The 127,157-nt window shown below is 36.4% G+C and overlaps 22 protein-coding genes, 1 long non-coding RNA gene and 1 other non-coding gene across 32 annotated transcripts; 14 read left to right on the top strand and 10 right to left on the bottom strand.

Annotated features, from left to right (window-relative positions):
* Positions 1-18,594: 18,594 nt before the first annotated feature.
* On the top strand, positions 18,595-20,613 carry LOC106386954 (protein FAF-like, chloroplastic). The gene is made up of 2 exons (XM_013826781.3): positions 18,595-18,752; positions 18,837-20,613. The coding sequence occupies exon 2, from the start codon at positions 18,880-18,882 to the stop codon at positions 20,233-20,235; it is 1,356 nt and encodes a 451-aa protein (XP_013682235.2). The 5' UTR covers positions 18,595-18,752; positions 18,837-18,879; the 3' UTR covers positions 20,236-20,613.
* Positions 20,614-20,785: 172 nt separating this feature from the next.
* On the top strand, positions 20,786-23,740 carry LOC106386956. Its single transcript, XM_048752147.1, has 5 exons — positions 20,786-22,455; positions 22,705-22,818; positions 22,899-23,006; positions 23,368-23,406; positions 23,499-23,740. Exons 2-5 carry the CDS (start codon positions 22,807-22,809, stop codon positions 23,661-23,663), a joined length of 324 nt encoding a protein of 107 aa, XP_048608104.1. The 5' UTR covers positions 20,786-22,455; positions 22,705-22,806; the 3' UTR covers positions 23,664-23,740.
* Positions 23,741-23,746: 6 nt separating this feature from the next.
* On the bottom strand, positions 23,747-27,031 carry LOC106386955 (glycosyltransferase BC10-like). Its single transcript, XM_013826782.3, has 2 exons — positions 24,910-27,031; positions 23,747-24,156 (listed from the first exon to the last, which is right to left on the bottom strand). The coding sequence occupies exon 1, from the start codon at positions 26,003-26,005 to the stop codon at positions 24,920-24,922; it is 1,086 nt and encodes a 361-aa protein (XP_013682236.2). The 5' UTR covers positions 26,006-27,031; the 3' UTR covers positions 23,747-24,156; positions 24,910-24,919.
* Positions 27,032-28,120: 1,089 nt separating this feature from the next.
* Positions 28,121-30,213, top strand: LOC106419752 (chaperone protein dnaJ 3). Its single transcript, XM_048752145.1, has 5 exons — positions 28,121-28,401; positions 28,721-28,989; positions 29,092-29,368; positions 29,456-29,654; positions 29,736-30,213. The coding sequence occupies exons 1-5, from the start codon at positions 28,249-28,251 to the stop codon at positions 30,059-30,061; spliced, it is 1,224 nt and encodes a 407-aa protein (XP_048608102.1). The 5' UTR covers positions 28,121-28,248; the 3' UTR covers positions 30,062-30,213.
* A 43-nt stretch (positions 30,214-30,256) lies between these two features.
* On the bottom strand, positions 30,257-32,324 carry LOC106419753 (probable receptor-like protein kinase At1g49730). Its single transcript, XM_013860581.3, has 7 exons — positions 32,078-32,324; positions 31,493-31,748; positions 31,337-31,389; positions 31,189-31,256; positions 30,997-31,092; positions 30,869-30,938; positions 30,257-30,784 (listed from the first exon to the last, which is right to left on the bottom strand). The coding sequence occupies exons 1-7, from the start codon at positions 32,154-32,156 to the stop codon at positions 30,477-30,479; spliced, it is 930 nt and encodes a 309-aa protein (XP_013716035.1). The 5' UTR covers positions 32,157-32,324; the 3' UTR covers positions 30,257-30,476.
* Positions 32,325-32,458: 134 nt separating this feature from the next.
* LOC106386959 lies at positions 32,459-34,698 on the top strand. The gene is made up of 4 exons (XM_048752146.1): positions 32,459-32,632; positions 33,363-33,590; positions 33,865-34,109; positions 34,197-34,698. Exons 2-4 carry the CDS (start codon positions 33,383-33,385, stop codon positions 34,566-34,568), a joined length of 825 nt encoding a protein of 274 aa, XP_048608103.1. The 5' UTR covers positions 32,459-32,632; positions 33,363-33,382; the 3' UTR covers positions 34,569-34,698.
* A 1,373-nt stretch (positions 34,699-36,071) lies between these two features.
* Positions 36,072-43,353, top strand: LOC106386960 (ubiquitin carboxyl-terminal hydrolase 8-like). Of its 6 annotated transcripts, none has more exons than XR_007321145.1 (18): positions 36,090-36,160; positions 36,199-36,360; positions 36,635-36,892; positions 37,101-37,242; positions 37,561-37,620; positions 37,748-37,840; positions 37,931-38,248; positions 38,350-38,490; positions 38,619-38,789; positions 39,196-39,453; positions 39,557-39,705; positions 39,927-40,466; positions 40,626-40,899; positions 41,052-41,198; positions 41,584-41,777; positions 41,872-42,159; positions 42,336-42,391; positions 42,972-43,353. XR_007321145.1 is itself a non-coding variant. In XM_048752141.1 (15 exons), exons 2-14 carry the CDS (start codon positions 36,266-36,268, stop codon positions 41,166-41,168), a joined length of 2,616 nt encoding a protein of 871 aa, XP_048608098.1. In that variant the 5' UTR covers positions 36,090-36,160; positions 36,199-36,265; the 3' UTR covers positions 41,169-41,198; positions 41,267-41,551. The 6 variants fall into 6 exon arrangements, 3 of the variants coding, with proteins under 3 accessions (XP_048608100.1, XP_048608098.1, XP_048608097.1); XR_007321144.1 differs by having other exon boundaries at positions 36,091-36,160; positions 41,052-41,453; positions 42,565-43,353; XR_007321143.1 differs by lacking the exon at positions 42,972-43,353 and having other exon boundaries at positions 36,091-36,160; positions 41,052-41,453; positions 42,336-42,561.
* Positions 43,354-43,565: 212 nt separating this feature from the next.
* LOC125584155 (F-box protein At1g30790-like) lies at positions 43,566-45,724 on the bottom strand. Its single transcript, XM_048752144.1, has one exon. The coding sequence runs from the start codon at positions 45,011-45,013 to the stop codon at positions 43,814-43,816; it is 1,200 nt and encodes a 399-aa protein (XP_048608101.1). The 5' UTR covers positions 45,014-45,724; the 3' UTR covers positions 43,566-43,813.
* A 1,254-nt stretch (positions 45,725-46,978) lies between these two features.
* LOC106386961 (F-box protein At1g30790-like) lies at positions 46,979-49,917 on the bottom strand. The gene is made up of 2 exons (XM_048752139.1): positions 48,748-49,917; positions 46,979-47,266 (listed from the first exon to the last, which is right to left on the bottom strand). Exons 1-2 carry the CDS (start codon positions 49,759-49,761, stop codon positions 47,123-47,125), a joined length of 1,158 nt encoding a protein of 385 aa, XP_048608096.1. The 5' UTR covers positions 49,762-49,917; the 3' UTR covers positions 46,979-47,122.
* A 543-nt stretch (positions 49,918-50,460) lies between these two features.
* LOC106386962 (E3 ubiquitin-protein ligase RHF2A) lies at positions 50,461-52,929 on the bottom strand. Its single transcript, XM_013826788.3, has 9 exons — positions 52,694-52,929; positions 52,394-52,528; positions 52,270-52,316; positions 52,118-52,180; positions 51,907-52,015; positions 51,454-51,782; positions 51,267-51,371; positions 50,837-51,180; positions 50,461-50,741 (listed from the first exon to the last, which is right to left on the bottom strand). The coding sequence occupies exons 1-8, from the start codon at positions 52,697-52,699 to the stop codon at positions 50,871-50,873; spliced, it is 1,104 nt and encodes a 367-aa protein (XP_013682242.1). The 5' UTR covers positions 52,700-52,929; the 3' UTR covers positions 50,461-50,741; positions 50,837-50,870.
* Positions 52,930-54,630: 1,701 nt separating this feature from the next.
* LOC106386964 (outer envelope protein 61-like) lies at positions 54,631-58,021 on the bottom strand. Its single transcript, XM_013826790.3, has 12 exons — positions 57,914-58,021; positions 57,720-57,838; positions 57,247-57,477; positions 57,086-57,142; positions 56,843-56,971; positions 56,613-56,690; positions 56,453-56,523; positions 56,270-56,322; positions 55,967-56,132; positions 55,360-55,864; positions 55,123-55,266; positions 54,631-55,003 (listed from the first exon to the last, which is right to left on the bottom strand). The coding sequence occupies exons 2-12, from the start codon at positions 57,813-57,815 to the stop codon at positions 54,857-54,859; spliced, it is 1,677 nt and encodes a 558-aa protein (XP_013682244.2). The 5' UTR covers positions 57,816-57,838; positions 57,914-58,021; the 3' UTR covers positions 54,631-54,856.
* Positions 58,022-67,104: 9,083 nt separating this feature from the next.
* Positions 67,105-68,743, top strand: LOC106385449 (ELL-associated factor 1-like). The gene is made up of 2 exons (XM_013825363.3): positions 67,105-67,957; positions 68,414-68,743. Exons 1-2 carry the CDS (start codon positions 67,254-67,256, stop codon positions 68,463-68,465), a joined length of 756 nt encoding a protein of 251 aa, XP_013680817.1. The 5' UTR covers positions 67,105-67,253; the 3' UTR covers positions 68,466-68,743.
* Positions 68,744-70,785: 2,042 nt separating this feature from the next.
* LOC106386966 (ethylene-responsive transcription factor ERF016-like) lies at positions 70,786-74,448 on the top strand. Of its 4 annotated transcripts, none has more exons than XM_048752138.1 (7): positions 70,786-72,924; positions 73,025-73,147; positions 73,225-73,328; positions 73,584-73,748; positions 73,887-73,979; positions 74,071-74,184; positions 74,271-74,448. In XM_048752138.1, exon 1 carries the CDS (start codon positions 71,164-71,166, stop codon positions 71,794-71,796), a length of 633 nt encoding a protein of 210 aa, XP_048608095.1. In that variant the 5' UTR covers positions 70,786-71,163; the 3' UTR covers positions 71,797-72,924; positions 73,025-73,147; positions 73,225-73,328; positions 73,584-73,748; positions 73,887-73,979; positions 74,071-74,184; positions 74,271-74,448. The 4 variants fall into 4 exon arrangements, with proteins under 4 accessions (XP_048608095.1, XP_048608094.1, XP_048608093.1 ...); XM_048752137.1 differs by having other exon boundaries at positions 73,219-73,328; positions 73,584-73,736; XM_048752136.1 differs by having other exon boundaries at positions 73,219-73,328.
* Positions 74,449-82,189: 7,741 nt separating this feature from the next.
* LOC106386969 (protein OXIDATIVE STRESS 3 LIKE 2-like) lies at positions 82,190-84,290 on the top strand. Its single transcript, XM_013826794.3, has 2 exons — positions 82,190-82,592; positions 83,633-84,290. Exons 1-2 carry the CDS (start codon positions 82,372-82,374, stop codon positions 84,135-84,137), a joined length of 726 nt encoding a protein of 241 aa, XP_013682248.1. The 5' UTR covers positions 82,190-82,371; the 3' UTR covers positions 84,138-84,290.
* Positions 84,291-85,352: 1,062 nt separating this feature from the next.
* Positions 85,353-86,184, bottom strand: LOC111204335. The gene is made up of 2 exons (XR_007321142.1): positions 85,625-86,184; positions 85,353-85,539 (listed from the first exon to the last, which is right to left on the bottom strand). It is a non-coding gene; the product is annotated as an uncharacterized LOC111204335 (long non-coding RNA).
* Positions 86,185-88,618: 2,434 nt separating this feature from the next.
* LOC106386971 (ylmG homolog protein 2, chloroplastic-like) lies at positions 88,619-89,939 on the top strand. Its single transcript, XM_013826796.3, has 3 exons — positions 88,619-88,970; positions 89,197-89,399; positions 89,553-89,939. Exons 1-3 carry the CDS (start codon positions 88,665-88,667, stop codon positions 89,797-89,799), a joined length of 756 nt encoding a protein of 251 aa, XP_013682250.1. The 5' UTR covers positions 88,619-88,664; the 3' UTR covers positions 89,800-89,939.
* A 273-nt stretch (positions 89,940-90,212) lies between these two features.
* Positions 90,213-92,669, bottom strand: LOC106383527 (F-box/LRR-repeat protein 2-like). Its single transcript, XM_048752133.1, has 6 exons — positions 91,750-92,669; positions 91,242-91,675; positions 90,999-91,160; positions 90,835-90,910; positions 90,585-90,740; positions 90,213-90,468 (listed from the first exon to the last, which is right to left on the bottom strand). The coding sequence occupies exons 1-6, from the start codon at positions 92,488-92,490 to the stop codon at positions 90,346-90,348; spliced, it is 1,692 nt and encodes a 563-aa protein (XP_048608090.1). The 5' UTR covers positions 92,491-92,669; the 3' UTR covers positions 90,213-90,345.
* A 436-nt stretch (positions 92,670-93,105) lies between these two features.
* TRNAD-GUC lies at positions 93,106-93,177 on the top strand. The gene has a single exon. It is a non-coding gene; the product is annotated as a tRNA-Asp (tRNA).
* Positions 93,178-93,253: 76 nt separating this feature from the next.
* LOC106386973 (calmodulin) lies at positions 93,254-94,438 on the top strand. Its single transcript, XM_013826798.3, has 2 exons — positions 93,254-93,421; positions 93,962-94,438. The coding sequence occupies exons 1-2, from the start codon at positions 93,346-93,348 to the stop codon at positions 94,333-94,335; spliced, it is 450 nt and encodes a 149-aa protein (XP_013682252.1). The 5' UTR covers positions 93,254-93,345; the 3' UTR covers positions 94,336-94,438.
* A 165-nt stretch (positions 94,439-94,603) lies between these two features.
* On the top strand, positions 94,604-96,324 carry LOC106386974 (dolichyl-diphosphooligosaccharide--protein glycosyltransferase subunit DAD1-like). Its single transcript, XM_013826799.3, has 5 exons — positions 94,604-94,877; positions 94,962-95,009; positions 95,411-95,498; positions 95,588-95,631; positions 96,109-96,324. The coding sequence occupies exons 1-5, from the start codon at positions 94,794-94,796 to the stop codon at positions 96,190-96,192; spliced, it is 348 nt and encodes a 115-aa protein (XP_013682253.1). The 5' UTR covers positions 94,604-94,793; the 3' UTR covers positions 96,193-96,324.
* A 174-nt stretch (positions 96,325-96,498) lies between these two features.
* On the top strand, positions 96,499-98,694 carry LOC106388235 (la-related protein 1A-like). The gene is made up of 3 exons (XM_022698767.2): positions 96,499-98,024; positions 98,120-98,224; positions 98,347-98,694. The coding sequence occupies exons 1-3, from the start codon at positions 97,918-97,920 to the stop codon at positions 98,495-98,497; spliced, it is 363 nt and encodes a 120-aa protein (XP_022554488.2). The 5' UTR covers positions 96,499-97,917; the 3' UTR covers positions 98,498-98,694.
* Positions 98,695-98,879: 185 nt separating this feature from the next.
* On the bottom strand, positions 98,880-100,534 carry LOC106383530 (NDR1/HIN1-like protein 13). The gene has a single exon (XM_013823615.3). It carries the CDS (start codon positions 100,195-100,197, stop codon positions 99,166-99,168), a length of 1,032 nt encoding a protein of 343 aa, XP_013679069.2. The 5' UTR covers positions 100,198-100,534; the 3' UTR covers positions 98,880-99,165.
* A 199-nt stretch (positions 100,535-100,733) lies between these two features.
* On the bottom strand, positions 100,734-103,480 carry LOC106386976 (leucine-rich repeat protein 1). Its single transcript, XM_048752132.1, has 6 exons — positions 103,116-103,480; positions 102,105-102,176; positions 101,759-101,902; positions 101,500-101,571; positions 101,299-101,370; positions 100,734-101,136 (listed from the first exon to the last, which is right to left on the bottom strand). Exons 1-6 carry the CDS (start codon positions 103,337-103,339, stop codon positions 101,064-101,066), a joined length of 657 nt encoding a protein of 218 aa, XP_048608089.1. The 5' UTR covers positions 103,340-103,480; the 3' UTR covers positions 100,734-101,063.
* A 19,203-nt stretch (positions 103,481-122,683) lies between these two features.
* On the top strand, positions 122,684-123,325 carry LOC106383532 (putative F-box protein At4g10190). Its single transcript, XM_013823617.2, has one exon. The coding sequence runs from the start codon at positions 122,684-122,686 to the stop codon at positions 123,323-123,325; it is 642 nt and encodes a 213-aa protein (XP_013679071.2).
* The last annotated feature ends 3,832 nt before the right edge of the window (positions 123,326-127,157 follow it).

Below are 127,157 nucleotides of genomic sequence, written 5' to 3'. Positions count from 1 at the left end.
TTGTGGCTGGCTACGTACGTTGTGTTCGCTCCTTTCATTTCACTTCCAATGATTCCTCCAATTGGAATCACACCGCCATTGGAACGGTGGCTCAAAAGGCTTACTAGACTATGCATGGTTCACATAACTATTTACATTACGCTATGACCTTAGGTTACTAATTAGAGTTTTTATATACCAAAATGTGCGTTATATGTAGGTATATTTTGGTAAAGAAAATGCACTAGCGGCTGCTTAATTAACAAATGAGATGCTTTTATACGTTTACAACCATGTACTACAAATTTACAAGGGTGACTATTTCAATTAACTTTTAGCTGGCCTACACTAAATTGGACGTGTTAACTCATGCCATTTGGCACACTTGGCATCCTCCAATTCGTCAAATTTGCTACGTTGAAATGGACAAAACATGATAGAAACATTCCATCCAAAAGAAGAAAAATTCTCCCCATCTTCTTTGCTTTTCTAATTCTCACTTTGTATTTTGTTCTCATTTTCTAATACAATTAGAAAATCAATTAGATAAAGGAAAAATATTTTTAAATGTTAAATTTGCTTTCATCCATCCCCCTTTGTTTGGCTGCCACATGATGATATTGCTAGCATCCACTCCACTTATATTGAAAGATGATCCCTTCGGTTGGACTTATAATATGGAATAACGATATTACACCATTAAACATGTTTATATATATATATATATATATATTGATAAGCATGTGAATATATCGTTAAGATGAAGCTGATTGTACATGTACAAGAGTAGATCATGCCACCAATTTATATATATATACATGTACATTATAAAGTGCATGTTACCAATCTTTTTTTTTGGTGTAACATGTAACCAATCTTGTCCAATGTTATACATGCACTGTTTTTTTTTTCTTTTTGAACTCATAATACATGCACTGCTTAAATATACATATATAAGGAGAATTTGAAAAATGTTTTCAACCAACCAACATTTATTTCCTGTAATAATTTTGTGGAAACTTGCAAAATAAGTCTGTAAATACATAATCAACAAGTAAGACAAGCATGTGCCTTAGGGTTTAGTTCTGATTTTTAAAAGATAAGATTTTAAACTAAATTTCAAATATTTATTTGATTAGGGTAACATAGTCTTCTGCCACCTCGATTAATTGAGCTTATAAGAGCATCTCCAGAAAGAAACTCTATTTTGAAGTTTCCAAAACTCTATATTTGAAGTTTAATCCAAAAGCAAAACTTCAAGCTCAACTTCAAAATTTTTTTTATTTTATAATATGGTCCTTATATTTTTCATAAACAATTTAAATTCATAAAACTTTTGTAAATAACTAGCACATATATAAACATATTACAAAAATATTAATTAATAAAATATTAAATTTTTAAGCAAAATAACTTAATTAATATTAAACTTCAAGCAAAATATCATATTATTCCAAAAAGTGATTTCCGTAATGCATATAAGATCTACTAGTGCATTTCAAAGTAAAATGACTCTCATTTTTTATTTGTAGATTTGAGATAAAAAAATTGTTCAAATCGGGTAATATTAATACTTGTAAATACAATAGACCAGAACAAGAAAATAAAACAAAAAACATAAAATATTGCTAAAAGACTAACTTTTATCGATGATATTTATACTCGTGAATATATTCAATATGAATAAGAAAAAATTATACGAAAAGACATCATCAACAACGACAACCATCTTCAGTTACACAAACAAAAATTGGTCAATATTTAAAATTTTTGAAAGTTCCAGATCAAACTTACCTGACTATTAGTGGTGTTGTAATATTTAAATTTGTGTTATAGTTATGTCTTCATATAATTTTTTAATGTTTTTTTGTTAAGTTTCTTTTGTATATTTTTGTTGTCTAAATCTAGTTTTAAATATTTTAAATCTTATTTTAAAGTTTTATTTAATTTTATGTGTAAAACTTATATTTTGTAAACAAAACTTAAAATATTTATGAGATATAATTTTTATAAGGATTAAAACAGTATACAAGAAAATATTTATATGAATCATAAATTTTATGTGTAGTTGATAGACCAAAATGCAATGAGTTTCACTCTTCAAAATTTCAAATTTGAAGTTTTTGAAGTTTTTTTAGAGCAAAAAACTTTACATTTGAAGTTATAGAGTGTCTTTTGGAGATGCTCTAAAAGATTTTTTTTTTAACCTCTTTATTTATTTTCCATCAACAAGTTACAAAGATTAAGACAACCTACTTTCTTCAAAAAAAACCTAAGGGATTTAACGGACCCTTAGAACAAACTTAGCCAAGAACCTAAGTAAGTAAGAGAAGAGCTGCTAGTGATCCTCATGTTGCGAGACAAAGGATCAAGTCGCAACCGAACAGTCTGTTTAACTTCTTGAATGATGGCGCGCGTAGGTCTACTCACGTTTGAATGTAGTCGAGCATTTCTTTCCTTCCAGACCATATAAACAACAGCTTGAAAGATGAGCTTTACTATGAGTAGGATGTTTGGATCTGTGGAAGACTTCTTAAGCCACCTAAGACAATTTTCAAACACAATGGGGGGGGGGGGGGTGACATGGGTACGGGCGCAGAAATAAGCCCAGATTTCAGAGCTGTAGACGCACTCAAAAAATAGATGTTGCCTCGACTCATCACACCCTGAGCAAAAGAGACAATTCGGAGATATCTCGATACCCCAAGCTCTCATTCTGTCTCGAATAGCTAATCTATTCAAAGCCACCAACCAAGCAATGAAGGCATGTTTGGGAATTCTACCTTTGAACCAGACTTGAGAATGCCAGTTAACCGGAGGAGATGGAGGGTGAAGAGAGGACCACGTCTTGGCGGTAGAGAAGATAGATGAAGGGGAATCATTTCCCATTCTCCATAGGTACTTATCATCTGACAATGACAACACAATCGGAACTGGCGATGGCAGACATTGCTTCAGCAAAGTGATTATAGCATTCCTACTGCGAGAAGCACTCAACCACCACTCTCCATTCACTAAAGCCTCTGCCACTGTCGCTTCCTTGTGCAGACCTGAAGCTGTTGGCCCTCTTCCTTCCGTCAAGTGAAACAAAGGACCAAGATCCGTCCAATCGTCAAACCAGAAGCTAGCTAAGCTACCAGACCCCACTTCACATGAAACAAAGGATCTAGCTAACACTCTCAACTTACAGAGCTGCTTCCATATCCAACTGTTTCCTCGGCGAGGCTCTAAATCCCAGAAATTGTCGGATCCAATCTTGTTTCTCCTTATCCACGAGACCCATAATGATCCCCCTGCTACAAACAAAAGCCAAATAAGTTTCAGCGCCAGCACCTGATTCCAGTCGACCAACTTTCTCAGCCCCAAGCCCCCTTCTTTCTTAGTTGTACAGATGATGTCCCAACTTATCTTGGCACCTCTCGCAGACTGTGGAGGTCCATTCCAAGGGAAAGCATTACACATTCTTTCCAGAATCGTGATACACTCTTTTGGGAGAATAAATATCGATGTCCAGAAGGAGATGGTTGAGTAAATGACTGCTTGGATCAATTGAAAACGTCCCGCGAAGGACAAGTGCTTCACTGTCCAAGAGTTGAATCTCGCCTCAACTTTGTCAAGCAGAGGTTTAAAATCTGACTTCCTCATCTTTTTTGAGGAGAGTGGAACACCGAGATATCTAACCGAAAGTTCCCCTTGTTTGATTCCTAGAGACTCAGCCAGTTCTTGACAAACGGAGTGGCTGCCCCCATCTATCATAAGCTCGGTCTTGTCTCTATTGATGCTAAGCCTTGAGATTTGTTTAAACTCCTCCAAAATCTCCAATATTCCCTGCAGTGAATCTTCTGAGCCATCAAAAAACACCAAAACATCATCTGCGAAGCTCAAATGTGTAATCAAAGGTTCCTCGCAAGATGGGTGTGGCCTGAAGCGATTATTCACAGCACAAGCATCAAGCATTTTTGAAAGAACGTCCATAGCGAGGAGCCGAGGACAAAAAGAAGTGATGAGATTGGGTCCCCTTGCCTAAGACCTCTCTTTCCTTGGAAGAATCCATGAAGTTCCCCATTCACTACCACACTGAAGGAAGTTGTAGTAATACACTCCTTAATCCACCCAATCAGCTTGTCTGGCAGCTCAATGGCTTCAAGCAGGTTCATAATAAACTCCCAGCTTATATTATCATAAGCTTTTGCAAGATCAATCTTTAAACACCCCCGGGAAACCCGACCTTCCACATGAAAGTCAGTGACGAGTTCTGAGGCCAAAAGAACATTCTCATACAGTAACCTTCCTTGAATAAAGCCAACTTGATTCCTTTGCACAACATCGTCGATGAACAGCTTGATCTTCTTTTTAAGAACTCTTGCTATCACTTTGTATACCGTAGAGAAAAGGGAGATTGGCCGAAACATATTTAATCTATCAGCCCCAACAACTTTCGGAATAAGAGAGATGGCTGTGGCATTGAACTTTCTCAGCATTCTACCACCCACAAAAAACTCCTTTATTGCTGTCGTAACATCCTTTCCTACCACCGTCCAAGCATCCCAAAAGAACTCAGCTGGGAATCCCTCAGGCCCCGGCGCTTTACTCTTTGGCATTGACATCAACGTCAAGCTAATCTCCTCATCACTATGCAGACCAGACAAGTTTTCAACCAAAGAGGCTGGGCACCTATAGGTCATAATACACTTGAATTCAGCCACTGATGCAGGAGTGACAAATGATGACACTGACCCTAGTAAATGCTGAAAGTAAGACACCACCATGTCCTTGATCTGAGCCTTGTTGGTGATTTTAGCTCCATGTATATCAAATAAAAATCGAATGGCATTCCGAGCTTGATGAGCGATCACAGCCTTATAAAAGAACTTAGTATTGGCGTCACCCTCCTTCAGCCATCTAATTCTCGATTTCGTCCTGAAGAAAATCTGGAGCGTCGAGTCTAGAAATTTCCATCTTTTCCTTGCCACAAACTCACGCCTAAACAGAGTCTCTGTAGGGGATACTAACAACTCACTCTGAATCTCCTTAAGTTCTTCCATGTCCAGTCTAGTTTTCTGTTGAATATTGCCGAATCCAATTTTATTGAGCCTTCTGCATACCTTCTTAATCTCTTTCAGACGCTGACCCAAAAGAAACAATTCTGACCCCACAGCAGTCTCCTTCTGCCAAGCCGCTAAAATTTCTCCCATGAACTGAGGATGAGTTGCCAAAAAGGAAAAGTGTTTAAAGATATTAAACCTACAACTTATCACATTTTGAAGTCCTTCCTAGAATTTGATGCATATATTGATTGTGATAGGGTATAAATGACTGCTAAATATATAAGCGACGGCAAAAAGGGGGAAACGAAAATGTATTGCAAATTTTTATGTTAGTGGGGGACTAGCCAACTTGGTAGCTTTATTCGGATAGAGGTCGTAGACCACTGTTAACCGTTTTTCAAAATTGCTAGTTAATATGAACGCGGCACATAGCAATTATATATTTAAGATTGTGACATGTGTTAATATATCTCATAATTAAAAAAATATATACTAAAATATTAACAAAAACAAATTTTATTAAAAATCTTATTATATATATTATTAAATAGTAATTTCTCTTTTTTAAAATCCTAATCAAAAAGTTATTTCAAAATATTATTGCAAAAAATTGATAATAATTTTCCTTCTAATATTGTGATATGTGCTTAAATATATAATTATTAAAATATATATAATAAGATAATAAAAACGAATTATGAAAAAAACTATTTTTAAAAATTATTTAATAATAAAAAAGATTTTTTAAAAATATTTAGTAGTAATGTTTTTAGAAATTTTCTCTTTTCAAAATCCTAAAAAATAGATTTGAAAAAAAATTATTTAATATAATTTTTCTTTTCTAAACTTTTAATGAAAATATAATTATAAAAGATTATATTGAGTTTGGTTCTTCAAAATTGCTAATTAACATGATTGTGACACATGTCAGTTATATATTTAAAAATGTGATATGTGTTAAACTATCTCATAATCAAAAATATATATTCTAAAATAATAAAAACATTTTTTCTTCAAAATTAATAATAAATATTATTTAACAGTCTTATTATTATTATTTTAATTATAATGTTTGTTTTAAAAGATAAAAAATTATAAAAGATAAACATTAACTTCTAAGGAAAAAATGTTAAACAGAAACGAAATGTAAAATCCTACAAGTGCAATAAATTATTTAATAAAAACATGAAAAAAACTAACTTTAAAATAAGTAATATTATTTTTTAAAGCATAATTAAAAGAATTTAAAGCATAATTAAAAGAAAATTGTAAAAGTACTCGTATTATTTTCTTATAAGTAAATAAGTTTTTTTTAATAGATAATTGTATGTTAAAAAATTATGACAAAAAATAGCTACAAATATTTCACATCTATATTTAGGTTTAAGTTTCCACATATTATTTTTACAAAACATAATAGTATTTACATGAAAAGTATTACCTGATTATTTTCTTTTAATTTCTTGATACAACTCAACTTTTTATTATCCTTATTACATCTTATTATGCTAATATAACTTTTAATTTTGATGTTGTTATCGTATATGAATATGTGTGAATATGATGAATATGTGTTTATATGTATAAGACAAAATATATAATTACTTTAACATATTTTTCTATTAAAAATAAAATAGTTGTATAAAAATCTAAAAGAAAAACTAATGGTAAAATAATTAATTTCCTTTTAAAGTCTAAATAAAATAAAAAAAGTAAAAATAATCTTATTTTCTTATATATTTTTTATAAAAATAAAAACCAAAATTAACTAACTTTATTTTATAATAATTTTGTCTTAAAAGAAATATAAACCAAAATTAGTTTCAAATATTTCACTGATATGATTGTGAATTAAAAGAATGAGAGTGTGAATGTTTCAATAAAAACTGTCTTTATGTGAAAATAACTTTTTTTTCCTAAAATTCTAAATAAAAGAGATTTATAAAAAAAAATTATTTTCTAATCTTAACAAATTAAGATTTATTTTTAAATCCTCACCAGAGAGAATTGTAAAATTTAATTTAGTAGTAACTTTTACTTAAAATAATTAATGATAAACATGATAGTAACAAGAAAAATTGTAAAAATATTAGTGGTATTGAAAAAAAACGAATTTTGAAAATTGAAACTTTTAAAAATAGTTAATATTAACTGGAAATAATTATTTGATAGGAATTTTATTATTCCAAATCCTAGACAAAAAATAATTGTAAAATATTATGTTATATTAATTTCTTTTTCCTAAATCCTAAAAAACTGTATAAGAATATTTGATATTTGTTTTTTTTTTATAAAAAAATCATAAACAAAAGAAATTTTCATCATATTCGTAAGTCCTAGCCAAAACAGAATTGTAAAAATTTATTTGATAATAATTTTAAGAGAAGATTTGATGATGAACATGATATTAAAAATTATTTAATTAACAAAGGAAGTGTAAAAAGTTTTGATTGAATTGTAAAAATATTAATTTTAAAATTATTTATTAATAATAATTATTTGATAGCAATTTATTTTTCTCTAAAATTCTAAAGAGAAGATAATTGTTATAAGTTATATGACAGTAATTTTCATTTTCTAAAATCTTAAACAAAACTGTAAAAGTGTATTTAATATTTTATTTTTATTTTTTGATTTTAAATAAAAAAAAGAGATTTATAAAATATAATTTTTTCCTTTTTAAAAATTCCTAACAAAATAAAATTTTAAAGACTTATTTAATAAAACATTAAATTAGTACATAAGAACATGCATAATGTTGTCATTGACTCGATTGGCGTATTCGACTTTCATTTCTTTTTACTTTACTTTTAATTTCTTATTTCAGGTTGTGTTTAGTTTAAACGTTTAGGTATAGTATTTTCTCTAATCCTACGTACAAAGTTTATAACAATTCATATACACACCATGATTATAAATTACAAATCTTAACTTGAACTTATGTATGAAAACAAGTTTTAATTATAAAATAAATCTCAAATAACATATAAAAAAAATAATAAAACAATAATAAAATGATTTATTATTTTACGGTTTTTATTAACTTATAACATCAAACAAAACCCGTTGCAATGCAACAGGCTCATATCTTGTTGTAAATATAGTGTAAATCATAAATAAAACAACAATGTACCTTGACGAAACAATGTACCTTTATTTATATAAGTATTTTGTTGTTATTCAAAAATAAAACATTTGTAAACTGGTGACCGGTCCCAACTACGTACGAAAAAAAATCTTAATTTTTTGGAAACTTAACATCAATTTTAAACCTGAATTAATATTTTGGGTTAAAATTATACTTAATACCATGAATATTGTTTGTCTCTATTATTTTTGGTTGTCAAGAGGTACCAAAGAGTGTTAATTTGTATTTGCATGAAAACATAAATTGTGGATAATATATATAAAACACCGTAGTTATAAAAAATAAGTAAATAGTCTAAGTATTAGATATGATTTATTATAAACTTGCAAACTGAACAAATTAGTAACAAAAAAAATATAACAAAAAAAATATTTTTTGTGTATTGGAAATTTATATATTTTGAAAGTTTTAAATGAGAAAAGTAAATTGTACAAATGTATTTCTTTTCATATTTAAGTTTTAAAAGTAAATTATTTGTATACTACTCATGTTTGTGATTTGGTTAAATATAAGAAATATATTTATTTTAATCGATAGAATTTTAATTCATAGTTAAATCATTACATGTATTTAGTAGATCAATGTTATACCTTCTGATTCTTCAGCCTTTAGCAACATCCTCGTTCTTATCATGCTTAAGTGATCTGTTTGTTTCTCTTTCTCCATTTGGATGACCCATCTCGATGAAAATGAGACTTTTGTTTGTTTAGGCACTAAAAGTGCAACTCATCCAGATGGATCATCCGAATGACTTTCAGAAATTTAGGTTTAATTTTAAAGTCCATCCAGCTGAACCAATTTGGATCATTTGAATGGAGATTGTTCATTCAAAATAGTATAATGTCTATTATGCCCTTAATGTAATTCACAAATTATAAACCTAAACATAATATCATTTTGTCACACACGAAAACTGACAAAACCACAATAATGCGTTTTCCCGCGAAAACCTAAAAAATAATTTTTCACGTCAAAACCCCAAAACGCATTTTTCCGCCAAAATTGGAAAAACGTGTTTTTACACCTAATTTGCAGAAACGTGTTTTCATACGAAAATCACAAAATCATGTTTTCACGCCAAGACCCAAACGCATTTTAAGACAAAACACAAAAACACGTTTTTCCGCCAAAATCGCAAAAACGTTTTTCCCGCCAAAATCGCAAAAACGTTTTTCCCGCCAAAATCGCAAAACGTGTTTTCCCGCCATAACATGTTTTCCCGCCAGAACATGTTTTCCCGCAAAAATTGCAAAACCGCGTTTTCACGCCAAAACCCTAAAACGTGTTTTTCTGAAAAAATCGCAAACCGCGTTTTCCCGTCGAAATTGCAAAATATCGTTTTTCCGTCAAAATGAAAAATCTTCTTTTCTCGCCAAAACCGAAATCTTCTTTTCTCGCCAAAACCGAAATCTTTTGTTTTCCTGCAAAAACAAAAAAAAAACGTGTTTTCCCACCAAAACCGAAAATCCCATTTTCCCGCAAAAAATCTAAAAATGTGTTTTCCAAACAAAATCGCAAAATCTCGTTTTCCAGTCAAAATCGAAAAATCTCGTTTTTCTCCCAAAACTGCAAAAACGCGTTTTCCCGTTAAAATTGCAAAATCTCGTTTTCCGGCCAAATCGAAAAAATCCCGTTTTTCCGCCAAAACTGAAAATCTCGTTTTCCCGCCAAAACCGAAAATCTCTTTTTCCCGCCAAAACCGTAAAAACACGTTTTCCCGCCAAAACCGTAAAAACACGTTTTCCAGCAAAAATCGCAAAATCTTGTTTTCTGGCCAAAATCGAAAAAACCCGTTTTCTCGCCAAAACCGAAAATCTCATTTTTCTGCCAGAATCGCAAAAACGCGTTTTACCGCCAAAATCGTAAAATCTTGTTTTCCGGCCAAAATCGAAAATTTCGTTTTCCCGCCAAAACCGCAAAAACGTTTTTTTCCGCCAAAATCGCAAAATCTTGTTTTCTAGCCAAAATCGAAAAGTGCGTTTTCCCGCTAAAACAAAAAAAAAATCTTGTTTCCCCTCCCCAAAACCGCAAAAACGTGTTTTACAGCCAAAATCGCAAAATCTTGTTTTCCAGCCAAAATCGAAAAAACTCGTTTTCCCGCCAAAACCGAAAATCCTGTTTTCCCGCCAAAACTGTAAAAACGCTTTTTCCCGCCTAAATCGTAAAATCTTGTTTTCTGGCCAAAATCGAAAAGTGTGCTTTGCCGCTAAAACCAAAAAATTTTGTTTTCCCCCAAAACTGCAAAAAAAAAACTCGTTAATTTTGAAATAGTTCTAATGTAAATATATTAGATTAAATAATTAAATATAATATAGTTAAAATTAATATCAAATATATGATTAAATCAACACAAGAGTATTTTGGTAATTTGTTTACTAAACTCATTTAGATGGAAATGAAAATAAAGAAACAAATATAATATTCATTTCGATGATTTATCTAGATGAGCTATTTGGATGGACAAACAAACAGTCACAAAAATCTGAATGGATCATCTAAATAGATCATACAAATGAATCATCTAGATGGAGATGACAAATGGTGAAACAAACAGCCCCAAGGTTCTTTAGTATATCCTTATATACCCATGAAGAAGTATAACATTGTTATTAGTCACTAGTTTTGGTTTCAATAAATTCAAACCTACTTCTAAATCCAGCTAATACTCTTGTTTATGATAATGAGCTAAGTTAAACAATAAAAAACTTCCACAAGACTATCTACCGTTTCTACAAACCATACAAAAACTCTGCCATGATAGGAACAAAAAGTGACAAAAGTAGAGATAGTTAAGAATTTAAGATAAATTTTACTGTTCTTGAGAACGAAGCTTCTATTCTTTTTCAAACTCTTCTTTAGAAGCATTTATTGTCATCATCTCCTTCATCACCACTCTCACTATCTTCCTAATTATTATATCATCAAATTCTTCGCTTTCTCCACCACATGATCTTCCTCATTGTCTCCTACGTCACTCCCTACATCATCATCTTCTTCCATGCTATGATCATCTTCGCCATATTCTACCCATCAGATAAATCATCATCTTCACTCTCCCTTTCCACCTATAATAGCATCCTCGAACCAAATAAATTCACTTACACACATCCATCTAAATAACTTAAACTAGACAAAAGCAACAACAAAATATATATCTCATGGTCGCTTATCTGTTCTGAATCACTTTCATAAAGTCTTGCTCTTTTGGAACTCTTTGATCTTCCCGCCACTGTAAACACTCAGAATGGTAGAAAATGTAAAAGTGAAAAGGTAGAGATCGTGGGTGTATCAGAAGAACGGTTTAGAGACAAATGTTAGTGGTGATTTAATTTTGTTTTTTCAATTAATTTTAAAATACAAATCATGTGTCAAAATTTGATTGGCATGCGACTTGCGCTTAAATATACAATGGATTAACAAAAAGTTGGAAGTTCACGTTTCATTGGCCTCCACTTGTTCTGGAATTTATCCGAGCCTATGCCTAGCCTCCCTGTTTGTTTATAGATTTAATCCATTGCTGACAATAAAATTAAAAAATATTAAACCTAATTAAATACTATATGTCGAATTTCATGTCGACAAAACACATTATCGACCGTAAGCTTAAACAGTCACAGACCCCTTAATACTATACAGAGAATTTCATGTATGTCAAGAAAAAATAGAATTTCATTTCAATTATTTCCTGATTATAATTTTCAGTATCATAGTTTCTAGGCCTGGGCATCCAGGTCTTCGGATCGGGTTCGGATCGGGTATTGTCGGGTCCGGGTCTTTCGGATCCTAGCAATTTAGACCCATATAGGTACCTATAATTTTTCGGGTCGGTTCCGGGTCGGGTCCGGATCGGTTCGGGTCTATAATTTCAATATCCGTAAAATATCCAAAATTTTCGGGTATATTTTGGATCCGGGTCGGTTCGGGTATTTAGAACCCGAAATAGACCCGAAGTACCCGAACTGGACCCGAAAACTCTAAAAATACCCGAAGAACCGCAAAAATATCCAAAAATTTATCCAAAATCAGACCCGAAAACCCAAAACATACCCGAATACCCAAATTATATTTTCTAAAAATCTAAAATTTCACCAAAAACCTACAATTATACCCGAAAATCCAAACCCAAAACTTTAAAAAAAATCGAAATACCAAAAATATACTCAATCACCTAAATATACCTAGTATATACAATTATTTGCGGGTATTTCGGATATCCGAACGGGTCTCGAGTAGGACCCGGACCCGAACCGAGACCCGCGGGTCCAGAAAAAAAAATCCAATAGGTACTTAGCATGGATCCGGACCCGGATCCGAACCTGTATTTTCGGGTCGGTTCTGGTTCGGGTTTTCGGGTCCGGGTAAAATGCTTATTGTAAACTAGTCCTACCATAAACGATAGATATCTATTGAACTTTATAGGACAAGGGAATCCCAAGTACTAAATATTTTCAAGAATAATGTTGACTAAAATAAAGTGATTTTTTGTAGAACTAAAAGAGGATTAGTTGCTATTTAAAAAATAATAATGTTAAATTCTAAAGTGCTTTCATTTGTAAAACAAGAGTCAACTAGCTAGGAACCGATCCATATCACATTATGAGCAGTACAGAAACGGTGTTTAAAAAATAAAGGAGCGGTATTAAAAATGTGTACACTTAAAAAAATATTTTCTTTTTGATTAGTTTAAAAAATAAAGGAGCGGTATTAAAAATGTATACATCCAGTCATGCAAACAAGAAAGTGTGCTTATGCGTCAATTCCTATTTTTTCACCTACCATTTAAAAATTAGTTATATTAAATGTTATATTTGTTCGATGCTCACTTAGGTATGCATATATATTGACAATAGACTAATACTTTGTTCAAAAATGAATAGACTAATACTTGCATAACTTATGTGTTTACACGCTAGTTGCTAATCTTAACGTGTTTACATATAAGTTTTTTTATTGTTTCATTTCATTTATCTCAAATCAACATGCATTTATACTAAATTTTAGCGAGTGAATTTCATTCAGAAAATACAATTGCGCGATCCAATATCCTCATAACCAATGTTACCGATATGCCTATTATGATGTATGAAGAAGGCTCATTTCAAAACTATTAATATTTTTGGGAACTTAAGTTTTCTTAGGAACGTAGTCATGCACTCATGCTTCACATGTTTGTACAAAATATAAATTACAGTAAACTCAAAGGATCGAGATAGGATTTACTTGTCATGATTTTTCTTTTCAAGATAGTAATGCTTATCACCAATAAATGAAAATTTAACACACACTCTTATGAAACTATTATTTTGGTTTAAATATTTTTTTATTGTCATTTTAAGTTGCATTAAATCGAAAATACCAAAACTTTTTTTTTTTGAAACTGAAAATACCAAAACTCTTTTTTTGATAAAGAAAATACCAAAACTTCAAACTTCTATTTCTAGTAATGCTTATCACCAATAAATTAAAATTTAACACACACTCTTGTGAAACTATTATTTTGGTTTAAATATTTTTTTATTGTCATTTTAAGTTGCATTAAATCGAAAATACCAAAACTTTTTTTTTTTGAAACTGAAAATACCAAAACTCTTTTTTTGATAAAGAAAATACCAAAACTTCAAACTTCTATTTCTAGTAATCGGATACATCGTGAAAAAATATATTTCTTAATGAATAATTTGCTATAGAATTGAAATTGAGTGGTGTTGCTTTGGTAATAGGTAAAGACAAAACGCATCCGTGTCTCGCTTGGTGCATTCCCTTCTCTTCATGTGTGGCGATGCGCTCTCTTTATCTCTCTCTCTCTAAGTCCTAAAAGCTCTCTTGATCATGCGACTTTATATAAATTGCTATTATATCCTATAATTTATTTTTGTGGTTACCACTTACCACGTTAGCATTATAAATTAGGGAAATTGATCAATATGGAAACCTTTTTGTTTATTTACTGTTAATTGTTTTTATTCTAATGAACGACGCTACGTACATGAAGCATCTTCTGCACATGCGTAGAGAGAGAAAAAGAGAGAGACAAAAGGACCCAACATGCACACAACAATATATGAGCTTTCGGTTGCTTTCCACTTTCGTGATTCTTCGTGATTCTTCTGTTGGGTAAGCTCTTGATTACCTAAAAACTCAAAATTAATCATTATGTTTGTGTGTGTGTTTGTTCTCAAAGCCAGAATTGTTGTATTTCTATTAAGTTTCAAAGATTTGGGCTAGAAAATTATTTTTTGAAGTTTTAATATACATAGAAAGTGTAACATACTTTTCTAATTGTTTTACTACGAATGCCCAATGATATAATAAGCTTTCAGATATATAACCTATATAAACACTTTAAAGTAATATATAATAATTTATAATATATTTAGCAGTGTTACGCATTACACGTTTTCTAGAAAAACTATGAAGCGAATCAATATCTTAAATTGTAGTATCCAACATCATTTAGGTAATTGCTGTGTTATATTTTTGAGAATAAATTCCATAAAACAATGAACTATATATATCGGTTCTGAACCATATGCGGCTGTTACATCATGATGCTACGCATATCTATGTGGAGGGAACTTCTAAATAATATAAATGGAATGAGAGTATATTCCACGTATATATATATATATATATAACAAAAACAAAACAATACAAATAGATAAATAGGAATCCAAAGCTATCGAATAAACCCCTTATGCTATAGCGTTTTAGGTCCTTTTCATTTGTCATCTTGTATCTTAAATATGTGTTGTTCTTTAAATTGATTCCACGCTTACACCAGTATGTTTACAAATACTAGCTACGAAAAACATCTCTAAAAGTGTGTACGCAAATTAATTACGGAACCAAAATAGAGGTGAAAATAACCGAAATGTCAGCTCTTCATTCTTATGTAGGTCACACATTTTCCTAAGTGTGAAAAGACCATGGCATGTTCCCACACTAATTTAAATAGTAATCGTTGGCCTTAAGAAAAGCAATATTCATCGATGTTCTCATGACTAATTTATATATTGATGATCTTTATTTTATGGTAAGTTAATTGGTCCGTCCAATTGAATTTGGTCCTTTAAAAGAAGAAAGGCAATTCCTTTGCTTCCATCTTAAGCGATGTTCTGCCCACAATGGGTGTCTCTCGCTATCTTTCTTTAACCCAATTGTAAATGTTTGTTCTTTTTGGATGTCTTTGCCTTTGTGTTCCTCCTTTTGGTAAAATTTCAAAATATTAGCTTGATGTTTTGTTTCCAAAATTACTCATTATATTTTTCTGAAAAATATCACAAGTCGTTTGAGAAACATTTAAAATCCCTCTATAGGTTTATGAAGGTTTACAACTTATTGCATGATAGTTTTATTCATATTTTATTAATAGAAAATAGCATAAACTAGTACATTTGTTTTTTCTATAGTCTTTTTCTTGTTACAATCAAAATAATATATGTTAGTTTATGTTAAAACAAAATAAATAATATGTTTCTTACATTTGTCTTCCTAATTAGTAATATTATATATATTAGCACTATTCAAAACCGGCTTCCCATGTTCTATTGTTCTTGTCTGTATTACTTATTTTCTCACAAAGAAACTATCGTTAAGTAATTAGGTTACGATTTTACGGTAATTTAAATGAACAGATAACACTTTGACAAACAAAGGTAAATATAAGAGATACATATATGGACCAACCAAAAAATCTGTAAAATAAATTGTATCCATATGGTCAATTTGATCTCCCTCAAACAAAGAACTGAAAACTCAATATCGATAATCAAGGATGTGAGAAGCTTGCGTTTGTAGGCTCTTTTTTTTTCCAATTTAGAGCTTAGATTTCCCTATAAATTGTAGATTATATTTTGAAAATTGTGATATTATTGGAAGAAAAAATGGAGAATTTCAATATTACCATAAGTTTGATAACACTTTTCAAATTTACTTTTAAAGGATAACCATTTTCATAAATATTTTAAGTTTGTAATAAAAAAAAATTAACTCACTTAAATCATTTATAAATGTTTAAGAACAATTTATAAAATATTTATAGAAGTTTATAAACTCAACCTCAATCACTAAATACTAAACCCTAAATAATTACTAAACCCTAATTTTAAATGTTAAATTATTTTTGATTGAGTGTATTTTTGAAAAATGGTAATCAACTTAAATTATTTTAAGTAATTTCTCGGAAAAAAATAATAATTGAAATAAAAACTTAAATATTTAATATTTTTAGAAAACCCCCTTTCCTTAATCTTCCGCATAAAAATGGTTTCGTTTGCAACACTAGGGAAATATTCGACAATATATATGTGAACGTTCACAGTTTAAACCAATCCTACACAAAATGCATTTTACTCTAGATATCAGAGAGTAATTCACACGAGATAGTGATTGTAAAGCCTCTTTGATTGGCTACAGTTTTAGCAAGAGAATAAACAATGTGTAAGTTTAGACCAAACACAAAGTACAATGAGCGGAAATCATCAAAGCGCAGGGGGTAGCTAAAAATATATGAATAGATATTTTTGGTTATTGAAAATTTAGATACAAAAATAAATCAGTTTAAAAAAAATTAAAAAATTTAGATACACATAGTGAGGAGTTTTAGTTTTACTACTATTGTACTTATGGATATAACCATTAATTCGTTACAATTAGGGATTAGACCCGTAGCGGGCCAATATTCTGGAGATATGATGCGATCACACACCACTCAAAAAAGAAGAATGAGCTCTTACAATCAGTGTCAGAGAAGAATACATGTACGTACGTAGGGGTACGCGGTTGATAACCTTTTGATACTTTATAACTTTTTATCGTTTTGTGATAGGACCAATAATGATCTCATCCTCATAATTATAAACATCAAATATACCCGATATATACATATATATACGCACGTATACATGCAACCACGTACACTTGAGAACAAAAAATATTCAGTCTTCGTGTCCCCATGCAGACGTATCTGACCGTATTCTACTCGTATATATATCCAGCAACTTGTGTTTTCCTAAGTAAATTTCAAACGATATATATTTTCTTTTAACTGAACATAATTGCTAAAATTTACTGTATTGTTTTTTTTACGTTCTAGACCCATCTCAAGTTTACTACGTTTTACAACGATATTAATTTCTTTTCGGAAGCTTGGTTTCAGTTATCTTTTTCTGAAGCAAAATGATTTTCTAGATATGCATGTAATCCTCAAGTGAATTATTTAATAGCTGAGCTGCAACTGAAAAAAAGGAGTAAATGGTATAAAAATTGTGGATTTCTCGATATATACGATATATCTAATTCGATCATACTACTCTAAAAGTGTATGATGTTTTCACCATTTCCTGGTTATTTCGGTTGGTTTTGCGTTTTTTAATCCCTTTGTTTGGCGTCTACTAGTGATTAGAAATTGATAAATTGTAGATGCCAAACAAATACCTCATATTTTTGTTTAATAATATTACAACTAAATATTTTACATAATAAATGTACCCGTTTTTTACCAAAAAAAATGTAACCGTTTAAACTTATTGGATTAATTTAATATAAAAAATTGGTGTAAAAAATATAATATATACATATATTATGTAATGACATGCTTTAAAATAAACCCAAGTGGTAGTAGGTAGGTAACTTCAAAACAATAGAAAATCCTGATAATGGCATCCAGCTTTCTTTGCATGTCTTGGGAACATTCTCATCGTTTTAACCCTAAAGAGAAAGATGCAAATTGTGACTTCCACAATGTGCCACGTTATTGGTTCAACAGAGTATCGAGTCCATACGTCAACAGTTTTCTTCTTTTTGACATAAATGTATCCATTTTTTATATGTTTAATTTCATATCCGTTACTTTCTCTCGACACACGCATTAGTTACAACTTACAGCTTACAGAACTGATAGAATCACATTTTTTAGTCCTCATCTTTGGTTGTCACCGTTATCATGATAGACAACTTTTAGATTGTGTGCATGTGCGAAATTAATTCTTATAGTTATATTACACAGAACTAATCTGTTTGATACTTTGATGTAGTTGGAGCAGTGGGAAAACGAAATCGATAATTGACACAATAACCATACATTATATATTAGTAAAAAGTAAAACTATTATACACTATGCAAACTCCATAGTTTAAGGTCAGCACTCTAAATGTAGGTGTACATGTTACTTTCTTGCAGTAAATAGTTAATAACGGAATACATCATAAAACATCTTGAAAACATATGTTACTTAAGTGCATCATTATTAGAAATCTTTTCAAACTTTTAACAAGTATTGGAGGGTTTTGTTTATAAAAGAAAAAGAAAAAAAAATTCCTAACAAATAAGAAAATTTGTGAAGAGTTTGTCAAAAAAAAAAAAAAAATTGTGAAGAGTCATTTGATGAGGACCCCACGGTACATGGTTCCATAATGAGAGAACCACTACTATATAAGCTCATCTTCACTCCCCTCTCTTCATGTCTCATTCTCAACCATCAAACCACAAAACATCATCTTCTTCTTCCTCTCTTAACACCACCACTTAACGCAGTTGACCTTCACCCACACTTTGATCTCTCTCAAATCATCATCCAGTAAGAAGGATACAAAAAATATTTCATTTGTTGGACTTGATTGTAACCAGTGATTGTTAAAACATTTCAATTGTAATTGTGCAGGAAAGTGAGGGAATAGTGTTGAGAGATTCTGATTTATTTTAAGATGATGGCTTGTGGGTTAAGCAAGAGCCTTGGCTTCTCTTCCTCGTTGAAGAAGCAGCAAGGCGTAGTGACCATCCTTGGTGGCAGCAGCATTTCATCTGCACCTTCACTCAGGAGGACTTTCTCCGCTGACTTGTCCTCCAAGAACTGGCTCACGCAGAACGGGACTCCTCCTATGAAGAGGATCTCTTCCTCTGAGAAGCTCCATAACTTTGGTGCTGACTCATTGAACTCCCAAGACGAAGAACAAGGATCAAGATCTGGGGTTGATATATGGGCTCAGATTCAAGAAGACAAGAACAAGAAGAAGGAGGAGATCGAGCCGAGCCAATCCGATGTATGGAGTTCGATTTTATCCGACAAGAAGAAGAAGACGGACACGGAGACGGTTCCTCCACCGTACGTTCATCCTCTGGTGAAACGAGCCAGCTCCTTGAGCGAGAAAAGCCTCGAGATTTGCACTGAGAGCCTCGGATCCGAGACGGGTTGCGAAGGCTTCTCTTCTTATGCATCGTCGGAGACTGGAGAGGCTGAGGAGAATCTTGTTCTTGAAGTTACAGTGACCAAAGAAGAAGAAGAAACAGAGTTTGTTGTTGAGGTTGAACAAGAACAAGTCACGGTTCCGAATCAGACAAGCTGCATGGAGCTGCCTCGAGGTTCGTTTCCTCCACCGATTCGTTCTCTCTCGAGCCAGACAGGTTCTGCTCTGCACATGAAAACTCGTCGTGACAATGGACGATTGGTTCTCGAGGCTGTCTCTATGCCGTCGCACAACAACTTCTCCGCTAAGCGACAAGACGGACGTCTCCTCCTCACTTTTGCAGAAATTGAAGAGAAAGAAGACGAAACTGATGAGTTTCAGTGGTTCGATGAAGAAGAAGAAGTGGAGGAAGCGCAAGACGAGTGGGCCTACAAGCCCAATGGGCTTCTATATAAGGTGGCACAAAAGCCTATTGGGCCTATTACTGTCCATAGGTTGGCATGTAAGCCTATTGGAGTACCGAAGATAAACTCGAGATGGCCCGCCATGGATGAGTTCGAAACTAAAACCGATATGTCGACGCCGGTAGTCCACTCTCTGCCACCGAGGCCAAGGGTGGCTCAGCTGGCTCGGTCAATGAAACCGCTGTCCACAGTGGACGACACCGTGGGAGCTGCTTGCTTCAACACATGCGATTACTCTTGGAAGCCCACTAACAATGAAGTATTGGGCGGAAACACAAAACCCCAATTTCAAGCCCAAGACTATGTCCAGAAATCAATGGGTGTGGTGGTTACACATGATTTGATAAATGGTTGCAAGGAACCAAGGAGGTCTCTTTTGTCTGTTGAGCGTTTCTGCATTGCCACTTCATAAGTTGAATACCCTACCAAAAAGGAGAAATTTACAAGACGCATAAGCATATATGATATATCTATCTATTTGTATATATATTCGAGTATGTATACTCGAATATTATCTATCTATTTGTATATATATTCGAGTATGTATACTCGAATATATATGCATATCAACCAAATAATTGTTGTTGTTGATGGTTTTTCTACCTCTATATGTTTTACCACTTGCCTTTTTGGCTTGTGGGTAAAAAAGAAAAATAATAAGTAGGAAAAGAAAGAAAGCGAGGAGTGAAAATTAGATAGTAATTTATACTTTTTAAAATGAGGTTATATACCTCGTTGGAGTAAGAAATATGTATCATGAGGTATTGTACGTACAAACTTTTGTTGTTCACATCGCTCGAAATAAGACGAGAAGACTCGTTTTATTGATTTAAGTATCACCACATTGTAATCAAGGTTAAAAATGTATGAGCCCATCGACACTAAAAAGAAGTGGTTAAGGAAAGCTCAAGCACTTTTTTTTTTTTTTTTTTTTTTTTTTGGAAAAGCTCAAGCACATTGGACGTGAAGATTGTGGAGCTTTTAGAAGTTTACATGTTCACAAATCATAAAATATGATGTCTTAAATTTGGAAACATAGAGTTAAGATTTGCTTTGTAAATGAATATGCATGGTATTCTTTCCTGTTCTTTTTTTTTTTTTTACATAATTCTTTCCTGTTCTTGTTCTGCAGCATCTCGTTCTACAGTTCGTAACCAGACTCCAGTATTGGCATGTAAGAATTTATGGATCGGCCAGTGCTTATATGCGCTCACAGTAGGTGAAGACCTGGGGGGGGGCACATGCCCCCATCTCTTTTTCTATTTTTCTTTCTTAATTACTAATTTTGCAATGCTCCTCTCATTCTTTTTTTTTTGCGTTCAACTAGCTCCTCTAATTCTGCAACTAAATATGATGAAATAAAATTATGTGCTCCGTCTAAAATAAATGGTCTCTTCAGAGGCGGATCCAAAATTCTTTTTAACATTCAGTTCAAAAAAAAAAAAATTCTTTTTAACATGGATCAAAAAACGTTAATGGTAAAAAAAAGAAGTAAAAATGGGTATCAGGTGAAGTTGAACCATGATTAATGGGTGTCAGCTTTGTAGATTATACCAATAGAGCTATCGACTCTTTAACAGTTTCTTTGAAACAAATCAAACTTTTATTATTTAAGAGGTGTCAGTTGGTTTATTAACTATCTAAGAGGTGTCAGTTGACCCACCATGTACCTCTGGGCCTCCTTGGCGTGCCACTGTATGCTCATTGAGGTGCACAACATCTACAAGTAAAAGTGGGAATGTTGTTTATTTGATAAAAGAGAATCCTTTTCGAATCGGTCCAAAACGTCACTCAACATGATATAAGATGTAAAACATTCTACAAAATGTTGTATATCATTTATGGGGTAGGGGTTATTCGTGTGTGTTGTGTTACATATTCGTATTGATGGGACAGCAAGATCACTACAAATATACGAGATAATCCAATAAGCCTCAAGTTAAAAGCCAATATAAGCCCATTTCCTTTCTAAACCCGGATCCACATGCCCGCCCAGAGAATCTTCTCCCTACTCTGACGTACCGTACTAGTTGAAAGGGGAAAGGATCATAAAGAGAGGGGGGAGTCATGGGAGATGTTAACGTAGACGACGACGCAATTCTAAAATCATTCCTCGCCGAGGTCGGTGAAGTCGAGAGGGACAAAAAAGTCGTCAGGTTCCTTTTCCTATGCCTCACTCTAGCTCCCTGATCTGACCCTTGTCTAAGCGTTATTATTTTATTCATAGTGCGTTAGGATTTCTAATGTTCTAAGATATTAGCTTAATAAATATCTTAAGACCACGACCGTTACTTACTTAGGAACTGTCTGAACGATCAAGAAAGAGATTATATTCTCACCCAAGTCCATGCTGCTAAAGGTTAAGATTAGATGAGGTTTTATAGTCTTCTTGGATCCATGTTTTTACCTGTTTGTTGGGTTACTAGAGTTCTTAAAAACCCAACATTGTGGAGACGCATGTGTACACATAGTGTTACATCATTTGAACGTTATACCAGAATCTGTAATTTTCTTTCTGTCTCGTGACAGCCTTCTTTTCTTGAACTGTGAAACGCAGAAGAGCTTAAGATGAAGAGGAAAAAAACAGTTAAAGAAAGATACCGCCTCAAAAATAAAGTCCCGGGTCGATGAGGTAAGAAAACCGTTTCTTTTTGGGTTTAGATCTAAGCTAAGCTATTAAGCCGAGATGTCTTGACCTTTTCTTATGTCCAGAAGATGTTTTCACCGCTCTCTGTCTTTATTCATCTGTTCTTTCGTCTGATTGCCATATAGTCACAACTCAGTTTCATATTTGTGTTTCTTTTTGGTCAATCCTGCTCGTCTTTTTCTCCAGTTCATATTCCTCTAAACTTGTAGTGATACGCATTATTTATTTATACAGGGAAAGGATGAGCAAATATATGAGCAATCTGAAGAGTTTCAGAAGGAGCTTAAGTTAAAGGTCCGAGAGATACTAACAGACCAAGAGTGGCGTAGGAGAAAAATGGCCATGAGGGTATGGCAGAGTTTCTAGTTGGCCTTGGATTATATTTTATCCCTGAGAGTTCATTTATTCTTTCACTTCTTGACATTTAGATATCAGAAGAAGAGAGAAGACTGAAGAAGGATGAAGAAGAACAAAAGGAGATATGGAAGAAAAAGCGTGAGCATGAAGCACAGTGGGAAGGAACTAGAGAAAAAAGGGTTTGTGCTTTTCTTAATCCATAATCTTGATTCCGGACCTGCCTATGTATCTGTTAGTTTAAAAACCCACTTAACCTTACCTTTTGGCACTTGAGAGTACGGTTAGAAATGGCTTTAGAGAAGAGAACTCATTTGAAATAGTTGAAACCATTATGTCAGTTCCTGTGACCAAATACTTTTTGACACTTGTTTTGAGCTCGAAGAGCTTGCCATTGTTCCATCTTCTGTTGATTTATTATTAAGACGATCTGTGCAATTTCTCACGTTCTCGATTTCACCATGGAATAATTATTATACAGGATAAAGTCATGTGTAGCGCAGTTGCTTTTTGTCCTTGATGTCAGTGGGTTTCCATGTGCAGGTATCAAGCTGGAGAGACTTCATGAAAGCAGGAAAGAAGGTACGTTAGCTAGGAAAAACTCCCTACATTTTTTTTAATTATTCGGTCAGAATCAGATCTCAATTTAAACATCTGCCAACATCATCCTTCAGGCCAAAAAGGGAGAGACACGTCCTCCAAAATTGAAGACAGATGATCCAAACAAAGGCCGGTCAAGAAAGGCTGATCTCTTTGACTCTTTTTTTGCTGATCTCACACTTGTTCCGAGTACATCACAACTTTTTCTTCTTTATCAGAAACATGGAAGAGTTATATAAATTTATCTCAGTTCTCAAACGCTTATTTACCTTTTAACTTTTGTATTGAAACATGGAAGAGTTATTAATTGCTCACTACGAAAAACCAAGAAAATAGCATGTTCTCTTCATAGATTTCCTTGACACAATCATAATGGTACAGACCCCCCACACCTTGGGGGTAAAAAAAATCTCTGCTTATGTACAGCACCAGATCCAAAAGAACCAAAAAATTTATAAAAATTACAACTTGGATAATCTCAAAGTGGCTTAATCTTAGTTTTCTTGTGATATATTATGTGACAACAACTCACAAGGGTGCGCTTGAAGTACCACTGAAACTGGTTTATTTTGTTTCAAGCCTCCCAAGGATTGTTTCGCCTTGCCTCTTCTTACTCCTGAATGTGATTTTTGCTCTTCAACCCACCTGCGTAAATACTCATCCGGTCCAAAAATGTACTCTAATTTTCTCACGCCACTTGCTTGCAGGCGAGAAATCACCAAAACTTTTTTCCTGAAAAGACATACGCAGAAGCAGAATAGAATTGAGTACTTGTTCCTACTTTTTGATGTTCATTAAAGACAAAATTAAGAGAACACCAACTCAATGCAATTCCACATGACTTCTTACAACAAAAATAGAATAGAGCAAAATAGACTGATAAGAGCAGGAAGCACATTTCACGGCAGAAACTCAGATTGCTTCTTATGATTATTGATCAGGGTGCAAAACCAAGCCAATGTAGACATATACCTTAACTACAACTACATGCTTTTCTTTAGCATATCAGACAGTTGATGGTAGCACTAGCTGGCAGCTGCACTATATATTTATAGTAGTTATATCATCAGGACTTGATTGATCTAAACCAATAAACTGTATTCCACTTATTCTCAACGAAAATATAAAACAAAGCAATGCAGCAGATAAGAGCACAGAATCCTTTTCATGGCAGATTTGTATAGTCCAAAATGACTCTTCTGTCTCATGATTCAGAAAGCAATGTAAAACCTCTATAAACAAACAAGATATATAACTACTGATAAATCATAAACCAGAGTCTAATGATTGGTTTTGAAAAAAATATAACTCTAATTTTATAACAACAGTTAATTCAGCTTGTAACCATGTTTCTTTTCAAGCCTTAACATTACAATTATCAATCAATCTACAATTAAGTTCATAAACCAAGCCACACAGACCTATCACAATGGCCCCCCAGAAACATAGGAATCCAAAAGGGGGAAGGCTTTGAGAAACACTTACCGGCAAAAACTTAATCTCTGAAAATCACCGAGTCCGCAATAGCCAACAACGGCTTCAAGCAATCAGGGGTAAACTTGCGTGCAAAAAGGTAAGAACTCGAGTGGCTAGACCTCCTGAGTCTCTTAATCAACTCCGGCACCACTTCCTTGGGTCTATAAGTATAAGGATGCCCTTTCACAGTGCCAGTCCAGTTAACCTGAGTCAAGGTATACCCAGTACACCCATCCGGATCCTTCATATTCAACAGCGTCGGAAAATAATGCTCCTCGGGGTAACAAGCGTCAGAACGATAACAAGGAAGCTTAAACTTCCTCCACAAGACCCTATCTTTGATAGTCAACAACGCATGTCTCCTCGTCATGACAAAGAACTGCGAACCAACTCTGAACTTCTCAAACGGAACCTCGGGGAGCATAGCGTACCTCCCCCGAGCGTTGTACCGTTTCCAGAGCCTCGGCTCGTCGGAGATGAGCTCGATGAAGGTCCGGAACAGGACCCGGACGCCTCTCGGACTCGGATCCGGGTCGGACTTATCGAACGTTGCGGATTCGAAGAGGGAGGTGTAGACGTAGCTGAAGGAATGCAGAGGGACGCAGTACTGTGAGAGGACTGCGAAGTAAGTGTTGGCGGGGTCGTCGAGGAAGGCCGTTGCGAGGAGGCGGCGCGTCGCGGAGATGAGCGTCGGTGACGCGCGCGCGGTGCGTTTCGCGTTTGCGATGAATGCGTTTGCAAAGACGGAGCCTTTTTGGGGGAGCGTGATGTTTACGAAGGGGTCCGCGTGGACGTAGACGTTGTAGAGGGATTTGGGGTGTGCGGAGAAGAATCGGTCCCAGATCGGGGCGAAGTGGAGGTCGGAGTTGGTGAGGAAGAGGAAGGCGATCTTGAGCTTGGGGTTTGGGTAGCCGGAGGAGAGGTGGGAGAGGGAGGTCGAGGCGGCGGCGGAGGAGAAGAGGGTTTGGTCGGAGATTTCGTCGGAGATTGGGATGAGGGGCTCGGTGGGTGGGGAGGGGAAGACATGTGGGGCGATGAAGATGAAGAAGATGATTGGGAGGGAGAGGAGGAGGGAGAAGGAGAGGATGAACTGCTTCGAGTACATTATTCGAATCTGGAACCCTTGAAATCTAATCAATCCTCCATTGATTGAACTTTAAGAAACCTAGATTTGAGCAGGTAGGTTGACGAAAGATGATCTCTTTCTGCAATGATGATCCTTAAAATCTCAAACACTACAGACCCTTCAATCGAGATCACGATTTGTTCCTATTCTCAGAACGAAATCGTAGAAGTAAGAATTAAACCCAGAATGAAACTTTTTTTCTCCAGACTTTTGGAGGAAAAGAAGCAGATTGAATAGATTTGAGAGGTGTCTTCAGATTTCAATAGTGAAAATACTAAAATCGAGAGGATGTCTCACAGTAAGTGGTGGTGATGATGATAATGTGGACGATTGAGAGAGAGAGAGAGAGAGAGAGAGGGGATTTGTTGTTCTTCCTTTGTTGCGTTGTAATTGACGCGAAACAATTAGTTTTTTTTTATTTTATTTTATGAGACGGAGGGGTATTTGTGTCAATTACGAACCGACAGGCGGCAAGCGTAACCCCTTACGTCGTCAAGTGATTGTTTATTAGATCGAGGGATAAGTTAACGGCGTCAAGCTGTATTTCAGTCGTTGATAAACGGCGATGGCTTCGTCCGATGATGATGTCGGAATGTTCTTTTTTTTTTTAGCAACGATGTCGGAATGCTATTTCCCTCTTTTTTTTTCTTTTTTTTTTTTTTGTAACTGGAATGCTATTTTCCTCTTTTTGTTTTGAATAAAGTGAAATCGATTTAAATAATAAAATTAGATATTGAGTGTTGTATCTAATTTCGGTAGGTCCAACTGATCTTGTAACTGGTCTGCACTATTTGCTGGGATGTGTTTTTTACAAGTACAAAAACACGTACTCACCGAATGAGCCGTGGGCATTTCCAAGACCCGATCCAAGAGTAGTGGGCAGAGTTGCAACAATTATCTAAGTACAAGAAAGGCCCATTAAACTTTTCTTTTCTAAATAAGCACGAATTAAATATATGTTTTATTAAAGTGAGCACATTTAAAATCGTTTATAAAAATGGTTCATACTTAAAAAGGCTAAAAAGTTCCAGTTTTCTTCTATAAAATTGTTTTAAAGGACCCAAGTTGTTTGTTTGTTTTAGGGCTCTTAAAAGTGACTGGGCCTACATGTCCAGAGCTATACCTTTTTTTTTTTAACACAAGTCCAGAGCTATACCAAATAGTGGGAAACCCGACTTTTTCTTCTTAAGATGTTTTCTCATTATCTCATATAACTTTTTGCTGAGATGTTTTAATTAACTTGTTAGCCTAGTAATATATAAGGTTAGCTTTTAATTTTATTTATATAAATTGCATAACAAATTTTATATTCTCTCCCGTAGTTAAAACTCTTATATTATAGTGTTTTTGGAATATCTTAATAAATATTAGATAGTTGCTAAAATTCTAACTTCAGACTCTCACAGAAGCAAATCTACCACGAATGCGTTATTATTAGCATTTTCAAAACTATGTTAGTAGACACACTCAAGATAAAATTATAAATATGCTTACTTTTAAAACACAACTTGAAGTTTTTAAAATGATTTAAAATATCTACTAATTATATTTTTTGCAGTTTATAGATTATACCTAAATTTTGTAGTTGGATGTGGTAAATCGTAATCATTAAATCATAATTATGTTACAAATTTTTTTAAATAAAAAGTAAATTATGCTTTTATATATATTTTTAGAAAATCTACCATTTTAATTTATTCTAAATCTCAAGCACCTATAAAGTTTATACTTTTCTTGTGCTAAATTATGTTGATAACATTTTAAATCTATATTTTCAAATATAAATGAATGTATATTAATTATATTTGGATTTTTGACTGATAATATAAAAATAATTATTATTTTGAAATTATAGAAAGGAGATGTTAATATCTTTCCATGCATTTATTAAAACAGAAATACATAAAATTGTTGCTTTGTTTTTCAAACTAATCTATTTTCTTTGATTTCTTAGCTAGATTTCCATTTATCTCTTTATAAATTTATCCTTTTTCCAATAAGAGAAGAATTGAATAAAAACAAAATAAATCCCTAAAGTAAAAAGGAAAAAAAGAAGAAATATATAAAAAGTGCTCAGCTTCACCTATAAGACCTCGAACATAAGGCAAACCCAATTAGCCTTCTTCAAACAAACTCCGTCTCCTTCTCCTCTCCACCGTTAAAAGCCTCGCGATTTGCCTTCTCTCCCCTATTAGGGTTTTCTTAACAAGGAGGGTGAAAAGATGTTCAGAAGAGGACCTTCGAGTAAGAGCGACAACACCAAGTTCTACGAGATCCTTGGCGTTCCCAAGTCCGCTTCGCCAGAAGATCTCAAGAAGGCTTACAAGAGAGCCGCTATCAAAAACCATCCCGACAAGGGTGGAGATCCTGAGAAGGTATTGAATCTTAGATCCCCCCCACCTTCTTTATTGGCTTAGATTCTGTGGAATTGAATTAGTTCCTTTGAGAAAGTTAACTCCTTTATAGTTTATTGGCTTAGATTCTGTGGAATTGAGTTAGTTCCTTTATAGTTTGATTTTTGTTCCCCGATCGATATGAGCTCGCGTAAGCTCTTGGGTCTTCGTTAAATATATCTATAAGTCCGATTCGATCTGAAAATTTCGAGCTTTAGGTCATTGAAGCTTGCTAGGGATGATTCTTGAATTTGACCTATATCTTTAGATGTTTAACGGTACTTTACATGTCTCTCTGCAGTTCAAGGAGCTAGGTGAGGCTTATGGAGTTCTTAGTGATCCAGAGAAGCGTGAGATCTACGATCAATATGGAGAGGAGGGACTCAAGGATGGAATTGATCGACACGACCCTTTTGATATCTTCTCGTCCTTCTTTGGTCGTAATGAAAGGAGGCAGAGGCGTGGTGAAGATGTTGTTCACCCTCTGAGGGTATCCCTGGAGGATCTTTATCTCGGAACAACAAAGAAGCTCTCACTTTCTAGGAATGCTCTGTGCTCAAAGTGTAGCGGGTTAGTAGATATGCCTCTGTGACTCTTGTCTTGTCTTTCAAATTTTCGTTTCTTTTAATGTCTCCAAGATGCTTAAAAGATTTTGATTTTATGATGTGGCAGAAAGGGTTCAAAGTCTGGAGCTTCGCTGAAATGTGGTGGGTGTCAAGGAAAGGGAATGAAGGTCTCGATCAGGCAGATTGGACCTGGAATGATTCAGCAGATGCAGCATGTTTGTCAAGACTGCAAGGGTACAGGAGAGACCATCAATGATCGTGACAGGTGTCCACAATGCAAAGGAGATAAAGTAATCCCCGAGAAGAAGGTGCTTGATGTAGCTGTTGAAAAGGGAATGCAAAACAGTCAGAAGATCACATTCCGCGGACAAGCTGATGAAGCGGTTTGTTACACTATCCTTGTCCCTTCTTTCAGTCATCAATCACTACATTACTCGTCTTATTAACTTTCTTTTGTTATTTCAAAACAGCCTGATACGGTCACTGGAGATATAGTGTTTGTCATTCAGCAGAAGGAGCACCCTAAGTTCAAGAGAAAGGGAAATGATCTCTTTGTGGAGCACACCCTCTCTCTAACTGAGGCTCTCTGTGGCTTCCAGTTCGTCTTGACGCACTTGGACGCAAGACAGCTTCTCATCAAATCCAGCCCTGGGGAGGTTGTGCAGCCAGGTACGTATCTCAACCACAAGCCTCTCTAATTACGCCAGCTTTTACTGTGCCTTACCGTGGTGTGTATTTGTTTGTTGATAGATTCATACAAGGCGATAAGCGACGAGGGAATGCCGATGCACCAGAGGCCGTTCATGAAGGGCAAGCTTTACATCCACTTCACGGTCGAGTTCCCGGAGTCGCTTAGCGGAGATCAGACAAAGGCCTTTGAAGCTGTCTTACCAAAGCCGGCAGAGTTTGCTCTGAGCGACATGGAGATAGCCGAGTGCGAAGAGACGACGCTGCACGAGGTGAACATTGAAGCTGAGATGAAAAGGAAGGCTCAAGCTAAAAGAGAGGCTTATGATGACGATGATGAAGAAGAAGGCCCAGGCGGTGGTCACGGTGTTCAATGTGCTCAGCAGTGATCCAACATGCGCATTTTAGTGATATCCAACTTTTGCGTTTTTTTTTGTTAAAATTTTCTTTACATGATTTTTTGGATCTTCTTATAGACTTTGCCTAAATCCTGTTACAAATTTTATTATATTTTTGGAATAAACTTTTCTAGTTTTTGAGATTTTGTCCTCTCCACCAACAATTCAATGTGCTATATCAAGATATTTTCAACAAAATAATTTCTAGCTAGATTTTCAACAATTCAATGCGCATAAGTTGTATATAGTGTTGCTGAAGAAGCTTTATATCAAGAAACAAGACTAGTACAATCCTTACCACACTATTAGCTATTATTATATCTAGAATTGTCTGAAACGGTCCACATGTAATCTCCTCAACTTCGACCATTCAACCTCAGTTCAATTCACAGACGAGAACTACTACTTACGATGCAACATCGATCTTCTTCTGTAGATATCGGTATACATGTGTTATTGAGAAGGAAGGTGGCTCGTACCTCGATTTTATACAGAGCCGAGCCACGGCTAGAACTTTCTGTAGCTCTCTAGAGTTGTAGCTGTTGCCGAGATCTGGATCAATCATCTTATCAATGGAGTTTGCAATGCAAGAGTGTTGTACCCATTCGATCAAGTCTTCGCCTTGTCTGTCTGATGATTGTCCTGTGATCAGTTCCAACATCAACACTCCTAGCTGGAATATCACGTTTCCACATTCCTCATCCGCACATGATCCTACACGTCAGTTTTCCAAAACCGTGAGGAAAGCCAAAAAGGACATTGAGTCTTGGAAAGAAAAAGAAGATTTAGTTTTTTTACCTTCGGAGCAAGCATCATTGGTTGTTTTGGGATGGCTTTGTGTGTGTCTGTTGATGCGGATGTCTGTTATCTGCAAGAGAGAGATTTCAGCTATTGAATTTGCTGAATTTTGTAATCACTGAACTTACTTTGGGGGTGAAGTTTTGATCCAGCATGATGTTACATGAGTTCACTGAAACATCATAGATCTGTGCATCACTACTGCTGAAGATTAGCAAATATTCCTGCGGTTAAAGAGAAGATCATAATCATCTTCTGACTCTCTTTAGTAGTATAATAATCGGTACGTATGTTAAATAAACATTTAAAAAGCAACTTACTAATGCAGCTGCGACCCCAATGGCTATTTGGATGCGAGTCTTCCAGTTCAAAGGAGTCTTGAGCGGATCTATCAAGAAACAGACGGAACGTTTAGTAAAAGGATTGATTATGTTATGATGATAATGTTTTGAGTTCTTTTTTTTTTACCATTGAGATGTTCTTTCAAGCTTCCATTTTCAATATTGTCATACACTAGCATCCTGAGAAGCAGGCAAGCAAGCAACAAGAATATCAAATGAAAAGCTAACAAACAGAAAAATTGTTTTTTTGTAGATTTCAAGAAAGAAAGAAAGGAAAGGGAACCTTTTGCGACCGGTGCAAAAGCCGCGAAGCGTGAGGAGATGGCGGTGACGTAAGCGTCCCAAGAGCTGGACTTCCTCGTAGAACCTCTCACGTCCAAGATCGAGAGACTTGAGTTCTTTGACCAAAGCAACTTCACCGCCTTTGAATTTGGCTGTGTATGCGGAACCGTGATAGTTGGTGTAGATAACCTTACGGAAACCTTCCGTTGCTTTCACGAGTTCCGTGTACCCGAATCTTCTGACAAACTCTATCTGACCTGTGATGATGATGGCACACAATGGTAAGGTTATATAAGTCTTTCCAGAAACAGAACATAACACAGAGAGACTAAGTCAAACTCTAGTCGAAATCGAACCAAACATAACCAGGTACAAATTAAACACAGTCGTAGTAATAGATTAGTATTAAGAGTAACAAGTCATATTTGTACATATGTTAACATAAGAGTAACAAGTCATATAGTCCAATGCAATAATAGTGGAATCAAACTGTAGAATGTAATCTGGAAACAGAAGATGCTTGTGGAAGCCGCCTGAATCTAGTAAATCTAAAAATATGGAAAAGAAAAGCGAAATTGTGGCTCACCGGAGCGAGTACGGCGGAGCCAGGAGAGAAGAAGGAAACGGATTCTGCGGCTAAGGCGAGGTCGATCATCTATTGCCATTCGTTTCTTCACTGATGAGCTAAGTTTCTCTCTCTCTCTCTCTATCTCTCTATCTAGAGAAATGATTGAGTGAGAAGAAGATTGGATCTGATGCTTTTCTTGGAAGTTTTGGGAGTGTCAACTGTACGACTCCATGAGCTGTAAATGCTTTTTCTTTTTTTTTTGTTTGTTTGTTTGCTTTCCCACCATCTTTAATCATAACGGTTTTTCATTAATGTTAGTTAATCAGTAAAGTAATTAATTACTTTTTTACTGCCCTTCTTTGTGATTAAAAAAATATTATTTTAATGGACTGGATTAAAATGTGTTTCCCTGACACGCGCTTGTGTTAGAAGACTTTCACGCGCACCCTACTAAAACAGACCCGACCCGGCGGCCCAATTGGAGACCCAGATTCCACCGAATATCCAATATTGTGAATCGCTCTGCTTCTTCCTCGCCTTCTGCTTCTTCCTCCGCTCGAGTGACAGCTTCAGGTACGTTAAACTCTCCAATCCCATCGTTATTTCCGTCTGTGTGAATTTCTTATCATCACTGAACTTAATTACTTAGCTGTGATGAGATCGAATCAATGTTATTCCCCTTGAGAGATTCGATTTTTCGATTTTCGATTTTGCTCGTCAAGTGTCTACTGAAACAATCTCTGAGGAAATCCATAATCTGAATCCGACATCGTGATACGCGAATTGAAAAACTGTAATTTGATAGTGTTCTTGTATAAAGAAAGAAGTCAAGATTGTTGGGATGCTGTAAATATCTTTTGGTGGAAGTTATATAAACTTTGCTTTTGCCGCCCTGTTATAGCTCCAGTTTATGTGTAAGCATGTTGGAGCTTCACTGCAAGAGACGCTATAGAAAGAATATGTAGCTTTCTCATCGATTGTCTAGTTTCATATCCTTGGAAAGTTCCTAGCTTTGTGGAGGCATTGTCATGAGTTATGACATTCTCCTTCGCTTTGAGATACCTTTTTTGATGTTGTTGATTTGTTTTGCAAGATTGATGTAGAGTATCTTTAATCCGCTTTGCATTAGTACATAAGATTGAAGCTTTAGGTGAATGGTGGCTACGTTTTAGAATTGTATTTCTCTGCTAATTTAATTTGTTTATGTACTTAGTTTTTAGTTCGTGTTAAAGATCTTCACGGTATGCCTGCTGTGCAATGAACCTGAAGTTTCTTTCTGAGTGGTTAAATTTTTGTTGGTCAGATTTTGCGAGAAAGTGAAAAATGAGAAGACAGGGAAACTTTGCGGACTCGCCTGCTACCGGATATGGAGCTGGACAGATACAGAATGCACATTCTGATTTCCAAGGTCAGTTAGAGGCGTTCACGCCTGAGAGGGACCAACCATCGCAACCAGATGGTCAATGGAGATGGGAAAGAGATGGTCCCCCGAATATGTCCAGGCCTATGCCAACTGCTGCTTACAATGAAAGTACGTCTCTTTACTTACTGATAGGGGTTGCTTCTAAAGTCTCGTAGGCAATGGTATTGTTGTTTTAGAATTTTTGGTGAATTTGAAAATCCATTTATAAACAGGCAATGGACATATACAACAAGTTTTGTATAAATTGTTGAGGAGTGTTAGTTGCATATTTGTTTTTGGTGGAGATATTTTTAAAAACCATATCCTTTTGTAGTTCCTCCTGCATCGACTGTATCTCAGGCTTTAGGGTTTATCTCTTGATACCAGCGTTGTGTTCATGCAGGCCAAGGCGTTGATTCATCAAGGACATATTACCGCGGCCAAATGGATCCAAAATCAGGAATGGAGACACAAGGCAGCGGTCCAAGAGCTCAACCACAGCACCATGAAAACTCGAAACCTGGCTATGAGAATAACCGTGGGATGCAGACCTTTGAAGGCATTGAACAGAAGTTCATGGATGATATAACAAGACTAGCAAAAGATCAAATGGGAGCAGAGGATGCAGAGATTGCCAGACATCGAGAGGTTAGGAACAAAAGCTCTGCTACTGAACTACTCTAGTTTTGGTTTTAGTTAGTTGATCTGAAGTCTTTTTAAACTCTCTGTATACAGAGAATAAACACCATTAATACTCGGTACGAAGAACAGTTAGCTGCACTGAGATCACGCCACGCAGGTAAAAGAGAAGAGATCATGAGGAAAGAATCACAAGCTAGGCAGCAACAGTACAAGCAGCAAACACCTGGGATGATGGATCAGTATCATACAAACGCGGTTGGTGCGGCCAATCTAAGACCATCTGGCCATCCCCAGGGTTACATTGGTAATGCTCAAGATCCAGCTGATGCACCACCATCCAGATCCTATGGATCAGATCGGTTTGAAGCATATGGAGAGAGAGCTAGGTTTCAGGGCGGAGAGAGGGATCATGGATTCGAGTCCAGGGGTCAGTACCCTGGTGGGACAGTCTCACGGTTCTACTGATGTAATATACATGTTGTGTTACTTTGCTTTTTTTGAATTATAGATCAGTTAAGCTTTCAAGACTATCCAGACTTTGAAATTGACTACAATACCATTGTTATTCTTATACGCATACGTCATAAGTTGTCTTTTTAACCTTCTTAAAAGACACATCATGTGATAGTAATAATATCAGATCCAAAAGATGGTGACTAAAGCTACTTTATTGATTACTTTGTCAAGTAGTATAAGTTCATTATCCATATGAGTTATTTGGGTGATACATGACTCAAAATGCAATTCAATTTAATCAAGTCTATGAGGCAAATAGTGCTGGGTTCGCGGGTCTAATCATTTTTCGATTCAAAAACTTGATCCGCATAATCCGCAAACAAAAACTTTTATATCTGCACCCGTCCCGCCAAAACCCGCGGGTAATATTAATTATATTAAAAATAGTTATTTTAATTAAAAATGATTATTTTCTAATTATATAATAATTATTTTAATTAAAAACAATTATTTTTTATTTATATAATAGTTATTTTTAAAAAATACTATTAAAAAATATATTTATAATTAAAATTATACAAATATTTATTGTTTTTTATATATTTTACGAAAAAATATTTTTTTTTCAAAAATGTTTTTTTTTTAATTTGCGGGTTGGCGGGTACCCGCAATTCAAATTCGGCTGACCCGCACCCGCCCCGCTCAAAATAATCTCGACCCGCATCCGCACCCGCGATTTAAAATTTTCAAATGGTTCGACCCGCACCCGCCCCGCGGCGGGTCAAACGGGGCGGGGCCCGCGGGCAATGATTAAAATTTCCAGCTCTAGGCAAAGCTATATATCTTGCCGAAATTCTTTTATTTATTTATTTTTTTGTTATTTTTTTTCAATTAAAAAACTATACCAGAGTAGACTAAAAGAATCGAACCAGTTAGCCAAGATGGTGAAACTGAGTCGACATAAACCATAACAGAACTGAGTAGACATAAACCATAATTGAAGGTAAATTTTTAGCACCACGTGCTGACTAGTCAATCTTTGTATTTTGTGCCCTAGGGATATGTCGGATGATAAAATTAGAGAAAAAACGTTTACATCGTAAAAACTCTCCCTGTAATAAACACCGATCATTCTATTGGTGTAGACATATTTTCACCGGTTGAGAATAGTCTATTGCAAAGTTCTTGTTGATTACATCGTTCAAATCAGTGGTTCACATTTTTTTGTTATTAAAATTTTATATTTGAACCGTTTAAAATAATTACAATACTTATTTTCATATGTACTTCCCAATTAAAATTAGGATTCGAGCTTATACAAAAAAAAAATCATTTCTTTGTCAAAATACAAATTAACCTTTAACATGAAAAATATCTTTGTAAATAATTCGATAATCTGCAATATTTGTTATATTAGCAACAATAAATCTACAAATTTGTAAAACAAAAATTACTATATAGAATTTCCCTCCTTCCTTATATCATCTTCGCGAGGGACGACGACAAAAAAAAAAAAAAAAAATCTCTCTCTATTTTGTCGTGCGTGCGTTGTTAGATGGTGACTGTCTGAAGAAAATATCGGTCCCTCCTCTCCATAAACATCTCTCTCTCTCTCTCTCTCTCTCTCTCTCTCTCTCTCTCTCTCTCTCTCTCTCTCTCTCTCTCCCTGCGAATCTTTGCTTTTGGCAATCGTGTGCGGAGGAACAATGAGCGTGGCATCAACGTCCGAGGAATCTCCCGATTCAGCTCAGCGGATCGATTCGTTCAACGGCGAGCAGAGCGTCTATTTCGTCCCCTTCAGGTATCTCCTTTTCTCCGTCTCTCTCTCTCTCTCTAGCTCTCGCTACCGTATTCTTTCATTGTGATTGGAATATTCGGCTAATCTGAATCGCATCTCAGTAAATAAGGCGTTTGATTCGAATGGGGTATTTGATTTAAAATTGATTTGATCTTTTAGAGATTTTGAAACCTGTGGATCCTTGGCTATTGCTGATTGGTATCAAATCAAATATTCATTCCAATAGCATTAGAGAGAAACATTCGATTAACCAAGTGAACTTTTGAATGTCTCTCAGGTGGTGGAAAGATGCTCAAGAGTCAGTGCCTTGTGAATCTGTTGAGAAAAGAGAGATCTTGTATACAGCAGCGACTACTGGGTCGTCTTACGGAGGCCCTATGAAGTTGATTAACAACATCTTTAACTCCGATATCTTGTTTGATCTGAGGAGAGAAGGTGATGATGCGTTACAGAGTAATGACACGGGAGAAGCAAGCGTCTCAGGCAGGGACTTTGCTTTGGTCTCAAGTGACATGTGGCTGCAGGCACTCAAATGGTAAGGGTGTTGTTTGCTCCAGAATGACTTGATTCAGTCTGTTGAAATCCTTTGTTAGAAGTTTGTGTTGGGATGTGTGAGAAAGCTACAGACTTTGAGTCAATCCTCGTACCTATTGTATATATGCTTGGGTATACTGTACATTGTACCTTTTAGAAAAGTAAAGGTGATGTCCTTACTTTGTGACCCATTACTTCTTTGCTCCCAGGCACCATAACGATAAAATTAATGAGAAAGGCGTGAAAAGTTTCTCCACTGGAGGCGTTGACAGAGGCGATGTTTATCCAGTACAACTCAGGCTCTCCGTCTTGCAGGAAACCAATTCATTGGCGGTTAAAATTTGCAAAAAGGTCTCTTCAAGCTTACAGCCTTCTTTATTTGCCTAATCTAGTGCCTTAGTGGCGCCACATTTTCTTGCTGCTATAGAAGTGCAGTGATCCACATTATTCATTTCATTGGGACTTGGTTTCCTCATAATTGAATTTCCCTATGAGACATTGCATAGCTATAGGTCAGGAGACTCTACCTTCTATCTGCTGAATTTGTAATCTACAGAATATACTGCATCTCCACTGAAGATTCATGCTTGAACCATATTAGAACCCATTTTGTTTCGTGTTCCATGTATGATCTTTTCTTGTTTCAAATCTTATGTTTTCTGCCTGCAGGACAATTCAGTTGAGTGCTTCAGACGAGCATGCAAGATATTCAGTTTGGATTCGGAGCAGGTAATGTGTTCCATTTATGATCTTTTTACCTACTATGTACACGATATGCAAATGGCAGTTTATCGTATGTGGCGTAGGCAATATATTCATGCAATTACAAATTATACCTGTACCTTTGGTTCTGTAGCTGCGCATTTGGGATATTTCTGGGCAAACAACCTTGTTTTTCCAAAAAGATATGAACAATTCCAAGGCTTGCCAACAACAAACAGATCAAGAAGTAAGTTTGACGACGTCCCTTTTCCTTTTTTTTTCTTTCATACTTCCTTGATGCGGTATTTCTTATCCTTCATTACTTATGGTCCAACAGATTCTTCTAGAGCTGCAGATTTATGGGTTATCAGACTCCATCAACTTGAAGGAATCTAAAAAAGAAGATGGTTCCACACATCAAACCAACGGAATTACCAATGGCACAACTTTCAGATTTGGACGGAGTCATTCTTTGAGCTTTTTGGGAAAAGCTGGAGAAGCCGGAACTTTGGGGCTGACAGGCTTGCAGAATCTAGGAAATACTTGTTTCATGAACAGCTCCCTTCAGTGCTTGGCTCACACACCAAAGCTTGTTGATTTCTTTCTTGGAGAGTACATCAGAGAAATAAATCTGGAGAACCCATTGGGAATGAAAGTACGCCACTCTATGGTTCTTTGTATAAATATGTGCTGTGGCTGTTTAATATATTCTCTTGCTTCTTGGTTAGCCTCACCGATCAAATTTTCTTCTGGCAGGGTGAGATCGCCTTAGCTTTTGGTGACTTGTTAAGGAGTTTGTGGGCTCCAGGTGCATCAACAGTGACCCCAAGGACATTTAAAGCAAAACTTGGCCGCTTTGCTCCTCAGTTTAGTGGCTTTAATCAGCATGATTCGCAGGTCAGGGAAAACACTTCAGTTTATAGAATCTGAATTAAGTGAGCCTTCCTGATGTTTCCTCTCAGCATTAACGACTGCATAATGGGATATTCCATTCATGTGTTTCGGGTTTCTTGATTTGGTTGCAGGAACTTCTAGCTTTCTTGCTGGATGGACTTCACGAGGACTTAAACCGTGTAAAGAACAAGCCATATGTGGAAGCAAAAGATGGAGATGGCCGTCCAGACGAAGAAGTGGCTGATGAATATTGGCGAAATCATATGGCTCGGAACGATTCAATAATTGTTGATGTGTGCCAAGTAAATATCTCAGGTTCCCAAATTGTTTATATACCTCTACCGACAATCACGCAAAGAATTGGGTTTGACTGCACATTAGGAAACTATAGTTAGTTTGAATTCAGCTTGAAAAATGTTGGATGCTCAAGCTGCGTAGTATTTTTAATGTTTCACGTGTCATTTAATCCGCATATATTTAAAATTCTTCCATCAGTTTGGTCAGTGCAATTTTATCTACTTGAATGCGATCATATTACCATGTTATTAAGTTATTTGATTGTCTCTGTACCACTATTTTTTTGTAAGAATTGCTTTGTGTTTTCTGGCTATGTCACGAACTTTAAGCATCCTGAATATCCTCATCTTCTTTGATTCAGTGCAGTTGCTAATAATATATCCTGACATTGGTATGCATTTCTGATTGTAGGGCCAGTACAAGTCAACATTAGTTTGTCCTATTTGCAAAAAGGTTTCGGTTATGTTTGATCCGTTCATGTACCTATCGCTACCTTTGCCATGCACGTCAATTCGAACAATGGATTTAACAGTCATGAGTGCCGATGGAGGTAGTCTGCCTGTCTCAGTGACTGTCAACGTTCCCAAGTTTGGAAAATTTGAAGATCTTCAGAAAGCTCTTGTAACTGCCTGCTCTTTGCCAGAGGACGAGACTTTAATGGTTACTGAGGTATATTTCTATATCATATGCTATATTTGACGCTTCGGGTCGTATTTTGGTGCTTAGGCAGATCATTTGTAAATTTATATTCATTCGGTCTTTACTTTTATAGGTGTACAACAATCGGATTCTTCGTGTCCTGGAGGATCCTAGTGATTCATTGTCCTTGATCAGAGATGGTGACAAACTTGTCGTGTATCGGTTAAAGAAAGATGCAAACGATTCTCCTTTGATTGTATTTATGCATCAGAAGCTGGAAGAGTAAGTTTGCCTAGTATTCAAATGCTAAGTAAGGTTCTTATCAAGGCAAACTAGTTAGACATTATCTGTTTGTTTATAGCTCTTTCCTCAGCAACCAATATTTATAGCTCTGGCCTATGTATAATGCATCTCTAACATGTTTTTTTTTTCAATTAACTAAGTGTACTGCAGTTTCAAATTTATGGGGTATCAAATATGTAACCGTCTCAATGTTATTTCAGGCAGTTCATCTGTGGGAAATCAAGCCCAACTTGGAAGGGATTTGGAATCCCCTTGGTCTCGAGGCTTTGTGATGTCGAGAATGGATTTGATGTTGAGAAGATGTACCTTAAGTTGCTTAGTTCATTTAAGATGCCTAGTGAAGTCTTCACAGAGAATCTTGAAAATCCTACCGAAGAAGAAGCAACTGAAAAAGCAGGTACGGATGGTACTACTTCAGCTGAGGATAAAAATTCCACTGATGTGAAGGAGACTACTGAGTCTGTTCCAGACCCTGTGCTGAGGCTTTACCTAACCGACGACATAGGAGGCTCAATAGAATCTGAGATATTGAAAGAAAAGCCTGTAAATATCAAATCCAAGCGGTTGAATGTGCTTGCACGTTGGCCAGTAAAAGAGCTAGACGTTTATGATACTTGTCTTCTGAGCTCCTTGCCTGAGGTTTCCAAATTTGGAACTAAGAGGCCCCAGGAAACCGTCTCGCTTTACAAGTGCCTCGAAGCATTCTTGACGGAGGAGCCTCTTGGTCCTGATGACATGTGGTGAGTTAAGGATCAAAACCATCATTTTCTCATTTTTATTCTCAGCTTTTTGATGAGTGAAATCTTTTGACAATCGCTCACCTAGTGGAGTTGAACTTGAACTTTATTTTTATGCCTTTTAGATATCCAAGTAGCTGACATGAGTCATAATCGTTTTAGGTATTGTCCTGGCTGTAAAGAACACCGACAAGCCATTAAAAAGTTGGATCTCTGGAGGTTGCCAGAGATACTGGTGATTCATCTGAAGAGGTTTTCTTATAGCCGGTTTATGAAGAACAAGCTGGAGGCCTTTGTGGATTTCCCGATAGATGGTTTTGATCTGTCAAGCTACATCTCATACAAGAATGGTCAGACGACTTATCACTACATGCTCTATGCGATTAGCAATCACTATGGGGGCATGGGAGGTGGTCATTACACTGCATATGTCCACGTAAGTGATAAATCCATCTATACTTCCTCGTGTATGTCTCAACGTTTAAGAGGAGGATATTACTTGTGCTAACAGGCTCATAATTTCCAAGTCTATTGGGTTGACTCCATACGATTTTTGAATCCTCATTTGATTCATCTTTTCTTTTGCAGCATGGGGGAGATCGATGGTATGACTTTGATGATAGCCATGTCAATCAGATCAGCCAAGAAAAGATCAAGACTTCGGCTGCTTACGTTCTGTTTTATAAACGTTTAGTAGAAGAATAATGAACCAGAAGCTGAAAGAAGAAGAAAGAGGTACGTGCAGTTTTGCCATTGTGAGGGAAGCTTATTTAAGAAACATCATTGGCTTTATTCTCATTCAGTACATGATAAAGATCAGAGCAGCTGTGTGTTGAGGCTTGCAAACAGAAGAAGAAGAAGAGCTGAGGACATGTTGCGGGGAATTCATTTTATTTATACAAAAGTTGGTGTCTGATTATATCATTGAACAATCTTCAATTTAGAGTAGGAAGAATAGAGAAATGCGTTTGAACAAAACCCTAAACCCTTGTGAGATATCTTTCTCATTGTTTTTTTAGTTTTTTTTTGTCAGTCATTGCATCTTGACCATGATAGTTAAAAGGAAAAAATCTCTACTTTTTAACTGATTCCTTTCTTTTTGGAATGTCTTTTTCTTCAGAAATTGTCCAGTCTTGTGACTGACCATAAGAGTGTCTGTCGAAATGAATGCCATCACAACCTCAAGGGTTCGATTTCGCTTGGATATAACCCTAACTTAGAAACATCTGCCTCGAGAAAATAGTTTTGCTGGATTCTGTTGATGTAGAACTGTTACTTGGGGTTTATGCATGCTTCCAGTTACATATGGTTATGGTATGAGCCTGTTTCTCCGTTTTGTAGCTCTGAAGCTGCCTAGAATATGATGATATTAACAATGCAAAGCTGTGGACACAAATATTGAATGCAGGGAGAACGTAATATACAGTATTGCAATCTCTATGAGTTAGGGACGTGCAAATCCATTGGAGGGTGTTCCACCTGCTGTTAAAACAGATTTGACTAAAAAAATATAATGAGACGAGTAAAACCAGAATGGTACGTGCTGCTGACATGGTGCAGCTTCCGGGAGTGAAGAAGGCACCAAAGAAGCGAATAGCTGCAATGCTTGAACCAACTGTTGAAAGTTTGAGCGGTGAAGATGGCGAGCCGGTAGCAGAAAATGAAGAAGAAAATGAATCAGACGCTGAAGACTCAGGTACTGTGCATTTTTTTGTGAACTATTATAGTAGATTCATTCAGGTAACTGGTTCTGTATAAATGAATGACTGATCCTCAGAAAGACATTCCATTAGATCTGTAATCCTGACTTTCAAACTACTTGACCATATGTAATCCTGACTTTGGTCTTCTGTTTTGCTTTTGATATTCCAGAAGAAGCAACTAATGGAGAAAAGCTGGAGTCAAATCTAAAAATCTGAATGCCAGAGGTCTCTTGTTACCTCTTTTGATCCATTGTGTGTTTCCTTTAGAAAAGTCAAGCTTAGAACCATAGCTTGGCTCTGAATGATTCTTTATTACACCACATCTCTCTATCTCTGGGAGGGATTTTGTTGAGAGCATCATAACTAACTCTTTAACGAACTATATAATTGGGTTTCAGCTATGATGCACCGAGACGGATACGGGGACAGAAATGGGGATGGAAGCGGGGACGGGAAACGGGAAAATTTAAAAATTATGGGTACGGGTACGGCAAATATATACTAGTAAAAAATATAAAATATTTATAAAAAAAAATAAATTTATATAGTGAATCTAACATAATTAGATATAATTTACTATAATATGTCTATTTTGCCAACTAAAATTACAAGCAAAATAATAGTGACAGTTAAAAAACAATTACACAAGCATTATGTCCCGTGAAAACTAGTCTTACTCATAGCTATGTTCTCTAACCGTCTCCAAGCCGTACCAGTGTTGTCCCCGTGAAGTACCCGTCCCCGAAACGTTTCCGGTACCGGTACGGCACCTAAATAGACGTCCCCGTGCTACATAGGGTTTCAGGGATCCAAGTTGATATGGATTTGAAAGGGGCTGGAACCTCAGGTTCAAGAAAGGCAGCTGGCAGAGGCAGAGGCAGAGGCAAAGCCGCAGAAGCTGAGAAGGCGCCGGTTCCAAGAGAAAGAGATGAGAAGCCAAAGACGTCTCGTTTTTTCAGGCAAGATTATCAAAGAAATGTATCTTTCTGGAATGTTCATGTTCAGGTAGGCTTTTTTGTTAGTTTTCTTTTCCAGGATTGACAAATGAATTTGTGCTGTTTCTGGTGGTATGTAAGGGTGGATTCTAGACTCCTAGTTTGTATCGAACACACAAGGCCAATACCTTTTTGAACTATGGGAATAAGCATCTGCTCCCACCTATAATGCACCATTCATCAGAACCACAATTCGCTTTTTCGTTATATCTAACATCCACAACACTTTAGATATACAATACAGTACATTTGGTTTTTGCTCGGCCAATTTTTTGAAGATAAGTAACAATCAATCAAAATAGATAAAACAAACTCAAGCTCTTATTTATCCATCTTGCACTATCCATCTTTCTAAAAGTCAATCAGTGCATATGCAACGATTGTTTCAGGATCATGTAATGATCATTTCACTTTGTAATTGTTTCCTGAACTGTATGACTCCGGTCATAGCAAAATTGTAACCGTATTTCTAAATAAAAGTACTTAAAAAAAAAAAAAAAAAACTCAAGCTCTTAAAACAATCAGAAAAATTATTTTCCAGGAATTTAATCTTTTCTAACAAACTCAGATCATAATCAAGTAGCTATCAAATTGAATGGAAGAAACTATTGAACCATAAACCAGTGAATAATAATAACAATAAATAAATTCCTTACAAGAACCTAATATTCTCAATGTGACCTGGAAAACATGACATCCAACTAGTCCCATGGATACCTCTGAAATCACCATCCTTCATTCCTAGGATCTCTACTTTTCTTATAATCTTTTTATTAAAATCATAATAACAAACATAAAAAGGCTTAGATGAGTCTAACAATCCACTGAACACCACAAGCTCCCCCGTATGGATCACTCCTTCAGACATTAAGTGACTCGCAGTTAAATATTTCCACTGAGAAGGTAAGACACACGTCATGCTCGACCATTCCTGTTTCTCAGCATCTTCAAAAACCCACAATGTCATAAAATTTTCTGGGAAAGAACAATCTATACGGGCCAATTTTCCCTTGTAATTTATAAATATGGACCTGTATGCGGTAGAGAACATATATGACTCCAGCTTGGGTATTTTAATAAAATCAATCTTCTCAGATCTAACATCGAACCTAACTATTCTTGACAGTCCAGCTCCATAGTATAGAGCACCATCAATGCATGTCTCTCCGCAAACATAGCTGTAATTATCTCCGGTCGGGTTCTCGATCTTTCTCCACTCTTGTTTCTGAGATGAACTCACAGTGCAAACGAAATGCTCCTGTTGGTTATATTTTCTTATAGAGTCGGACCTCATCGTCACACATAGCACCTTGTATTGATCTTTGACTGGATCGTACCCAAGACTTGCGTGCATGCATCTTCCGTTGGGTGTAACCTCTGGCAGTTTCACAGCTTGTCTTGTAATGGGATTATAAACAGTGATAGTATTACAAACCTGACCTCTGAAGCAGACGAAACCGTTGACAGAACCAGAGATCAAGTAGTTGCTGGGTTCCAAGATCGGCATGTCGTATCTGGCCATGACTGTGGATGATTTATCATCGTCGTTGTTGTCTGTGTGTTCAGGAGCCGAGAAGATGAAATTGATCTTCTGCAAATTTTTTAGAAGATAGGACATGAGAAGGAGACGAGGACGAGTCTTTGACCAAGTCAGGAACGAGTCTACAAAAATTTTGCTGCGGATGGTAGAGAACCATAGCTTAGACACGGATTGGAATCGTAAGAGCGACTTCGCAGGAAGTCGAGAGAGTATCTCGATAACGAGATCGAAAGGAATGGTTGTTGTTGTGCTGTTTCCTGCATGATCTAGGTCAATTCGTTCTCGTGAGAGAGATGGTTGTGAATCTTCCATGGCTGCTTTGTGGTGAAGTCCAAAACCCTAAATAAAAAACGCAATAACAATAGTACTAGTCACGGAACAATTTATAACCCCCATCAATCCAGTAAAACCTAACCAACTAAAGCCGAACCGAACCTAAATAGTAAATGTGGTTTGGAGATATTATCAACGTGTAGATTCGGAGACTTAGGCAATGGCAACTCTCTCTATCTATCTTGTTGTGTTGCATCTTCTATTCTCCTGTAAGTTGCTTCCACTTATTTGAGAATATATAATATTGATCTTAACCAAAAATTGCTTTATTTTGTCTTTACATGAAGTTTTTGTTGTTGATATCCCCTTTTTTCTTGCTATCATTCAATCTCCCTTATTTTTCTGATGAAGTTTTTGAGTGTGCAATCTACCATGCACTCATATTGAAATAAGGGTTTTGTAAAGTTTCCTAGGCTGTTTCCACATGTACATTTAGCTTTATTAGTTATCTCTTTCTGCTGGTGAAATGTTTGCTTTTTTCTTCACGATTCACTACCTTTGATGATATTGATAAGTCTTTAGACATTGTGTATTATATATTGCTGCCTTGCCTCTCATCCGTCTGTGAAGAGTCAACTTTCTTGATCTCCTGCTTTTCTTTTTATTAATATTATCTGATATATGTGTATATATAATATATTCCTCATTCAAAATTTCTGACTAACGTCAACATTGACGACCATAGGGAGACTCTTCGTATCTTCCCCTACTCTTGAGTCGCTTGACGAGTCCACTGCAGACACTTCCTAAGGTTAATATATGTTTCTTGTTCATGAACGCAATATACACTTGTTTGGTATATGCAAAAATGTTCACAGGATGAAGCAGTTTCAGGAGGACTATGCTATTATAGAGTTGGCAAAATTTAAGGTACACACGATTTTCATTTTCATGGGATATCACTGCGACAAAGAATCTCTACTACTGCGTTGCAATATTTTCGAATCAGTTAAAACAGCTTTGACTAAAAAAAATATAATGAGACAAGTAAAACCAGAATGGTACGTGCTACTGACATGGTGCAGCTTCCGGGAGTGAAGAAGGCACCAAAGAAGCGAATAGCTGCAATGCTTGAACAACTGTTGAAAGTTTGGGAGGTGAAGATGGCGAGCCGGTAGCAGAAAATGAAGAAGAAAATGAATCAGACGCTGAAGGCTCAGGTACTGTGCATTTTTGTGAACTATTATATAGTAGATTCAGGTAACTGGTTCAGCATAATCAATGGCTGAGCATCAGAAAGACATTACATTAGGTATGTAAACTACTTGACCATAATATATAATCCTGACTTTGGTCTTCTGTTTTGCTTTTGATATTCCAAGAAGTAACTAATGGAGGAAACCTGGAGTCAAATCTAAAAAATCTGAATGCCAGAGATCTCTTGTTACTTCTTTTGATCAGTTGTGTTTTTGCTTTAGAAAAGTCAAGCTTAGAACCATATCTTGGCTCTGAATGATTCTTTATTACACCACATCTCTATCTATGGGAGGGATTTTGTTGATAGCGTCATAGCTAACTCTTAAACGAACTATTATAATCGGGTTCCAGGGATCCAAGTTGAAGTGGATTTGAAAGGAGCTAGAACCTCAGGTTCAAGAACGGCAGCTGGTAGAGGCAGAGGCAGAGGCAAAGCCGCAGAAGCTGAGAAGAAAGAGACAGGACGAGGCACCGGTTCCAAGAGAAAGAGCTGAGAAGCCAAAGACAATGTATCTTTCTGAATGTTCATGTTCAAGTAGGTATAAAGGCTTTTTCTATAGTTTTTTTTTTCCTGGATTGACAAATGAATTTGTGCTGTTTCTGGTGTGTAAGGGCGGATTCTAGACTTCTAGTTTGTATCGAACACAGAAGACCAATAGGAATAAGTATCTGCTCCATACATTTGGTTTTTGCTTGGCCAAGTTTTTGAAGATAAATAACAATCATACACAATAGATAAAAACCAACCAAGCTCTTAAAACAAACAGAAAAAAATATTTTCCAGGAATTTAATCGCGTCTAACAAACTCAGATCATAATCAAGTAACTATCAAATTGAATGGCAGAAACTAATGAAACATGAACCATAATAATGATAATAATAAATTTTTCTTACAAGAACCTAATATTCTCAATGTGACCTGGATAACAAAACATCTGACCGTTTATACGTCTCAAATCAACATCCTTCATTCCTCGGATCTCGAATTTTCTTGTACTCTCTTTGTAAAAATCATAATAACAAACATAAAAAGGCTGAGAAAAATCAGACTTCGTAGCATGAGCTTTCTGTAGACGCTTTTCTCTCGGGCATTATCGAGTTTTCAAATTTCAACATGTTCTCCGACGCCGGTGGTGCAGACGCACGCCGGCGTCACCTCTGCCAGTCTTTCCTAGCCACGACTCCATCTTTAATTCACTTTTGTCCTGTATCTCTTATGGTTTCTTTCAACTTTGCTGCTCTGGATCTACTGTCAACACTACCGGTAGAGATCTCCGTGGTCTCGTACTGTTGGTCGGAGTTCACCAGAGTGGACCTTTTCTCTAGGGACTCCTGGATAATTTTCTCAGACGATACCTCTCTCTCCATCTTTTCATCCTCCATGTCTCCTTTCATCAGATCTTCAGATCTATAAACCTATTTAACTCAACCTCAGCGATGAAGCGCCTGTCTGAAGACCCACACCGTAAACGACTCCAGCCACACCTTCTCTTAACATCTTGCGTTAATCCGGCGACCGATGTAGATGGGATTCCATTCCGGCGACCAGATCTATTTCTTCAAAGCTTGATAAGGTTGTGTTGTCTGCTCAATACTCTCACCTTCTCCACCCAGTTAAGTTATATTCTCTCCAGTCTTGCTTGGAAGTCCGGCAAAACCTGTTATGGTGAAGAACAGTCTCCTCCTCCGACTTGTCTCGATGGCCATCTAGCTTGTTCCGGTGAGCTCTGCAAATACCCACCGACCACTGCTCTTTGTCTTTCAACCAGGGATCTCCTCGCCGCTTCCGACTCGTACTCCAGATCCACAACGTCCCTTGCCAATGAGCCAGAAGCTATTGGACCAAGATACGAATCTTCATGGGTCTGGCCCAGTACTTTGGCTGAAGCTGCTATCCCAGTTATCAATCTACTAAAATCCAGAAACCTGCAACACATTGTGAGCCAATCAATTTCGGTTTTGGTTTCTATGGTTAATTTAAAGAGCTTCGATGGATTCATTGAAGTCTTTATTCTGAGCTTATTGCAATATCACTCACTTAGGAAGCAGTTTTCGGTGGATTCACCGGATCTGTTATCGTTTTCATCATCCTCCTTGGTCGAGGATAGAATCTTACAATCATACCTCCATTCTATGAACGGAGATGTTCTTTCGGATCCTTTTCCGAGTTATTGTTTCAGCTTACTCGCCGGTTTGTTTCCTTGCGTAGCGGTTTGTACGGGGCCAGAAGGTGCAATCAAGATTACTTCGGTTTTTCTTGTTGGTGAGGGTTGTCTCGCAACGTCACTTGTGACTAAATCTCAGCTATCCGACTTTGCCGGAAATGCTTTATCGACGCATTCAAGCCATGTCTCGAATTCGCTGTCAACTTCATATGAAGACTTATTATGTTTAATTGCTTTTTTTGTTGTAGTTTATGGTTTGTCTTCAAGAGGATGTTTAATTCCCTCTTTGTCATTGTAGTCGTCAAGTTTGAGTTTAATGAAAGTTGTGTTTCAAAAAAAAAAAAACAAACATAAAAAGGCTTAGATGACTCTAACCATGGAATGAACACCATAAGCTCGCCCGTATGGATCAGTCCTTTAGACACTACGTCAGTCTCAGGTAAATCTTCCCACTTAGAAGGTAAGACAAACATCATGCTCGACCATTCCTGTTTCTCCACATCCTCAAGAACCCACAACGTCATCAAATTTTCTGTGCAAGAATAATCTACACTGCCCAATTTTCCCTTGTAATTTATAAAAGTGGACCAGTACATATTTGACTCTTTGGGTGTTTTAATAAACTGAATCTTCTCAGATCTAACATCGAACCTAACTATTCTTGACTGTCGTCCAACTTCATAGTATAGAGCACCATCAATGCATTTGTCTCCAAAGATACATCGGTAATCAACTCCGGTGGGGTTCTCGATCTTTCTCCACTCTTGTTTCTGAGATGAACTCACAGTGCAAACGAAATGCTCCGGTTGCATATCTTGTCTTTCAGAGCCGAACATCATCACACACAACACCTTGTACTGATCTTCGACTGGATCGTACCCAAGACATGCGTACATGTATCTTCCGTTGGGTGTAACGTCTGGCAGTTTCACAATTTGTCTAGTGGTGGGATTATAAACGGCGATGGTATGACAGCTAACACCTCTGAAGCAGACGAAACCGTTGACAGAACCAGAGGTCAAGTTGTAGCCTGGAGCCGAGATCGGCATGTCGTATCTTGCCATGACACTGGAGGAGGATTTATCATCGTCTGTGTGTTCAGGAGCCGAGAAGATGAATTGCTCCTCAGCATCTCCGAGATAGAGCGTGAGAAGGAGACGAGGCCGACTCTTTGACCTAGTCTGGAACAAGTCTACAAAAAATTTGCTGCGGATGGTAGAGAACCATTGTTTTGACACGGATTGAAATCGAAAGAGCGATTTCCCAGGAAGTAGAGATAGTATCTCGATGATCAGATCGAAAGGAATGGTTCTTGTTGTTGTGCTGTTTCCTGCGTGAACGAGAGACGGTTGTGAATCTTCCATGGCTGGCTGGCTTCGTGGTGAATTCCACAAACGACCCACCCTAGATAAATAAAACTATAGTAGTATTAGCTAGAAGAACACATTTATGTTTGGAAATCAGGAAAAGTGCACAAAATAAGGAAAATTAAAAAAAAAATCCATTAAATTTATTTCCAGAAAGTACCATTATGTTATTTTTAACAACGGTTTAAACTTTAAATTTTAACAAAAAAAACTTGTCTCACTCCTTAAAAACTACATCATTTATAGGGCCATAGGGGGAATATGTTTTTCATATGATTCATTCTCATTCTTCATTTTTCTTAAAGAATTATTGACACTAAAACATTCAAGAAGTGGATCATATGTAGGAGAAGATTATATGCCGGTCCCTTTGTCCTTTTCAGATCAATGACTGCAAGGATTAAGTTAAGTATCCCCAAGGCGGAGAAGATTACTACAGTATAGTCAATAATGCCTGAGCATCAGAAAGACATTACATTAGGTATATCATTTGGACTTTGGAACTACTTGACCATATGTAGTTCCTGACTCTGTCTTCCTGTTTTGCTTTTGATATTCCAACAGAAAAAGCAGCTAGTGGAGAAAAGCTGAGTCAACGTTTTCTTTTGTCTAACATCAACACACTTTAGATACAATAAGTTCGGTTTACTTGGCCAAATTTTTGAAGATAAGTAAACAATCATACACAAAATCAAATAAGCAGAACTGATCGATAATGTGAGCGAGAATGTCAATTTACAACACACAACAGTCTTTTACTCTCTTTTTTTTTTCTTTTTAGTTTTGTTTTGACATAACACAACACATCAGAAGGCGTTTCATTTCTGAAGCAAAGCCTCCTTTTGGTCATATAACCTTTTCTTATTATTGTTTTTTTCTTAAGAAGCAGAAACTTTTCCTATGCTCCCACACTTTTTGAACTTCTGACTCTGTAATATATATAGCAGACTTCCACAATGAGAAACATCTGCATGTCTCTACAAAGAAAGAAAAGAAAGAACAGAACAAGAACTTAGATGTTGAGGGATTAAAAACTTAATCAGTAAATCAAGATAGGGTCAAACATATATACCTTTGCCAACAACAAGATGCTGGCACTTGTTTTATCAGCTAGAACCAGAACCAGCCGCACATGCTCCTTTAACACCTCTTTCATTCAAAGAATGTTCATCACCCGCTTCTGATCTTCCATTATGCTCATTGTTTGATTCACCAGGACTGTGTTGATTTTCTGATGATACAGATGCAGTGCTACTGTTTTCTCTCGTTTCTAGACGTTCCATCATGCGGGACACAGTGGCGATTCCGGCACTGACTTCTCTTTTAACCTCAGAGCCAAGTTCTGCCATGGACGTGTTGCGAGAGAAGAATCTTTCTTTCCAGCTCCTCGTGTTCTTTGATATAGACTCTTTGTATCTACATTTGTGCATCAAGAATCACTTAAAATAGGTGAAAAATTATTAAACAAACCAAAGCTAGCTAGAGAGAGATGATGGGGGTACCTAGTTGAGACAGCGTTTAGTCTAGACTTTAGAGATTCTGAAAATGTTTGGAGTTCAGATGGTCCAGCTCTATCTTGATCACTTGGTGAAGATTGATTAAGAGATCTGTGTACGGTAAAAACAAAGGAAGCCTCAGATTGGCTGCATGTAGTTACATTGTAATAAGAGACAACAATCAGGTTCAGACCTGCTGTTTGAATCAGATGCCGAAGGAGAAAGGTTTGTGACTGTGTTTGACTGAAGAGAACCCTCCCCTATAGTAGTATTGCGAGGAAGGTTTGTGACAGTGTCACTCTCATCTCTCTGAGATGGAGAGGAAGGCATTGGATGAGGAGGAGGAGGCGGAGGAGAAGCACTAGGATGGTGAGAGTACACCATATACTGTGGATGACCACCTTGAGTTGATGACCTGCTTCTGTGTCCTTCCCTTCTCGCCCCATGTCTTGCTCGTCCCATAGCAGCAAAGTGCTGTATGATCCGCTCTTCGAGATCCAAGTTATCCACATTCGGCGGGAGCTGCATTTAAGGAAAAAAAAATTGTAACAAAGATGGAACTCTCCATTTAGATAACTCACTAGCAAAAAGATGTAATCAATTCAAGAATCAAGAATTCAAGATGATAATAAGAAGAGTCACATACATGTTGTAACTCAAAATCGCCGAAAGCTGAACGAAGAAAAACGGTGGCATTTCTAGGTGGAATGGAGTGGAAGTTCCTCTCCTGTACAACAGCCTCAAGCAGCTCCTGACTGGAAACATAGAAAGCACATCGCTAAAACCTCTATCAATCAAGGATGCATCATGGTAAAGTTACCAAGTAAATGGTATTACAAGGTGACCAAAAAATTAACCTTGTGGGGTCTTTGAGACTAATTGATTGCCAACACATTGGGCACTGTGAACTCCTTTGACACCTGGAAATTTATGAAATATAAAATGACAACAAACCTTGAGGTATTTGATTATTCTAAGAGTTTCATTTTCAGGTTTGAAGAGATCTTACCACTCAAGAATGCATTGGAGATGATACTCATGCTTGCAACTAGTCAACTGCGCGAGAGAAGAGAGGTAACAAAAATTGAATTAAATGGAATATAAAAATGTAATTTGATTTTGAGATACATAACAGTAGATGGTTCGGATTCGCAAAAGGCTTCAAGACAGATGCTACAAGCATCATCACAAGCATCTTGGATTCCCCCTTGCACAAAAGCTGCTGCCGAAATCAGGTGTCCCTCAGATGACGTCGTATCACCAACTCCCTGAAATTATAATTTTTTCAATAATGCAAAATCCAACGAGCAAAGAGGTGAATCTAGAGAAACTGAGCACAATTCAACCCGGCTTCGAACACCAAAAGCATCATTTTCAGAAGAATTTACGCAATTACGATGAATCAGATCAAATTAAACGGGAAAAAAAATAACCTCCATTGAAATCGGATGATGATGATGACCTAATGGAGATGAAGAAAGGGATAATAAAGGGTGATCAACAAAACCCTAGATTCGTGAAGAGCGAAGATAATGGAGATGGAGATGATGAAGAAGAAGAAGAAGAAGAAGAAGACAAAAGACTAGACTTTTCTTCTTTCTTGCGCGTGGTCTCTTTTGACTCTGTCTCTCTCTCTCTCTCAACGACCTTCATTTTTTCTTCTTTATTTAAATTTAATTCAGACCACTAACGAAAAGACAACGACTGGGTCCCAGATTAGTTTCCTTTTCCCTTGTTGAGTTCTTTTGCTTTTTTATCTGTACTTTCTGTTTTCACCTCATTCCGACAACAAGATTTTTCACTCTTGGTCGGGAAAAGAAAGTACGAGAAAGAATAATTATGTCGGTAAGAAAGATACGTATAATCTAGAAAAGAAAATTCGTATTTCTCTCTAAATATTCAAAGGACTAACGGAAGGTGGAAATATATTGAGATATATTTAGACAAACTTGGGTTAAAAAATCTAATATGATTTATAGTAAGAAAAATCAAATATGATTCATATTAAGAAAAAATCAAATCTGATTCATATAAATGAATATCTAAAACATTAATATTTTGTTCCTCTTCTAATGTTAAGAGCACTACAGTAGTATTGATGTTGATTTTGTGAGTTTATAATCAAATCTAGACAAAGATACCACGAATAAACTAATTTGTATATGCTTTTTGGATAAGTACGATTTATTAAAGAAAAAATTACACTTAGGCATACTTTTATTTTCTCCATTTACATTTACACATACTTTGTGCTGGTGGAGTATTTTTTTCTTGCAATTTATCTAAAATACCCTTGTGACTAAGCAAACCAAAAAACTAACATCTAAAAAATTGTCGCTGCTAAACTCATCTTCTTCTACCCCACTATTCTTCTTCACTACTGCAAGATCTTCATCATGTCGGCGACTTCAACGTCCCACTCCAGAACACAATTTTAGTTAAATTCTTATTTATTTGGACTCATCAAAAGTAGTAAATGATTTTCATGGCCTGAATTTCAATGAAACAGTCGTCTTTATAACTTTGGACACTCTGCAACTCTCAGATCTCAATTATCTTTGTTCAGTGCCTTCAGAAACGACAAGACGAAGAAAAACAATTTTGCATCTCTCTGATCGACAATGAAAAGTTTCAACTTTCACAACTTATTTTTTTTCTTCAACTCCTTTGATATTTGTTTACAAACCCTAAATCAACCTACCCTTATTGGCCAAATTTTATATTGTCTGGTTACCGGTGGATCTTCACACAGCCGCATCCATCACTTCCTGCCTCTAACTGATTACGATAGACTGCTTTTGACCACACGAACATGACCACTGAACACACACACTTGACCACATTACGATAGACTGTTTTTGACCACACGAACATGACCACTTAACACACACACTTGACCACACCCTTTTCATACAAACTTGATTTCATACAAACGTGACCACATGTCTGTAACCTTTAAATTATCTTTTCCTACTTCTAGTGTAGACCACATTAAGTGCCAAACAGCCAAATCTCTAAAACATTTGTAGTGTCCACAAAATGATGACCATGACTCTATCTTTGACCATGATTCCTCCAACCACATTACTCCCCAAGCAGGAGAAGATGAGATCAAACAATTATTAGATCTACGTTATCACTTTTAGTAGAATCGTACTTGTTTTAAACGGGCCGTCGGATTGTTTTCAAAATACTTTAATCTAACGGTTTCTAACATATCCTAATGTTTTATGTACTTTTTCCCTTTTAACTTAACCATAAATCTCATCTCGTCTGAATTAAAGGCATTATGGGAAAAGAAAAAACTAAAGCAAAGCAGAAAGTACTCCTCATGTGTAAAATGTTAAACATGTAATGAAACCAAGAAAAATAACCTTAGTAACTCTCTCTTTATTAAATAAGCGAATATCTTAACTAAAACAGCATATTCTTTTTAACATTAAAAGTTTTTCTTTTAAAAACACTACAGAAGGTGGAAGAAATTGAGACAAAACGTGGGTCGATGTTACGGTTGTTATACAAACTACGAAGCAAAACCAAAGACTGATCTTAACGTAAAGGGTTGAAGAAGTCTCAAGAGACCTTCGTTGTTTCCTTTATCTTCCAATGTAGCCGAGACGATGAAGGATCACTGCTAAGATGAGCATGCATATTGCCAAGATCAACCCGCCTTTCCCTAGCAACCACTTCTTTGCTTTCTTCGCTTTCTCTATCCCGGTTTGAGCCCGGTCCGCCCATCTCATCTGCACACAAACATTTAGTTTTTAGACAGATGAGAGATGGACTAAAACAATCACTTCTGTAATATTCTGTTTTCACATTTTCTTTCTTTTTTTTTTTTTTTCCTAAACCAAATGCTTACCATTTTCTCTAAGGCTTCAGGAGTAAGAGAAGCCATGGCTTCCTGAGCTTTTGCAGCATCTTCTTGAGAAAGCTTCATCCCGAATTGCTCGCTCATGCTAGCCATCATCTCCGGATTCATGTTCTTAATCATAGACGTGAACATCTAAGAAAAAAACAAACAAATAAAACACTAAATATATACACATTTACTATCACATTTATGTTTCCTGATTAGGTAAAATATATAAACAAGAACCTGTCGCATGGCTGGATCTTTCATTTGGTTTCTCATCTGTTCTTGCAAGTCAGCAGGCGGAGCAGAAGCGACGCTTGGTTCCAAACCGCTTCTTGGAGCCGAAGAACTAGACTCACCTACAAAACTACTTTCCCGTGGAACAGTTGCTTCTGCGTCCCTGTTTGATGTTGAAACTGGAGCGTTTGCTTTCAAAGACGATGCCATGTTAAACATCCTCTCACGCTCTTCCGTTGACATCTTACTCATCATATCAGACGCGAGTTTAAGCATGTCTGGTGTGGGTGCAAACCCGTTTCCTCCGGATGGCGAAGTCGAAGAGACGAAAGGGTTGTCTCCTTTAAAAGACGAGGCTGTTTGGACCATTTTTTGAATCTCTTCAGGAGACATTTTGCCTATCATGCTAGAGGCGGTTTTGAACATGTCTGGTGACATGTCTCCAGCTTTGCCTCCGCTAATAGCAGCGAGTGTATCGGGGTCAGTTTTTGTAATGAAGTTCTGAAACGTTCTGCAAGCCAAAGAATGAGTAAAAGAGAAATTTAAATTATACAATTCGTTTGCAATTGTAAAACAAACACATCTATACAGTAGTTCGGAGTGGTGTTGAAACCTGATTGCTTCCGGGTCATCTCTAAGAGCTTGCAATCCATCAGCATCCGTATTTATGCCCCGAGCATTGCCACCAGTGTTGCTTTCTGGTTGTGTCCCAGTGACCTCTTTAGAGCGTTTTTTATTTTCTCCAGTATCTTCTTCAGTTATTTCTTCAATCACCACACCTAATAACCAATCAAGATAACAATTCTCAGTTGTTTAGTCATTCATAGATGAAGCAGATCATCGATGCAGCTAAGAAATGTCTGGTTTGACATAATAACACTATATTATTTGAAGCAATTCAGAAAGATTATAATACCTCTTGATGATGCCTTGCCAGGGCCCTCAACAGCCACTCTTTCCTTAGCATCTCTACATGGAAAAAAAAAGAGAGATAAAAGTTAAATGATGTTTATTATAAATATGTCAATATCCAAAACTATGAAACAAGCAGAGCTGAAAAGTATGACACTAGCAGTTACAAAATATAAATAATACATACCTTAGCACATCGGCGATTGTCTCGTCTTCAGGGGAAACTTCATGAGCCTTGCTTAGATCGGAGACGGCATCCTTATAGTTTTATACAATCAATGAGAAAACATATATTCAGGACATATTTTTACAGGAATGGAACTTCCATAAGCAACAGAAGAACTAACTTCAAATTGTCCCAGGTCTCTGTAAGCTTGCCCCCTCCTGTATAGGGCTTTGACGTTTGTTGCATCATATGCCAAAACCTAAATTAATGCCAGAATGTAAATTCATCAGAACAACACAGAGACAGGATGACATTAATGTGTTACATCTATTATAAGAAGAAAAAAAAAAGATAATAGATTGACATCACTCTTTTTCCTAGACATGTTAGCATACACAAGGTTCAGCATACCTCGGAACCTTCCTTTATGCACTCTTCATGCTGATTCGTCTTCAAATAACATGACATCAGATTGAGAGAACAAGCCAACAAAAGAGCTCCACCTTTAGAAGATGGAATGTCCTTCAGATTGTTCTTTGCCTGAGATATGGTCAATGAGTATTTGCATAATGAGTAGAGATAAAACTCTTCTTGAATTCAAAAAATACTAAAAAGTCAAATAGCACAGCAAGAGATACGTGTATGCAGGCTTACACGCAAATATTTCTCTGCAGCACCACTGAAGTTTCCGCGACTATGAAGCTCATTACCCTGCCAAATATAGCAACAAAATGGTTGCAGTGTCAAAGTAATTACATAGAGATAAATACAAAGAAAATCAAAGATTCCCTCTCTCCCAAAGCCAACAACATTACCTGTTTCTTCAGCAGCTGAGCTGCGTTTCTTTGGTAGGTAAACTGAGCATCAGCCTGAACACGCATAGCAGCAATCTCTTCAGGGGAAGCATTAGCCATCTTCTCGCCAATCTGCGCCATATCCTCAGGGCGAGTGTGCTTGAGCTGTTCAGCAGCTTGTCTCAAATCTTCAGGCCTCATGCTGTTCATACTCTCAGTTGCCATTTTCATCAAATCTGGATTCGACATCATCTGTAAATTAACAACAATTGACATCAAGAAACAAGAGTAAATATATTATTTTAAAAATTTTCCAACACATACAAGTACTTATGCTTGTCAGTACAATATTACAAACTAACTTTCGTGAACTGTCTCTCTCAAGAGAACACATTCCATTCGATTCGACAAAGCAAATTTGAATCAATTATGACAATCACATCAAATCAATTATTATTTAAAAAAAAATAAAAAATAAAAGGAAATAGAAAGACCTGTTGTTGGATTCTAGCGAAATCAGCAGGAGTCATGCGGCTCATCTGATCTTGAGCGAGCCGGATCATCTCCGGATCCATCATCCCGTTAAACATCTTCCTTCTTCTCCTTCCCGAAGCTTCGATGGGATCAGATCGGAGAAAAAAAAAAAAAAAAAAGCAAATCTCTAGCTCAAATTCAAATCCAAACTCACCAGAACCAATTCGAAAACAGAGAGATTGCGAATCGGAAAATCGAGGAGAATTGTTTGTTCGCCGAATTTACGAGAGAGATTTACATATTTTACCGACCGAACATGCCTGGAGTACTTAATGACATGTTTACCCTTCCACTTTAACGAGGTGATGACGTGTCATCATTAACTAATCAACTAATTGTAGTATTAATTGATTAGCGTCGGATAATTATGATTAATGTGTGCATGTCCTTGTCCTTGTCCATGTTGGAGAACGATGTCATGTGCTCATTGCTGTGACTGTGAGGAAATCAATCTCTTTTTTTTTTCTTTCATTAATGCATTTGGTTGGTATTGGGCCTCCACTCAAAACCCGGCCCAAAGAAACAAATACAAACTGTATTGACATAAGTTCAGTTCATTAAAGCCTGATAACGAATTAGACTAGAGTGTTGAGTAACTTGAGTTAAGACCCAGTTCGTGGAAGTGATCGAAGCATAGTAGAAGCTCGACATCAAGTATCATGGCAATGGCAAATCCAGCAACATTTTATTATCAGGTTGTAGTTACAGGCAGCGGGGGACAGTAAGGAGCTGTTTGTTTTACAAGTCAAGTCATCCGGATGGAGATAGAGTTCTGTTTCTTTAGATTTAAAATTGCATCTAATATAATGATTCATCAAAATGACTTTTAGAAATTTATACTTAATTTCAAAGTCCATCCAGCTAAATCAATTTGGACCATCTGGATGAAGATCGTTCTGTCAAAATAGTATAATGTCTATTATACTTCCCCTAATAAAATTCACAAATTACAAACCAAAACTCAATGTCATTTTGTCACTCACAAAAAAGATGACAAAACTGCATATTTTTCACCAAAATTACAAAACAAATTTTCCAGTCAAAACTACAAAACGCATTTTCTCGCTAAAATAAAAAAAACGCATTCTCCGCTAAAAAAACGCAAAAACACTTTTTTCCGTCAAAATCGCAAAAATACATTTTTTCCGCCAAAAACACAAAAACGGATCTTTCCGCTAAAAACACAAAAGTACTTTTTCCCCGCCAAAAACCATTTTTCTGCCAAAAACGCAAAAACACGTTTTCCCACCAAAAATGTGAAAATGAGTTTTTCCGCCAAAATACAAAAAATGTGTTTTCCGCCAAAATACAAAAAATGTGTGTTTCCACCAAAAACACAAAATTACTTTTCTCGTTAACATCGCAATATCAAATTTCCGCTAAAACCGCAAAATTTTATTTCCCGCTAAAACTATACTTTTACTTCAGATAATTAAGAAAAATTAATAGTGGGAACAAAATAAAATAGAGTTATTCTTGGGTTCACCCCCTAGGTTCACCAACCAATAGGATTTCATTATTTCAAATTCGATATCTTTTAGAAAAGGAAACAAAATATTATCAAGTTATATTATGTTTTTAAAATAAAAAAGTAAAAAAAAATAGCAGCTACAGAAAAAAGAATTAAAAAAATCTTTTTAACGTCGTCGGCAAAACACTAAACCCTAAATCCTAATCCCTAAACCCTAAATCCTAAACCCTAAACCTTTGGGTAAACCTAAACTCTTGGGTAAACCCTAAACCCTTGGGTAAACCCTAAACCTTTGGATAAATCCTAAACTCTAAATAAAAACACTAAACCCTAAAACTTTAAACCCTAAATCCTAAACCCTAAACCCTTGAGTGTTTTAGTGTTTAGTGATTTTGATTTAGAGTTTAAGATTTATCCTAGAGTTTAAGATTTATCCTAGAGTTTAGGGTTTACCCAAGGGTTTAGGGTTTAGGATTTAGGGTTTAGGGATTAGGATTTAGGGTTTAATGTTTTGCTGACGACATTAATTTTTTTTGTAATTACTACTATTTTTTATTTATTTCTTTTTACCTTTTAATTTTAAAAAGATAATATAATTTGGTAATATTTTGTTTTCTTTTCTAAAAGATATCGTATATGAAATAACAAAATCCTATTAGTTGGTGAAGAGGTTCACCATAGGGGTGAACCCAACAATAAGTCAATAAAATATGATTAAATCAAAACAGTTGTATTTTGATTAAATCAAAACAATGGTGTTTTAGTATTTTTTTTACTAAATTCATGTGGATAAAAATGAAAATAAAGAAACAAACATAAGTCCATAAATGATCTATCTTGACGAACCATCTAGATATACAAACAAACGGTCCATAAAATTTGGGTGGATCATCTGGATAAATCATATAAACCTGTTGGATGGAGATGGCTGATGGTGAGATAAAGAGCCCCTGACCCAAAATGTATTTGTTAGCTACTAAACTGGATAGTAAAGAGAGAAGAAAAAAAAGGTTAGGAAGTGTGGAAGGAAACAGAAAGGTTTGATTGTTGTCGGGACGTGGAGAGATCTCACGTGCAGTTTCACTCTGATTGGTTCCTAATGTCGGCCCACGTGGCACCACTTGTCACGATAACCTCTGCTTTCTTACAACATCAACTTGTACGATTGCCTTTCTGACTAAGATGCGTCACATCAGGCCTCATCCCCACCATCTATTAAGGGAAACCCCGCTCTTTCGTTTTTGCTTCTGTGTATGTCTTTCAGAGCTGGAAGAGATAAGAAGTTTTTAGTGGTCATGCTATAGGTGAGAGTATTAGAAACGTATAATTTTTTATTTTTTTGAGAAAGGGCTTAGAAACATATAATTTTGTAATAACAAAAGCATACACAGGCTTTGTTTCCAAATACCACAAAGAAATTAGAAAAGATTGGCTTGAAGTTCCCAGCTAACCATACGATCACGATTGGGTTACAGACTTACAGTTGCCATACCTCTGTCATTCGCTCTCTGTTCAGAGTAGTACACATTTACATCTATATTGCAGAAAAACCAAAATTATAATTCCACATTTACAAATCTTTTTGAGCTGCAATTCATTTTATTCAACTTCAACGGGGACCCAATGTAATTACTGATATACATAATTCTAAACCAACGTATTTATACTGAAATATACAAATGAATTAATTCATTACACATTTTTTTTGAGAAAATTTAATTCATTACACTTACACGATAGATAAAATTTTACTCATGATACACATTAAACTTATAAAAGAGTAAACCTAATGTAGAGTGAGAAGAGGACTCACACCGATTACATGATAGTCTGGATTTGGACTATATATGCGTAAACATCCACACTATTGCTTGGACACGTTTTCACCATACCTCTCTTTTCTCATTAGTCTGGTGATGTCATAATCTCAATCTCTCTAAAGTACATCAGCTTTTTGTGAAATAAATAATTGTTACTACATTTTGCATTCTACATCTGCATGCATTAATAAATAAAGGAACAATTGGCTTTCTTTAGTAAAGTCAATTAAAGCTCAAACTATAGTTTGCGTGCATGTGCATGTAGCCAGCTCTAGATTTTCTCTAAGGGCATCAAATTGAAACCGATCAGATATATTTTCTTCTTAGTGTGGTTATCCCATTTTATAGTAAAGGTATTAAATTTTCCAAATATATATCAAAAGAGAGCGGTAGAACATTTGCATCATATGAGTAGATAAAAAGAAAAAACAATATCTAAATGAGCATTTCTCGATCTTCATGTAGATGCGGCCCCACCGTACTTGCAGACAAAAGCCTATAGAGTAATTTGTTTTTTGTTTGTTTATCCTTCCATTTCCCACTTTATTTTGCAGTAAATTACGGAGTGGAGTTGGAGATGCTTTTAACAGAAAACCAGTGTCACATGGATTAATCTCTTCCGTCATTTTAGACAATCACCATTCACCAACAAACAAGTTGACTCTCCTAAATATAGTATTATTTGTTTTAGCAGGTTTTGCAGAGGTTAAACTTTTTACAACTTTTTAAAGAAAACAAGCAATTTAATGAGAAGAAAATTATATATGCATTTTGCCTAAACGGGAAAGAAAAATAACACACAAAAGAGATAGAGATGTCTACCATTTTGTGATAGAGCAGAGTATTTATATCAGCCATTGCCTTTGCTTCTTTCTCCTTCTCATCACCTCTTCTCTCTCTCTCTCTCTTTTTTGTTTTCTTTCCATAGACATTTGTCTGATCTCATCATCAATCACAATCACTCGAACAAGGCCTTGAGAACAAAGAAAAAATTTAAATGACCCGAGAGAAGAAACATGGCGTAATCTAGTAATAATAACAATTCCAATTAATTTTAAAGGTCGTGAATCCACTTATGTTAAAAGGTTATTTCTTTTATAAAAAAATATCTAAAATGTTGTGTTTTTTATAAAAGTTCAATGTTAGAAGGTTGTATATTTTCTAAAAATTATCTAAAGGTTGTGACTATTCATATAAGTATCTTTTAAAAAATAAAAAGTTGTGACTATTTTTATAAGTATCTTTTCAAAATAACTACTTTTAAATTGGAAAAATGTGACTATTCAAATTGAAGGGTTTTGACTATTCAAATTGATTTTTAAAATTTATAAATAGTCTCTGCCATGCATTTGTCAAAATAAAATTTTCACTAATCGAACTAATAATAAAATGGTGGAAAAAAAGTTCTAAGCAGTTACATGGATACAAATTTTTAGAAGACATTCAAATTTTTGTTTTTTGCTTGGGATGGATTGAGAAAAATATTTACCAAAGATTTGCGTTGGAAATATTGCCAATATATCCTTTAGATTTTCAAGCAAACCGAGATCTTTAGATTAAAGCCTACAAAACTGAAGATATGATCGAAGAAAAATAAGTCGATATGAGGAAACAACATTTGGAGGGAATGATATATAAGAAATAAAAACTGGAAACTTCAATTTATAAATCTTTTCTAAAAGGTATCTTTGAATGAAGAGGTTTGATTTGAATGAATGCATTGGTTCCCGATAGGCAGAAAGACGTCCTTTGCTTCAATAAATGATGACATCATATTTTTACAATTTAAAAAAATCTTTGCATTTTGAGTGAGAAGACACATTATTTTAGAATGTAAAGATACCTTCTAATGATCAAAAACACATCTATATGCATTTTCACAATTTTTTCAATAATTGCATGTTGAAAAGACGCAAACATAATTATAAAATACATATCATTTCATAATTTGAGATAAAATTAAACCAATTTTATTATTATAATGAAAAGACACAACCTTTGCCATTTTTAAATAGGTACATTATTTCAAAGAATACATTTATTATAGAAAATATATTTTTTTCAGCTAAAAGATTTTATTAATTATTGTCAGCGCAAATATTGTTGTACAAAAAAAATGGACATGATTGGAACAAGCTCCAATCGGTCGGAGAAATAATATATTTTTTTGCTAATAAGTCAGCAGAGCCATTATTTTGACGATGAACATGCACAAATGATGTTGAGAGAAATCGAGACTTCCATGCAATGACTGAGTTGACCAAGTGTTGACAACGGGAACTGTAAGCTTCCTCTTTGATGTATTTAAGGATACTGAGGTTATCTCCTTCGAATATAACTTTCCAATAACCTAACGATGAGCATGCTTGTTTTTAGCTGCTGATTATCTTTTAATAGAAAAAACTATATCTAACAGTTAGATTTGTTTTATTTTATAACTAGTAGATAAGAGTTTGATTTCCTTTAAACAGGTGACATCATCCCCTATATATTAATTGAGAAGCATTGGAAAAATTAAAACCTTAATTTTGTATTAATTAAAAAAAACCTCGAATCCTAGGTGGTACTCTATATGCCTTCTAAATTTCATTTCAAAGAATTCTAGAGCATCTAATATAAGTATAGTTTAATCTAATGGTGTCACATTATTCCATAATTATATAACACTAGAGAACATTATATTAACCTAAAATATAGGAAGTGTGTATTCTTTCCTTAAATAAAAGCAACGGAATTACCTAATATGATTTACATATATATATCGCAATTAATGATTATGAATAATAAAGATTTGATAACAATTTTTGCATCCTTCTTCATTTTTGTTTAAATTTATATTATTAAAAAAATTAAACAAACACATTAACCATATAATAAGAAAATTAGATTTTTTCTTATATGTTATATTTTGAATTTTTTAAAAACTTTAAATTACAAAAATGAGGAAACCTTATATGTTATATATTTTTTTAAAAACGACTTTAAAATACAAAAATGAGGACATCTTATATGTTATATTTTTCTTATACGTTAGAATTTTCTTATATGTTATATTTTGAATTTTTTTAAAACGACTTTAAATTACAAAAATGTAAGTTTTCCTTAAGTATACGACTAAAAACATTAAAATGACATGTATCAATTTGATGGTTGATTTGAAAGCTTTCAAAATCATATGGAAGATAAAAGTCAAAATAATTTAACTGTGGAAACAATACTGTTCATTTTTTCAATAATATGTTCGATGGAAAAAATAAGGTTTTTATGTCGTAATTTGTTTAATGTCCACTAGAGAACATTATATTAACCTAAAATATAAGAAGTGTGTATTATTTCTTTAAATAAAAGCTACAGAATTACCTAATATGATTTACATATATGACAATTAATAATTATGAATAATAAAAATTTGATAACAATTTTTGCATCCTTCTTCATTTTTGTTGAATTTTATATTATTAAAAAAATAAACAATCACATTAACCATATAATAAAAAAATTAGATTTTTTCTTATATGTTATATTTTGAATTTTTTTAAAATGACTTTAAATTACAAAAATGAGGAAACCTTATATGTTATATTTTTTTTTAAAACGACTTTAAAATACAAAAATGAGGACACCTTATATGTTATATTTTTCTTATATGTTAGATTTTTTCTTATATGTTATATTTTGAATTTTTTAAAACGACTTTAAATTACAAAAATGTAAGTTTTCCTTAAGTATACGACTGAAAACATTAAAATGACATGTATCAGTTCAATGGTTGATTTGAAAGCTTTCAAAACCATATGTAAGATAAAAGTCAAAATAATTTAACTATGAAAACAATACTGTTCATTTTTTCAAAAATGTGTTCGAGGGAAAAATAAGGTTTTTATGTCCTAATTTGTTTAATGTCCAATAGAGAACATTATGTTAAGCTAAAATATAAGAAGTGTGCATTCTTTCCCTAAATAAAAGCTACGAAATTACCTAATATGATTTATATATATATGACAATTAATGATTATGAATAATAAAGATTTGATAACAATTTTTGCATCCTTCTTCATTTTGTTTAATTTTATATTATTAAAAAAACAATCACATTAACCGTATAATAAAAAAATTAGATTTTTTCTTATATGTTATATTTTGAATTTTTCTAAATGACTTTAAATTACAAAAATGAGGAAACCTTATATGTTATATTTTAAAAAAAAAAAAAATTAAAATACAAAAATGAGGACACCTTATATGTTATATTTTTCTTATATGTTAGATTTTTTCTTTTATGTTATATTTTGAATTTTTTAAAACGACTTTAAATTAAAAAAATGCAAGTTTTCCTTAAGTATATGATTTAAAATATTAAAATGACATGTATCAATTCGATAGTTGATTTGAAAGCTTTCAAAACCATATGGAAGATAAAAGTCAAAATAATTCAACTGTGAAAACAATACCGTTCACTTTTTTCAAGAATGTGTTCGATGAAAAAAATAAGATTTTTATGTCATAATTTTTTTAATGTCCAATCCGATCAACCCATGATGTATTAATTATAGTTTTGTTCCATTATTTTTAATAAAAATCGATCTGATCCATCAAAAAAAAAATATAATAACAACAAAAGTTATTTTATATATATAAATAAAATGATCAAATATATTAAAGAAACTATCAATATATATATAAATAAATTCACCTAGCGCAAGAGGTAGCTCTTATCCTAGTTCTGTATTAAACCAAAGGACGTCTTTTGCCTTTTCTCGAATCAATGCATTCGTTCAAATCAAAAAGGTCCGAACCTCTTCATTCGAAGACACCTCTTGAAATGATTTATATATTGAAGATTCTAATTTTTGCATCTGATATTTTATTCCTTCCAAATGATTTACTTTATGTAGATGATTTTTTATCAATCAAATTTCCAGATTTGTTGATTCTAATCTAATGGTTGTGGTTTGTTCTTGATATTTGGAATCCCTCTTCTCACCACCGTATGTTGCACTTCTTCATCGCTCATACCCCAAAAAACATGACACAACAATTAAACTTGTGACCCTGCTGCTGAATCCTTTCCAAGCAGAACCAAATTTTTTTTTTGAAGAACTCACTTCTGATCCATCTTACCGATGTCGTAGGCATATCACTACTTCACTATATAAACTCTGGCGATAAATAATTTCATTTAATTGTTGGAGGAGATGTTTTATCAAATAAAAATATCGCGTCTTTCATTCTTAAATCCTTAAACTGTTAGTAACTCTCTGAATTGTAACGTTTATATATCCTCAATTCATGTTTTCTCGCCGACGTCTTTCATATACTGTCTGTCTTTTGCCTTTAGATGTAACCATGCTCTAACTTGGCAAACCCATATTCATGTCTTCTTAAAGTCATGTATTTCCATTGTATAAGACATATTTTTTTTTCTAAAGTTGTTAACATATGATATAAGAGTCTTTCAATAATTAGGGTGTTTTTTGTAATAATGTATCTCTTCAAAATATATTGTAAAGTTGCAGTGTATTTTTCATGTAACAATTGAATAGTTTATGAGTATTTTTTTTTTATATAATTCTCAATTTTATCTCTACTAAATCAAATTCTGTTTTTATTTTACATGCAAAATATGCAATTTTTATTCAAGGATTTTTCTGTTGAAGAGATGCTTCCTTTAAGAATACTAAAGATGTTGTAAAAATGCATCCTTTCAAAAAGTTAATATTTTAAGTTTAAATTATATTTCAGATAAAAATAATCTGTTTATATGGGTTTATCTTTTATTTTTTATTAAATAAATTGAAAGATGATGGAGTTTTGTTTGAGCAATCATAATTTTTTGTTCACACCGTTTGGAAATGTTACAAATCAAAATTAATATATATTAATTATGAAATTTTAATATAAAACATCTTGGAAATAAATAATTTAAAGACTGAAAACATGATTGAATATATTTTTAGGACAAAATAGGTTGAATAATATTGATACATTTACAAATTTTCTACTGCAAAATGTAAAAATTTATTTTTATAAAATGAGTTTTCGTGCGACATCGCAGGGGTTTTTTGACAAGTAATAATAATATGTTCTCAGTGAAATCATAACTATTTTGTAATGGTCAGTTCACATAAGCCATAACCACGCGTCTCTGCTACTTTACATTACATCCAATCTCTCGTGAAACAACAACTGCTTCTTCCACCACTATGACTACGACCACCACAACCGCGGATAACAACGGCGGCAAAACGCAAACGCACAAGAAACAAGTGAGAAGACGACTCCATACGAGCCGTCCTTACCAAGAGCGTCTCCTTAACATGGCCGAAGCTCGTCGAGAAATCGTCACCGCCTTAAAACAACACCGCGCTTCCATGAGGCAAGCCGCCAAGATTCCACCGCCTCCACCGCCGCATATTCCTTTTTCTGCGCCGCCGCCTCCACCTCCTCGTCCGGATCCATTTTCTTGGTCGAGTTCACATCTCAACTTCCTCCTCCCCAATAAACCACTAGGGCTGAACCTCAACTTACACGACTTCAACGATTTCATCCAAACCTCTTCGACATCATCATCATCGTCGTCAAATTCTCCTTCATCATCCTCAGTAATGTTTCCGACGACGTATCCTCAATTCTACTCCTCCCCTTCCCCTCCCCTTCCCACCTTCGCCGCTACAACAGAATCGGTTCATCACCAACCGCCAAAGCAGCTGATGGAATCGGAGAACGTGGTGACGTCAGCTTGGTGGTCAGAGCTCATGATGAAGTCGGTGGAAGATGACGTGTTCCCGAAGTTAAGTGACGTGATGGAGTTTCCTTCGTGGTTAAATACAACAGATGAAGAAGAATTGTTTCATCCTCACAATCTCACCCATTATTACTCATCCCCTCACAATCCTCCATTGTCCTGGTAAATTAATTTTATTTTTCTTTTTCTTTTTGACAAATTAATTTTATTTTTCTTTAAAGCTTTGATTAATTAGATCTAAACATTTCGGTATTTAAATCTTGTTAGAAAAATATTTCTGATGTATAATTAAATGGGGACTAATTGATCAAAATTAATATGGAAGAAGAGTGACTGAAATTCCTGGAATTAGAAGGGTCCACATCGGTTTATTACATGATCTGAAGCTGTCCTTTTTGTTTTTTTGGTCCAATTGTAAAACACTCTTGACGTCATCCCACAATAATATTGTTGTGTTATCATTACTTTGTATTATTTGACTTTGGTTTTGCTAGCCAACTTGTTTTCTTTAGTGTTCTTCTTCTTCATTGCTATAGTTTGTTGTTATTCTTATAGATTTTTGTGGTTACCAGTGGTTATCTAGTCTAACATTTGAATGGATATGATATTATATTACAGTATGGAGTTTGGAGAGATTGAGAGCATGGATGGAGACGACTGGCTTGCTTGAAACCACAAAGAGTGATTCATGTCTCTTTTTTTCAGACATGGTAAATCAACTCTTTGGTTCTTTGGTTCTTTACTTCTCTACTTCTTTTCTTATTTATTTGTGTTCCTTTCTGATTTTTCTTTTCGTTCGGAGACATAAGAAAGACATTTTGAATCTTTAAGAATAACAGCAAGCTTGGGGATAAAAATGTTCTGTTTGGCAAAAGTCACATGCATGAAGCTTGCGAATCTATAAATGTCACGTTTAAGCAAATAGTTCCATATCAGATTCTTGCTCTCAACAAATGATTTCTAGCCTTTTGTCAAAATTTTGCACTTCTCTTCATATTCATCATTCACTTCATCACTGTCCATCTCATCATCATCATCTGACATCATATCATCGTCATTTTTCTCAAATCCAACTCTCAAACCCTCATCTCCTGAACGTCTCACAATAACTCGGAATATCTCTCTTCCTTCCTCTGTAGCCTGTAAACCTCAGCAACTTCTCTTTCCAAAGTATCAAAGGACACTTCTCAATCAGCTCCTGCCGTTCGTAAGCTTCTGTAAAGAACACACTGAATCTCTTCCCTCTCTCAGAAACATAGAAAATACCACAAACTCCCTCCTGAAATGGGTCAGATGATCCGTCGTCACCAATCTCTTCTCGAGTGTAAAACTAAGCAGCTCGTACATAACAGCGACTGCCCTCTTTTCGAACTCCTTTGACCCAACTGCTTTGACCCAGCTTCGAGTCCACGTGCATCCGCATAAGGAGCCAAGTAAGTTCGTTTCTGAAAAGGGCGTTTGTATGTTCTCTTCGTCTTGTTGTTTGTATAAGGGCTCAAGAAAGCCCATTTAGTTCTCAGTGGGCTTCTTCCATCTGTCTTGAAAATATCATTCGTTGACATCAAGTCGAAATTATATTTTGGATCCGTCGACTCTGAAATGATTGCGACTTTGAGTTGTTTGTCTTCATGTCTTCAATTCGAGTCATGTCATGTGCGAGAGATATAATTTAAGAAACAATAAAATGAAACATCATGCTGGATCGTCAATAATTAGTTTATGTGGAAAAAAATTTGTTGATAAAGACAAATCCTAATTTCTCAAGAAGACGTAAGAACTCAAGAATGATATTAGTATAAACTATAAACATAACGTAGTATAAATTTTTAAATGTCGCATTTAATCTTATAGAATGAAAAAAACGAGTATTTCATTTTTTTACTTTAGAAACCTGGCATCCCTACCTAAATTTGTTTTCTGGACGAATATACACTAATGTTCAGCCAAATAGACTTATTTTTATATCAATAAATATTGTTATGTATATATACACATCCGCATGAACTAGTACACTTTGAAAAAGAATACTCCTTGCTTGAACATTTTTGGCCAAAAAACGGAATAGAACCCATTTTCTGAATGTCTAATACTTTAACGGTCTATATATATAATACTAGTATCTCTGATCTTGATTGCCCAACACTGAAAGTAATGGGAACCTGCTAATCTTAACTATCAATTAACATTAAAAATAATAGTTGATATTTTTTTATTGTTCTCAAGATAAAAGTTGATATACTGTGTAGATTTAGCGCAGAAAAGGGGAAGAACCGAAATTCCTCCACAAGTGTAGCTTTAACACAAGACATGTCACTCTATTAAAAAAATGAATTAAAGGATTTATATATGGCAAAAAGGACTCGAACTGGACCAACCTATTTTTTGCTTTGCGTATGCAAGGGGATACATTTAAAACAAGGTTACCGATTATACCTAACAGGGTATATAACACCATTTCAAAACCAATTAAACTACAGTTACAGTGGTTTACGCTCTCTTTCAGATTATTTTTAATTATTCATCTAAGTCAAGTCGATTTAAATATTGTCACTGCTTGCAAATTTTCAATTTAAAATCAATTGATAATTTACATGAATCACTCTTTTCGATACAAAGTTTCAACCAACCGAAAACAAAAACCTAAGCAAGTGAAAAAGAAAAACCTAGGCACTGCCTCCCTCGAGATCACATGTTTCAGAAATCTCAGCATGGTATTGTGACATTAACACAATTAATGTAGCCCATATTTAAGAAAGTTATTTTCTATTGTAAGTGTTTTTTTTTCTTCTCCAATTCTATTTTCTCAAGCTTTACAAATTCCATAGAAAATAAAACTGAAAACTAACATCCTGAAGCAAAAGTCAAAACCAAAATACAAACTTCAAAAGAAAATTAAGTTTCAAAAAAAAGAAAAAATCAAAACTAAAACCAAAATGTAATTTTTTTTTATAAATTCAATAATACTAGCATCTACTCATAGTCTAGTTTAACATGCTAAAATCATACCTATAGAGGACTAAAGCCCTAATTTTATTGGTTGGTGAAAAAAAGTTAGCACATGCTTGTGAAATGAGGACTTACGGCACGTGGGGTAAATAATAAACATGAATGCCTCTTCGTCAGTCATCACCGCGTTACCACGTATTCATCTTCCTCAACGCGCAGACAACCTAAGACCTTCTTCTTCAAATTCTCATACTCTACTTATAACACACAAATATAAATACAATAACAAGTCGCAATTCTCACTATAACTGTCAACTCGAAAAAAAAAAACACCTGGATTAGTACACAAAAACCATAATAACCAAAAATATATACACAAACACACTCATCTAACCCTGTCCATTTTATTTGTATAAAGAGATATGGATGCATCACCCAAGTACACAGGTGTCCGAAAGAGGAAGTGGGGAAAATGGGTGGCTGAGATTCGTCTCCCAAACAGCCGTGAAAGGATCTGGCTCGGCTCCTTCGACTCCGCTGAGAAAGCGGCACGTGCTTTCGACGCCGCTCTTTACTGTCTCCGCGGCTCCGGAGCGCGTTTCAACTTTCCGGATAATCCGCCGGAGATACCCGGTGGACGTTCCCTGACGCCGCAGGAGATTCAGGTGGCAGCTAACCGTTTCGCCAGCGAGGAACTGTTACCACCACCACCACGACAACAAGGATCACCGTCGCCAAGTGGCGATAAGTCGGACGAAAGAGGAGGAATTTTGGCACGTGGGGAAACTAATGTTGGTGGGCCAACGTTAGGAGAAGTTGGTGAATATAATAATTACAACAACGAGAATAATAGCAATGGTAATGATACGACAACGTATTGGCCGTTTCTATGGGAAGAGAATCTTCTGGTTTCTAGTATGTCGGAAGAGTTGGGTACCTTCTACATGGAGGATTCGTTACAGCAACAAGAACCTGAGCTCTCATCTGATTTTTACTACGATGGAGCTTATGTTGTTGAAGATGATTTCTCTCATTACAATATTTGGAATTTCTGAGATCCATATTTTTAGTAGTGATCTTGGACCGAATATTCCATCATTACTGAAGGTGAATCATTAAGCTACTAGCCTCTTATTAGCTTCGTATATTAGATTAGTAGCTAGAATTCATCTTCTTAATCTTTTTATTTCATTTATTAAATTTCTATACAAATATATTTCATATGTTTTTTGTGCTTTCTTTTACTTGCACATTGCTTTCACTGTACTTTTTACTGCATTTTGTTTGTTAACAAGCCAATATTGACCCCTATTGTTTGGTCATGGATGTTTTCAAAGTTTACACGTAAGGTTACATATGTGTATTTTTCTACAAGTGCTCAGGTTTTGTTTGGGATTATTTAATGTTCTATAACTTTTCTTATAAAATTTTATGTAAGTTGTTTTGGTCTATTAGCATAGGAGCTCCAGCTGGAGTGTCCATCTCTAGGTTTGAGCCTGCGGAATTTATATGTGGGCTGCAGCATCTGAGACTGAAGACCGTTATACGGTGAGCCACATGGTGACGTTCTGGTAGCGTCTATGCTCACTTCGGTCTCTAGTCTGGATTACCTCGGTGGGACCAGGATACTCGGTTAGCAAAAAAAAAATTTATGTAATATATAACAAGAATTTTAATATAACTATTATGCAATCACTTAAAGAGAACCTCCACACAGGCTGAAAGAAATACAAAAGACATCACATACCCCAAACGGAACGTCTAAAGAATTCAATGGCATTAATATGTGTTTCTTATTACCGCCCTCTCCTTCACCATAATTGAAACATTCATATTTAACTAAAAACTTAAGATCTTCTGTTTGATTCTCTCACATGCCTCCACGTCTTCGTCCACATAGGAAAGTCACGCGTTCTGGAGCCGCCACGTGTCCCCCTCCTGAAAAACTCACCGTTTTCGTACGAGTTTTTTTTTTTGTTTTTGGCAAATTTGGGCTTCGGTCCGTTCGTCGCTTCCTGCGAATAACATCATAAAGCATCACCCCCCTAAACCTAATTATCGCCTTCGTTCATCCGAGTCTGATCTCGGCGGCGAGAATAACGATCCATCGTTCTCCTTCTCCCTGTAACAGAACTAGACTTTAATGGCATCAATGCGTCCGTCGAGATCTCCGTTATAAATAGGTTAGTATTCACCCTTCTGGAGATCTTGCTCTTTTCATCTCTCTGTTGCTTATCCTTTATTCTTGATCTTCTACTCATCTCTCTAAATGGCCATCTCTAGGTTTTTTTTTTCTGATTTGAAGACTAGGAAGTGTTCAAACGTTAAGCGGGATGGATATTGCGGCTTCATCTAATCTCTTTGCAATCTAATCGCGTCTTCACACAGCTTCTTCCCCGTTTATCTGTAACATCCTCATCCTCAACATTATTAATACTATCCTCTTTCTTTTCGTGACAATAGTGTTTCTTTTTTAGCCGCAGCAAACAGGAATTGAGTTTTTATCCTCGCCAAATCATGCCCAGACAATCAGAGCTTCGGTTCGAACGATTCCAATTTTCACTGGAGACAAACCAACGAAACCCAGGTGCAAAGTCTGGGTCTTTTTCTATTTATCAATATTAAATTCATTATATTTTGTGAAAGTCAATATCTTTTTCTTGGCTTCCATTGATGCTAAGAACATTAGTGTATGTATTTAAATGTTACTGGTCACTGTAAGTTTGGGAGCTGAGCTAGCTGTAGTTTAAAATCTACACTTGTGTATGCACGTGCTTTACATTACCTTTTGGTAAGAAAAATCTCAGAGTCTTCTTAGTTGGGTTGTGTTCTTGGTCTGCAGGGCATCAGCAATCGATGTCAAGGAGACAGTGAATGATGACATGTGTGTGCTTATCTCCAGCTTTAATTACCAATGCCTACACTTTGGTCTCTGTACAAAACGCAGATGCTTTAGACTAGAAACCATGAGTTTGCCGTAACTGCCAGGGCATTGGTACTGTTCTTTGTGAGTTACATTTTCTTGATTACCCTGCGTAAGCTGACATCTTTCTATGTTCAAAGTCGTAACTATTCTCTGTTTCCGTTTGATATGCTTAAGCTTCAAGAGCTTAGCATTGATGCCCTTATGTGTTTATATGATTAGGTGATATGTGCGGGGGTACAAGAAAATGGAAAGCTCCCAACCAAAAACGAGCCAAAGATAGGTTTGAGTTTACAGAATGTCCGAACTGTTAAGGTTTGTCTCTCCCTCTTTCCCAACATTTATTTGTAATGTAGTTTGGTTTCGGTAACCCATGTTTTATTTGGTGGCTCCTGTTTGCAAACAGGTGGAGGGTTTTCCCAGTCTGTTTAGGTACATGTTTACCAAACAACAAAGGACTCCTTAGAAGGTGGTGCTCGTACAATGTACAATGGTTGTCTTCTTCCCAATTCTTGAGCAGGTATATAGTACATGTCCTCATTTTTTCTCCACATAAAGATAGTTGGTCTGTTTTGACTGGGAAAAATGTGTTACTTTTTCTCTCAGCACAATGGCAATAGTTATGATTATAGAAGAGGAAGAAAAGTAATACATTGTCGACGCATGTGAAGCTATAGGAGAATGGGATGCTAGAACATGTTTTTGTAATGCTGCTAGAAATGTGTTGTTAATTCTTTACAAACCTAAGAGTTTTCTTCTTCCTTAGACAGTCTTGACGACTCAATTTCACATTCCCTACATCGATGACAACGATACAAACTTCAGTCCTCAGACATGAACCAGTCCCTGAGAAGAACCTCTTCCCTATGCATTTGAAAGAAAAAAATGCAACACCCCATCAGCCTTATATGTTGGATTGAGATATGACCGAAATTGATAGTGATCCGATATACTTATTTAAACTAAAATAACTTGACGCCTGATCCTTATAAGGGAAGGAAAAGACAAAAAAAAAATAATAATAATAAGGAGGACAAGAGAAAAGAAGGGAATGAGGAGGAGAAAAAAACTAGACGACTGAAGGAGAGGAAGATGATGATAATAATGGCAGCGTTGATTTCTTTAGAAAGAGGAAGTTATAAATAATAATTTTTAGTCAAAAAAAGTTATAAAAAATTATGTATTGTCTTCACCAGAAAATAGGTACGTAGGCACACGTCTACACACAACACACACGGTAAAACACACAGAGATGGTTTAAAAGTTAACTAATTCATTAAATAACTAATCGGTTAAGCAAATCAGGTCATTACAATTTTCTAAAAAAAGAGAATGTTTCTGTTCAAAAGTTATTTCATTCATTAACAAAACTAATTGGTTAAGTAAATCAGGTTAGGTAAATTTTGGTGTTATATAATTAAAAAAAATTAAAGAATTTTTTACCTCAACATTCAAATTTTTTTATAATGATGAATCACATTATTTTATTATTTATTTCATATTCATATTTCATATTTTAAATTTAAATTTGCCTATTAACAATTTCCAGTTGATTATTTTAAAACAGCATTTTCATCAAAAATCCTAACAATTAATAAATCTAATTTATTTTTATAATATTGCAAATGAGAATTTATTTTTTTAAGTAAATATAAATTCACTAACATTGTTAACTTCGTTTTCGTATATAATATTTACATATAAGATACTGTATAACGCAGAGAAATGATTTTGTATAATAAAATTAATGTAAGGATTATATATTATAAGTTAGTCAGTTATATATATAAATATTTTTTTTTGGTCAAGTTAGTCAGTTATATTTGTTTCAAAACTTCGAATTAATTATATTGATATCATGGTTATTTTAGTTATAAGATAGCTCTGACATCTCTCCAGAACTGTTGGATTTTTTTACTTTCGAACCCATAAGAACTATAAGTACTATATTCAGTTTAGCGTAGTTTTTTTTAAATTGGTTTTATATTTTTACACTTTCACACCATATGTTACATTTCAAAGAATAAATTCTCCTTGCCTACGTGTGTTGTCCTTATGCTTCAAATTAATAGCTATAACTTAATCTCCTTTAAAACAGAAATGAACAATTTTCTTAAAAACAAAAGACATACCAAACCGTAATGCACACTTTAGTTCCAACCCAATATATTTCAAATAAGTTTGTAGGTGTTCAGTATGCACCTTATACTCTAACATGCAAATCAAATATACGCATCCACACATTTAAGAGCCCAAATTAGAGAAACCCACAATTAACCAACAAATTATAGATTAATAATTATAAATAAATACAATAAGAAAATCCACATACGCCTCAAACATAATTTCTACAAACCCTAATATTATTTGAGACCATAAACATCAAAATACACTATTTTTGCAAAACAAACATAAAATACAAACAACGAAAGTATATAATTATATAGTTACATAGATCACATGTAAACCAAATTCCGCGCGTAGCGCGGACCGACCCTAGTATATATATATTCGTCAGTTCGTCAACATTAGAAGTGTTTGTAACAGTTTCAGAACAAAATGAGCGAATGTTTACTGTAATCCAAGATAAATATTTAATGAGACTATCAATATATCGAGCTAAAGAGGATTAATGATGTTCGGTTCTACCAAAGTTATCCCAGTGACCATGCCTCAGATGAATAGTGGAAGTTTAAGTTGATGTTGTTCACTAGAATTGAAAAGCAAATACATCATCTTGGTATGAGGGCAATTAAACCGAACACATATCTTTTAACAAACAGCTCAGTTAGATCATGTGAATTGTATTTTTTGTAGTTCACAAAATTATAAAAAGCTCATAAACTCTCCCAAACCTTAGTTTATCAACCCTATAATTCTATACAACACTGACATTTTCGGAAACAAACTGTTAAGTTTTGACGACCACATGACCAGAAAACATTAACAATTAACTTCAAAAACCAATACACCGACGATCTACGTTTCTTCTCTATGATCTGATTTGACCTTTTTATAATGTATTGTGATGAATCAGGGATCCTCTTGGCCAAGAGCTTATCCGCAAGATGCTTTGAAGGTGAAGTTTGGTTAAAGCCATATAGGCAACCAAAAGGATGTAACTTGCCTCTACTACTATAGGTACTTAAATGTCAATGAGGAATAGGAAATGGATTATGGATGACATAAACTGCCCACATGGAACAAATGGAATTAAGGAGTTAGGCAACGCCACGTGATAGGACGGACAACACGGTGGGGGCAACAACAATGAGTGGGGTTAATTTGTTCGGACACGTTGCATTGAAATATAAATTGAAAAGGGAAAAGTAAACAAGAGTGAGTCTATAGATGAGTGCTAAAGGAGGACCCATGAGAATGATCTTGATGAGATGAGAGTTTATGTTGATACGCGGTTTTGATTGAATTTTGAATGCTTTACGCAACCCACCCCAACTAGTCTTCTTTCTTTTGTTTTGCCAAAGTATTCTTGTTTTTCATCCTCGTATATACATTTAAATCAAACTATCGTATATAAACGAATTCTCGTATATACATTTAAATCAAACTATCGTATATAAACGAATGAGGCAACATTTTATGATCATACGGAGTTACGGACAGTGGTTCAATCCGTAAAGGCGACACAAGATAAGATGCAAATCATATACGAAAACCGTAAAGTTGATGTCAAACAGAAAATGGCTTTCATTTCAGTTCTACGTTTATGTTCTACAAATGTAACAGATCCGTCAGTCTAATAAACATGAACTAGGTGTCTACCCGCAATTTTGCGGGTAGTTATATTATATAAAGAATTATATATTATCTTTACATTGTTATAATTTTTGAATAATAATTAAAAATTAAAAATTTTAATTTTAAAATATTTGGATAATAAAAAAATTTAGTATATATTTTTAGAAGATAAGTGAAATTTAAAATAGTTCAAAAACATAAACCTTAGTCATTAAAAATCTTTCTCTTACAAAAAAATTTTATAATTAATTCAGACAATTGCTTGTAGAATTACTTTATATTTTAGTTTAACACATGAAAAACCGAAAATACTTTAGCTCTCAAGAGAACAAAAAAAAAGATAGTGTGTTTTTTGTTTAACTCCAATATGACAATACAATGATCGGATGTTTTTATCATGAAAGATATTTCGTAAACGGTTTTGTGTGGGATTTAAAACATAAAAAATATTATAATTCCTTACCTACAAATATAATTCGTTTATATAATAATATATAACCATTACATTTATTTCTATAAAAATGCTAAAGTATTTTATTTAATTATATATAACTAATTGATAAAAATAAAAAAAAATTGATAAAGCATATATATTCTTTCTCTAATTCTACAATTAGCTAACATAAATCATTATTTATAATATCATGTAGAGTTACACTTTATTTTTAGATCTGATTAAAATAATAACTAAGAAATGTTAACAACCAATCAAATTATAACTATTTTCTTAAAACTTAACCTATTAAACATAAAAACATGTATTAGGAAAATGGTAGTTTAAGCAATTTTTCTCATAATTTGTTCCAAATCACACTTTTTCATTCAGTTTTTTAATTTAGCGTTTAACATAAAACCCAAATGTGTTAAGTAAACAAATTCTTCCTTAAATTATCTTTGATCATCACACAATTTTATCAAACACTAACTCATCCAAACAAATGTTTTTAATTAAAACTAAACATAGTTTATATATCTTTTAAAATTAGTGTTTTAATTTAGTTTAAATTAAATTAAAACATACCTATATTAATTAAAACTGATTAACTAATAAGAAAAAATAATTCAATTTTTAAATAACCAAATGTCATTATTTTAGGCATATATACTTAATATTAATGTGAGATCCAATATTATATGAAATAAAATCTTTTTATTTGCATAAATTTTGTTAAAATTCTATTATCGTACATTTTAAAAGTTTATTATAGCGTAAAAAATACATCTCATTAATTTTTAAATAATTTTTTCTTACTTTCAATTTAAATTATATTTTCCGTTTTGACTTTAACAATTGTACATATGGTCATTTTTATTGAAACTTCCTGACTAAATTTATCTTAACATTTTTAAAACACATAAAACTAATTAGTTCACATTTATAGTAACACAAAGAAGTACATGTACCTCGACAAACAAATAAAAATTAAATACATTAGGATATAAAAATACCAAGAACACAACAAACATATTTTATTATTCTTTCCTCATGTTCTTTTATTTATGTCTCTTTTTTTTCCTATTAAAAATAAGCATGCTAATTTTACTATAATCCAACCTATATGAATTATATTAATAGATTATTAACTCTAGAAAAATCCTGTGAAAAATACATTGATTAATATAATTAAATGACTTACCATATAATAAATTAAATGAATTACCAAATAATATAATTTTAAATGACTTACCATATAATAATGTTACTTCATCTGTTTATATTAATAGATGAATTAAATAAAAAATTTCTTGATTTTTTTTGTCAGCAACTTTTTCTTGATTAATATACGTTTAAATAATTTACCATATAATTTTTTTATGTTTTAAAATATAAAAATATTTTAATAATTTCTAAAACTGATAACGCATATATGATATCACATTATCATTGGAAAATGATTGGAATTTTTCAAAATTGTATATTTGACTGTTGTGCATTCAAATGACACTTTTTATACTATATATATATATATATAGTGAATGAGTAAATTTAAATAATATTATTAAGTTTAGACTAATTAGTTTTCTAAAATCTATGATTTATTTTTTTCACTACTAATATAAACATAATAAAAACTGTTTTTATAATTGTTTCTATAGTATAATATGTATCTATATGTATTTTATTAATTTATATAATGTAATCTAGATATTTAATTATTTCTAAACACAAATGAGATAAACGAGTTATTCTAAGGTTCACCCCCTAGGGCGAACTTTTAGGATCACCAACCAATAAAATTTCATTATTTCAACTTCGATATTTTTTAAGAAAGGAAACAAAATATTATCAAAGTATATTATGTTTTTAAAATAAAAAGGTAAAAAACAATTAAAAAAACAGTAGTTACAGAAAAAAGAATTAACAAAAAAAAATTTAACGTCGTTAGCAAAACTGTAAACCCTAAATCAAAATCCCTAAACCCTAAACCCTTGGGTAAACCCTAAACCTTTGGATAAATCATAAACTCTAATCAAAAACCCTAAACCCTAAACCCTAAATCCTAAACCCTAAACCCTAAACCCTTGAGTGTTTTTGATTTAGAGTTTATGATTTATCCAAGGGTTTAGGGTTTACCTAAGGATTTAGAGTTTATGATTTAGGGTTTAACGATTAGGATTTAGGGTTTAGTGTTTTGCTCGTTAAAAAATATGTTTTTTGTAATTACTACTTTTTTTTATTTTTACCTTTTTATTTTAAAAACATAATATAACTTGACAATATTTTGTTTTCTTTTCTTAAATATATCGAATATGAAATAACACAATCCTATTGGTTGGTGAACCTAGAAGTTCACCCTAAAGGGTGAACCCAAAAATAAGTCTAAACAAATTATGTTAATTCATCTATATTTAGAGAAATTCTTGGGTTCACCCCCTAGGGTGAACCTCTAGATTCACCAACCAATAGTGTTTGAGTATTTGATATTTGATATCTTTTAAAAAAAGAAACAAAATTGAATTTCCAAATAAGATTATATTTTTAAAATAAAACAATAAAAAATACATAAAAATAGTTACAAAAAATAAATAAATAAATATTGTTAAACCGTTAGCAAAATACTAAATCCTATACCCTAAATCCTAAACTCTAAACCCTAAATTATAAACCTTAAATCTAGGATAAACCGTAACCCATTGGAAAATTTTAAACCCTAAATCATACATTAAAAACTAAATCTTAATAACACTAAACCCTAATCACTAAACCCTAAACCCTAATCACTAAACCCTAAACCCTTGGATAAACCCTGAACCCATGGATAAATCGTAAACTCTAAATCAAAAATATTTAAAATTAAACCCTAAAGTTTATGATTTATCCAAGGGTTCAGAGTTTACCCCAGGGTTTAGGGTTTAGTGATTAGGATTTAGGGTTTAGTGTTAATAAAATTTAGTTTTTAATGTATGATTTAGGATTTAAGATTTTCCAACGGTTTAGAGTTTATCCAAAGTTTAAGGTTTAACGTTTAGGGTTTAGTATTTAGGGTATAGGGTTTAGTATTTTGCTGAAGACTTAACAATATTAATTTATTTATTTTTTGTAACTATTTTTATGTATTTTTATTGTTTTACTTCAAAAATATAATCTAATTTGGATATTTAATTTTATTTCATTTTCTAAAAGATATCAAATATCAAATACTCAAACACTATTGGATGGTGAACCTGGAGGTTCACTCTAGGGGATGAACCCAAGAATTTCTCCTATATCTAAGATGCTTAATTGTATGTTTGGAAATATAGATTAGATTAGGTAATTCTATGAATAGTTTTCTTTTAGAAACTTTAATTAAATAAATGAAAAATAAAAAATCATCGACCAATCAAATTATCAAATTTTAACAATTAATTGGAGAACTTTTCTATGAACGACACGTCAGCATAAATCAGTAAAGTGACTTCTCAATTAATATATAGGAGGATTAACAGTTAGAACTTGTTAAGTTATTAGCATTTTACTCTCTCTATTTTAATTTATTTGATGGGTAAAGATTTTTTTTGTTATAATTTTTTAATTTTCTCTTACTATACATAAAAATTAGTATTGTTTGATATTTATGATCAGTTATCTAATATAATATTTTTATTGGTTATTTTTTTTTCCGGTAAAGTTTTATGTATCAAGATAAATTTCATAAAAATAGTATATCTTAAATTTTGTGTACTAATTTTAAATATCAAATAAAATGAATTTACAAAGATATTATATATATATAGACCATGGTGGTAAGTGGTAACCCATACGATATTGATAAAAATATATATATATATACACGATAATGATAATGATAATAATAATACTAATGAAAATGGTGTTCTAGCTATAAAGTAATAATAATGACAAAATCTGGACATGGATGATACTGAATGATAGAAGAAGATAAACATTAAATATTCTAAATGTGGTAACTGAAAAGAGGACATTTCAGAATTTAATGTGAAAATCTTATTCCTGCTGTTATTCATTTCATTTTTCCCCAAACGAAAAAAAGGTAAGTTATTCTCGAAAATTAAATATCAAATGAATAAAAATACAAGGGGAGGAAGAAGTACTGTCGGCTTAAATCGGCTTTTGTGGGCCCCATCTTCATATGCGGATAGGCCTTGCCCTTTTTCAGAAGCAACCATCTCGGCACTTCTACGTGACATTCTTCCCAGTTCCTATCCAGCTGCAACGGTTAAAAAATCGCCACGTGTCCCTTTGATGTCGATAAGGTCAAGTCAACAGTTACTTTATCCTCTTCCTCGTTATCACTTTAGTCACTTTTTCATTTTAAAATTTTAAGACATTTAATAAAATAATAAATAAGTAATAACAACCAGTCAACCAGATCACACGCAGGGACAAGATCTATCTTTCTCTTCCTCCTCATTTCCTCTCTCGTGTCTCTATTGTGAGTTCGAGAAATATAATAAGAAGTTCCAAAGATTTTCTGATAAAGTCCAAATGTCGACTGAGATGGATAGAATTGAATCTTACGTGTTAAATGTCTCCGGTGATCATCTGTATCAATCTTCTTCTGAGTCTTTCTCTTCACCTTCTTCTTCTATTGGGAAGAACAGCGACGACGATGACGGGGAAGATGGTGTCGGAGAGAATGAAGCTGAGTCTCCGTACAAATGTCCTCTTGATTTGATGGAATCTCTCGAAGAAGCCTTGCCCGTTAGGTAAATCTTGTAAATAATATATTTAATTAGATTTGATAGTTTTTTATTTTAATATATATATATTTTTTTAAAAAATCTTGTAAATAAAGTCGATGTCCGAATCTGTTATTGTTTTATATATTTTGATTGATTTAGAAATTCACGTAGTATTTGCAAATCCAAATAAAATATACCGTTTTTTAAATTCTCTCGGAGGTTTTTCCTTGAATTTAAGTCTTTGTATTTTTAACAAAGAAATCTATGAAAATTCATTCAAATCCATTATGAAATCAAATCAATTATTAAATTTGTATGATTGAATAACACTTGATTTGAATTAAAATTTATAAATCATTAAACCAGTAACACATGATTTCAATACGAATTTTAAAATCATAGAACCAATAATACTATATTTAGTTTGGATTTCCAAATCCATTAAAATACACTAACCAATAACCCCTACTTTTGGAGGTGTTATTGATTTATATATTTTAATTGATTTAGAAATTCATGTGGTATTTATAAATTCCAGTAAATTATACAGATTTTCAAATTCTCACGGATTAGTATTTACAAATCCGGAAGTTTTCTCTCGGATTTGAGTCTCTGTATTTTTTTTAAAAAGTTCATACAAATCTATTCAAATCTTTTATGAAATCAAATCTATTAGTAAATACGTATGATTGATTAACACTTGATTTAGATTAGAATTTATAAATCATTAAACTAACACATGATTTTAATATGAATTTTAAAATAATAGAACCAATAACACTAGATTTAGTTTAGATTTTTAAATCCACTAAAATACACTAACCAATAACCCCACACAGTTTTTAGAAACATTTTTAAGAACCAAGTGAGAACGACCCAATGGTTTTGAGGGAGCTTTGGTCCCAATACGGACTCGGGTTCGAATCCCACTGGCCACCGTCGATTAAAATTGGGTGAAAAAGGCGATCGTGATGCCTTCTAGATTATCAAAAAAAAAAAAAACATTTTTAAGACAAAAGTACCTAGTTTTTTTTCTTCTGATTTTTTGAATGTGGTTTGTGTAGGAAAGGGATATCGAATTATTACAATGGAAAGTCAAAGTCTTTCACGAATTTAGCTGCGGGTGCTGCGTCGGCGTTGGCTTGTTCATCTTCGATGAAAGACTTGGCGAAGCCGGAGAATCCTTACAGTCGTCGTCGGAGGAACCTCCTTTGCCATCAGATTTCAGACAACAAGACGACTCCACGTGGAAAGATCTTGAAGAAACACATCATGAGCTCGAGCAGGAGCGCGTTGGCGCTTGCCATGGCGGTTGCTGCCGGGGTGATTGCGGAAGAAGGATCTTCCTCGGGCGGAGACTCGTCGACGGGAACAAGTCCGACGATCACTGGATCCCCTCCGAGGAAGATGATGCTTCCCCCGCTGCATCCTAGGAGTCAAATGTCTTTTGGTAATTTGGAGTCTTCTCAGTCGTCAACGGGTTTTTGTGCGTGGAGATCGTATTCGGTGGCTGATATTCCGAGGTGTGTTCCGACGACGGCGAATGGTATTGGGTCCACTGAGTCGTAGGAACGATAACATTTTTATATTTTTGTTGTTAATCCTTTTAGTATTTTTTGGGTGTAACATCTGGAGAATGTGTAGACGAGTTTCAAAAGTTTCAAGAGCAAGTTCAGAGATTTTTATGGGTTCTAGTAAATAAATTAGTAATTAATTTTGTGATTTGAAAAGTTTAGAACTTTTGTTAATTTAATTAAATTTCTTATGGTCCAATGAGATAAGTTTTTTGAGGTTCTTAAATATTTTTTTTTTAGAAGTTGAATTATTAAATTTAAATCTAACGAAACTTATAAATTATTGGATTTCATAAAATTTAAACAAATATGATATAGAAACATATTAAAAATAGAAATACAAATTTATAATTAAAATTTTTAAGCAAACATGAAAGAAACAAAGTAAAACTTCATATAGAATTTGACACAAAAATAGACAAACACTAGAACACTAGAATCAAAATCCAGGTCAAGGTGAGAAGTGTTTTTGAGCATATATACCTTAATGACAAGCTCAAAGCGTACAAGATCTGAATCTAACGTTGTGGGAGTGTAAGGCTTAATAACATCCTCTCCTTGCGCATCCTTTCCCCTATTAATAATGTCATTATAATCATATCAACACCATGTTCGGAATCGCGCTAGGCGTGAATCGGGCGGTTGGTCCGGGCCTAGCGAGTTGTAAGAAAATCGAAGATTAATCGGGGATTAATCGGAGATTAGTTTTGAATATTTTTTTCGATTTTTTGATAGTTTATGTATAATAAAGAATGATTTACCGAAAAAGAAAGTAAAGCTGAAGTGGTGTAGTGGTCTCATTGCTTCTGTAACGTTCAGGAGATCCCGAGTTCGATATTCCTGGTGCGTTTTATTTTTATTTTTGTTTTTAACTCATTAATGGCATAAACGTAAATACTTCTTCATCTTCTTTGTTGTTTCTTCCCTCCTTCTAAACCTAAATTGCAGAGCCGTTTTCTCATCTTCTCCAACACAAATCAACTTTTTTTAACGATTTCCTTTGATTTAACTACGTTTCTTTGTTCCTAGCACTGTATTATAATGGATTCGTGAAGAAATTATCGTTTTCGAACTTGGAAATGGCATAATATGAGGTGTGTTTTTTTGGGCGAGTTTTTGGCCGAACAGAGCTGAATCGCGGCGGAGCTCCGACACCGAGCGCTGCACCGGCGCGTAATCGGCCACTCCGGCCGCGTTTTAGAACCTGGTATCAACACAACATCCATACAGTAACCAAAACCTAGAGTATACCAATGAGTATGTTTACAGCTTGCACAAGATTGAAATTTGGTATGAAGAGAAAACAAAAGAGGAACGAAGAGCAAAACCTGCAACTGATGTGTTCTCCAGTGGGAAGATTCAAGACAGTAGTAGAAGAAGGGAGTTCAAATGTTCAACTATATCAAATAAGTACCTAACAAAGTCACAAGCTTTACTTTAAAGAAAGAGATCTAAAGAGAAGAAGTCAAGTCACTGCAATACCGTGCGATATGGTGCCTTCCTCAGGAATCAGGAAGTCACTGCAATACCACTTGGATGAGCAAAACAAGACGAACCTCGATCATGTCGATGAAGCGGATGATGTTGGGGTGATTGATCTTCCTCGAGATGAAAATCCCCGACATCGCGATCTCCATGGCGATCTCCTTGATAGCAACCACGTTCCATCTACACCACCGAAAACGATCCCCACCCGATTTGTTGTCCCCATCGATTTCTCATACAAAAAAAAAACAAAGAACGAAGACGAAGAGACGACGAAGAGGAAGAGAGAGAAGGCAAAAAAAAAGCCAATAATAAAGCGACACGTACGAGGTTTTAACAACTCTACTTCTTCTTAATTAGACAGCGGTTCTCTCTAGTTTTAGCATTTTTTATTTATTTTTTTTGCTTTTTCACTTAACCACCTATGAGGTGGTCTAATGGATTCTTTCTTGTTCTTATCTAAGTTGTAAATGCTAAACCGTATGAAACAACTATATTGATTTATGAAATGACAAGTTGTTTCTAATTAAAACATGTACTAATTGATAAGGTGACGTGTGTTTCCAAAAAAAAAAAAGATAAGATGGTGTAATAATGTTTGGTGAGAAGATGATGTGGTTTGTATCTGACGCACTAAGAGCATGTTTATTGCAGGTCTATTAGATTGGATATTTTAGCTTTAAACTAAAAAAGATAAGAAACGTTTCTTATATCTCTTATATTACACTAAGAGACCTAACCTAAGAGACATACAATAAACATGCTCTAACCTTCCTCTATGCACATTTCGACGAAGACGCAATTGTGTACGGTCTTCATTGTATCTAGTTTTACTTCTACTTATTAGTATTACCAAATCGGAGGTGGGTTTTGCCGGTGAGAACTAATATGTTGCTGTGTAACATAGGTCCCAGAAGAAACTTCACAAAAATCATGTTAGTATAGTGGTTTATTGGTCCATTGTTCGATTGGTAGAAGTCACAGCCGTCCGTGTCCGTAGAAGCTTGTCAGTGATGTATGCTAAGGTTACAGATTCCACACTATGTGTAAATACGTTGCAACCTCCAGCTCATAAATAGTTACAAGATCCAATTCTCTATATATTATTATTTGAGAAGCATTACAACTTCTTTTTGTAACCACATATCATCACTAAAATGATTCATAGAATCATTAGAGAAATATGTTGGTCCATCTAATTATATAATAAGTTTTTTATTAAACTAACAATAAATTCATCATTAATGTATTTTATTATTTTCTTAAATAAAATTTACGGAATTGCGTAATGTGGCTAAAGTATATAAGACAATTAATGATTTTGAATAATAAAGATTTGATAAAAAATAGTGTATCTTCTATCATATTTGTTTAATTTTAAGCTATTAAATCAATTAAACAACCACAATAACCATATAATAAAAATTTAAATTTTTATGTATATGTTATATTTTGAATTTTTAAAAACGGTTATAAATTACTAAAACTGTTAAAAGTCTCACATTCAAATTTTATGATCCATGGTTTAAAATTTTTGTTATGACAAAATACAAATGATTACAAAAATTATATAAGTAAAAAGTCTAATTTAATTAATTAATAAGATTAATATATATATCATTTTAAATTAAACTATAAACCATATAAAATACAATATTTTAGTTTCAAAATTTACTTTGAACAATTTTTTTGATAAAAGTTTTGAACGATCATTGACAACTTATTTTTTTTAAATTATAAATTACTAAAACTATTAATCCCACAATGAAAATTTTGTTATCAGTAATTTAAATTTTTTTCTATAAAAGATACAAATGATCAAAAAACTATATGAATAGAAATCATCATTTAATAGACATTAATATTAAAAATATACTAAAATATATTATCTATGTTAGTATCATTTAAATTTAAGAACATATCCTATCAAATAAAAAATAAAAAATTTGGATTAATACAATTGATGTATATGTTCGCACCAATTTAATTATATTTTTAATAGTTATTGACTTTTAATTAATTTATATATATTTATTATTTTATAATATGTAAAAATATTTAATACATAAAATAATGTATATATATATAATGTTGATCCCGCGTGTCTTCACCTAGTAATCTCTTATATCGTAAGCTCAAATACAAGAGTTATTCTTGGGTGAACCCTCTAGGGTGAACCTTTAGGTTCACCAACCAATAGAAAGTTGTCATTTTAAATCAAATATCTTTTAATTAAGGAAACCAAATAACTTGGCAAATTATATTATTTTTTCAAAAAAAAAAATTAAAAATAAATAAAAATAATATATAAAAAACGAATTCAAAAAAAAAATGTTTGTCAACAAAACACTAAACCCTAAACTCTAATACTAAACCCTAAACTCAAATCCTAAACCCTAATCCCTGGGTAAACCCCTAAACCCTTGGAAAAACACTAAACATGTTGTCAACAAAACACTAAACCCTAAACTCTAATCCTAAACCCTAAACCCTTGGGTAAACCCTAAACCCTTGGATAAACCCTAAACGCTTAGGTAAACCCTAAACCCTTGGAAAAACACTAAACATTTGGATAAATTCTAAATTATAAATCTTAAACACTAAACTCTAAATCTTAAAAATAAATATATTTTTTTAAATAATCTTTTTTTAGAACTATTGTTATTTTTATTTATTTAATTTTTTATTTTTTATTTTAAAAGCATAATATAATTTGGCAAATTATTTGTTTCCTTAATTAAAAGATAATAGATTTAAAATGACAACTTCTGTTGGTTCGTGAACCTAAAGGTTCACCCCTAGAAAAAGTCCAAATACAATGTAAAATATACAAAACCTTAGACCTTCTGTGCGAACTAGAGGATTAGTATCTAGAATTCTCGAATAGGTAAGACCTTCTGATCGAGGCAGAGGATTAGGGTCTCTCGGACATAGTGATTTTAACAATGCCACGTGTCCACGTTTCATCTGTCTGTATGTACTTTATCTGCTTTCCTTCAGCTTCTCATTGGACGGAAAATCTCAGAGCTCTGCAGCAATGGAGGCGAGTGCGAACGAACCAGCTATGAAAATCCTGAAATCATCTCCGTCAGGACCGATACCGAACTTTTTTGTTTCCCTATCATCGGCATTTACGCAAACACCTCTCGTGCGTCCGAACAAACCCAGTTTGCTACTTCTACCACCAGCCTCAGACTCCGTCAAGTTGATTCAAGACTTCCATCGTTCCCTGGTCTCTGTCACTGAGAAATTCACAGGGTTCTTCCATTTACTCGCCTCTAGAAACCCTTTATTTCAAGAAGCTGTTCGCTTGTCCTCCGAGTTTCGCGGTCTTTGCGACGAGGTAACATCTCTGTTCCCGCTGATGCAAATCGGGAATGTTATATCATTTAGAAATCTTCAGACAACGTTTTGTTATGTCCTAAAGTTGGGATCTTTTTGGGTTCTACTCTTCACTATGTATAAGTATTAGTAAAGTTGAAACTCTGTTTCAGAGGATAAGTAAAGGGTATGTTTTTGTGTGCCTTGCTTCTGGTTAAAGGTGAAAGAGCTTTTTGTTTTCTTTTCAGATTCGTTTGAGAAACACTACAAGGGTGAGTTTTGCGATCGCTAATCATGGGTTTGCAGCGGTTCTGCCTGGAGATTCAGTTGCAGGACTGGTGGTTGCTAACGGGTTGATAAACTTCCTCAACATATATAGCAACGTCCTTGTTGTCCGTCTAGTACTCACCTGGTTCCCTACTGCTCCTCCTGCCATTGTTAGCCCCCTCAGGTAACTGTTTCCCTGCTCCTATTGAGAAATGCCAATCTTGTCAATGAGGAAGTTTCTTTGGGATCAACGCGACTCTTGAATGGTTTGAGGATTGATTAGAGAATCTTGCATTTCTTTTGTTGAATGCTAATTCTGTGTTTACCGCTATAACAGCACTTTATGCGATCCATACTTGAACATCTTCCGGGGAGTCATACCGCCTCTAGGAGGATTGGATTTGTCTCCCATTTTAGCCTTCCTTGTTCTCAACGCCTTCACCAGCAGTGCTATGGCGATTCCTTGTGAGCTCCCTCCAGCTGAAGGAGCGGTTTCTCCATCATCTCTTGAGACTAAGTGGATGAGAAGGAGAAGGTTGACCAGCAACAAGGAAAATAGACCAAGCTCGGCTTCCATGAACTGAACATTTCTCCTCTTTTCTACTCTTCAAATGTGATCTATACCTTTTTAGTCTTTGAATAATAAGATTGGTGTCTCTGATATACACAACTCTTTGTAAGGTTTTTCAAAATTTCAAGGCAATAGATAAAGCTTTTTTCTTCATTAACAACTTTTACCAAGGGTTTAAGCTGAGGCCTTTGCATTTCAAGACGAAAACAAAAAGGATGAGGATGACGATCTACCCACCAAACGAAAAGCATGTGAATCCAGTAAGGATCAAACCTGATCAACCTCTGGTAGCAATACATGGACAAGTCAATGGCCAAACCAAGAAAGATGGTATGGTTAACAATTTAAACAGAAAGAGGAGAGAGAAAGCTTTGTCTGTAGATTTCCACTGGTTCAAAGGAATCTTTTGTTTCTAGTGACCAAACATTAGAAGAAGACACTGTCGACTATTAATCTATTTAGTAGTTTCTTTACTATAAACCTCTGGAGATGTTTTAGTCTAACAATAAAGATGGTTCATGACTGTAGTACTAAACATGGCCAAAACTTGTCTACTCAATCAGAAGCACTTGGCATCTACACTTGGATAAGAGTCATCAGGATGAGCGAATAGTGAAGTCATTTTCAATCCAACGATGCTAACTTCTGATCTTGAAAGATCTTCCAGAAAGTCCTCCTTCACCTACAAAAGTATAATACCACCATTTAAGTGCTTTACACAGTTCATCCCGAGATTGAATTCAACATTAAAAGGCACAAGTGTAGTCTTTATTACAGCCTTATTTACTATGTTCATACCTGCGTCCATCCAAATAGCTTAAGCGATCTAAGTAACGAGCAGCAACTCATGATCTGTCTTAGTTCTTCTTCTGTGAGTTTTCTACACCACGAGAGATCCAAATAATGCAACCTCTTACAATATTTAGCTAGCGAATTAGCAGTTTCTTGGCCGACCTGTTAAAAACACACACACAACAACAACTTTAAACACTTGGGAGAAGCCAGCTTATATCAAGAGCATGATCCTTTTGGTTACTAAAACACTTACATCTCTGACATTGTTTAGGCTGAGGTTGTTAATAGAACCACCACAGACTTCAAGAAACGCGGCTACACCTTCATCACTGTCAAAGGAAGCACATAGAATGGCATTAACAACAGTCTACAAAAGTTATGCTAAAAAGGAAAACAAATTGTGAGACTTTAGAAAACCTGAATCGGTTTCTTGTAAATTTGACTGAGTTCAAAGATCTGCAACCATCTGTAATTTCTTTCAGCGACGCATCAGTCAGATTTTCCAACTCTGAGATGTCAAGAGCTTCCAGGTTTGGACAATATCTCCCAACAGTCCAAAGAGTTCCATCGTTCACCCCTCTGATCACCATACATAAAAGTCAAAAACATTAGCTTCAATGGTCAAAAAGCATCCAATTAGTTCCATGATTCAAAACTTACACGCAAGAAGCTAGAGAAAGATCAGTGAGATTGGATCCCCAGGAAGTACAGAACCCAACAACAACATCATTAATCCCTTCGAGTCCTGCAACCGAGAGAGAGCTCAACTTTTCGAACCTACTCAAGCTGATCCTAAAGACATCACACGGTTTAATCCCTTGGCACCCTCCAATGTTAAGCCCTCTAAGAGTGGAACCAAAGTAATCAGCAAGAATCTTCACAGCTTGGAATGTCAGAAGGGAGCACTCGCAGAGGTTAATGACCCGAAGCAGAGGAGCAGATCTAGAGATCAAAGCCAACGCATTGTCTGTTAAACAGAACGCTCCTTGAAGAGATAGCCTAGTCAACGAAGGGAACCCGTTGGGAGAGCGTTTAAAGAACTCGGTTATAGCGTTCTCCGTCATAGCTCGTCCGCAGAGATCAAGATTCAACACCTAAGAGGACCAAGAACATCAAAAACAATTCCTACAAAAAATTAAAGAACAAAGGGTTTGAAAATTGAAGCTACCTCTAAGCTAACTCTATCACATTCGGATAGGATCTGAGTCAAGTCTTCCTCCTCCAAGTCAACACAATTCTTCACAGAAACCTCAGAGGGAGAATCATCCACAAGAAGCTGCATAAAGGCTTTATCTACTTTGCTCGAATCACTAACAAGACTCGAGATCTTCTTCTTCAAGTGGTCAGGTACTAGGTGCAGAGACTCAATCGCTTCAGAGTTTTCAGCAAGAACTCTCATACACAGCTCCGTAAGCGTAGGAGCCGTCCTATGCCTCGTCATACTCAGCTCAATTCCACCGCATGTAGTAGAACTCGATCTTCCAGAGTATCTCCTCCTCTTCTTGATCGCGTTCTTAGCGTCATCGAATCGGCTCTTCCCTTTCACAACCTCCTCTTCTTCGTCATCGTCTTTGCTTTTGGGAGCTTGATCAGAGTGCAATTCGAGAGCGTAAGCCTTGGCGACTTCGAAAACGTACTGCCTGTGCGCCTCCGCCCTCTGCTCAGCCCACAGCCGCCTCTTCTCAGCTAACTCAGCCTCCTCGCGGATTCGTTGCCTTTCCCGATGCTGGAACATCTCCGCCACGTGGCAGAGCTTATCCAGAGCCACGCAATCGAATAGAGGGAGAAGGGTGGGGGGTTGTTGTTGATTAACGGAATCGGGGTTAACAGGAGGAGAGGCGTCGGGGAGATTGGGTTGATCTTCGGCAGCGTCGGGGAGGATCTCTGGATCTTCGCGAGAAGAAGTCATCGCCCGTCAAGTCTTTTCGGCTTTGCTGAAAGAAAGCGTTTTTTTTTTTTTTTTTGTGGGAGGGTTAAGGAAAAGGAAAATCGAGAGGGGGTATTTATACTTTTTTGTTTCGATAGATGCGAAGTTGTTCCGACTCTGTGGACCCCTCTACCACTTAATCGACGACCCTTATTGGTTCTTTTTCTCTATTCAATAAAAAGTTTTATATAATTACATATTCTTTTATTTTATTCCTAGGAAAATATAAATAAACATTTATGGGCCAAGAAAATTCTAGCAAGGGTGCTTAACCAAAACGAGTTTTCCTGATCAGCTTATCAAACAAGTTTCTCTCTCTACCTCTTGTATGTCTTTATCCATCAAGTTGATATATTTCTTTATGACTATGTAAAGGTCAACTTGTTTTATTTTCATTATTCAAATTGACATATAGTTTTCCTGATTAGTTCCGTCATATTGAGTTTGTTTGAAATCTAATAATTATCTTGATTAGTTATGTTATCTTACTTTTGTGGACTTATATTTCTCAGTACTAATGTAGAATTGCAAGTTAAATATTATAAAATATTGGAAAGTCCATTTAAATAAACTTAGGACGTTTGAAAGAACATCAAAGTCGTTGTAGTATAGTGGTAAGTATTCCCGCCTGTCACGCGGGTGACCCGGGTTCGATCCCCGGCAACGGCGTCTATTTTTTTTCGTTATGCCAATATAGCGTATCTTCAAAGGCCCAAACTATATACATTGGGCTAGGCTTTGACTCACTTTATAAGCTCTTGCAGGGAAACCAGAAAAAAAAAGAAGAGAAAGTAAATCAAACTCTCAGATTTGCGGAAAAGCTTTAGAAAGGAAAAAATGGCGGATCAGCTGACCGATGACCAGATCTCAGAGTTCAAGGAAGCCTTTAGCCTCTTCGATAAGGATGGAGATGGTATTATCTTCTTTCCCCCAGATCCTTCTCGTTTATCTCTCTCCCTAGTCGATCTTTGAGTTCTGGATTTTTTTTTTTTTTTATTTCTCTGTGAAATTCGTCTTTGTTTTACTTGAATTCGTGAAACGATCTCGTTTCGTGGCATGTAACGATTCATGACTTGATCGGTGTAGGTATCATTCTTAGGGAGACGTGTTTTCAATAGAACGAAAATGGCTAGAGATTTGTTACCATTTAGTGATTTGAGATTCGGACAAGAATATTTTTTTTCTTCTCTTATTACAAGGATACACATATGAGTCTAGGTTTCCTAAGTACAATGCACTTAAAGAAAACATGTAATAATGACAGAAATAATTAACACTTTTAAAAAACTTTGATAAGATTGAAACTTATTTATTAACTTTTTGTCGGATAAGACACTGTTCACTTAATAAGAAATGCAATGACATGATATAAACTAGTAGAAAGAGCTTTGATGATTGTATTTGGAAAGTCTTGTTGTCTCTAAAGCTTTATACATTGGGGGTGTGGTTGCAGGTTGCATCACCACCAAGGAGCTGGGAACCGTGATGAGGTCTCTGGGGCAAAACCCAACTGAAGCTGAGCTCCAAGACATGATCAATGAGGTCGATGCAGACGGGAACGGGACCATAGATTTCCCCGAGTTCCTGAACCTGATGGCAAGGAAGATGAAGGACACTGATTCAGAGGAAGAGCTCAAGGAAGCCTTCAGGGTTTTTGATAAAGACCAGAACGGTTTCATCTCTGCGGCAGAGCTTCGACATGTGATGACAAACCTTGGGGAGAAGCTCACCGACGAGGAGGTTGATGAGATGATCCGAGAAGCTGATGTTGATGGAGATGGTCAGATCAACTATGATGAATTCGTTAAAGTCATGATGGCTAAGTGATAGAGAGAGTGAGCAAATCTTCTTTCTTATCCTTTGATTTGTTTGCTTTTGGTTAAGCGGCTCTTTATTGTTGTGTGTCATGTATGAACTCGTGTTTTGCTCATCTTGTTTTTTTTTTTTTTTTTTTCCCCAAATTGAAATCTTATAAATACCAACTTGTTTCCATACAACAAGACAGCCAAGCACGCTGTGTGCTTCACAACCACTACAAAAAATGGGTTAGAGAGAGACTAAATGTTTAGAAACCTAAACGGGTTAAAACCATCTATGTTTCTATGAAACAAACGCTTGTTGAGGATATTAAACAAGGCCCAAACAAGAGTAAGAACGGCCCACTTAGAAAACGACGCCGTGGAGAGAAGAGTGATAAGTCTTCGTGAAGACGGGGGGTAGTAGCTAGTCGAAGGAAGAAGAAAGAGAGATAGATTGGTGTGTTGTAGGTTTGATCATTGAGAAGAATGGTGAAATCGACAAGTAAGGATGCTCAGGATCTATTCCGTTCTCTTCACTCCGCTTATTCTGCTACTCCAACTAATCTGAAGGTTCGCACCATTGTTTTTCTTTTTCTTTTTTTTTTGCGAATCCCTTTGAATATTGAATGTTCTTCTTTGTCCTTTATATGACAGATCATCGACATGTACGTTGTTTTCGCTGTCTTCACTGCTCTGATTCAGGTACTCTTTAGCCTATTCGAATTTATAACTTCTGGATCTGCGATTCTTTAGATGGATCTGTTGTACTATTTCAAGTTTAGATTGTCCCGACATGTTTTTTTTTTTTTATTTCCATGATCAGATATTGTAGGATAGGTAATTGATTTAGATCTAAGAATCTGCTTATGATTAGCAGCCACCTATAACTTTAAGTTGCAATGTAGTAACAAACCATTGTTTGTTGTGCATCAGTCTCTTGTTTCACTTAAACTCGAATGAAAGGGTAAAGTATGATGTATATTCCAATTATCTGAGAGAATGAAACATCTCTTGCGCTTTGTGTCTTGATTAGCAGAGAAAATATCATGGATAAGTGATTTGACTTCTCTCTACTTACCGCATTTTAATCATTCTCTCTACAGGTGGCTTATATGGCTTTGGTGGGATCATTTCCATTCAACTCATTCCTGTCTGGAGTACTCTCTTGTGTCGGGACGGCAGTTCTTGCTGGTAATTTTTAGCATTTTGGGCAACATAAGAATACATGTACCTTGAGAATTTTTTGAAACTAGCAATCTTTCTCTGTGTTTTGTTTATAGTTTGCCTCCGTATTCAAGTGAACAAAGAAAACAAGGAATTCAAGGTATTTATTTCAGAACAAAATTTTGATGATAATTTCATTTTTATATATATATATATATATATATATATATGACAATCCAAACTCAAACATGTACGCTTAATAAACATATACCTTAGTTACACAGTCGAATTATATAATGAGGTGGTGTTCTCGTTAGTCTAGTGCAAGACAAAATTGTAACAAACCTAGGCGGGATTGTGGCTATGTTTGTGATAGCAGTTTAGAGGCATTTGGAGAATATTTTAGGGTTTGGGGTTTGCGGGAGAGTTCGATTCTCGTCAATATGCATTGGTTCTTCTAGGTCTTGTACATCGAGATTGTGAACTTGGGATGGGAATCAATTGGTCTCTTTTCCCAACAGCCAACACAATCAATATTGTCATTATATTCATCATTAGGTTTCTTGCAATGCAATGCATTTCATATAATTATCCAGAGTCACCCACCTCTTGGCTCTTACTTGGAATACTCTTACAGGATTTGGCACCAGAACGAGCATTTGCAGATTTTGTACTCTGCAACTTGGTCCTCCACCTGGTCATCATCAACTTCCTCGGATAGGTTCTCCTCTCCTTTCATGTTATGGAGTTTCTTAGTTGGAATCAGAACTTGTAGTTTTGAGATCCTTTTTATATTTTTGTCAAAAGAATCAAACCTTTTCGGCTTTCCAATAAACACTGTTTCGTGCACTAATGGGGACCCTGGACTCGAATTGGTTCGCCTATATCCGGACCAGTCATAGTCTGAGACGTGTCAATAATAACAATCTTCAAGTTGGTGTGGGCGCTGTGCCGTTCAGGGCACACAACAACAAATTCACTGACATTTTTGATAAGAAAAGAGGGAGCCTAAAAATAATTGAAGCTTATCTACTCGTTTGAAAATATGAATATATGGAAATAGTCCACTCCGTACAGAGTCCGCTCCGTACAGAGTCCGCTCCATACCTTCTGACAGGTCTGAGGCTCAACAGATATGAGATGTTTTCATAGATCGACGAGACACTGAATCCCAAACGAGGGCACGGGATATTGGAGAGAGCCCAGCATATCTGAGCAAGATGGCAGCTAAACAGCACATGGTTCACTGATTCACCCTCAAAGCCATACAACTGACATCTATCATCACATTTCATACCTCTTTCTATTAAGCATACAGCAACGGGCAGAGCTTGCGAAAGCGCCTTCCAAATGAAGGTCTTAATCTTAGGAGCCGTCTGAACCTTCCAAGACTTGGCTTTAAGAACATTGATCGAAGGTAAAGCCTGCATAACTCTTCGAAACTCTTTGGATTTGTCCTGAGGCGCTAACCAGTATCCAGATTTGACCGAGTAAGTTCCAGATTTGTTGAATTTCCAAACCCAAAAATCTTCCTTAGAAACCACCGGTTGGTTCTTGAGCATGATCTGAATGTCGGAAGGCACGAAGACCTCCTCTAGTGCCTGAAGGTTCCATCTTCTACTCTGAAAATCAATCAGCTCCCAGCTCTCAGATTAACATTGAAAGGTGCAGTTTTTAATCCATGGAGCACCAAGGCCATAACCATCCTCTTCATCTTCCAGCCATTTATCAGTCCAAACAGAGATGGAGTTTCCATCACCCACCCTTTTCCGTAAGCCCTTGTCAAATTGGCACTCTATCCTTGTTATTTTTTAATCTCTATTAAAATTGAATAATTAGGAAAAACCTAAAATAATTTAATATTATTAGTGACAATGGCTTTGAAAATATTTGTGTACAGCAAAAATGTATTGTTTTCCTTCCTCAACCTCTGGTTAGCTTTTCTTATCAATCTGGTCTCGGCACAACACCACCAAACATTCTGTCTCGAACCAAATCTGGAGATGATGCATTTGGTTTCTTAGGCATTTCCTTTAAGAACAAGGGTCTTCTTTTTAAAAAAAAAAACGAGTTGATGCATTTGGTTTCCCATGCTCTAAATTGAAACGATCTGATTTAGTAATAAAATCTAACCATTTGAAAATATATAGAAAGAGAGAAATAAACTTATTGTACATGAAGGAAGAGGTGAACCGTCGAAGAGATTATTAAAGGTGTTCTCGAATTTCATATTTTGTCTATGTAAACTAAATGTGGTGACGAAGAAGTCAATTAGAGATCAGCGTTCACATACGTAAAAATAAATTAGAAAGAAAAAAAAAACATTCAAATTAGACAAGCGTTAAACGAAAGAAAGAAGCTGGGCAGTGAGTGGATGTAGTGAGGTAAATTTCACCTCAACCTCCTTTTGATGGGTTTTTGGCTCTCGCAAAATGAAATGTAACTCATGTTTCTGATTATAGACCTAACCCTATTATTGCCTGGAAAGTTTGCTCTTGGGGATGCAGCTGGAAACTACAACTGTGGTTTGGAGTGTCTCTTTAGGTTTTATAGGTAATACCTTTATCTGTTTTCGATCTATTTAACTGCGGATAAGTTCTCTAGTTTAAACTTGACCTCACCAATATTGCTTTGCCCTATGTCTTTAGTTATGGTCTGGAGAGGCAATTCGATGAGGAGCTTTACAAGGACTTTGAGCAGCTATCACTTGACTTCTACCACAAGGGAAACTTATATGGCTTGGAGAAATATTGGTAGGGACCTTTTTGTTAAGATTACGGCTAAATAATATGGATTGTGATTCTTCGTGATGTCTCTAGAGATTGGTTTCGGTGGTGATGTCCCTAAAGACCAAAACTTCCTCTGTTGTGCACAGGGCATTCCATCATTACCGAGGCCAAAAAGAACCGATAGAGAAGCGCCCTGAGCTAGAGAAGCTACTGAATGAAGAAGAATACCGTAGTATAGCTGATTTTCCGAACAAAGGATCTCACATCACCAGCCAAAAGGAAAACAAATCTCAGTAATGATTTTGTAGAGACGAAGAGGAGAGACGTATCATATGCTTGCCACTGAGCAAATGACCCTCTTAAATCTTGACATACATTTTTTTTTTTGTGTATCTCTGCTCCTGGGGAAGAGAGCAACCAAGTGAAGCCATCACTCTGATTTTTTTAAGGATATTTTCCTCGGTGTTGTTTTCTTTTCTGGGGCTTTTTGTATAATTTTTTTGGCTCTGGAAGACAATTAGAGCGTTGATTGAAGAGGCGTGCGTTCATCTTCTTGTTTTTTTTTGTAAATTAGGGATTTTATTTTCTTATTACTCAATTTTGAAAAACAACACAAAAAGTGAGGTGATTTTAGTCTCTGTAGAAACAATAAGAGATGTTTGTTTCAACTTGAGATTATTATTTACTTATTTAGATAGTACTTTCTGTAGATTTGTGTCATGTTAACTTATAGTTGTGTTTGCATATGTTGTTTCTGCTAACAATTATGGGCTTCACAAGCAAATGAAAGAATTATTTTGATAGGTTTCTGATACGTTTGACGAAATTATTCAAAAAAAAAAAAACGTTTTCACTTCCAACAAATCAAATTTCAATCTTATTCAGAAACATAATAATGAATCAAACAAACTAAAAAAAATATAACAATAATAATAAATCGAACCGAACCAAAGTCTGAAACAACATCACAGCAGGCTTATGTCTTGCGTAACACAATCTTCCGTTATCACTGTAGCTGATGACGTCAGTTTGTTCACTGTTATCTTGCAGTCCACGGTAACGCCCATAGTCCACGTCGTCACCACACCAACCCTAAACCTTATCGGCGCCTTAACTCTCAGGTCAAAGCGCACTTTTCCTGTCTTCTCCGAGTCCTTAAGTTCTTTGCGCGACAAGCTCTTTAACTGGATCCTCGACCCCCTTAGCTTTGTCACCGTCACCGTCACGTTTTCAGCCGGCTGCTCAAACGCCGCGAACTCGCCGTCACCTAGCTTGATCCCCTCGTGGAAAATCTCAACCGCGCTTCCTTTCTCGTAGACCAAACCGAGTTTACCGTTAACGTTCTTACACCTCACCTTGATCTTGAACACCGGAGAGATCGGAGACTGTGACGCGAGATTGACAACGGCGACGGAGACTCCGCTCACGGAGAACCGCGGCTTATGCGGCCGGCAGACTAGTAAAAAGACCCCCACGACGAGTCCTGCGAGCAAGAGGAGAACGAGCAGCGTAGCCAAGGAGTAACAGCAGCATCGGCGGCAAGCTGATCGGTTGTGTTTCTGGCGGGAGAGATACTCGTAACGGTGAGCGTTTTCCGGCGGGGGGACACGGTAGATTTGCTCTTTGGGGAGTTGAACGTGGTAAGTCCCTGGTGGTGGCGGCTTTGATCTTCGAGAGTCGATAGAGTATAGGCTTGAAGTGCTATCGACACTGTCTACAGATTGATGATGCCTTGGTGGTCTGCGGCTGCCTATGTCTTTGTCCGTTGTGAATCCGCCGGAGCTTCTGGGGGATCGTTGGATGGTGTCGTTGCTATCAACCGATGGACGTATGTTTTTGTTTCTTGGCCATGGTTGAATCTTATCGTCGGCCATGTGTGTTGTGGTTTTTCTTGATGAAAGATGAAAAGAGGAGAGGAAAAAAAGAGTGATGAAATGGAGAATGAATATATATTTGGAGAGTAACAAATCGTTTCTGAAATTATGGCGTGATTGCATGAATATTATTTTGGGGGTTATATGAGGAAATTTATTAATACGTATTTTTGATTAATGGTAATAAGAATATCCCGTACAATTCCCTTTTTTACCACTTTAGAAACTTGGTCAGAGAACCCCAAACGAAAACGAATGGAAAGTAGTTTTGAAAATAAATATTGGTCAATCGAAACTTTCCAACAATAAAAATAATTAAGTTGAAATGAACAAGGACAATTTGAGAAACAAAAGATTTGGAGACGCGGAGTATTATGTACGTTATTACAGTGAAAGATAATTATCAGACAACTGTATTTTAAACTAAAACAAATATAGAATTTAAACAAAATTAAATCAAATCGAGTATAAATATATTTTACCATAAAAAAAAAAAAAGCTAAGCTTGGTAAATATCGCGACTTGAAGAATGATGTAAGTACACTGTGTACTCGTCCGTACACAAATAGAATTTAATAAATCGTAGTTTATAAACCAAACATCACTTGTGGTGATGGTGGAATGGAACTGAACGTAGTAATTATCAAGTAAAAAGCACCTAAATCAATAGTTTTTTTTTTTTTTGCTTTATATGATAGAAGTCACAGATCATACACACATATGTTAATGCAAACAAGGCAAAGAACTTGATACCAAAACCAACGTTACTTCTCAGTGTCACACACGATCATTACATTACAGCAACCACAGTCTTTGGGCTGGTCAGTCTCAACTGAGACAGATGACTACTGATTCTGACTCTCTTTTTTTTTCAGCTAGGACATATATATACTTATTACATAATAGTAGATGTGATATTTGATGAAGTGGTGAAGTGTTCTTACAAGGCCACCCCACCATTTCTTGTGTTTCAGATGTTACCAGTCCCCTCAGTTGCAGTTGGTGTCGTAGCTTGCAAGACCAATTAGTTCCGGCCCCTCCAATCTCGAGTTGTTCTCAAAGCTAGCATATGCAACATCAACATTCAGTATGGCATATCCGTAAGAAGAACGGGTTAGAAGTGCAAAGACGATTTGGTTTCACTCAACCCTAATGGGAAAAAGCATAATATGAATGAGAAATTTCTTGGCCAAGTGAAAAAAGAAGAAGAGGTTACAAACTTACTTCTGCAAAGGAATGTGTTCAAAAGGTCCACCTGTTGGGATGGTTCCACACAAATCATTGCTTGACACATCACTGAGGAAAATGATGACCACAGAAGATATGTTTTTAGGTAACAGCATAGTAGGAAGGGGTTTAAAGACTAGTGCTTCAGAGAATAGTAACAGAGATTCTAGCAAACAAGCAAAAGAAAGCTGAACTTACACAACTTTGAGGCTTGGGATTTTGGTGAGTTCTCTAGGGATTGGACCAGTCAATTGGTTGTCATTGAGTCGTCTGCAACATTAATCAGTTTTCATTAGAGAGGTAGGGTAAGAAGAATCAGGTATTGAGTCACTTAGCAATAAAATTTTGGGATATAGATCAGAACTAGTTTCTTTACTCAGTATATAATTTGCAACTATCAATAAAATGAGTATATACTATTCGGTTGTGTCCATGTCAGAATGTTAAAACAACTTACAGAAAGACCAGAGACTTCAGTTTCCCCAAAGAAGTAGGAATCTTCCCAGTAAGATTGTTGTTATAAAGATCCAAGCTGATGAGGCTCTTCAGGTTTCCAAGTTCAGAAGGTATAGTTCCTTGGATGTTGTTTTTGTACAGCTCCCTGTGTCAATCATAAGACAAGTAAAAAAAAAAAAAGTTATTCTACATTGTCTATTACATAATCAAATCTCATAGTGGGGGGTGCTTTAGCTGCACTTTATGGGACGTTACTTTATTTCCACTATCTAGTTTAATTACAGCTAGTACTGGAGAAAAGTTAAAATTCTCGAAAAAGTAAAAAGCCAAAAGATGTGATAACTTACAAATACTGGAGATGCTCGAGCTTCCCAAGCTCAGGTGCAAGATATCCAGAAAGGTTTGAATTACCCAAATCCCTGGTAAATGAAAGAGAGTGTAGAATCAGAGATACACTTTAAGAGCAATATACCAATCTTTATATCTAAGAAAAAAAAAAGAGACAAATAAGATTACAAGAGATAGATATTAGTTGCTGTTGATCCACTAAGAGATAACTAGATGTAATCAAGTACAACGAATCCAAGATACTTCTAAAAGCGCGAGAACACACAAAGTTGGGAACAACAAAGCATTGAGCAAATCATGAGTTGTACAAGCAAAATTATTGAACTGCTTAGTAGGAGTGTAACTATTGAGGATTCTTTCGAGACTTTTAAGGAATCCAATGACTTGAGAGTTCAACACTGTACAAAAGATGGGAGCTTTAGATTTACCCCTTTTCATACTGGAAAGTTGAACAAGAAAGTGTTTTTTTTTATTTTTTTTTGTTCTAAGCAGCCGTACCACATCTTACATAGTTACACACATGTCCAAAGACAAAAGGAAACGCCAATTATGAAAAGATAAACTAAATCCACATTTGACTTGACAACAGGTACGGAGCAAACTAACAACTAGTGAAGCAATTTTCAATCACTTATGTTCACACAAAATCGTACTATTACCAGCATTTTTTGTTTTGTTATAGAGAATGTCCATAAGAATCATTCTTAGCTCTTCTCAAAGTTTATAAAGCTTTAAAAAGTAACAGCAAGTCAAGTACGGTCAAAGTTTATCTTACATCTTCCCCAATGACTAAATACAAAAACCCACAAACAGTTTCGATTAAAAGGTATGAAACATGTGACTCTTAAGACCACCACGTTAAAAGCTCAGACATAAAAGATAAAAGCTTTATAGGTGAAACTCAATCAACTTTGGACCAAACAGGAGCTAAGAACAGGGAGAGATAGATAGATAGAGAGAGAGAGAGGGAGAGAGAGATAGAGAGAGAGAGAGAGAGAGAGGATCCTTACACGCGAGTGACACGGTTGTCTTGGTTACAGGTGACATGGAACCAGGTGCAGGGGTTAACAAGAGTGGGATCCCAGCTCTGGAGAACATGGTCTGGGTCCGATAAGCTCCGGCGTAGAGCGTAGAGAGCATCTCCCTCGGAGTTTGCTTCCACCAGGTGAATCAGAGCTAAAGTTAGAGTCAGAGAAGCTGCGAGAAACTCCCACTGAAAGTTTCTGGACGCCATGTGAGCTATTATTGACAAGGAAATTGAATTAGGGTTTCGTTCCCCCCCCCTTTTACTCTCTCTCTCTCTCTCTCACTTTAGTTGAAGAAATCGATTATGCGATTGGTGTTGTGGGGAAACAACGACGAAGACACTAAACTAGTCTTGCTTTTGTCTTTTTTTTTTTTTAATAATATTTTAAAATTTCTGTCTTCTTTTAAATTGCTATTTATTTTATTTTTAAATTCCGTTGCAGTGAACGTACAAAACATTCCAAGAGATAAAATACAGAACTCACTCTGTAAAAGGGGGAAGTCTTGCAACTTTATTATTTTTTTGTTTGAAAAATGTCTTTGAAAAAAAAGTAGTACTTTGTAAAGTAACTACGTTGGTCAAAGAAGAAAAGAGTGTGTTGTTTTGGCGTTGGTCAAAGATTTGGAAACTAGAGTGTTCACGCTCGGATCGGATATCCGGACAATTTTAAGGTATCCGGATCCATAATTTTACTATCCTTATCTGAATCCGGGGTTCTCGGGTATCCGGATATCGGATATCTTCCTAAAAATTGTAATATCCGGATCCGGATTTAGATCTTTAAAATAAATAAAAAATAATATTAATATATATATATATATAAAATATTAACAATAATTTAAAAAATATATATATAATGTCTTTAATTATTTCTATGTATAATATTACAAAATTTACATAAAATTTATATATATTATTATAAAAATGAAAATATATTAAATAAAATTAATTTTTATATATAGATATTACTAGTTTTGAAATATTTATTAATAAAACTTACGGATCCGGATATCCGGACTTAAAAATTAAGATATCCGGATCCGGATCCGGCTTTGACGGATCCAACATTTTACTATCCGGATCCGGATTCGGCCCCTCCGGATATTCGGATTTTCGGATCGGATCCGGATCGAATCTCTGATCGAATCCGGATTTCAGATAAAAGTCCCGGGCCTAGTTCACGCGGAAACAAACACTGTTTTCTTTTGTGCGCACACACTATTCTTGTGATGTGTACTCATTTAAATCTGAATATATTGTGATGGTGATTACTCACTATTGGTGTGGTTTGGTACAAACGCTTTTTTATCATTCATTCGATGGAATGTGAGTCTTGTGCACTAACGAACAAAAATAAAAGAGTTGTTGAGTGCAAGGCAACTTGAGATTTTAGATATTAAGTAAAGTCAATGATATTCGATTCTCTTGAGATGGAATCTGATACGACAAACCACATACTAACACTTGAATGTCGGAATAATCAGCAACTCCACTCCACTCCCGTTGGTCCTATTAAACAACTAAGGGGGGTAATGGTGGATGACCAAATAAAATGGGTAGAAATTGTCTTTTCACCTGAAATTGAACTCTACAGTGAATATTTGAACAATTTCTTTATAATATTAAAGTCTTGAAGGTTACGTTCATGATGCGAATGATGGTTCACCGAGACCGGTCTTGCGTTACATGTTTTACAAGACGTACAGTTGCTAATAGAACAATCTGGTTCGTATAGTCTCCATTTGGTTTATACTCTCAGCTTTGTTAGTAAACTAACACTTCTTGTTGTCCATCCTGATCAAACATCTTGATCACAAGAATGTTCTAAAGAAGCCTAGAATGCAACTTGACATAGTTCATGTTGCTACTTCACTTGCACAACAGACTAAAGTTCTGTCATCCGTGGCGATAATTGGTGCGTTAAGTGATATGATTAGGCATCTGAGGAAGAGCATTCATTGTTCATTACATGATTCAACTCTAGGGAATGAGATGATTCAGTATAATCTGAAGTTTGAAACTGCAGTTGAGCAATGCCTAGTGAAATTATCACAGAAGGTAAGCTCTAAACGCTATAAGACAATCTTTTGTTGAGGATATAGCTTTACATGGGGCTTTGGTAATGTTAGGTAGGAGATGCAGGTCCCATCCTTGACATAATGGCTGTCATGTTAGAAAGCATGTCTAACATTACAGTTATGGCAAGAACTATAGTCTCAGCTGTGTTCCGGACAGCACAGATCATAGCTGCTATACCAAATCTATCATATGAAAACAAGGCTTTTCCAGATGCATTGTTTCATCACTTGCTTCAAGCAATGGTCTGTGCGGACCATGAATCAAGGATGGGAGCTCACCGTATATTCTCTGTTGTTCTGGTCCCATCTTCTGTTTGTCCAGATTCAGTTCCAAAGTCTAGAAGACCTGCTGATATGCAGAGGACACTGTCGAGAACCGTGTCTGTGTTCTCTTCTTCAGCTGCACTGTTTATAAAACAGAAAGTGGAGTCTGATAATGGTGTGGATGATACTGCAAAGATTGAGAGAGGTTCAACACTTAGCAGGTCACAGTAAAAGTTCATAAGAGGTGAAAGTTTTGATGAAGAGGAGACAAAGAACAATACTAGTTCAGTGTTGAGTCGGTAAAAGTCAAGTTACAACCGAAGTCAGAGTGTGAAAAGGAAGCCATCAGCTATGGTATTGGATCAGAGTTCTTTGGGAAGTTCAACAGAGAAACCAGTATGTTTCATATTTGAGCTTGTTATATAAATCTGATGAGGTTTTATCATTTTCTTATAACTGGTTTTGTGTTACTTTCAGGTGATACCTTTAAGATTAAGCAGCCACCAGATTTGTCTTTTGCTTTCATCTATGTGGGTGCAGTCTTTGTCTCCTCACAACATGCCACAGAACTATGAAGCAATTGCTAATACATATAGCTTAGTACTTCTATTTGGACGGACTACGGTACACTAGTTGAACAAGTTATACTGTTTAACAATAGAAGTTAAATCTCATAGAGTAATGGTTGATAAATTATGTAGAACTCAAGCAATGAAGTCTTGGTCTGGAGCTTTCAGCTAGCATTTTCTTTGAGGAATCTTTCTCTTGGAGGTATAATCCAATTTCTAAAAGTCAACAGTTTATATACTTGTCTATGTGTAGATGTTACTGTGTCCATAGCACTCACTGTTGCAAATATTAGGACCATTGCACCCATCACGGTGTAGATCACTCTTTACTCTGGCCACATCCATGATCATTTTCTCAGCAAGAGCCTTCAACATCCCTCCTCTTGTTAATAGCAGTTTATATACTTGTCTATGTGTAGACAAATGTTTTCCTCTGTTCTAGTAATAGATATTGATCAATAATACATGTTATTGCTTATTATGTTAGATAGACCCGTTTCTTCAACTGGTGGAAGATTCTAAGCTAGATGTTGTGTTCTATGGACAAGAAGAGCAACCAGGAAAGAGTTATGGATCAAAAGAAGACGATGAGGATGCTTTCAGTTCACTTGCGGCTATAGAAGAAACTACACAAAATCAACCTACCATGATAATATGAAGTTTCTAGAGAAACTATCAGATGTACTAATATTAAACGTTCTTCATTTTTATTTATAGTTATGATGGACTGTGCATGAGTTTACTGATGGTTTAACGTGCAGAAAGATTTGTTGGCTATAAAGGAGCAGCTAGTTTCAGATTTTATACCTATCGATGGCTGTCCTGTTGGAACACAGTTGACAGAGTCTCTAGGTCAAGCTTACCGTTCTGATAAGAACAAAAACAACAAACCACGAGAACTGGTATGTACGTAATAATGTGTCTACATTTCTGAAATTTTCAAATGTTATTACTCTAATCTAACATCAATCTGTTTCCCAGGCTAAAACTCAATTGCTTATACCGGAGAATGATGCAATGCGAGTCCTCCAGAAGAGCAGCTTGGTCTTGACACACAACCTGATGGCTAAAACAGCATTTCTCCTGAGCATCGATGACCTTCTACATACCGTGAGTAAGCGCAAACACAAAAATAGTATTTGACGCACAATCTAGAGATATAGACTCATAGGAGATGGGAATGTGTGCAGGTGTCTCAGACAACAACACAGTTAGGGAGATACTTGGTATCTGATCCACTAGACATGACATACACAGAAATGGCAGGACACTGCGAGGCTCTTCTCATGGGAAAGCAAGAGAAGATGTCTTTCATGTCTTCTGCAAAACGCAACAAGTTCAGCTACCAAACTAAAGAAACTAGTGCTTTGCCTTGTGGTGGTGGGAACCCATTTGTGGATCAGCAGGGAAACTCGTGGGAGATGATGGGATTGGGTGGTGCACCGGCAGCTTCAAATATGTGCGTCGCAGAGTATCAAAACCGTCCTCCTTTCTTCAATCCACCTGCTTCTACTCCTTTTGACAACTTCTTTAAACCCGTTGGTTCCTCCTGGTTAGCTGTTAATTTTATTCCAAGTTTCTCTCTTAATACTTACTCCCTCCGTTTTGTTATATAATTCATTTTAGAACTTTAGTTTTGTGTCAAAATAGTTGTCTTTTTCCAAGTGTCTATGCAACATATGAACTTTTGACTTTATCTACCTTCAGACTAAAAACAAGCAATCCACTAAAACGACTTATAAAAGACAACGGAGGGAGTATATATTATCTTTATAGAACACAAATACCCATAGTTTATTCCGTCTAAAATGCAAAAAGGTAAGTTAGTTGCCTAAATAAACACTTCTTTTTATTGTGAATGAAGATGCTTTCTTTCGGTAACAAGATCATCTGTTAGATTATAGCTTCTTGTTTGGTGTGTCAACCATACTTGTAGGCAAAGCCGACCACTACAAGATATTTTTGAATGGGATTGTGTAACTTTGATTGGTCAATACCAACGTTAGCGCATGTCACATATGTTTTTTTATTATCATAAATATATTTATATGAATTACATATATGTTGTGAGACATCAAATAAAACAATATTAACAATGTGTTGTTATGGAGTGTCGAAATTGAAATTGAACTTCAGTATCAAAATTGAACATTGATCATACATGCACAGAAACTGATTTAGATGTTGTTTATACTACATGATGAACATTAATTTAAATTCGTTGCTGCTGAAATGTATATATGTTTTTTAATTAAAATGTTGTGCTATTTTTCTAAAATTTTGTTCAACAAAACCAGAATAATTTTTGCAAAAAAACATGTTTACTTTAAAGTTTATTTTCTCTTTAATTCTGTTGAAGCCAACCAATAGCTCAAAACTAAGATTTCAAGTGGTATCAAGGGCATTCAACAATTTTTCTATAGGATATATAAATTTTGGAGTTTTTTAACTATAATTGTTTGGAGTTGAAGTCTAAGAAAATGAACTAGATTTGCACTATTTTTGTTAACTTGAATTTAATCACATGACGAGGAATCAACATCCTCTCATTGTTGACTGACTACATTTGTCATGTCTCCGATTCTGGATAGGATCGTCCGGACGGACTGCGGTGCGTGGAAATGCACCAGTATGGTCATATGGCCCAAAGACAAGCGTGTCATAGCCTGGAAGTAAGGTTAAGGGCATCAGAAAGCTAAGGCATAGCTAATCCAAGAAGGAGACAAGCTCAAAGGAGCTGGACAATCGAGCTGGTAGCTGGACAAGATCCAGGTGAAGCTCGATGAAGTGAGTGATCAGAATGGATCATGGGAAAACTAAGTCTAGGTCTGGAAATTGACCAAGGGACTTAGAAGGATTGAAGAAGATAAAGGAAACAAGCTTGACACAGTGTATAACAGCTGGGCGATGCAGTAAGCAAGCTCGACCAGTTAGGTGAAGTGTAGTGCAGCTCAGTGTAGCTCACTGAAGAGTGTGTCAGCTCCCTGAGCTAGATGGACTAGCTCACTCAACTGGGACAGCTGGGGATCAGCTCAACTCAGCTGGACTGAGTGTTCAAGTCATGGGCAGTTGGGCCGGGTCTGGACAGTGGCCGGGCCATATGGGCGGTTATGGGCTGGTGGGATCTTGACATGAACCACCAAGGGTCCGTGGGTCTTGGCCTCAGACAAGGGACTCAGGATGATGTTCTGGGACTAGTTTTCGGACAGCCCAAAGGAGAGAAGAGCAGCTGGGCAGTTATTTCCGAAAAGGTGCAAAAGAGGCAGTTTTGTGCTCTTTCTCTCTAACTGCTTGTGGCGGTTTCTCCAGGGCAGTTGGGGTTCAGTTTCTCTATAAATAAAGAGTCTCTGGCACAGATAATGGCACGAAATTCCTTAGGTAAAGCTCTGCCAAAATCTTACCAGAAAGATAAAGAAAGAGAGACCGGCGGTTAAGAGAGGAGGACCGTGTGGAGTGGTGTGATCTCGCTGGCGTGTTCTGATCGTGGGAAGACCAGGCCGTAGAGATGCACAGCAGGGCTTCCTCCTACACCCTGAAACACAAAGAAACACAGAGAAAAGACAGAGAGTTGGTCGGATTCCCAATCCAAGACCCATGGTGGTGTGAAGGCCATAAAGAGGCAGTTTTGGAAGAGATCAAGGGGGGAAGTTATGAACGACTTTCTGATGGCTTTGATCCGTGATGTTATCACCCAAAGCATCCTACAGGGCCTGAGAACACACGCAAATGGTGAGGAAAGAAGGTAGATGACCGGAACTCATTTCCAAAGGCCAAGACAGCCTTAAGGGCAGATGTGTGGAGAAAGGCAGTTTCATGGGCACTGAAGGGGGAAGTGATGGACGACCCTGTGATGATGTTTGATCATGGATGATCACATCCTGGGATTCCTCTGTGTCTTGGGAACACACACAAACACCCAGGAGAGAAGGGAGAAGGCCAGACTTCACTCACAATGGCATGAATAGCCTTGAAGGTGGATGCAGTGTAGAAACTAGTTTCATGGAAGTTCCATGGAAGGGATCAGGGGTACGACCCATGAATGGAACTTATCAATACTGGAAGTATATGATAAGGATTGATAGAGGCGTGCACTGGAGGAGCATGGCCGAACATAATAAGGAATGGCACATGATCTAATCAGATCATGTATAGGGTAACCGGTTTTATGATTACCTTTTGAATTACAATTCTGTTGACTGTGGAATTGATCATGGCCAAGTATGGCACGTCCTTGAGGAATATATATATTATGAATGATTATGGTGTAGTCTGTTGGATCAGACTTGATGACACTAAACCATGGCCTTGGCCGGTTAGGAGAAATCCTCCATGGCCTTGGTTTGGAAGGTATGATCGGATCTCATTGTTTATGAAGGACTTGAGGGGATATTATGATTGATTCTTCTTAGTTGGGATTTATCATGAATTATCATGATTTTTATTGGGTTTTATCGAATTGATTTAGAGATAGTCAGTTTGGCCGGTTTGGCTGTTCGTGGCCGAGATCTCTAGGATCGAGGCCGGTTCTGCAAATTCTGATTATGGTATTCTCTTAGTTGGGAATTATCATGAATTTACATGAATTTTATTTAGTTTTTGGATCACATTTGAAATCGGCCAGATTTGGGTTTAATGAGAAAATGATCGATTAGTTATGGAACCAGCCATGCAATAATAGATCCTTGTGTTAGGTTATCGGATCATATGCTTGTGTATTGTGAAATGTTTGTCACTTATGATTATTGATCATAAGGAATGTTAGTTATCAACCTTGGGTTGGTAAGCTATGTGCAAAGCATTGGCTATGTTTTTGGAGCAGGTTTGCTTGGGGTCGAAATTGCACCTGAGGGCACATTGGGGTCAGATCCTTGTGTTAGGATATCTGATCATATGTTTGTGTGCTGGAATATATTGTCACTTATGATATTGACCATAAGGAATTGCTGGTTATCAACCTTGGTGTTGGTAAGGCAGGCCGTGTGTGATCTGATCATGGGCAAGGATGGACGACCTGATCCTTGGATGATGGATCAAGGTGTCTGATCTGATTGATCAAAGGATGCACCGGTAGTAAGAGCAACACTAATCAGGTTCAGTGGGACATGGTTCCATGACTGATTAGGAAGTATGAAGACTCATCAGTTCTGAGTCATGTGGGGTGGTTGGTTGATTGACTCAGGATCTGATGGGCATTGTTAGTCCATGAGCTGGACTTGGTATCATAAATTGATAAGGCAAAAAGGATGTGGGACAGTGCATGAGCCGGTAAGGGCCAGATGCATGTCCTTAGCTGTTTGAAGACTTCTCAAGGGTTACTTATGTCTGTGGGGATGGTTGGCTGAATGACTAAGTACCCAAGAGAAGAGTTTATGAAGGTATAATGGAGTTGGACGAGTGGACGGGAAGCTGGGCAAGGCTACCTCGCAGCTCGATCAGCTGGTTTATGAGTTCATTCAGCTAGTGTAGCTGGGCCGATGAGCTAACAAGCTCCGTGGATGTGGCAAAGGTATGATCTAGCAATGTTGCACAGATCTAGATAGAATGGTTAGGGGAATGGAACCTCAGATTTGTATGCCTTGATTTGGGTTCGGGATTGACCTTGGAGCTAGCTGGTAGTTGAGTATACTAACCATTAGCCGAGGTGATTCGACCAGACAAGTATTATATTGGTTATATACCAATGGTTAAGTAGATACTATTCCGCTGCGTATGTGTTGTATTGATCTAGCTAGGGAATGACTAAGGTAGTCTTGAGCTAGGATCTGAGTTAGCCCTCGCCAATGGGCGATATTTTAAATAAAGGGCAAAATTTTTAGAGGTTTGGTCCGGGTATGGACTGAGCGACGTGAGGCATCGACCGCGGCCTAGTCGGTCGGGATCGGGTCTTACAAGTTGGTATCAGAGCATGCTTGATCCTGTTACAGACAGTGCTCAAAGATGTTGAGTTCCAAACCGAAATTATTTCTGAAAACTGAGATGACTTGGAACCTTAGTTGTGGTGAGCCAAGTGAGAGTTGAGGTAAGTTTGGGTTTCATGCTTGTGAAAGGGGAAGTTCCAAGATGAGCCGGCTTAGCCAAGATACACTATTCCACGGCAAGACCCTGAAAACATAAAGGTTAGTTTATCTAGTTATTTGGGAATAATAGACGGATTGGATGATGGATGCAATGCAAGATCTTTGTATGGACGACCTGGACCAGGGAAGTAACATGGACCAGAGAGTGACTTAGGTTGAAAGAAACGTGCAGCACTCTCTTGGAGGTAAATGTTATCCCTTGGTGGCCGTTCAAAACAAGTGAGCATATGCAATGTTCATGTTAGTCTAAGGGAGACGCTACATGGCTAGTACATGAGTGGGCTTGTGATCAGATGGATCAGCCTGGACTCAGTGTAAGTCAATGTAGGATTCCTTAAGATTGAGTGAATGGAATGGATCAATTCCAAGAGGAATTGGAAACACGATGTTAAGTATCTTAGTATGATGAGGATTGAGGTATACTATAAACACTTTTGTGAATGGTATGGGACGTTCACAGATGTGTGATGCTTTGGAGAATGGTATGGAACATTTTCCAAATGTGTGATCAAACCGAGATCCTACTCATCTAAGTACTTAATGATCGGTGGTGTGGAAACACATTATTTGATACTGGAGCAACACATAGTTTTGTGAGTCCAAGTATGATTGGAAAAGGTTTGTTCCAGTATGGAACATGGGATGGTCTTGAACGAGTGAGTGTGGCCGGAGGGCAAGTTATGAACTCACTCGGTCTGGTTAAGGACATCCCTGTGGTGATCTTGGATAGACCGATGCCTATAGATCTGATTGTGGTCCCCCTCAAGCATCATGAAGTGATCTTGGGCATGGACTGGTTGGGAAAGTATCGGGCAACTCTAGATTGTCACCGGGAAAGGGTGCAACTTGAGAACGAGTTTGGACCCCGATTAAGTACCAAGGAATCAAGCCAACCTCTTGTAGTTTGGTGGTTTCAGCAGTCCAATAGAACGGATGCTTGGAAATGGTTGTGAGGCCTTTTGGCTACCATTTACACTAATGAGGTTGTAGGGGCCTGTGACCCAGAGGGTATACCGTTGGTTCGGGAATTTTAGAATGTGTTTGGGGCAATACATGGCTTTCCCCCTGATAGGGCTGACCCATTCATCATTGAATTGGAACCTGGAATGGCCCCATTATCTAAAAGTCCATATAGAATGGCACCAGCTCAGATGGCAGAGCTGAAGAAGCAACTTGAGGAGTTGCTTGAGAAGGGGTTCATACGCCCTAGTGTATTGCCTTGGGGAGCACCAGTTCTTTTTGTGAAACAGAAAGATGGTAGCTTCAGGCTGTGTATTGATTGAGACGGTTGAGTCCCTGAGTGGACCAGAACCGTAATATGATCAAGTCCGGTAAGGGACTAGGATCAGGACACGACCTACTCGAAGGTGGACCTATGGTCGGAATGCACGGTCGAGTCCTTGAGTGGACCAGGACCGGAATATGATCACGTCCTAAATGGACCAGGATCGAAATATGACAAAGTCCAGTGATGGACAGAAGTAGAGTTAAGACGGTTTAGTCTAGTAGGGACTAAGATCGCAATATGGCCAAGCTGGAAAAGGCTATGGTCGGTTAAGGGATGATCCAGTACGATTAGGCTGGGATCATGAACCCTTGGTGTCTGTAAGGACATAAGGAAACAAAACAATCTGTTAGGACTTGTGGTATAAAAAGCGACCTAAAGATTGGAACGAGTTCATTAAGACTTGACTGATACATTGAGTGGCTTGGAGATTGGGTAAATCTACTAAGACTCGGGTATGCAGTAAGTTCTTAGGGACTGAAGATGATCTAGTCATGGACTAGGGCCAGAGAGTAAGAGAACGAATCCACTCGTATGGAACCTTTGTCGTGAGACAAGAGGTTAACACCACTGGATTCGAGGACGAATCCTTCGTAAGTGGGGGAGACTTGTCATGTCCCCGATTCTGGATAGGATCGTCCGAACGGACTGCGGTGCGTGGAAATGCACCAGTATGGTCATATGTCCCAAAGACAAGCGTGTCATAGCCTGGAAGTAAGGTTAAGGGCATCAGGAAGCTAAGGCATAGCTAATCCAAGAAGGAGACAAGCTCAAAGGAGCTGGACAAGCGAGCTGGTAGCTGGACAAGATCCAGGTGAAGCTCGATGAAGTGAGTGATCAGAATGGATCATGGGAAAACTAAGTCTAGGTCTGGAAATTGACCAAGGGACTTAGAAGGATTGAAGAAGATAAAGGAAACAAGCTTGACACAGTGTATAACAGCTGGGCGATGCAGTAAGCAAGCTCGACCAGCTAGGTGAAGTGTAGTGCAGCTCAGTGTAGCTCACTGAAGAGTGTGTCAGCTCCCTGAGCTAGATGGACTAGCTCACTCAGCTGGGACAGCTGGGGATCAGCTCAACTCAGCTGGACTGAGTGTTCAAGTCATGGGCAGTTGGGCCGGGTCTGGACAGTGGCCGGGCCATATGGGCGGTTATGGGCTGGTGGGATCTTGACATGAACCACCAAGGGTCCGTGGGTCTTGGCCTCAGACAAGGGACTCAGGATGATGTTCTGGGCCTAGTTTTCGGACAGCCCAAAGGAGAGAAGAGCAGTTGGGCAGTTATTTCCGAAAAGGTGCAAAAGGGGCAGTTTTGTGCCCTTTCTCTCTAACTGCTTGTGGCGGTTTCTCTAGGGCAGTTGGGGCTCAGTTTCTCTATAAATAAAGAGTCCCTGGCACAGATAATGGCACGAAATTCCTTAGGCAAAGCTCTGCCAAAATCTTACCAGAAAGATAAAGAGAGAGAGACCGGCGGTTAAGAGAGGAGGACCGTGTGGAGTGGTGTGATCTCGCTGGCGTGTTCTGATCGTGGGAAGACCAGGCCGTAGAGATGCACACCAGGGCTTCCTCCTACACCCTGAAACACAAAGAAACACAGAGAAAAGACAGAGAGTTGGTCGGATTCCCAATCCAAGACCCATGGTGGTGTGAAGGCCATAAAGAGACAATTTTGGAAGAGATCAATGGGGGAAGTTATGAACGACTTTCTGATGGCTTTGATCCGTGATGTTATCACCCAAAGCATCCTCCAGGGCCTGAGAACACACGCAAATGGTGAGGAAAGAAGGTAGATGACCGGAACTCATTCCCAAAGGCCAAGACAGCCTTAAGGGCAGATGTGTGGAGAAAGGCAGTTTCATGGGCACTGAAGGGGGAAGTGATGGACGACCCTGTGATGATGTTTGATCATGGATGATCACATCCTGGGATTCCTCTGTGTCTTGGGAACACACGCAAACACCCAGGAGAGAAGGGAGAAGGCCGGACTTCACTCACAATGGCATGAATAGCCTTGAAGGTGGATGCAGTGTAGAAACTAGTTTCATGGAAGTTCCATGGAAGGGATCAGGGGTACGACCCATGAATGGAACTTATCAATACTGGAAGTATATGATAAGGATTGATAGAGGCGTGCACTGGAGGAGCATGGCCGAACATAATAAGGAATGGCACATGATCTAATCAGATCATGTATAAGGTAATCGGTTTTATGATTACCTTTTGAATTACAATTCTGTTGACTGTGGAATTGATCATGGGCAAGTATGGCACGTCCTTGAGGAATATATATATTATGAATGATTATGGTGTAGTCTGTTGGATCAGACTTGATGACACTAAACCATGGCCTTGGCCGGTTAGGAGAAATCCTCCATGGCCTTGGTTTGGAAGGTATGATCGGATCTCATAGTTTCTGAAGGACTTGAGGGGATCTGATGATTGATTCTTCTTAGTTGGGATTTATCATGAATTATCATGATTTTTATTGGGTTTTATCGAATTGATTTAGAGATGGTCAGTTTGGCCGGTTTGGCTGTTCGTGGCCGAGATCTCTAGGATCGAGGCCGGTTCTGCAAATTCTGATTATGGCATTCTCTTAGTTGGGAATTATCATGAATTTACATGAATTTTATTTAGTTTTTGGATCACATTTGAAATCAGCCAGATTTGGGTTTAATGAGAAAATGATCGATTAGTTATGGAACCAGCCATGCAATGATAGATCCTTGTGTTAGGTTATCGGATCATATGCTTGTGTATTGTGAAATGTTTGTCACTTATGATTATTGATCATAAGGAATGTTAGTTATCAACCTTGGGTTGGTAAGCTATGTGCAAAGCATTGGCTATGTTTTTGGAGCAGGTTTGCTTGGGGTCGAAATTGCACCTGAGGGCATATTGGGGTCAGATCCTTGTGTTAGGATATCTGATCATATGTTTGTGTGCTGGAACATATTGTCACTTATGATATTGATCATAAGGAATTGCTGGTTATCAACCTTGGTGTTGGTAAGGCAGGCCGTGTGTGATCTGATCATGGGCAAGGATGGACGACCTGATCCTTGGATGATGGATCAAGGTGTCTGATCTGATTGATCAAAGGATGCACCGGTAGTAAGAGCAACACTAATCAGGTTCAGTGGGACATGGTTCCATGACTGATTAGGAAGTATGAAGACTCATCAGTTCTGAGTCATGTGGGGTGGTTGGTTGATTGACTCAGGATCTGATGGCCATTGTTAGTCCATGAGCTGGACTTGGTATCATAAATTGATAAGGCAAAAAGGATGTGGGACAGTGCATGAGCCGGTAAGGGCCAAATGCATGTCCTTAGCTGTTTGAAGACTTCTCAAGGGTTACTTATGTCTGTGGGGATGGTTGGCTGAATGACTAAGTACCCAAGAGAATAGTTTATGAAGGTATAAGGGAGTTGGACGAGTGGACGGGGAGCTGGGCAAGGCTACCTCGCAGCTCGATCAGCTGGTTTATGAGTTCATTCAGCTAGTGTAGCTGGGCCGATGAGCTAACAAGCTCCGTGGATGTGGCAAAGGTATGATCTAGCAATGTTGCACAGATCTAGATAGAATGGTTAGGGGAATGGAACTTCAGATTTGTATGCCTTGATTTGGGTTCGGGATTGACCTTGGAGCTAGCTGGTAGTTGAGTATACTAACCATTAGCCGAGGTGATTCGACCAGACAAGTATTATATTGGTTATATACCAATGGTTAAGTAGATACTATTCCGCTGCGTATGTGTTGTATTGATCTAGCTAGGGAATGACTAAAGTAGTCTTGAGCTAGGATCTGAGTTAGCCCTCGCCAATGGACGATATTTTAAATAAAGGGCAAAATTTTTAGAGGTTCGGTCCGGGTATGGACTGAGCGACGTGAGGCATCGACCGCGGCCTAGTCGGCCGGGATCGGGTCTTACAACATTAACGGGAAGGACGCAGAGGCTCTGCCACAAGTTTTGGTAGAAAATATACTCTTACTGCTTCCCCTTGAATTCGTGCTTAGATTCAGACTTGTGTGCAGTGACATAGGTGAAATATCATCTCAAAAAAGCTTCATCTACATGCATCTGAATAAGTTAGTGTTAGGAAATATGCGGTCAAATTTTGCGGAAAACCAGAATTTGCGGAATTTAGGGGAGCGGGAAAACACACACAAAATTGTTAACGGAGTTCGGCCAGCTTTTGCCTACGTCTCCGGACCTGCTACAGATCTTTTATTATCAACCCGGGAAATTTTTACAAGCTCTCAACTCACACCCGACCCCAAATACACTCAAGAAATTACACTTAATTTCTTATAGAGAAAGATTTTCTCACAAGAAAGATTTTTTTTTTTCTCTCTCTTGCTCACTCTCTTCTTCTCTTGTTTTCTCTTTGTTTTTGGGATGGATTTCTTCTTCTCCTTGTGTGGTTATTTATAGGAGATTATGGGGAGTTGGTGAAACTTCTTGTTGCACCTACCAAAAACACAAAAGAAATGTGTTGTTGAATTAATCAACAAACATGTTCTTGATACAACTTCTTGTTGTACCTACCAAAAAAACATGTTCTTTACAATCTCCCACTTGAAGACTGATTTTAATCTGTCTTCACACCTTGATCAATGTAGCAGGTCTTCCCAGCTTGTTACTCCAACAAGCCAACTGAGGTTGCACACAACCTCGGCTTGTCATACGGCACGACCTTCGTCAACATGTCTGCCGGATTCTTGCTTCCTGGGATCTTCTCAAGCACCAACATTTCATCTTCTAACGCTGATCTGATGAAATGATATCGACGATGTATGTGCTTCGTCCGAGCATGGTAAACCGGATTCTTTGCCAAATCGATAGCACTTTTACTGTCACAGTACAACACACCTTTCCCTTGGTCATGGCCTAGCTCTTCTAGAAAAGACTGTAGCCATATCATCTCTTTTGTTGCCTCCGTTACAGCAACATACTCAGATTCACAGCTTGATAGAGATACAATTTTCTGTAACTTTGAAACCCAACAAATTGCAGTACCACCAAAGGTGTAGACATACCCGGTTGTGCTCTTCGTGCTGTCAATGTCACCTCCATTGTCAGCATCAACATATCTCTGCAATCCCGTCTTAGACTTCGTGAAACATAGCGATAAACTTGGATTTCCTTTTAGATATCTGAAAATCCACTTAACGGCTTCCCAATGTTCCTTTCCTGGATTGCTCATAAATCTGCTAACGACTCCCACTGCATGTGCAATGTCTGGCCTTGTACATATCATCGCGTACATCAAGCTTCCTATAGCAGAAGCATATGGAACTTTATCCATACATGCCATCTCGTCTTCCGTCTTTAGAGACTTTTCTCTGGATAACCGAAAGTGACTTGCCAGGGGAGTACTAACTGGCTTCGCATCATCCATGTTAAACCTCTTGAGGACTTTCTTCACATACTCCTCTTGTGATAACTTAAGACCTTCCGTGCTTCTACTGATTCTCATCCCTAGAATCTGTCTTGCTTCTCCAAGGTCTTTCATCGCAAACTCTTCTGAGAGTTTCGTCTTCAAACTATTGATCTCGTGCAAGTCTGCTCCTACTATCAACATGTCATCGACATATAAGAGCAATATCAAGTAGGACTCTTCAAGCGTCTTGAAGTAACAACAGTGGTCAGCTTCACACCTCAAGAAACCAACGCCTTTAATAAAGTTGTCGAACCGTTTATACCACTGTCTTGGAGCTTGTTTTAAGCCGTACAAACTCCTTTTCAGCTTGCAAACAAGGCTTTCCTTCCCTTTTATCTCAAAGCCTTCGGGTTGCTTCATATAAATTTCCTCATCCAAATCACCGTGAAGAAATGCCGTCTTCACATCCATCTGTTGAAGATGCAGATCTTCTTGTGCTACCAGCCCAAGAACCGTTCTAATGGTCACCATCTTGACTACAGGAGAGAAGATTTCGGTGTAGTCAACGCCTTCTTTTTGTTGGAATCCCTTCACAACAAGCCTCGCTTTATAGCGCTTACTCCCATCAGGTTCTTCTTTTATTCGGTAGATCCACTTGTTATGCAATGCCTTTTTCTCCTTAGGCAAATCTGCTAACTCCCACGTGTGATTGGATAACAACGAGTCCATCTCGTCGTTCATTGCAAGCTCCCACTTGATCGACTCATCAACTTGCATAGCTTCCTCATAACATTCAGGCTCGCCTCTGTCTGTGAGCAGAATGTAGTTGAGCGATGGAGAGAATCTTACTGGCTTTCTGATGATTCTGCTTGACCGTCGTAACTCCGTGACTGGTGTATATGGGACCACTTCAGAATCATCACTTTCTTCAGCCTCACCACTCTCGTCTTGAGAGATTTCTTCTTCTGCTGTTGCGGTATCCTGTGGCAACTCCGGTGTCAGGATATCTTCTAAGTCAACAGCTCCAGGCTCTTTCTTCTCCGAGCCTTCTCTTAGCTTATCCTTGTACAACGCTTCTTCGTTGAACACAACATTTTTGCTGCGGATGATCTTCCGATTTTCGTCATCCCAAAACCGGTAACCAAACTCCGTGTCACCATAACCGATGAAGTAACACTTTTTAGACTTCGAGTCAAGTTTACTTCTTGCAGCATCGTCAATGTGAACATAAGCTAAGCAACCAAACACCTTTAGATAAGAAAGGTTTACTTTCTTTCCGCTCCAAACTTCTTCAGGGATCTTAAATCCCAATGGTACAGACGGTCCTCTGTTTATTAAGAAGGCTGCGGTATTGATTGCATCTGCCCAAAACGTCTTTGGTAATCCACAGTGCAATCTCATGCTCCTTGCACGCTCATTCAAGGTTCGGTTCATCCTTTCCGCTATTCCATTCTGTTGAGGCGTTCCAGGAATAGTCTTCTCCATCTTGATCCCATTATCAGCGCAATATCTCTTGAACTCGCCGCTGATGTACTCACCACCATTATCAGACCTTAGACACTTCAACTTGAGATTCGTCTCAATCTCAACCATGGCTTTCCAAATTTTGAAAACCGAAAACACTTCATGCTTGTTCTTCATGAAGTAAACCCACACTTTTCTTGTGGAGTCATCAATAAAGGTCACATAGTAGTACGAACCTCCCAGCGATGCAACAGGAGCGGGTCCCCACACGTCAGTGTGCACCAGCTCTAACTTCTCAGATTTTGGCTCTCTTCCTCCTTTAGAGAAACTAACTCGTTTCTGTTTCCCAAGGATGCAGCTTTCACACATCTGATGATCCACCGTCTTCAGATCCGAAAGAGCGCCATTTTCCACCATGAGTTTCATTCCTTTCTCACTCATGTGTCCCAACCTACAATGCCACAACTTGGTCTGTTTGGCATTCTCGACAACAGCAACAGTGTCTTGATAACTCGTCGTCATATAAAGAGTGCCTCTTTTATGACCTCTAGCCACCACCATGGAACCTTTCTTGACTATCCAGGCTCCACCACCAAAATTAACATCGTGCCCCATATCATCAAGTTGACCTACTGAAATCAGATTTCGCATCAACTTTGGCACATGTCTGACCTTGGTAATCTTCCACACACGTCCGTCTGACATCTTCAGGTTGATATCTCCAATACCAACTATGTCCAAAGGTAATCCATCAGCAAGATATACCTTTCCGTAATTTCCCGCAACATAATTTTCCATGATGTTATGGTGCGGTGTGGTGTGGAACGACGCTCCGGAGTCAAGCACCCATGAATCAACTGGGCTATCAACATAGGAGATTGACGCTTTGGTGGTATTTGCAGTTGCATCACGAGCTTCAATTTTCCTCGGGGAATCAACAGACACTACCAATGCATCCGCGATTTCACGTGTCACTACATTGGCTCCGCCTCTAGTGTTGTCTTCCTTCTTCGGTGGTGCTCGGCAATTCTTCTTGATGTGACCTGTCTTTCCACAATTCCAGCACTCTGCAGGCTGTCTGAATTTGGACTGGCCCCATCCATTCCTTGACTTCGATCTGCCATTACTCCGATTATTTCTATCTGGGTTTCTCCCTCTGTTTTCCACGTTGAAAGCAGAGCTCGTTGATGCCTCCTCAGAGTCTATCCTTCGAACTTCCTCACCAAGGATACGATCTCTAACATCATTGAATTTGAGCTTTTGAGTACCCACAGAATTACTAACCGCTGCCCTCATCGGCTCCCAACTATTTGGCAGAGATGCCAACAAAATCAGTGCTCGCACTTCATCATCAAACTCGATTTCAACCGATGACAGTTGGTTGACAATCGTGTTGAACTCGTTCACATGTGCGGCAACCAGGCCACCTTCTTCCATCTTCAAATGAAAGAGTTTCTTCATGAGAAATACCTTATTGTTTGCCGAAGGTTTCTCATACATGTCAGAGAGAACTTTCATGAGCCCTTCCGTGGTCTTCTCCTTCGCAACGTTGTGAGCAACGTTTTTCGACAGTGTTAACCTTATAACACCCAGAACTTGTCTGTCAAGGAGCTCCCACTCATCCTGATCCATCTTCTCAGGCTTCTTGCTCAGCGGTTGATGAAGCTTCTTTCCGTACAGATAATCTTCAATTTGCATTCTCCAAAATGCATAATCTGTACCGTCAAATTTCTCGATACTATGCGCCAAACCGTCTTCGCCTCCCATCGTTTCTGGAACCACCGTGTATTAGAACACCTTCGTCGACAAATCGATGTTACTGACAAAATTCACTATTCACGAAGTACTGTTCACGTGAATAGTATCCCCACAAAAAATTTGACCGATCACCGTAACTCAGGCTCTGATACCAGTTGTTAGGAAATATGCGGTCAAATTTTGCGGAAAACCAAAATTTGCGGAATTTAGGGGAGCGGGAAAACACACACAAAATTGTTAACGGAGTTCGGCCAGCTTTTGCCTACGTCTCCGGACCTGCTACAGATCTTTTATTATCAACCCGGGAAATTTTTACAAGCTCTCAACTCACACCCGACCCCAAATACACTCAAGAAATTACACTTAATTTCTTATAGAGAAAGATTTTCTCACAAGAAAGATTTTTTTTTTTCTCTCTCTTGCTCACTCTCTTCTTCTCTTGTTTTCTCTTTGTTTTTGGGATGGATTTCTTCTTCTCCTTGTGTGGTTATTTATAGGAGATTATGGGGAGTTGGTGAAACTTCTTGTTGCACCTACCAAAAACACAAAAGAAATGTGTTGTTGAATTAATCAACAAACATGTTCTTGATACAACTTCTTGTTGTACCTACCAAAAAAACATGTTCTTTACAGTTAGAACCTCGGGTTCTTTTGATTGACTACAATGCGCCTATGGTGAGAGTGGCTAATGTCAAGTCACTATCCGCGATGTATTTGGAGATTCCAACTTCAGTTGGAGTTAAGCGTTTCAGTGGGGGCGGTGTAATTCATTGCGATGGACTGCTCCTAAGCTGGACTACGGCCAACCTAAGGGGTATACATGTTTGGAATCCTTGTTCACAATTCTCTGTACTGATAACACTGAGTAGTGAAATTAACTTCATGGATACTTTTGGAATTGAGTTTGCTGAAAGAGAAAAGTATATTTTGTTGAGGATACATGAGGTCAGAGAAAGAATAAGAAATGTGGAGATCTTTTCCAGTGGTTCTTGGAATATCATTGGTAATCTTGTTGATTGGTACATCATTTCTTCTCGTGATGGTCTTTCACTTGGAAACAATATGGTATGGCTTGCGCGTGAGAAAGTATCAACAACTGACTCCATCCCCTCATTTCACTTCAAATACGAGTCTTTCACAAAGTTATGCGACTCACCGGTGGGGAGTTATCTAGATGGTATAACTTCACTCAATATCTACAAGTCAGAGTCAGAGAGGTTATCATATATATATGCACCAAGGTACAAGAGATACAAAGCTGAGAATTTGGGTCTCTTCCCCTGGCCCGAGGCTAATGGTCCGGTTGAGTGGTAGCCGTTGTTTACTGTTGACACATCTACCATTATAAGGAATTTTAACTTCACCTCTGTGCCTTTTCATCTCATAGATGGAGAAGGTTTCATCAATGTGACGCTCAAGGATGATGATCGCCCCGGACGCAGATACAACATGTACAAAATCGGCAAAGAGGGGATAGTTAACATTTTAGAATTTGGAGAAGATCTTAGACGATTATGGAGAAAATATATATAGGCGTACTGTGTGTTCTCTCCTGTACACACCCAGTCAGGTATTTTGATTTCTAATTTGCTCCTATAGCTACTGTGATTCGTGAACTTAAACTTGTCATGACTTGTGCCAGGTGCGCTTTAGGAGCTCATGAGATGCTACCCCAACTCTTCTTTATCAGTTTCCAAAAGGTATACTTGTATTCATTTAGTCTGCATGCATTTGCTCATCACGAGACATCATCTATTACATGTCTTAATAATACAGTTAAACGTAACCCCCACGGTGAATGATTCATTTTGGCTTCGTTTCTTCCATGTGTGATTTTATAATCTGGGTTCAACTCTGGTTTTGGTGCAAATATACTCAAACATGTCTTTATTATGTTTTGGTTTTTGCATATTTGCATATAAGAGAAGATGGACAAGGGTCAAAAAAGGATTAGTCCTTCTGTTTGAGAAAACGTCAATCAATTTGGTTTTAACTATAACCCGATTTGGTTTTATTTTATTACGTATGCTTTGTGGCACCTTAACGCACTTGTGTTTTGTTTGTGTAGCACCTTAATGCACATTGGTGTGTTCTGTTATCACTCTTTTTGTTTCTTGGATTTGCATTTAGAACGAAGGATGTTTATGATGCATGAGTTGTTTTGTTTTGTGGTGTGATTCAAAGTTGAGTTCATGTCACTTGTTATCTGGGCCGGTGGAAGATGACTGGACAAGTGAGATTTTGATTGTCGAACAGAGATAAAGAGCAGTACAACACAAATCTCTGACTGGTGATATGTGAATCACTATTGACTTTTTATCAGACAATCCTACTCTATTTTAAGAAGCATATCCGAAAGAGTTTACGATGTTGACTATACATCACTCGAATGGGAGCTGTTTCTGGAGACAATTAATTTAGCTAGTGTGTTTGTTTCCTGGAGACTTTCAAGTCTAGAGATTTATGCAAATTGATATTTCCCCGAGACTTATCTTTGGTGTATTAGCAAATTGATGTTTCAGAGAAATGTGTGTAATAAATAATGTGTCTGTATTTCTGAAATTTTTCAAATATTATTACTCTAATCTACCATCAATATGTTTCCCAACAGTCTGAAACTCAACTGCTTATATCGAGAACGATGCAGTGACTACTCCTCCAGAAGAGCAGCTTGGTCTCGACACACAACTTGATGCCAATACAGCATTTCTCTTGAGCATCGTTGAACTTCTTAATAGAGTGAGTAAAAGCAACTAGTTGCAAGTCGCAATCTATTTGTTTTATTGGTTACAAGGTTGTTTTTCATTTTCTTTGAAAAGGTTGTTTTTTTTTTATAAATGACAAGTTATTTCATACCGATAAAAAATGACTATTAAAATTTTCAAACTTCATTGCTTAGCATTTGAACATTAGATCCCAAATACTTGGGCAGGTGAGATTGAGTGAACAGTGAGATTGAGTGAACAGTGAGATGCGAAAAATACGGTGACTTTTTCAAAACGTCCGGCGATTTCCTCCTCCACAGTAGAGATCTTCGGCCGGTTCCACCCAAAGCGCTCGCGACGAAGCAACTACGAAGACCAGATAGAGTTTCGACGTCTACACTGCTTTTATCCTCTGTATCTTCTGACCAGAATCTCACCGGGCTCAACCCTCGACGACGTCGGCGGGTCAGCCAGGGCTCCCTGTGCCGCTACCTCAAACCGTTCTCTGCTCCCGCCAGCTTCACCTCTCCCACCTGTAGATCTGCAGCCATGGAGACTTTGAGCTGAGAGTGGAATCTTATGCATGGGTTGATTATAACCTCCTGCTTCCTTTCTCCTAGTTAAGACATTACCCACCACCATTTATCACTGAGGGAGTTATTACAAGATTATTAACTACCTCCAACGAAGTATATAAAGACTCCTTCAGATTTGGGTTGCTATAACTCTGTTTCCCCTGCTCTAGCTTTAACTACCGTAACTACCAACATGAGTAGGCGCTTCAGCCGTTCTGAGAAAGGAAAGTGGCAGGCTCCACAGGAACCGACGAATAAACGACCTCCGGTGCGCATACTGGCAGATGACTGTGAGAACCTGATTGAGTCCAATAGACGGACTGTTATCGGAAGAGTAACAAATCCCTCAATCCAGAGACCTCGAGCTGTTATCGATTTCATGGCCCAAGTGTGGAATCTTGAAGGCAGGATTGAAGGAAGACCCCTGGGTTTGGACAAGTTTCAGATAAAGTTTACTACTGAATATGAATTGCTTCAGGTCTTAGAGAAGGGTCCCTACCACTACAAGAGGTGGATGTTACTACTCCAACGTTGGGAACCGACTGTTTCGGATCAATTCCCCTCTAACATCTCCTTCCACATTAAGATCCATGGGATCCCTCTACAATACTGGTCGGAAGGTACCATTTTTACCATAGGCAAAACACTTGGCAGTTGTGTTGTTAAAGATGTCAATGAAGCTAAGATCTGGGTGGAAATGAACGGACTCCAGCCATTGGTCATGAGGGCTGAGATCGAACTGCCCACTGATGACATCACTGAAGTTGAGTTTGAGTACACAAAAATTGAGAAACATTGCTTCACGTGCTTTTCTCTGTTTCATGAGGAGTCTACCTGCCCTCAACGAGATCCCAATGCTCCTCCCCCAAAGGACAGAATCTTAGGCATTACACAACAAATAGCCCTCCAGTGGATTGAGTCAGAAAAGAGAAGACATGATGACCGAAGAGGCTATAGAAGACCTGATGAAGCTCACATAAATGCGAGGACTCCTGCATCAAGTTATGAACTAACTAGAAGAGACATATCAATTGACCTGCGCTACCGACACCGTGAGGTAGAATACAGAAGAGACAACTCAGTCCTATCTCGCACTGCACGCTCAAACTCTGGATACCGCAGAACAGAGGCTCCTAATCTACAGTACAGAGTCGTTGAGAAGAGTAGACAAAGTTTGGGGTCCTCTACTCCCTATGGTAACCCACTTCCTCGCCAAAGTTTGGATCAAGTTACGGGGAATATCCCGCAGGTTCAAATTGCAGAAAATCAACAATCCACCTCTACAAGGGTTCTAACTCCATCTCATGACTTGAGAGACAGGCCTCAGCTACCAACGATGGAGGTCAATGCTCAACCCTCAGCTTCTAAACAGGAGATCACGCCAGCTCGTAACTTACAATCTCGTATCGACAATCCAAATGGGAGTAAAGATGCTTCACACTCGGGCTCGAGAGAAAGACGATCAGCCCTTGCCCGCCTCTCTGAACCAATTGACAGAATGCCTCTGAGCTTTGAGTCAGGACGCCTCCAAGTAAATGAAGATAATATCGAGGGCGAGGTAATCCCGGAGCAGATGGAAGGGGAAAATGAGGCCATGGAATCAACCAGAGTCCCTACAGTTCGGAGACTGAGAGACAAACACGCGGGATCAAGCAGAACAGTTTTCCACTCTATCCCACTGGCACCCCAAAGTAAATCACTGGCTAAACGGAAAGTTACTACCAGGAAACGTATCGCAAGAAGCCCTCTACAAACACTTGCTCTCCGAAGATCAACTACTACTCGTTCCTCGACCTCAACTCGCAGAATGATAGTAGAGGATAAAGAAAGCACTATACCTTGTAATAAGGCAGGGTCCAGCAAGCA

This window comes from Brassica napus, chromosome C3 (genome assembly GCF_020379485.1).
Source record: "Brassica napus cultivar Da-Ae chromosome C3, Da-Ae, whole genome shotgun sequence".
Taxonomy (NCBI): Eukaryota; Viridiplantae; Streptophyta; class Magnoliopsida; order Brassicales; family Brassicaceae; genus Brassica; species Brassica napus.
Note: the sequence above shows the minus strand (reverse complement) of the source record. Positions and strands in the feature narration are given on the sequence as shown.

Coding starts and splice junctions, on each gene's coding strand:
- LOC106419753 (XM_013860581.3), bottom strand. CDS start 32,156: ATGGCAATAGATGATCGACCTCGCCTTAGCCGCAGAATCCGTTTCCTT. Junction 31,749..32,077: donor GCTCCGCCGTACTCGCTCCG/GTGAGCCACAAT, acceptor TCATCATCACAG/GTCAGATAGAGTTTGTCAGA. Junction 31,093..31,188: donor TTGGGGTCGCAGCTGCATTA/GTAAGTTGCTTT, acceptor CTTTAACCGCAG/GAATATTTGCTAATCTTCAG.
- LOC106386960 (XM_048752143.1), top strand. CDS start 36,266: ATGAGCGTGGCATCAACGTCCGAGGAATCTCCCGATTCAGCTCAGCGG. Junction 36,361..36,634: donor GTCTATTTCGTCCCCTTCAG/GTATCTCCTTTT, acceptor AATGTCTCTCAG/GTGGTGGAAAGATGCTCAAG. Junction 36,893..37,100: donor TGGCTGCAGGCACTCAAATG/GTAAGGGTGTTG, acceptor CTTTGCTCCCAG/GCACCATAACGATAAAATTA.
- LOC106386964 (XM_013826790.3), bottom strand. CDS start 57,815: ATGTTTAACGGGATGATGGATCCGGAGATGATCCGGCTCGCTCAAGAT. Junction 55,865..55,966: donor GATGACCCGGAAGCAATCAG/GTTTCAACACCA, acceptor TTTGGCTTGCAG/AACGTTTCAGAACTTCATTA. Junction 55,004..55,122: donor CTGAAGCCTTAGAGAAAATG/GTAAGCATTTGG, acceptor GTTTGTGTGCAG/ATGAGATGGGCGGACCGGGC.
- LOC106386962 (XM_013826788.3), bottom strand. Junction 51,783..51,906: donor GCGATTTTGAGTTACAACAT/GTATGTGACTCT, acceptor CCTTAAATGCAG/CTCCCGCCGAATGTGGATAA. Junction 51,372..51,453: donor GCATCTGATTCAAACAGCAG/GTCTGAACCTGA, acceptor TACCGTACACAG/ATCTCTTAATCAATCTTCAC.
- LOC106386971 (XM_013826796.3), top strand. CDS start 88,665: ATGGAGGCGAGTGCGAACGAACCAGCTATGAAAATCCTGAAATCATCT. Junction 88,971..89,196: donor TTCGCGGTCTTTGCGACGAG/GTAACATCTCTG, acceptor TTTTCTTTTCAG/ATTCGTTTGAGAAACACTAC. Junction 89,400..89,552: donor GCCATTGTTAGCCCCCTCAG/GTAACTGTTTCC, acceptor CCGCTATAACAG/CACTTTATGCGATCCATACT.
- LOC106386973 (XM_013826798.3), top strand. CDS start 93,346: ATGGCGGATCAGCTGACCGATGACCAGATCTCAGAGTTCAAGGAAGCC. Junction 93,422..93,961: donor CTTCGATAAGGATGGAGATG/GTATTATCTTCT, acceptor GTGTGGTTGCAG/GTTGCATCACCACCAAGGAG.
- LOC106386961 (XM_048752139.1), bottom strand. CDS start 49,761: ATGGAAGATTCACAACCGTCTCTCGTTCACGCAGGAAACAGCACAACA. Junction 47,267..48,747: donor AGTCATCTAAGCCTTTTTAT/GTTTGTTTTTTT, acceptor GATTTTTCTCAG/CCTTTTTATGTTTGTTATTA.
- LOC106386954 (XM_013826781.3), top strand. CDS start 18,880: ATGATGGCTTGTGGGTTAAGCAAGAGCCTTGGCTTCTCTTCCTCGTTG.
- LOC106386969 (XM_013826794.3), top strand. CDS start 82,372: ATGTCGACTGAGATGGATAGAATTGAATCTTACGTGTTAAATGTCTCC. Junction 82,593..83,632: donor GAAGAAGCCTTGCCCGTTAG/GTAAATCTTGTA, acceptor TGGTTTGTGTAG/GAAAGGGATATCGAATTATT.
- LOC106383530 (XM_013823615.3), bottom strand. CDS start 100,197: ATGCAATCACGCCATAATTTCAGAAACGATTTGTTACTCTCCAAATAT.
- LOC106386955 (XM_013826782.3), bottom strand. CDS start 26,005: ATGTACTCGAAGCAGTTCATCCTCTCCTTCTCCCTCCTCCTCTCCCTC.
- LOC106386956 (XM_048752147.1), top strand. Junction 23,007..23,367: donor AAGGAACTAGAGAAAAAAGG/GTTTGTGCTTTT, acceptor TTCCATGTGCAG/GTATCAAGCTGGAGAGACTT. Junction 23,407..23,498: donor TCATGAAAGCAGGAAAGAAG/GTACGTTAGCTA, acceptor ATCATCCTTCAG/GCCAAAAAGGGAGAGACACG.
- LOC106386959 (XM_048752146.1), top strand. CDS start 33,383: ATGAGAAGACAGGGAAACTTTGCGGACTCGCCTGCTACCGGATATGGA. Junction 33,591..33,864: donor AACTGCTGCTTACAATGAAA/GTACGTCTCTTT, acceptor GTGTTCATGCAG/GCCAAGGCGTTGATTCATCA. Junction 34,110..34,196: donor AGATTGCCAGACATCGAGAG/GTTAGGAACAAA, acceptor CTCTGTATACAG/AGAATAAACACCATTAATAC.
- LOC106383532 (XM_013823617.2), top strand. CDS start 122,684: ATGGTGAGAGTGGCTAATGTCAAGTCACTATCCGCGATGTATTTGGAG.
- LOC106388235 (XM_022698767.2), top strand. CDS start 97,918: ATGTTTCTGATTATAGACCTAACCCTATTATTGCCTGGAAAGTTTGCT. Junction 98,025..98,119: donor TGTCTCTTTAGGTTTTATAG/GTAATACCTTTA, acceptor CTATGTCTTTAG/TTATGGTCTGGAGAGGCAAT. Junction 98,225..98,346: donor TATGGCTTGGAGAAATATTG/GTAGGGACCTTT, acceptor TGTTGTGCACAG/GGCATTCCATCATTACCGAG.
- LOC106386974 (XM_013826799.3), top strand. CDS start 94,794: ATGGTGAAATCGACAAGTAAGGATGCTCAGGATCTATTCCGTTCTCTT. Junction 95,499..95,587: donor CGGGACGGCAGTTCTTGCTG/GTAATTTTTAGC, acceptor TTTTGTTTATAG/TTTGCCTCCGTATTCAAGTG. Junction 95,632..96,108: donor AAGAAAACAAGGAATTCAAG/GTATTTATTTCA, acceptor ATACTCTTACAG/GATTTGGCACCAGAACGAGC.
- LOC106385449 (XM_013825363.3), top strand. CDS start 67,254: ATGACTACGACCACCACAACCGCGGATAACAACGGCGGCAAAACGCAA. Junction 67,958..68,413: donor CACAATCCTCCATTGTCCTG/GTAAATTAATTT, acceptor ATTATATTACAG/TATGGAGTTTGGAGAGATTG.
- LOC106386966 (XM_048752138.1), top strand. CDS start 71,164: ATGGATGCATCACCCAAGTACACAGGTGTCCGAAAGAGGAAGTGGGGA.
- LOC106386976 (XM_048752132.1), bottom strand. CDS start 103,339: ATGGCGTCCAGAAACTTTCAGTGGGAGTTTCTCGCAGCTTCTCTGACT. Junction 101,903..102,104: donor CTCGAGCATCTCCAGTATTT/GTAAGTTATCAC, acceptor TGATTGACACAG/GGAGCTGTACAAAAACAACA. Junction 101,572..101,758: donor CTGAAGTCTCTGGTCTTTCT/GTAAGTTGTTTT, acceptor TTAATGTTGCAG/ACGACTCAATGACAACCAAT.
- LOC106383527 (XM_048752133.1), bottom strand. CDS start 92,490: ATGACTTCTTCTCGCGAAGATCCAGAGATCCTCCCCGACGCTGCCGAA. Junction 91,161..91,241: donor CTTTCTCTAGCTTCTTGCGT/GTAAGTTTTGAA, acceptor TATGGTGATCAG/AGGGGTGAACGATGGAACTC. Junction 90,469..90,584: donor AGCTATTTGGATGGACGCAG/GTATGAACATAG, acceptor ATACTTTTGTAG/GTGAAGGAGGACTTTCTGGA.
- LOC125584155 (XM_048752144.1), bottom strand. CDS start 45,013: ATGGAAGATTCACAACCATCTCTCTCACGAGAACGAATTGACCTAGAT.
- LOC106419752 (XM_048752145.1), top strand. CDS start 28,249: ATGTTCAGAAGAGGACCTTCGAGTAAGAGCGACAACACCAAGTTCTAC. Junction 29,369..29,455: donor GCGGACAAGCTGATGAAGCG/GTTTGTTACACT, acceptor ATTTCAAAACAG/CCTGATACGGTCACTGGAGA. Junction 29,655..29,735: donor TGGGGAGGTTGTGCAGCCAG/GTACGTATCTCA, acceptor GTTTGTTGATAG/ATTCATACAAGGCGATAAGC.